This window comes from Vitis vinifera, chromosome 3 (assembly GCF_030704535.1).
Source record: "Vitis vinifera cultivar Pinot Noir 40024 chromosome 3, ASM3070453v1".
Taxonomy (NCBI): domain Eukaryota; kingdom Viridiplantae; phylum Streptophyta; class Magnoliopsida; order Vitales; family Vitaceae; genus Vitis; species Vitis vinifera.
This window is the reverse complement of record NC_081807.1, coordinates 9,435,898-9,580,076: the sequence shown is the minus strand read 5'-3', so window position 1 is coordinate 9,580,076 and position 144,179 is coordinate 9,435,898. Positions and strand designations below refer to the sequence as shown.

Here is a 144,179-nt window from a genome sequence, read left to right as displayed (position 1 = left end):
TTTAAACAAGGCTTTTAGCACTATATCACAATGATCCTCAAGCACCCCACCAATCTGTAGCTGCCCAATGTTGCCCAAAGGACACCTAGAAAAATTTTAGTAAAGCAGTGAAAATACAAGACATGTTTCCTAAATCGGTCTGCAGACTGGGTTTCAATCTAGAAAAATAAGGCTTATAGGAGTTCATGCAAAGGCTTCACGAACTAAAGTCCACAAGAAAGAGGAAAAATAAAATAAGTCCACACTGCTTGTTCTGTACCTATTCTAAAAATCATCATATTGTTTTCTATCAGATGGTGCAACACAAAGTGAGGCTGGCAATACCCATAAAACCTTGCTTCTATGGAGTCTCCCACTACTCCTAAATGAAATAAATAACATGTCCTCCATACTTCTAGGTGGAATGCAAATAATCTCAACCATGATCTCATTACTATTGGGCAATGAAGAAAGAGATGGTTAACTAATTCTCCATTCTCCTTACATGTAGCACACTACTCCAAGCTGATGACATTTTAGGGTCTTTGCGCCTGAAGCGTATAATTGATATTAACCTTCTTATTTATCAAAAGTCATTTGAAGGCCTTAACTTTAGCAAGGGCTTTAGATGGAGCCACTCTAGATAGAAGACTCATTGGGTGAGGTAGGTGTTAATATTAGAACTATGGAAACAAATTTTTTTGATCAGAAAAAACCTAAAATACATCAAAACAAGGAGAGAAGCTTTATGGTAGGTGTTTATATGCTTTTAAAAAGCCTTTTTTTTTTTTTCATGGGCAAATGAGCAATAAATAAATAAGCGCCAAAAATTCCGCCTAAAGTACATAGGAAGTATACAAGTGCTCTTCGAAGCAAAAAACAAGAAAAGAGAAAACAAAAATATATGCTTTGGGAAAACTTGAGCATTAAAGTCTTGCTATTCTTAAGAAATATTGTTAGGGAAGTGGCTTTGGATAATTGCAGGTAAAGTATAGTTTCCAGACAAAAATAATCTTCGAGAAGAATGGGAAGGTGAAGGAGGATTGGAGCACTAGAGTGGGGAGGGATTCCGTTGAGTTTTTAAATAGCCATTAAGAGGGGCTTGCCTGATTCCTCTCCAGATATGCATTTCTACAGACATGATCAGTGGTAAAAAAATTCTAGATTGATAGTTGGTGTGGAAGGCTTCTCTCAGAAATTGCTTCTTGAACCTTTTGGTTTTGCTATTGAATACAAGCTTGGGTGGTGGATTGCTGGGATACTAGGTTAGCGAGGGAAGCTTGTTGAAACCCTAGGTTCAAAAAGAGTTTTTCTTTTCTGGTTGGGAATTGGGATATGTTAGAGGGTCTTTCTTGCAGGTTTTGAATTCTTTGTCTATTGCCAATGATTTGGAGGATAAGTTGGTTTGGAAGGCTTTGAAAAGAGTTTTTCCCCCCTCCTTATTATATCCATTTATAAATCTTTAAACATAAATGGCCACTTTACTTTCCTTGCAAAGAGATTTGCAGCTGTTAGTGCCATCCAAAGTGGGTTTCTTCATGTGGGAAGCTGTGTGGGTAAAATTTTTATAGTTAATCATAAGATCATGTGGAGAGAATCTGAAGAGTTTTCAAAGGAGTAGAATGGGCAGACCGGATCATGAATGGGTGGTTCCTAAATGCTTTATTTGGTGGTTTAAAGGGGTTGTGGATAGCAACAATCTCTTGTTTTTGGATTTTGTTGATTGTTTAGAGATGCAAGCTAGGGGAGTGTTGTTTTCCTTGTTTTCTTTTTTAGCTTTATGTTTTGCTTGTCTTGTATACTTCCCTTGTACTAGGGTCATGCCCCTTTTTTTGTTAGGCACTTTTCTCATATATTTACTGTTATTTGTCTACTTAAAAAAAAAGGATTACCTGACTGGTATGTTCTTTCGGAGTTGGAAAAGATTGGTAGAATCACGTTGTAATTTGTTTATTGCAAAAGGTTAGTAGAGCTGCTGAGGCTCAGGAGGTAAAGATGCGCTTAATACACTCTCTTACTTATCAAAGAAAAAAGGAGTCACTAGCGAGTTTTCCTATGGCTAATTAGGTGGGACTATGAGAAATAACAATGGGCAAATTTCAAGATAATTTTTTATTTATACTTTAATAGAGGATTCCAAATATGCATTGTGACAGAAAAGAAATGTATAAAGGATTGGAGAAATATTGAAAAAATCATGCTATTTCATGATAAGAAAAATACCTTCCCTGTTGCATTATATTCATGTGTCTGTGTTTATCCATATTCATTGTTGATCTTATTGGAATATTGCTGATATATTTAGGTGATATTTTGGGGATATCACTGATAACCCCTCAAAATAAGATGTTTGCTAATTTTTAGCTTCCTTCTTTAAACCCTTTTGTTTCTTTCCTTGCTTTCTTCCTGTACCTGAAAAAGTTGTTTATTCTCCATGTGAAATTTTTAGTTTGATTTGCTTTGTGCAGCACTTTCAAGTTCTAGGTTAATAATACAAGTTGCCAATGTATTCTGTTGAAGTGATTTGGATATTTTTGGCCACTTAAGTTTAAGATGATGGATGTGTTACATGTTGGAACAGGATCTGTTGAATTAATTTTGATTGCTTAAATTACAGTGCCATGTGCATTGGAGGTATTCCATTTGAAAATGTTTGAGTTGTGTAACTAGCTTTCTAAGTATACAATTTAATTTTTACCCAGGGCTGCCTATAAAGGATTTGCAGATACGATTCGATTACTTCTTTTTAGAGATGCATGCCAAGGGAGAACGGATAAAGAAGGTATATTAGACATATAGTATAATCCTATATATGTTGTATCTCCTTTCAATTGTTTATCCTTTATTTCTATTTAAACTCATAAAACTGTCATGTTAATCATCTATATATGTCAGTGCGTGAATACAAATGTCTTCTTGGACAGATACAACTCATTCATTTAATTCTTTCTGTATATTTAATCACTTTAAAATTTTATTTTGTATCATCACACGCATTTGATCTCTCCTTATACCTGTGCTTAATCCTCAGATCTTCAATTGCATTCATTGTAGTTACATTGTCAATAGCTAAATTTTTGGAATTAGCACCTGGACCACTTTAGACACAAAGTCTCCCTTAAAGAACAAGAAGTGGAACTCTGTTGAGACAATGAAGAGAGGGAACACCTACACAAGAGATTGATTTAAAAGCTCATAATCTCTATGCCTGAAAGGAAAGTTAACTGTAATCACACTGTTAAGACTGCGAGCTCCTCATATGGAGCATCACTAAATCTAGGAATTATCTTTCTTATAATAAATGTTTCTTTCTTTCTTTTATTAACATGTTTACTTATTTTTGCTTTGAGAACAAGAGAAAAACCAGAAGCTGAAGAGTGAGATATACCAACCTCTTAATAGAGCACAAATTGGATGGCCCTACAGGAAATTATATATTTATTTTTTCTGGAGAGGTTTTCCAATTAGTCTACTTGTTGCAGGTGCACAATCTTGTTGTCATACATTTTCTGTGAAACCATGTTCCCTGAAACAAAGTTTTGATGATAGCCCCTTGATTCTATCTATAGTTACTCTGATTTTGAAGATGAATCCCATCTTGAAAATCTTGTTAGGATGATGTAATCTCTTTGAAAATGTGTTCCATTGCTTATCTATAAAAAAAATAAAAAATGTGTTACATTGCTATACATGAAGGAAACAGGTAGAAAGGACGGGGCATTCATTATTGTTAAAAACTTACTATAGATTATATGATATATTTTTTTATAAAATCAATGCATATTGCCAAATTGTCCTAAGTGTATCTTACGATACACAATACAATATATTATACAACAATACAAACACCTTCCACTATTTTTCATAGTTTCTAAAAAAATCAAACTCGATTTTTTTTTCTTAAAAGAATTATTATATTAACATATTTTAAAATCAGAAATTAATGAAAAAGGGAGAAAAAGAGGTAAAATAATCCCACATGAAAAATCCATATACTTGTTGCCAAAGTCACTCATGAAATTTAAAAAATGAAGTAAATCTATTGTTAGAATAAATATTGGGGAATTGCCATTTGATTAATTTGAACATTGACATTTAAAAGTGAAAACAATAGTGATAGGTAATAAACTTTTTTATTTGATATGTTAGTTTTTCTTTTCTCATTTTTAGGTCTCTTTTTTTTTTTTTTTTTGGGAGGAGGGGGGGTTTGGGGTGGTGTGGGTGGGGGGTGAGGAGAGAATGATTATGGAATGTTCACATGGTTCAGGGTTCGAATCCTGTCACTGATGATACCTGAAATTTACTCGGTGCTGGTTGTTGCAAGACGGTCAACATCCCGAGATTTGGGTCCCCATGGAGAGTCCTAAGGGCTTGACCATGGAAGGTTCCTCGGTTATCAAAATATATATATATATATATATATATATATGGAATGTTGGAACTTGGAGATGATGCATAAAAACATACACATCAATAACACATAAAAGTTTATTTAACATGCGTGGTTAGAATTTGGAACTAAAAATCATGACTAAAAATTTAAGAAGTTTATTTTTGTGGATTTTTTTTATAGGTAAAATAAAAGTGTATATATATGAAAGGGAAATGTCAATTGAGCATCCTAAAGTACACAAAAAGCATACATTGGTCACCAAAGGCACAACTAAGAGAAAAGAGGGCTACAAAAAACAACACTAAGCCTCAACGAGAACCCAACCAATCAATAAAGCTAATTAAAGACAAAAGATTGTCATCTATAAACAACTTAGTCCACGACCATAGATTATAAATAGAAGAATGTTTTAGCCTTTGGTTGGAAAGCTCCTCATTTCAAAAGCAATTTTGTTTCTTTGCTTCCAAACTATTCAAAAAATGTATAAAGGGGTTGCTCTCCAAGCCTTTTACATTTTTTGCTCATGAAAGAACCATGCCAACCTAAAAGAGTCTCATTAATCATAGAGGAGAGAACCTAAGACATGCCAAAAAGGGTAAAAAGTAACTGCCAGACAACCCTTGTTTTTACTCAGTGAACAAGGATGTGGTCAATGAATTCTTCTTTGTTATGACAATGGAAATATATGTTTTCTAAAGACCAACCCTTCCTCTACACATGATCTCAAGTTAAATTGAACTTGCCAAAGTTTGAGTGCTTAGTCAACTTCCACGGAGCAGGAGGGAATTGTGGAGATAGTGTTTTAGGATCCAAATAAATTTACGAATTCTTTCTTGGAATGTTCGAGGGGCAAACAACAAGGAAAAAAGGAAGATTATTAAAGCCTTGATCAAGTCACAAAGGGTGGACTTAGTGTGTTTACTAGAAACAAAGATCCAAGAGATGGTTGTTGGGGTAGTGCACAATCTCGGTGTGGATAGATGTCTAGAATGGGTAGCAGTGAATGCGAAGGATGCTGTAGGTGGAGTTCTAGTGTTTTGGGATAATATGGTGCTTCAGTCGGTAGGAATGGAGGTAGGTAATTTCTCGATCTCGTGCTGGTTCAAAAATTGAGAGGATGACTTCTATTGGATTTTCACAGGAGTGTATGGTCCTACATTAAGGGGGGAAAGGGAAGGCTTTTGGGAAGAGTTGGGGGTAATTAAGGGTCTATGGAGTGACCCTTGGTGTGTGGCTGATGACTTAAATATGATTAGATTTCCTAGTGAGCACAATAGAGATGAGGAGGTTCTCTAAGGTAATTGGGGATTTAGAGTTGAAAGATTTATCCTTGGGGGGTAGGGGTGCTTTTACTTGGAGCGGTGGACTGAATAATTAAGCCAAGTCGAGGCTAGGTCGTTTCATTGTTTTCGAGGATTGGGAGTGTCATTTTAGTGTGCTTTCCCTAGACTAGTGTTTGATCATGCTCCTATTCCTTTAGATGGGGGAGGGGTGAGGAGAGGTTTGACTCCTTTTAGATTCGGGATTATGTGGTTGAAGGAGGAGGGCTTAAAGGACTTGTTGAAAAGTTGGTGGGAGGGGTATGGTTTTAGCGGGTCCTCTACTTCATTTTGACTGCAAAGTTGAAAGCTTTGAAGTTGAACTTGAAAGACTGGAATAGAGAAGTGTTTGGAAAGATTCAATTCAAAAAGTGAATGGCTCTAGAACAAGTGGCTTTTTGGGATTCTAAGGATAGGTTCAACACCTTGTCTTTGGAGGAGTTGAAAGTCAGAAATGAAGCTAAGGAGCAGTTTAAAAAGTGGGTCTTGATTGAAGAAATTTCCTAGAGGCAGAAATAAAGGGAAGTGTGGTTGAAGAAAGGGGCTAGAAATACCAGGTTTTTTCATAGGATGGATAATGCTCATAGGAAAAGGAATTCTCTTGCCAAAATTGAGATAAATGGGTCTTGGCTCACTAAGGACGCTGATATCAAGGAAGGGGTGGTCTAAGCCTTTCAAACATTGCTATTTGATTTTAGGGATTGGAGAACTAGGATAGATGGGCTGTTGTTTGAGAGGTTAGGGGTGTAGGAGGTTGTAAAGTTGGAGGAGCCTTTCTCAGGGGAGCAGGTGTTAGGGGCTTTAATGGGCCTTAACAGTTTAAGGGATCTTAGACTACTTAGCTTGGTGGGCAGTTTGTATAAGTGGTTGGAAAAGGTGTTAGCCTATAGACTCAAAAAGGTGGTAAGAAAAGTGATCTCAAAGGCCTAGAATGCTTTTATGGAGGGAAGACAAATTTTAGATGCTTCACTTATTGCTAACGAGGCCATCGACTTGATTATGAAAAACAAAGATTGTGGAATTCTATGCAAACTTGATATAGAGAAAACTTATGATCATGTAGATTGGGCTTGTTTGCTTTCAGTCTTGCACAAGATGAGTTTTGGTGAAAAGTGGATTGGGTGGATGAAAAGGTGCATCCCCATAGCAAGCTTCTCTATTTTGGTTAATGGTACCCCAATTGGTTTTTTTTCCAGAGCTCTAGGGGCTTAAGACAAGGTATCCTTGTTTATTTGTTGTGGTTATGGAGGCGCTCAGTTGTTTGATAAAAAAGGGCAGCCGGTGAGGGCTTTCTGACGGGCTGCCAAGGGAATTGGTGCTTTGCCATTAAAAAGGAAGCTCTCTAGAATCATGTTATTAGTGGGAAATATGGGGAAGAAGAATGGGGGTGGTGTTCCTAGGAGATGAGGGAGGGGTTTGGTGTTGGTTTTTGGAAAGCCATAAGGAAGGAGCGGGGTATCTCTTCTTGGTTTCTTGGTTTCTTCTTCTCTTGGTTTTTGTTTTTGTGGGAAGGACCTCTCATCCTTCTCTTTCTTTTGTATCTTTTCTTCTATTAATATATTTTTCTTCGTTTCTGATAAAAAAAAAAAAAAAAGGAAGTAGCGGGGTCTTGTGAGTAGTAGAATCTCTTTCTTGGTGGGCAATGTGCGGAGGGTCAAGTTCTAGAAGGATAAATGGTGTGGAATTGTTTCTTTGGGTAGTTCTTTCTAGTCCTTTGCCTTAGCAGTTTCTAAGGAAGTGTGGATGAGGGATGTTTGGGATTCTTTTGTTCAAGGGGAGGGGAGTTAGAGCCCTTGTTTCTTTAGACCCCTTAATGATTGGGGGGTGGGAAGTGTGGAGAGGTTTCTGTCACGCTTGCATGGGTTGAGGGTGTACAGGGATGAGGAAGATAGGGTGCTTTGGATAGAGACAAAGAACGACAAGTTTATAGTGAAAAAGAAAGACAAGTTTATAGTGAAGTTGCTCTATACTTCTTTGTAGCCAAGGACATCGATTTCTTTTCCATGGAGCATCATATGGAAGGCGTGGGTGCAACTTAAAGTTGTTTCTTTACTTGGGAGGCAACATGGGGAAAAGTATTAACTTTAGATCAAGTTTAGAAAAGAGGAAGGTTTTTGGCGAATAGATGCTTTCTATGTTTTATTGAGGAAGGATCCATATACCATCTCCTTGTCCATTGTGTAAAGACAAGGTCTTGTGGGAGTTGTTTTTCGCCCTTTCGGGGTGTCTTGGGTACTACTCTTGTCAGTTATAGAGACACTCTTAGGTTGACATGGTTTGTTTGTGGGTAAGAAACATAGGAAGGTTTGGACAACAGATCCCTTATGCTTATTTTGGTCAGTTTGAAACACAAGAAATAGAATTGCCAATGGGGATGAGCTTTCAATCTAAAGTCTAAAAAGTTCTTTTGTTTGTCTTCTTTGGTCAGAGGTGAAGTTGTTTATAAATGATGTTCCTTTAACTCTTTTCAGTTTTCTTCGATTGGTTGGGCTCTTGGTGAGGGTGGTATGGCTTAAGTCATTCTTATTTTCTAGTTTTGGCTTTTGGTGGTGCCTGTTGGTGGTTGGCATAAACGTTCTGTATACTGTGGGTCGCTCTTCTGGTGGCCCTTATTAATATATCTATTTTCTTATCTATATATATATATATATATAAAAGGTTGAACCAAACATAAAGAACTAACGCATAATCAGAAGGGTTAAAAATCTCCAAAGAGAACACTAAAAAGATCTAATCCCCCATTTAGCTAGCTCATCAGCCACATGATTGGAAATCTAGGCCTCCAAGAAATAGAGAGGGCAATGTCCCTCGCCAAAGATTGGATCTTCCTGAACTGGTGAGAAAGCCCTAGTGATGACCCCTCCTTAAAAAACCTTTGAAACAATCCTGCAGAATCCCCTTCCATGAGAAGTTTCTTGATGCCCATCCCAGAAGCTAAAATTTGGCCCCCTCAATGTGCTGAAAGCTTGGCAAATAAGCTGCCTTTCAATCCAAAGAAAGAGGACCTTGGAATTCTTTAATCTTTGGAGTCCAGAGGGAGGGCAAGAAGTAAAATCTGCCCAATTCATCAATATTTTTGTGTGGTGTTTCATTTTGAAGATATTTCTGTCTCCTATAAAAGAACTGAGGCAAATGGATATAATATTAGACCAAAAAGGACTGCACTGATGAATATATTCTAATTAACCTATTAGATTTTCAGTAGAAAAGATTTTAATATATTGCCAAAGCCCGTGGCTATCATAATAACCACATGGTGGTTTATTTGGAAAACTTCCTAATTTTTGATACTAGATACTAGATGTGAAGATGATGTATATCTTAATGCTGTCAGGTTGTACTCCTCTACACTGGGCGGCATTAAGAGGAAATGTGGAGGCATGTGCGGTGCTTGTACATGCAGGCACAAAGCAGGAACTAATGGTGAAAGACAATGCTGGATTTACTCCTGTTGAGCTTGCATCTGATAAAGGTCATCGGCATGTTGCCTCTTTCCTTGTATGTAACTTTGTACCGATGTTTCCCTTTATGGTCAATTTTTTTAATCTAAGAATCAGGACTTAAAACCCATGATCTTCATTCCTGTTTATAGAATGACTATATTTCATTAGAGGTTTTCATGCTCCCATGATATGTCATCTTATGGTTTCTGGTTACTCTGCTGTTACCTGTGCTATGACATTCCTTATGTTTTCTGCATTCAAATTTGATAAAATCGCAATGATATATATCCTTTTTGTTTGGCTTTTCTTTTATTCCTACTGTTTTTTGAATATCACTAGTATATCACAAGTACTATTGCTTCCTCTTCTTTAATTCCATTAATGAGATGAATATGCACCTATGGACCCATAAGATGATCATGCAGAATAATATTATTAGGTTTCATCCATTAGGTTTCACTGTTGATTGCTCAGAGCTAAATAGTGCAGGAGGTTATAAACTTGAAGAGTGTAAGGCAGTGCAGATCAATAGTTCACTGGTGGTTTGACTAACAGTGGCTGCTTATGAAAGCTGGATTGTTCATATGCATGGAAATAAGAGGATTGCTTTGGAACCATGGTGTGGTAGGACTACTTTTTTTTTTTTTGATAGGAAATGACAAAGGAATATATTGATAAAAAGGATGTACAAGAGAAGGATGAGGAATCCTCCCACCAAAGAAAAACAAAACTACAAGGAATCAAATACAAGAAAATACAAAGTAAAAACAAGCAAACTCTCTAGGTTAGACCAACCCATTGGGATTATACACTGCTAACCAATCAAGTTGTAACACGTTAAGGGGAATCCCCTTAAAAACCTTAGAACAAAAAGCCCAAAGAGAAGCAAGGAAATGAATAGAATCCCAAAGGTTCTCTAAATTCCTTGCTTTATCCTCAAAAATCCTTGCATTTGTTTCCCGCCACACCACCCAAATTAAAGCGATGCACGCAGCTTGCCATAAAACAATCCCTCTCTTAGAAGATCCAAAACCGTTAAAATTGGTAGATAGCATGTCAAAGAAGCTCCTTGGGGGAACCTAATCCGTCTTTGCTAACTGAAATAATCTGTGCCACAACCCCGTCGTCAGAGAGCAATGGAGAAAAAAATGATCTACTGTTTCTCCATTCTTCATGCACAATTTACAAATGTTGGGACTAAGTGCAAGTCATTAGCATTTACCTTTTTGTGTACCACTAACTAGACAAAGGACTTGACTTTGAAAGGGACTTAAGAATTCCAGACGAACTTAGTAGGGAAAACTGGAGGCAAACCAGAAGATTGTGATAAGGTAAGAAAGAAAGATTTGACTGTAAAAAGTCCTGAAGGAAATAAAGGCCAGGATCTCATATCTGGAACCGAAGGTGATAAATGTAGACGATCAAGAGACCGCATGAGACTTTCTAAATCTTCTATCTTAGAATCAGAAAGGTTACGACAAAAGTTAAAGTTCTAAGGGAAGGGGCGAGTAGAGTTGAGAATTGAAGAAATAGGAGTATTTTTATCCGTGACTACTCTAAGTATTCTTGGATATTGGACCCCCAAAGGTTGGTCCCCCCACCACAAGTCTTCCCAGAATCGAATTTTTTCCCCATCTCCTACCACAAACCGATTAAACTTGGAAAACTCTTGGGAGACTTGTGCAATGGCCTTCCAAGGTCAACGATGTGACCATCTGATTATAGTGTTGGCATCCCAACCATTGGAGTGTGATCCATAAATGCTTAAAATGACCTGATGTCACAGAGCTGAACCCTCCTTAAGATATCTCCACAACCATTTCCCTAAAAGAGCGAAATTCCTTATAGAAATCTTTCCAAATCCCAATCCCCCTTTTGCCTTCGGATTACACACTACATCTTAGCTAACCAGATGATCTCTTTTGCCTTCCCCAACCCTTGACCATAAAAAATCTCTTTGTAATCTCTCAATTTTTGTTGCCACTGAGGCGGGAATCTTAAACAAGGAGAGGAAGTAATAGGGCATATGGGTGAGACAAAATTGAATGAGAGTTATCTTGCTTCCAAAAGATAAATATGCCTTTTGCCACCCATCTAATCTTCTCGAGATCCTCTCAATCACAGGATCCCAAAAGCCACAAGCCTTGGGATTCCCTTGCAGAGGAAGACCCAGGTAGAGTATAGGCCACCCCGAAGCCTTGCAATTGAGCAACTCGGCCAACCTAGAGAGATGATTCTATTCAAGATTAATGCCATAAATATTACTTTTGTCAAGGTTAACCTTCAGCCCAGAAATATGCCCAAACACTAGCAAAATACTCTTGAGGGTCAGCATATCCTCTTTTCGAGTGTTAGAAAAGAAAATGGTATCAGCTGCAAATTGTAAATGGGACACCCTTGTTCTGTTCTTACCCACCTTGAAACCCTCAAAGGCATTTATTTCCTCTGCTCTCAATAACATCTTGCTCAATACATCTACAACTAAAGTGAACAAAAAAGGGGATAAAGGGTCTCCTTGTCTTAAACCTTTGGATGTCCTAACCCACCCTTTAACGTTTCCATTCACTAGGACTGCAAAAGATACCGAGGACAAACAACCTCTTATCCATTTCCTCCATCTAGGACTAAACCCCTTCTTCTCCAACACATGATCCAAAAAATCCCAACTCACATGGTCATAAGCTTTTTCAAAGTCAATTTTGAAGACAACTGCTTCCTCCCCTGATCATCTTTTCTCATCCACTATCTCATTGGCTATGAGAATTGCATCCAAAATTTGTCTCTCTTGAACAAAAGCTCCTTGAGAAGAATGGATAGTTTCATTAAGTACCCCTCTTAGATGCCCCACTAACACTCTGGCTATTATCTTGTAAAGACTAGTGATCAAGCTAATAGGTCAATAGTCTGAGATTTTCTTTGACATGCTTTTTTTGGGTATCAACACCATGAAGGAAGCATTAATGCTTTCGATAATCCCGCTCCTGTGAAACTCTACAAACACTCTCACTAGATCCTCCTTGATCACATCCCAACAATCTTGAAACACTGCAATGGTAAAGCCATCAGGCCTCGGTGCCTTATCCTTATTCAACTGAAAAATTGCCTTAGAAATCTCTTCTTCAGTAAAAAGGGATTCCAACCTAGATGCACTCTCTCCAGATATAGGGGACCAATCTAAGCCTACAACTCTCCAAGACTCTTCAAAAGGGCTCGCGTAAAGCTTTTCAAAATACCTTAAGATCTCCTATTTGATGCTCTCTGAATTATTCAACATTAGACCTCTTTCATTCCCCAACACCTTGATATATTTCCTATTTCGCCTGCCATTAGCCACTTTATGAAAAAAATTTGAGTTACAATCCCCTTCCTTAACCCATTTCACCCTAGCTTTTTGTCTCCAATGTATTTCTTCCCTTAAAATCAACTCCTCTAACTCCCCTTTTCTTAAAGCTCTTTGGACTAAAAATTCAGGGGAGAGACCCCCTTCTTGCTCCATGGTATCAAAGTTAGCTAAATTAAACATGATACTTTTTTTCCTTTCATTTAGCTCTCCAAAAGAAGCCTTATTCCACTCTTTCAATTTGGCCTTAACAAATTGTGATTTCCTCATGAATTTGTGACCTTCCCACCCATTTCCTTGAAACTCTCTCCACTAACTTCCTAAGCGCTCCTTAAAACTAGGATGTTGCAACCACGTATTCTCAAACCTAAACGGTGTTGGGCCCCACTTGAACGGATTGGTTTCTAAGACTATCGGCCAATGATCCGATGTCCATATAGGAAGAACTTCTTGAAGACTTTGAGGAAATAATTGTTCCCACTCATTTGAGTAAAGAAAACGATCTAATCTCTTGCATACGGGATACTCTTGCATGTTTGACCAAGTGAATGGTGCGCTCCTTAAAGGTGAATCTATTAATTCACATTCTCTTATAAAATCATCAAAGTCCTTCATGCTTGGGGTTAAACTAGAACCTCCCAATTTTTCTGAACTTCTCCTTATGACATTGAAATCGCTGCCCACACACCAACACGGGGAAGAAAGTCCAAAAATGTTTGAAAGCTCCACCTAAAATTCCTTCCTAAGTATTGTGCTATTTGGGCCATAAACTGTGGATAACCATAACGGTTCGCATCCATCCAATGTGAACTTGATTGAGACCAAAAAGGAACCTATTACCATCTCTTCACTACGTAGTTTTTTAGAGTCCCAAATAATCAAAATCCCGCCCAAAGCCCCGGATGCCGGAAGGGCTGCCCATTCCTTATTTCTAACTGTCTAAACACTACCCACGAACCTTCGTCACACTCCGCCTTTTTTGTTTCTTGAATCATCACTACATTTGGCTTTTTTGATCTCAGAAAATCTTTAACCACCCTTCACTTTTTCCTTGAACCCAAACCCCTGGTATTCCAACTAATTATCTTCATGGATTAAACTCACAGACCTTAATCCTCCAATCCAATTCCAACAGGTCTCACAAACCTGTGGAGCATCTGCTCTTCCTCCTGGAATATACCTTAATATCCAGAGACTTTAAAACCGCACGCACTTTTGCCATTTTCCTGGGGGACAGTCCTTCAATTTGGAACTCACCTGATGAGGAGCCTACAGTAACACCTTGGCTAACTGTAACCAAGTTGGAGGCCTTATTAGGCGAAATTGGTTTGGGTAAAAATGGGTTAACACTCTCGATCATCTGGTAAGGATAAGTAGGCTGGATCACCTCCATTACAAGATTAGGGATGCCAACAGAAGATTGACCTACAGAACCTTTGTCGTCTTTTTTGGAAAAAAATTCAAAGATTGCTCGATTTTCCATAGGAAATTGAGATTGAAAGGTTGAATTGGGAAGATTGGGAACAGAAGGACTCGGAAAGGAAGAAGTCAAACCACAAGAAGGGGGTATAGAAGACGAGGGTGACTGAATAGGTGTAAACGGGATTACCTCCAAATTTTCCGCTACTAACAATCCACAATTCCCCATAAAGTTAAGCCCTTTACCATTGATTTCAGGCGTAGAGGGCAAAATCATGACTGTTGAGCCACGAAGATTGGACCCCACTCGGCCCAAAAATCCTTCCTTGTCTTCGTTGGAGGAAAATTTGTTCAGAGCCACTTCATTTCTTGACGACGAAGCCCCTTTCCCCAAACAATTCTTCCGAAACCTTGGAAATCGACGAGAAAAGAGAGGACTAGCACTAGATCCTCGATTCGCCTGAAAATCGGCCCCGGAAGCCTCTTCCTTTGGGTCCTCTTCGCTGTTTGCCTGATTCTTCCCGTGAAATACAGGCTCGCTGCACATTGAAGACCTTGTCAGCTCTCAAAGCTTGGAGGAAAAAGGGTAGACCACAACTTCTTTGAACCGAACATCACCTTCTTCTTTGCGGAACTAATCGACTGAACCTCAAGAAATACATAAGCTGTTTTCCCCTTTCCCATTGCAGAAGGATCTTCTTCCTTTCGTAATGACACCACCGTCTTATCTGGGTTTTTTTCTCTTAGGCTTAGGCCCAACCCCGTCGGGCCTCTGGAATTGCAGCCCACTTTTGCATATTTTGGACCAATCTTAGACAATGACTGGGCTTCCTCTTGTAGGCCCGATAGCCCTCAATAGCGGAGGCCTCGTCCCCTCCAGCCCTAACTCCTCCCGCTTCCTCAGTCCCAACAAGCCCATCGTCCGTTTTATTTGAATTCATATTGGGCAGCGATGGAATTTGACCACCCTTACTACGTGTCCCCTCTGAAAGAAACATAGCCATACCCCTTTCTCCCTCCTTCCTCATTCTGCTATCTTCCCTGACACGACATCTTCCCCCAGCTGTTGATCTGACTCTCTCCCCCCGCCTTCCTCCACCTGTCCCCGAGTGAGATGCAAAAGCCTCCTAAGTCGACTCACCCTTTACGCTACCTCTTTGACCGTCTTCATTTCCGACCACTACGACGGAAACTCTAAACACCCAATCCCCGTCTGTCATCTCGATCAAAGCTGAGAGGACTGACCTATCCTTCATTGCGATTCTTACCCTCGCCTTGCTAAGATCAAACAGTTTCAATGTTCCCCAATCAATTTCAGTCACCGTCCCCCACTGCTCCACAATTTTCTTCAGGTGTACCTCAGACCATAGATGAAATGGCAACCCTCGTAATTTGATCCAGCCTCCTTTGAACTTCCTCTCTATTTCCGAATTTTCCTTCGGCGATCATCTTCGCAACTGGACTGTATTCCTTCCTTCAACCCTTAAATTCCTCTGGAGAGAGAGAGCTTCCTTTGTTGTTTCAACGAAAAATACTCCTTTTCCACTTGAGATGGGTACAATCGTTACTACACCTTTCTTCCCTAAGCTTCTCGCCACCGCTCGGCCAACCTTAACCCATTTAACGCTATCATCATTGCGTTCACACACCATGACTTGCGCCCACCTCCCGATAGGAACAAGGCCTCCTCCTCTTGGTCCTTCACCACTGACTACTTTCGCAAAGGACCAATGCAGAGGACCCATGTGATTGTGGGAAAATCTTTCCCCTCTATATTGCCTTCCTTTTTTGACTGCATTCGAAGGGTGGACCACCAACATTGAAGACAATGCACTTTTAATATTCTCCCATCCTCTGCCCTTCTCGCCCTTAGGAATAATCAGAAAAGAAGATTTTCTGTTGGTAGCAAACTCCAAGATCCTTATGAACCTTCTGTGGTTGTTAAAGCCAACTTCCATCAAGTGGACACAACATTTTCCCCTGAACTTTCTGTTGAATCCTAGGTGACTCTTCATTTCGATGGCTTTCGTCAAATGTTCGATCATCCATCCGACTGCATCCTTTTCAAAACCTAAGACAAAAACATAGCCTCTACTGTGCTCTGTAATCGAGCACCGATTTCCTCCGTGCTCGCCTTCCAACCTAACTAAGAAGGTCTTCCTCTCCACAAAGACCTTCAACGTCCTTACCATGTTGTCGATGATATCATCGGAAATCAAGATCCCACCAAGAGTGTCGAACCTCCAACACAATTGTTGTGGCTATCGCTACCCCTCCTAGATGTCATTATTATGAGCATGCTGAAATTTGGAACTCGGATTACTGAATCGTATTTAGATAAGAATCTAGAACATGCTGAATGATCAGTTTGAAGTAGAGATGCCTGCTAGTAACAAATCTCCAGGAAAGATCGTGTAGTAGGATTACTGATTTAGACAAACTGCCATCCTATTTTTGATTGTGATTATAATCATGTTTTGATCAGAAACAAACATTTTCAATCGATAAATTGATTGGAAAGCCATAAGCAAAGAGTGGGATCTTTTGAGTTGCAGAATCTCCTTTTCAGTGGGTAATGGTCAGATAGTGAAATTTTGGAAGGATAAGTGGTGTAGAGACGAGCCACTTTGTATTTCCTTCCCCTCCTTATTTTCCATAGCTGTAATAAGGACATGTGGGTGGCGGATGTGTGGAACTCAATAGTTGATGGGGGTGGTTGGGTTCCTCATTTCTCTAGGTCGTTTAATGATTGGGAGGTGGAAAGTGTGGTGCGCTTTTTACTATTTATTCAAGCAAAAAGGGTGTTGAGGGATGAGGAAGATAAGATGATTTGAATGGTTACAAAGAGTGGAAAGTTTTTAGTCAAATCCCTGTATTCCGCTTTGGAGCCCAGTGATCCTTTTTTTTGTTCCCTTGGAGCATCATTTGGAGTTCTTGTGTGCCACTTAAGATGGCTTTTTTTGCTTGGGAGGCGACTTGTGGGAAAACCTTAACTTTGGACCTTGTCCAGATGAGGGGGTTTTCTTTGGCAAATAGATGCTTTCTCTGCCACTCTGAAGAAGAAACTATTGATCACATCCTTCTCCATTGTGCAAAGACAAGGAGTCTTTGGGAGCTATTATTTACTCTCTTTGGGGTATCTTAGGCCCTCCCCTCCTCGGATAAAGAGACGCTCCTCGGGTGGCAAAGGTTATTTTTGGGTAAAGGTTGTAAAAGGCCTTGGAAGGCTGCCCCCTTATGTATTTTTTGGACTGTTTGGAAAGAAAGGAACATGCGTGCTTTTGATAATGCTGAGTTATCGGTTCAAATGATGAAAAAGTCTTTTTTTTTTTTTTTGTAATTTATGGTCGTGGACTAGGGTGTTTGTAGATGTGGACTCTAGTTCACTTATTAGTTTCATTGATTGACTAGGTTCTAAATGAGGGTAGGTGATGTTTTTTTGTTCTTTCCCCTCCAATCTTGGCTAAGCTTTTTGGTGGCCACTGTATACTCCCTGCATACTTCGGGACGCTATTTGGGTGTTTCCTTTTTATACATACTCATATGTTTTACCTATCAAAAAAAATAAATCAATAAATACATGAAGGATAAGCAATCCTTCAAAGATGTACAAAAGATGGTAGAAAGTAACCAAGAACTAGAACCAAAAAAATGAGCCCCTCCTTATAAAAACCTGCGTATAAATAGGAGAAAAAACATTGGACACTCAAGGGGGAAGGAAATGTCCAACAAAAGAAGCCATATGATTTGCTTTTTGTTTGGGTAATGAATTTGCAACTTGGTTTGTTGAATAAGGAATCCAAGAGAAAGAACAACCCAACTCATTTGTAGTGTTTGTCAAACTTCCATAAACCCCTTTCCTTTTCATTCTCACCCAAGATATTACAATTAACAGAATCTCTCTTTACAATTAGATTGAATAGAGATAAAGCTTTTGCCTGGATCAAACCTTTCAATGATGCCAATGTCTCTGCCTCAATGGCTAAACCCATTTTAGTATGCTTAGAGAAAGCTCTCGATACTGTACCAAAATGATCTCTAACCACACCTCTAAACCTATCTATCTAGGGTTACTCGTCGAATATCCATTGAAGTTTAACTTTATTGAATCTACTGGAGGGGATAACTAGTCAATCATTTCTTTCTTCTTCAAACTTTTTTCCTTTTTTTTGATAGGCATTTCTTTCTTCTTCAAACTTATTGAGTGGTAAGCACTAAAAGATACAATGGAATATCAACAAAAGTCTTGGTGTTTGAAGCCCATATGGAAGAGAAAAAGAAAATCAAGTCCCAAATGACATTCACCAATATCCATCTACCCTTGAAAATCCTTGCATTCCTCTCCAACCAAATAAACCAAATCAATGATAAAGCAGCCACTTGCCAAAGGATCTTCCCTTTCGAAAGGCATCCAAAGCCCTTAAAGGAAATTTCTATATTTGTGATTAAAAATTCTATGCTGCTTTCTTTATTATGGTAATCCCTCATACAATGCACTCTATTTCAACTCAGAAGCTTGAATGGCTATACGCCATGGCATAAAATTATCCATATTTTCACAATTATTGGTGCTTTATAGCTAATAATGCTGTCTGTTTTGATTTGTTTCAGTCTAATATTCAGCGAGCACACAGCAAACGTTGGAGAGACAAAGTTTGCAGTGGGAAAACAGGGAATAGTAGTTGTGCTCCTGTTCTATTTTGCATTGCAATAATTGTTATTATCCTCTTCATCAACACAGTTCTTGTAGGTGGGTATGCTTCTGTCTACCTTCAATAGAAGAGGGAGGTATATTCAATTTATTAATTATGACTGACTCCTCTCTTCTCATGCTAGCTCCTAATCTTACGAAGGTTACTGCTGTTGTTGGACTCTGGGGATGGATTTGTGTTTCTCTCGCTGTATGTTCATTGATAATGCTCTATAGATGTAGTAGGTAATTTCTTGCTTTTCCATTCATGTTAGCTTTAACACCGTTTGCTTTAGCAAAGTAGCTGTTGCTATATGAGTTCTTATTGGCATAATGTTGTTCTTGTTAGGATTGTTTTTTCTGTTGAGCTGGTGAAGAAAATGAATGTGTGCATTTGTCTGAGACATTGTTTTGTGAATGTTGAAACAGAATTGAAACACCTAAGCACAAGATCTGAATTATTTGATACTGTTGCTCAGCTAACATTTCTTTTGCATTTTTGGCGGTTCTTTAAACTCTTTCCCTGAAGGTGATTTGAGATTAAGGCAATGAACATCTGTTTAAGTATTTGTTTGACTATTTGTTTGAAAATTTGTTTTACTAATCTGGTAACTCCTATGGTCTTTTTAGCAATCTGTGAATTGTTTTGGCTACTCATTTATCATTATCCATGTATGATGACACTTATTTTAATATATACTTGATTAATCTGGAAAGAATGATTTGTATAACAATAATCATTCACATTAATTTACTCCTTTGTTTCCTCCTTTAATAAACTTGCTTATGAGACAAAGAACTGCTTGTTCTGAACAAGTGAAAGAAAATTACTTTTCAACTAGGAACTATATCCTTTAGGCCTTGAGTGTAAGCAAACCTACTCATTATAATTTTTTTGATCAGAAACAAAGATAAGTTTTTATTGATAAAAGAGAGAGAGAAGGTTGAGGGGTCCTTCTCGTAGAATACAAAACCTGATCAAAGTGAGAGTGTACTCTTCCACTATGAATTACAAACCGAAAACCAATTTTGTTGAATAATATTAAGTGGAACTCCCCTAAAAGCTACGAAAAAAAGGCCCAAAGGGATGAGTAGAAATGAAGTAGATCCTACAACATCTCTTCCATTTTCCATCTTTCTTAAAATATCCTAGCATTTCACTCTTGCCACACAATCAAAAGAATATTGAGGCACGTGATTGCCAAAGAGTCCTGCCTCTCAATGAATTCCCCAATCCTCTTAAAAAGATTGATACTCCTAGGTGGCACCCAAGCCATATTGGCTAAACTGAAGAGTTTATGTCAAAGCCCCAAAGTTAATGGACAATGTAGAAAAAGATGGTCAATTGATTCTCCACTTCCTTTGCATAAAATGCACCAATGTGGACTAAGGGATTTGTAGGGTTTTCTCACCTGTAGCAAGTCATTGGTATTTACCTTTTCATGCACCACTAACCCAGCAAAGGCCTTGACCTTTGAAGGGGTTTTTGATTTTCAAACAAAATTGGTTGGAAAGAATGGGATTGGATTTAAGGACTTAGTCAAGACCATAAAGAAAGATTTTACTGAGAAAGAGCTAGAGGAGGACAAAGACCATGCCCTTGAATATGTGGTGGTGGGAGACAAGCACATTGAGGTAAGTGATGACATGAGTCTTTCAAGAGAACCAATTTTAGTATCAGTGAGATTGCGGTGGAAGCTAAAATTCCAAGAAAGCGATTAGGAATTAGCAAGGACGATTGAAATGGTGTGATTTTTCATTGAGATAACTTTATAGAGTTTTGAAAATTGGGAACACAATGGTTGACTTCCCCACCATAAAATCTTCCTAGATCCAGATTCTCTTCCCATTCCCCACCACAAAGCGGGTATGTGGGGCAAAAGCTTGAAAGACTTGTGCAATAGCCTTCTAAGGACATTTGTGTGACCATCTAACCATAATGTTGGTGTCCCATCCATAAGGATGTGTCTCATAAATGCTCACAATAACCTGATGCGAAAGACCATAACTTTCTTGAAGGAAACTTCAAAGCTACTTCTCTAAGAGATCACTATTTCTCAAAGAAGTCCTCCCTATCCCCAAACCTCCTAATTCCTTTGGCCTATACACCACTTCCCAACTAATATGATGATTTATCTTGAGTTTCCCAATCCTAGACCAAAGGAAATCCCTTTGCATTTTCTCAATCTTTGATGCTATTGATGTTAGGATTTTGAAAAGAGAAAATAGGTAGGAATGTGAGTAAAAAAATGATTGAATTAAGGTTATCCTCCCCTCAAAGACAAAATGGTCCTTTTCCATCCATTTAACCTCCTTGAGATTTTATGAACCATTGGATTGCAAAGTCCTATGGTTTTTGGATTCCCTCCTAATGCTAAACCTAGATAGAAGAGAGGCCACGTTGAAACCCTACACTTAAGCAAAGTGGCCTAGATATCAACTCCTAGCTAACATTAATACCAGATAGAGTGCTCTTCTCTAAATTCATTTTCAAACCTGATAACTAGTCAAAACCCAAAAAGATTAGCTTCAAGTTTTGCAGAATTTTTGGAGAGGCTTTTGAGAAGAAAATGGTGTCATCTGCAAATTCTAATAAAGACACTGTAGTTCTATCTTTACCGACAATTAAACCCTCAATTAAACCACTTTCCTCCGCTCTAATCAACATCCTTCTTATGACATCCACTACAATGGTAAAAAGAAAAGGGGAAAGAGGGTTTCCTTGTCTCAAGCCTCTAGTGGCCTTAACCCATCCTTGGGCATTTCCGTTAACTAGGACTGCAGAATTTGTTGCAGAACGACAATCCCTTATCCATGATCCCTATCTTGTGCTAAATCTTTTTCTCTCTAGAACATGATCCAAAAAAGCCCCAATCCACATGGTCATATGCCCTTTTGAAATCAATTTTGAAGACCACTCTTTCCTCCCCATACCTCCTTTTCTCATCCACCACTTCATTGACTATCAACGTTGCATCCAAAATTTGTCTTCCTTTAACAAAGACTCCTTCAAATATAAAGATTGTTTCATAGAGCATTTTGTGTAATTGCCTTGATAAGACCTTAGCTATAATCTTTTATATAAATTTGTAACTAAGCTAATAGGTCTGAGATTTGAGATTTTGATTATTTGACTATTTGACTCTTTTCAGGTGCAAGAGCTATGAAAATGGCATTGGTACTTTGATGTATTAGCCCATTACTGTGGAACTTTGTTCCAAACTTTCAATATAGATTTAACAAGCTTTAGTTTCATCATAAATCTATGATCTTCCCAACCATCTGCCTGACACTCCTACCACCAAAGACTAAAATTTTCCTTAAAATTAGGATGGAGTAGCCATATATTCTCAAACCTGAATAGAGTTGGGCCCCACTTGAAAGGGTTAGTATCCAAACTTGTGGGCTGTGATCTAACATCCAACTAGGAAGCGCTTCTTAGATACTTTGAGGGAAATTTTGATCTCCCTCCTTTGAGAACAACAAATCTATCCAACCTCTTGCAAACAAGAGACACTTGCATATTTGAACATGTAAAAGTCGCATTCCTAAGAGGGGGATCTATTAGCTCACTTTCTCTTATAAGCTCATTGAAACACCTCATACTTGGGGTTAACCTAGAAAAACCTATTTTTTTTTTTAAGTTCTTCTTATTACATTGAAGTTCCTACTTACACATCACTTCGGATAAGTTAGACTAAAGAGGTCTTGAAGCTCCACTCATGAATCCATCCTTAGGTTGGGCATAATTGGACCATAAATTGAAGTTAGCCAAAAAGAACCTTCTTTAATGGAAGTCAACTTAATAGTCATCGAAAAAGAGCCTAAAGTAGTCTTTGAACATTTGAACTTGTTTGAGTCCCAAATAATCAAAATGCCTCTTGAGGCCCCACAAGTTGGAAGAACAACTCACTCCTTATTTCTACCTTTCCACACACTACCCACAAACCTCTTGTCACAATTCTCCCCCTTTGTTTCTTAGAGTACAACAATGTCTGGATTTACAGAACTTAAAAAACCTTTCACAATCCTTCTTTTCTTTCTGGAGCCTAACCCTCTAATATTCCAACTGAAGATCTTCACATAGAACAGAAGAGTCCCTCCAATTTACCAAAAAACTAACCTAAGAATCACCAAGAGCTCTAGAAAAAGACTTTTTCTTCTTTCTGCCATAAACCTTAACTGAAAGTCGATCACAGCTAGCTTCCATTAAGAACCCCTTCTCACTGCCTTTGACCAGTTTGACTTTCATACTCTCCAAAAGCAAGTATACTTTGTCCATTTTTTTGGGTGTGAGACCTTCTACAAGGAAACCTTCCATCGACGAAGATTTTGGAGCTAAGACAGGAGCACTCACTGAGAGAAGGTGCTCACGAGGGTTGCTAAAAGGTAACCCGAGAAAAGGGCAGTCTTTTAGCTCCTGTTTATCGGCAACTCTAGGGTCCTCCACACCTTCAAATGAGGGGACGCCAACATTATGGAAAGACATTACACCATTTTCCTTTAATTGGGTTATAGTTTGGAAGACTAGGCTAGACTCCAAAGGATTTGGCTGCAACTGATTAGACTGACCAGAATGGTAATAGAAGCAGAAGAGGGAGGAAGAAGAAGTGAATCAAAAGCCCCTTCTAATGACTGGCCTTTGACAAAAGTTCCGGGGTTAGAAGGCAATACCTGACTCAGCAGAACACAATGCAGGAACCCTTCACCTCCCTCAGCCTGTTTGGATGTTCGTGATTTTCCTTGTATGCTGGAAAATGGAAGGCAGATAAGATGGTATCAGCAGTTGATAGAAAACAAAGAGAAGCCTTTACATCATCAAATTAATCTGATTGTGCTGGAAGGACCTGAGATTAAAATTTGTTTCTAATGACTCCTTTAAAATTGACATTTCCCATTTCCTGTCAACTATGAAATTATCATGTTATAAAGTTGAGTCAGTATTAATTTTTTTTTTTTTTTTTTTTGATGAGGCCTGTATATGATTTGTTCTCATGGTGAGCAAAATGCCAATTTATGCAGATTTTTCCTATCCTGTTATAGTTCCTTTTGTGATTATCTCTATCTGTTACTTGCAGTAAAGATCCGGGTTATATAAAAAAATCTGGTGGTTTGGGTAATCACACAGATGCAGAGGTATGCTATATCTTCTTCTTCTTCTTTTAATTGTTTTTGCAACCTTCTTACTATCAATTAATGAAGTTGGTCGGTATAAAATTATTATTTTTTATTTTTGTGTGTTTTATAGTATGTATGGCCTTCTAGTTAGTGCTTCATGAATGATTAATTTTCAGGAGTAAATGTTTTTTGCACAGAAATGACTGGTGTGTCGAGAGCACTATTGGTAAAGGCCTTTGGGGAGTCATTTGTTTATCAAAATAAACTAGGTTTTAGTAGGCAATAAGCGGAGGGCTAAATTTTGGGTAGAGGTTTGGTATGGGGAAACTGCTCTTAGAGATGGATACTCAGACTTATTCAGAATTTCATTAACAGGAAGCAGGTTATTGAAGAATTAGAGGAGGCTAGAGGCATTGGAAAAAGAGGTTTATTTGAAGTTTTCATGATTGGGACTTGCGAAATGTTGTTTCCTTCATGGAATGTATCCTTACCAGGTAGTTAGAAGAACTTGAAGGGAACAGGAGGATAAGTTGATTTGGATGCTAAGGTGGTGGAGGGTGGTGTTATTTTGCAGGGCACTTTCTAGAGACTGTATTGGCTCTTTCCAGCGGTGGAAGTGTAGGGTGCTGGTGCTGCTTTCATATTTGGTTTATAAGCTTGGATAACTGTGATCTTTGAAAAGAATGATGAATCAAGTAATGACCTGCTGATCCATTATTCAGTGGCATGGAACCTATGGTCTTCCGTGGTTGCTGTGTTTTAGTTGTTTAGGTTTTTGCTTTGTCTCTAAAAGAAATATTGGTTCAGTGGCATGGGAAGTTTGTGAAGAGAGGAGGAAAATGTGGAATACTGGACCTCTTGGCTTATCTTGGTGCCTGTTGCTGGGAAACAAGCAAAAGAACTTTCAAAGGTTTGGCACAAATGCATGGTTAGATTCGTTAGAAAAAATCCTTGTACCACTTGAAACAAGCACCTAGAGCATAGTTTGAAAGATTTGCTCAATCACTCATGAACTTTGGTTTTCATCAAAGTTAGGCATATCATACTCTTTAGAAGCCCATCCATAGGGAAGCTGACTATATTTATTGTCTATGCCGACTATATCATTATAATGGGTGATGACAATGGGAAAATTCAGAAACTAAAAGTCAAGTTGGCTAAAGAATTGGAAATTAAAGATTTGGGTGCTCTATGTTATTTTTTGGGAATCAAAGTGGTCAGGTCAAAAGAAGGAATTTACATAGCCGAAAGGAAATTTGTCCTAGATCTTCTCAAGGAAATGGAATGCTTGGATGCAAGCTTACAAAAAATTTGATTGATCTAAACCACACGCTTGGTGCAGTTACAGATGGTGCTTTGATGGATAATACCAAAGACTAATTAATCTATCTTTCCCACATTGGACACGATATTGCCTACTTTATAAGTGTGGTTAGTTAGTTGGATGATGATGAGAGAGAGCGAGAGAGCGACAGCGGCAAGGGAGACAGTCGAGCGGAGAAAACGGAAGACGAGCAACTTTGGGGTGGAGTCGAAGGTCTTCGAGGTCGAAATGGTGGAAAGAAGAGGAAAACCCTAAGTTATCATAGTGGAAAGCAAGAGAGGGGTGTCGTCATGGGTTCGCCTGGGGTCGGCCAGCGTAGGGTTTTTTCTGGAAGGCCTGTATCAGTGCCTCGAGGACGTGAAAGGAGGAAAATGGGAAAAGGATTGGAAGGAGAAGGGGAGAAGCTTTTCCTTGGTGCGTGACGCTAATAAGGCGGGTAGCTTTCTTCGGCTAGGGGTCGTCGATTTGGAGAAGAAGAGATACAACATATGTATCCCAAAAGACAGAGGGGAAAGAAGGGGTTGGTTGGCTATGGTGGAGGCCCTTTGCAAGTTGGATGTTAGCCTCAATAAAAAGGAGCAAAAACAGGAAGAGAGGGTCTTGGGTAGATCGTTTGTTGAAATGGTGAAGGGATCGTGGAATAAGGGTTCTAAATTGCTCAGAGTGGAGGTTAAAGGGGAGGAAATAAGCAGAAATCTAAGTAGGTTGGATCATTGCTTAATCGGAAGTTTCCCTAGCGTTGTAGGAGGGGAGGATCTGGAGAGGTTGGGGTGGTTAATGGCAAGCTCTTGGGGGTTGAAAGGCAAGCTAGATTTGGCAAGTTTGGGAAAAGGACGGGTCTTATTGGAGTTTGAGTTCGTGGAAGAAGCCAGTATGGTCCTCATCTCTGGAAAAAGGTCAATGGGAGGGGTTCAGTTGGGTTTGGAGCGTTGGAGTCCAAGGTCGGGGTGCTTGGAAGAAAGTGAGTTAAGAAATGAAGTCTGGGTGAGGATCCTGGGTCTCCCAATCTCGCTATGGGTCCCGTCATTATTGAGAAGAGTGGGGGATGTGTGTGGTGGCTTCCTAGCCATCGACCCATAGACGGAGAGCATGGAGGATTTACAGTGGGCTAGGATCTTAGTAAAATCGAACGGCGATGACCTTCCTTGTTCGCTGGAGATAGGGGTCGAGGAGGAGACCTATAATCTATCCCTATGGTGGGAGGTCTTGTTGTCGCTAAGGCAGGATTCGGGGATGAAGCGTGGTTCGATGAGCCGACCAAGTGGGGAGGTTAGGGGAGTGCGGTTGCACGCGTCGGACCGCGTGTGGAAGAGTTGGCGAGCACGGGAGACGAGGTGTAGTTCCAGTCAGTGGATGGGACTGGAGGGCAGGCGCAGGGAGTGGGCTTCAATGAGACTGGACCCCGTGCTTAAGTGGGATCGCTGACCCGGCCCTTCGTCGGCATTTCGGAAGCTGGGCCATTGTTGTCAGGCCTGGTCTCGGGTCTTGTGGGCTCGAAATGGGCTGCTGGGCCCCTTTTGTCAAACCCTTCAACGGGTGAAGCCTCAAAAGTGGCTAAGGCTTTGGTGGGTGGGTCAGAGATTGGACCGTCGTGTCCCATGGGCAAGGGGTGGGCCGCCGTTTCTGGGCCGCCCATCTCTTATAGGGATAGGCCTAGCTCGTCATAGCCCCAACCTTCTGAAAGTGGGCTTCTTTTAAAGGCTCGTCCCCCAGCTCACTCTGGTTCTTGCAAGGGGTGCAACCTGGAGCTGGAGTTCGTTATGTTCCGTGAGAAAGAAGTTTGGAGGATGCAGCATCCGGATTCATACCGCACAATGATAGATAGCGCACTAGAGGAAGAAGCCGCAAGGTATGGGTTAGTTGTAAATTCGGGGAGTCTAAGGGTACTGGGGTCTTCTTCTTCTAATTTCTTTTAGTTTGGTCGGACTCCGGAGGGGGAGTATTGCGACTATTCTGGGGCGCTAAGGGAGGGTATTCAGGAAGGAATTGGGTTACGTAGGCTAGATGCAGATGAGCACGCTGAGAAAGGGAATGGCTGTTGGGACTTGATAGAGGTCAACAATGCCGACCCTTTGGAAAGGAACTCAGGGTGGGCTATAGGCCAGTCTGAATCCCAAGAAGGAAGGAGGGAAAAACAACTTAATTGGGAGGAAAGCAGTCTGGTTAAATTCAGTCATTTTTTGGGCTTCTCAACCGAAGGCCTAGAGAAGGAAATTTTGAGTTTCTTGGTCAAAATCAGGAAAAAGAGGGAGAAGATACACAGTAAAGGCCTTTTGGAGAATTCAAAATTCGAAAGGGAGCTTTAGAGGCTGAAGTGTTCAATTAATTATGAGGGGGATGTTAAGAAGAAAGGCCCTCTTCAGGGCAGAGGGAGCCAACTAGCAGTTTCCAACGAATCTTAAAATATTGAGCTGGAATGTGAGTGGAGTGAATGACAATTCCAAAAGGAAATTAATCAAGTCTGTCGTAAGAAAACAAAAGGTGAATTCGTTGTGTATTCAAGAGACAAAGATGCAAGTAATGTCTGAAGGGGTGGTGAGAAGCTTAGGCTCGGGGAGATTTCTAAACTGGAGGGCCTTGAATGCTATTGGATCGGTAGGGGGTGTTTTAATATGCTGGGATAAAAGGTTGTTGGAGATTTTGGAATGGGAGGAGGGCCAATTCTCCATTTCCTGCAGATTGAGGAATGTGGAAGATGGTGTGGTCTGGGTGTTTATGGGGGTCTATGGCCCTTTCTCCAGAGAAGAAAGGGAGTGCTTGTGGGAGGAGATTGGGGCAATCGGAGGATTGTGGGAGGAACCCTGGTGCTTAGGGGGCGACTTTAATACAATCCTCTACCAATCTGAAAGGAGTAGGAATGGGAGAATTACCTCAGCAATGAGGAGATTCGCCCAGATCATAGATGACTTAGGGCTAGTTGATCTCCCATTGCAAGGAGGATCTTTTACCTGCAGCGGGGGTCTCAATAATCAGTCATGGGCCAGGTTGGATAGATTTCTTGCGACTCCCAGTTGGTTTGATCAGTACAGTAGGGTCTCTCAAAGAAGGTTACCTCGCCCTACCTCGGATCATTTCCCAGTCATTCTTAAGGGGGGTGGGCTAAGAAGAGGACCTTCCCCATTCAGATTTGAAAATACGTGGCTCAAAGTTGAGGGGTTTAAAGACTTGATTCAGTACTAGTGGCAAGGGATGGTGGTTAGAGGCAGTCCTAGCTACAGATTGGCTGTTAAGCTGAAGGAGTTGAAACAAAACCTAAAAAATTTGGAACAAGGAGGTATTCGGGAATTTGGAGAGAAATAAAGCTGAAGCTCTCCAACAAGTGGAGCTCTGGGACTTAGTGTAAGGGGAGAGAAGTCTAACAGAGGAGGAATTAATTCGCAAAAAGGAAGCCAAGGAGGGTTATGCTAAGTGGGTGTCGCTGGAAGAAACCCATTGGAGGCAGTTATCCAGGGAATTATGGTTAAGGGAAGGGGATAGAAACACGGGGTACTTCCATCGCATGGCAAACGGCCATCGAAGAGTTAATTCCTTGGACAGAATAAAGATAAATGGGGTACGGTTATCAGAGGAACAAGAAGTGAGGGAAGGGATTGCGAATGCCTATCAGCAGTTGCTCTCTGATAGTTCGGGCTGGAAGGCGGACATAGGGGGTTTGCAAGTGAAGCAAATCAGTCAGTCAGAAGTGGAAGTCATGGAGCTCCCGTTTTCTGAGTCTGAGATCCATGCAGCCTTAATGGAGATGAATAGGGACAAAGCCCCAGGACCGGACGGGTTCATGGTGGCTTTTTGGCAAAACTGCTGGGAGTTCGTTAAGGAAGAAGTTTTGGACATGTTCAAGGAGTTCTATGAGCAGAACTCCTTCATTAAGAGCCTAAATAATACGTTTTTGGTATTGTTACCGAAGAAAGGGAGGATTGAGGACCTGGGTGACTCTAGACCCATTAGCTTGCTGGGGGGGTTGTATAAATTGTTGGCTAAGGTGCTGACCAACAGGCTTAAAAAAGTGATAGGAAAGGTGGTGTCATCCGATCAGAATGCGTTTATTATGGGGAGAGATTCTTGACGCCTCCTTAATTGCAAATGAGGTAATAGATTCATGGCAAAAAAGGGGAGAGAAAGGCCTAATTTGTAAATTGGACATTGAGAAGGCATACGACAACATTAATTGACAATTTTTGCTGAAGGTTCTGCAAAAAATGGGGTTTAGGCCAAAGTGGCTGGGATGGATGCAGAGCTGTATATCTACTGCTAAATTCTCAGTTTTGGTGAACGGTGTGCCAGCTAGCTTTTTCTCAAGTTCTATGGGGTTGCGTCAAGGGGACCTTCTTTCCCCCTACTTGTTCGTCATGGGAATGGAAGTGCTAAGTGTGCTAATCACGAGGGCTGTTGAAGGGGGTTTTATCTCTAGGTGTAGCATTTGGCGAGGTAGAGGGCAGAATGTCAATATATCTCATTTACTTTTTGCGGATGACACAGTAGTTTTTTGTGAGGCAAAGAAAGAGTACTTAACGCATTTGAGCTGGATACTTTTTTGGTTTGAAGCGGCTTCAGGGTTAAAGATTAATTTGGACAAAAGTGAGGTTATTCCGGTAGGAGAGGTGGAAGAGGTGAACGAGATGGCTGTTGAACTAGGGTGTAGGGTGGGACAGCTGCCTGTCATCTACTTGGGGCTGCCTTTAGGGGCGCCTAATAAGGCCACTTCCGTGTGGGATGGGGTGGAAGAGAAGGTGAGGAGGAGACTTGCCCTTTGGAAATGCCAATATTTTTCCAAAGGTGGGAGAATCACTCTTATAAAGAGCACGATGGCCAGCATGCCCTTGTATCAAATGTCTTTGTTCCGCATGCCAAAATCAGTGGCAAGGAGGTTAGAAAAGTTGCAAAGAGACTTTTTGTGGGGAGGGGCCAATCTGAAAAAAAAAAAGCTCACTTAGTCAATTGGGAGGTGGTGTGTGTGGATAAAGAAAAGGGAGGGTTGGGATTAAGGAAGCTTGCTCGTTTGAATAAAGCCTTGCTAGGCAAATGGATTTGGAGGTTTGCTTGTGCTAAGGAGGAACTTTGGAAGAAGGTGCTTGAGGCAAAGTATGGGCAAGAGGACTTTGGATGGAGGATAAGGAAGGCAAATGGAGTGTTTGGAGTAGGGGTTTGGAAGGAGATTTTGAAGGAATCTGATTGGTGTTGGGAAAATATGGCATTCAAGGTGGGAAAAGGCAACAAAATCAGATTTTGGACAGATCCTTGGTGCGGGAGTTATGTGCTGTCCCAAAGTTTTCCGAATCTCTTTGCCATGATTGCCCATAGGAATGCCACGGTGGAAGAGATGTGGGACCAGAATTTTGGCCAAAGCGGGTGGAATTTAAGGTTTCTAAGGGACTTTAATGATTGAGAGTTAGATATGGTGGGCAACTTGTTGGATGTGTTGAGGAAGCATAGGGTTACGTTAGAGGAAGACTCGGTGTTTTGGAAGGAAAAAAGAGACGGGCTGTTTAGAGTTAAGAAAGCGTACAGCTTGTTGGCAAGCCCCATTGTCTCCGTTTTCCCGAAAAACAATATCTGGGTGGATAGAGTTCTAACCAAAATTGCTTTCTTCGTGTGGGAAGCCGCTTAGGGGAAGGTGCTCACTCTTGATAGGCTTCAGAGAAGAGGGTGGTAGTTTCCTAATTGTTGTTTCTTGTATGGTTGCGAAGAGGAAACGATAAATCATATTTTAATTCATTGTACAATTGTCAGAGTGTTGTGGGATATCATTCTTGGTTTGTTTGGTGCTCAGTGGGCCTTTCTAGAATCTGTAAAAGAGGTTTTATTTAGCTAAAAGAGCTCTTTTGTGGGAAAAAAAAGGAAAAAACTGTGGAAGTCCATCCCGCTGTACATTTTTTGGATGATTTGGAAGGAAAGGAATAGACTAGCTTTTAGGGGAGGGGGGGGGGGTGTTAGCAATTCAGAAGTTAAAAACTTCTTTTGTGTGTAATTTATGGGGCTGGGCTAAATTGTATATTGGAGAGGAGCCGCTCTCCCTTATAGGCTTTTTGGAGTGGTTAGCCTCCATTTAGGGGTTGGTGAGTTTTGTTCTTTTTTGGTTGGGAGGCCTTAGTCGCCTCGTATATTCCCTGTATGCTTTGCGGCTCTTTTGCCTCTTGTTAATATATTCTACGTTTACTTATCAAAAAAAAAAGTGCGGTTAGTTAGTTCATACTCTTTCTTTTAGAACCTCACATGGAAGTAGTCAAAAGAATATTGCAGTAACTAAAAGCTACTCCTAGAAGAGGATTGCTCTTTTCTTAAAATGGTCATATGAATTTGGAAGCATGTACGGATGTTGATTGAGTGGATCTATAATTGATAGAAGATCCACCTTTGGCTATTGTACTTTTGTTAAAGGTAACTTAGTCAATGTTTTAAAAGGTTAAAGGTAGTCTGAAGGTGTTTTGTGCAAATGAGATGAAGCTTAAACCTTGAGGCGGAACAAGGTGTAAGCCTTAACTTTAATAATAATAATAATAATGATAATAAAAATCTTTAAAATAAAAAAAAGAGTTGATAAAATCACATGACAATTAAATAATAAGTAAACCATATGATATATGATAATCAAATTAATTATATGTCATTTTCAATAGCTTCTAATTAAGTTTATTTTGTCTCTTCTAAAATCCAACTCTCTCATGCATTTATCAAATAATTTTCAAAACCACCATCACTATCACTAGTAGGATTCTCTAATTAATCATAATTATATCCAAGCTCTATTATCCTCTTCATCAATGTTAATGTCAATACATTTTTCTTCTTTATCCATTAATTACAATGATCTTTTTTTTCCTTTGTTCATCAATAATAAGATAGTGATTAGATATAAACTTGGTCACTAAAGTGACCAATAATTTTTTTTTATTTCTTCTTCCCAATCTCTTCCTTTCATTTCCATTTAAGGGGTTAATTGGTAGTCAACTAAGCCCTCATTTGTTCAAAGGTTTAAGCCTAATCTTGAATGCAAGAAAAAACTTATAAATCTATATCAAAACCCTGTAAAAGCAAAAGTCACTACAACCAATAAATATCGAGGCTTAAACTTCTTAACAAATGTATAAAAAAAGCCAATAAAGACCTTAAACCCATTCAAACCTTTTGAACATTTGAAGCTTCAGCGTCAATAACCTTAAGGCTATAACCTCATGGATATAAGCCTTAATCAATTGAGGCGTAAGCCTCAATTGCCCTCTATAGATGCTATAGCCTCAAAGCTAATTTGCATAGCCTTTTAAAACATTGAACTTAGTAAGTTGGAGAAGTAAGAAGCAACTTTTGGTGGCTAGGTCAAGTGCAGAAGCTGAATATAGGGCCATGACACTTGGAATATGTGAGTTGATATGGATAAAAAAACTTATTGAGAGAGTTGCTGATAGAATCAAAGGTTCTTATGAAGCTATATTGTGGTAACTAGGTAACCATAAGCATTGCACATAGTCTAGTGCAACATGATAAAACAGAACATATTGAGATAGACAAACACTTCATCAAAGAGAAAATTACTAGTGGAATGCTCTGTACTTCGTTCATTTCTTCTAAGTTGCATTTAGTAGATGTCTTCACAAAAGGATTTCCCAATCCAAGGTTCAACTCAATTATCAACAAGTTGGGGATGAAGGATATTTTCTAACTAGCATGAGGGAAAGTATTGGAAATCAACTACTGATTGCACCCTTGATTTCAGGAGTTAATTAGCTGTCTTTGACCAATCTAAGATTGTTTTAGGAAGTTTTGATTTAGTCAACTTCATAATTAGGCTGATAGATATTTCTAGCACTGATTAGGAAGTTTCTGTTTTTTCCTTTCTTAGATTATTTCTTCCATATAATGATGTATACTATGAATAATGGAACATTTTTTCAATCGGATTCTAAACTGATACTTTCTTCTTTCTACACATGACAAAAAGTAGAGTTTTCTTTTGCCTCTTTTCTATCTACACCACATTCATTCACAAATGTTCAAAGGCACAATCACACACTACACTTCTTTTTCCACTCTCTCTCTCTTCTCTCTAATTCACTCACATTCATTGACCTCACTTTTTCTCTCCCAACAACACCCTTTTTCTCCCTCTCTCCATCCCAAAGACTCCACAATTCTCTCTCATCTCACCACATTTTTTTTTCTCAAAAAAGAAAAAATCCACCCATACTCCTTTCTCATTCTCTGTCTTCAGTCTTCTTGCTCTATTCTCTCGTTTTATTTTCATATTTCACTAAACCTCATCCGAACTCCACTTATCAAAGTCCTCTTTCACACTATTGAAGATCCACAAAGCCTCCATTGAAGGTCATTCTCCAGCTTCATCAAGTTGCCTGCTACCACCTTTGCTGTTGACAACACCACCACAAACCACCATCACAACCATTGATGAGGAAGAAGCTTGGGCATAAATTATTAAAATTTTCATTACTCTATTTTTGATTTAATTATTATTTATAGATTTTTATTTTTCTTGGGCATGGTATTGTTTTGGGCCTCATGGTATTTTGAGAAAACTCAAAATTGGCTAACTGAATTGAACCATGTTTAGATTTTCTTTTAGGCCTAGTTCTTTTGGGCTTTTCTACTTTCAAATGAGCATTGTTTTCTTTTGGGCTTAATTCCATTTTGGGCTTTGCTAATAGTTTTGTTTTGTGCCTAATTCTATTTTGTGGTTTGCTACTTTCAAATGGACAATGAATAAATGACTCAATTCACTTTGGGATCGTTTTGGAATTTATGATCTAAGTTAATATTAAAACATTTACTCTATTTAAACTTTATTTTAATAAAAATATGTATATATTTGAATTGCTTTTCTTGTTTGTCATGAGAACAATTAAATTGCAACCAGAAATAAAAATTAAGTTAATTTATTTTTGTTGCATGAAAAATAAAATATAAAAAATTAAATGAGCAAATGTTTATATATTTAGGTTTATTTTATTTAATTCTAAAATTGATTTCCAAGTTTTGAACAAAAAGCCCACTAGTGCATGACCTGATTTTTTGTAATCCATTTGCTATTTCCAAAATTTAGTTTTTGATTTTTTTAATTAAAATAATTGAATTATTTTTTCACATTATGGATAATTAAAAATTAAAAATTAAATTTGGATAGAACAATGTTACTTGTTTGGTCATGGGCGTGTATTCTAAAGTTAAGTTTTGATTTTGTTTATTTTAGTGCCCACAATGCTACATATTAGACATACTTTCATGAGTAAAATGCAGTGTCTTTTCTATTAATTAATTAATTGATTGATTGTTAAAGTTATCTCAACTTATTTAGTAGAATTTTATGTATAATCAGGTTCAATAGGGTGACATATCTTTTCACTGAATAATTTGATCCTTGAACCCATTTCCAATAGCATAAACTATCACCTTATTCAAGATTTGCTTAGGTTTCTTTCTTATTTTATTTTCACACTAAAAAAAATATATATTTGATGATTTTAAGTCAAAAATAAAAATCAATACCTTCACAAATAAATAAATAAATATTTTTAATAAAATAAAAGTGAGCAGTGCAGTGCCATTTCATCCCAGGGTCTTTTTCTTTTGTTTTTTTCTTTTTCTTTTTACATGTTTGGTGTGAAGAAACACTTTTGAAGTTGCTATCCAAGCTTTGTTCTCGTTCTCCATTGCTTTTGAAAAGACTGTACCTGTGGTGGATTATAGATGAAATGCCTCAGAATGCATGATTTGGAAGCTACTACAAATGTTGAATTGGAGATGGTTTCTACCTGTTTTGACAAATGATACATAGTGTGTTGTAGTTTCTTATCCCATGAGGTGGCTTTTATTTCCCAAGAGAGGTTGACATTCATTTATCTGAAAGTAATAAGATGGTATGGGACAAAATACTTGTAGTGGATCAATTGATTGATAGCTTCATGTGCAAGATATATGCAGAAGTAAGGGACAGTTTTCCAATTCATTTTGCACTTATTAGTATTCTTGTGTTCCCCAATTTGGAGTCTTCAATTCTTTTTTCTGTTTAACCATTTAAATTTTCTTTGGGATTTCTTCAAGGTGAGCAATCTAATTTCTGATGTACGTGTAGAATCCTAGTTTGGATTGTCACTTCCTTTTGTGTTTTTATGGTTATTGTGGAGAGCAATGTTAGGATTTCTTTATAGCTCTAAACTTCAGCTGCAAAGCTGAAACTCCTTACTTTCTATATGTTCAGTTCAGGCTAGTGAGAGTTTTCTGTTGTTGAGTTTATTGCACCTTTGTTTTCCAAATGCCTTATTTAGCTTTAGAAAAGATACTTCAAAATTGTATATTTTATCTTGCATTAATACTTATAAAAAAAAAGAAAAAAAAGAAATGCATATTTGCATTAATTTTTTATTTTTATAATATTTTATTTTATTTTATTTTGACCCATTTCTTCCCATCATATGATTAATGGGATTAATCTGTTTTCTGACACATAGCTATGTTTGGTTTGATATTCCTTGCATCAAATGGATTTGACATTTTGCAGGATCCACTGTTGAATATCAATCTCAACAATTCCTCCATATGGACGGGAAATTGGTCTCAACTTTGCCCCACTTGCAAGGTTTTCTCAGTGAACTTTTTCTTTCAAAAGAACAGATGCATTAATGCTTGAAATACTGTCCTAAACAGATTTGGTGTGCATTCTCAATCTTGTTTCTTTTCAGATAATTAGACCTGTTCGCTCAAAGCACTGCCCTACATGTAAGCGCTGTGTGGAACAATTTGACCACCACTGCCCTTGGATTTCAAATTGTGTAGGGAAGGTTAGAAAGTTAGACTTCTTTTTCTTTGTTTTCTGGGTTGATGAGGATACAGCACTCCTTAGTAGAAATGTGTTATGAACTTTTTATGAGACCATGTGATTTTTTTTTCTTTTATTATTATTATTTTTGAAGAGGTATGGTGAGGTTGCACCCCCTGCTGATTCTGGTTTCAGACCGGAATATGTTGTTGACATGTTATGGATCCTTTTTTATCATCTTAACAATGGATACATGTTCAATACATCATCTGGTCAAGTGAATCAAATGTTCCTTGTTTTGTCTGCATGAAACAACCAAGATGATATGCATCTATTGCTTCATGGAGGTTATCATGCTTTTTGGTCTCTAATTCAAGAGCTTGTTTTGCTGGATTCTAAATTGTAATCTGGTTGTATAGAAATCCATACCACTGCCTTTGAATGTAGCAAGAAAATTGATGTCACCATCCCCATGCAGCATTGCCATACTGAGCTGACACGCAGATATATTCCACTTCCTGGCCTCTAGGCCGTTCCATCATTGTCCATATTTCTGTGCCATTTGTTGGTCTCTTTATTAATTTTCTGAGCACTAATTTTGTGTGCTCCATATTTGACATGTTTATAATTTATGTTGAGTACTTCTATATCTGAGTTTGATCTGAGACCCTGATTAACCAGTTCTTTGTCTTCTTCCTCTTTCCTTCTCATCAGTTTCATTATTGTCATTATTATTCATCTTGCAGAAGAACAAATGGGACTTCTTTGTTTTTATCTGCCTGGGAGCTTTGTCCACATTCATTGGTGCTATTGTTGCAGTTCAAAGTATGTGGGTCCCTGACAAATTGAGCTTTCAGTGACTTATTTTTATGATAGGAAAACACCCTCAAGTGGGCTCCCTCTCTGAAATGTTGATGAGCTCTCCCTCATTCAGAAGGAAATTGCTTGAATCCTAGACACACACCATGTCCTCAAATAGATGAAATTGCATTTTAAAATGTTGTCTGTGCTCTCATATGCAGGTTGTTAAAATTTAATGTTCTCTCTAGTTATCGAAGTCTGACAATTCCTCAACTTTGACCAGAGTGTGATTTCATTTTAATGTTTGTAAACCTAATTTTTTTTTATCTGTGGGACAAATTTAATGTGACAAACTTTTGATGAGGTGTGTCTAAAATGGTTAAAATTTTTAGAGAGCTCATAGCAACACAGATGAGGGGGCCTTCATTATAAACATACCCTTTGTGATGTGGTATCCATTCCATTTTGGAGTGGTTAACAGCCTTATCCAATATGACAGGAATTTGGACAGCATTGCCAACATTGCGGGCAGAAGAAACTTGGATTCAATATGTGGTGGTTCAACATTCTGGTGTTGTTGCCTTTCTGGTTATGGACATAATTCTTTTGATGGCTAGTGTAACTTTGACAACGGCACAATCATCCCAGGTAATTGATCAAACAATTATTATTACCATTTTGTATCTAAGCTTGAAATTTTCTGCACTGAATTTCTTATGTGCTTGGTGTTTGTCTTGATGTTTATTCTGCTTTATTCTTTTCATTTTTGTGAAATCAAAATGTCATAAAAAAATCCTGTGACTAAATTTAGTATTATTAGTTTCTGTTTTGTATGTAAGCTTGAAGTTTTCTGGCACTGAATTTCTTATGTGTTTGGTGTTTGTCTTGGTGTTTATTCTGCTTTGTTCTTTTCATTTTTGTCAAATCAAAATGTCATAAAAAAAATCCTGTGACTAAATTTGTGCTTGAAGTTTTCTGGCACTGAATTTCTTATGTGTTTGGTGTTTGTCTTGGTGTTTATTTTGCTTTGTTCTTTTCATTTTTGTCAAATCAAAATGTCATAAAAAAATCCTGTGACAAAATTTGTGCAAGATCCAAAGCAAATTGTATTCCTTTCCTCTTTTGTAGTTGATTAGCATACTGCTGGATGGGTGGATCTGTTTCAACCCATTTTGATCATATTAGCTTTGGAGTGTGCTTAAATTGGCCCCTAAAATGGTCTTTGGTGCTGGATTTCTATGGCTTGCTTATGGGGGGGTTTGGGGTTATTAGGGTTTTGTCTCACTTATCTATGAAGTCGTTACAGCTCAATTGCATGCTAGTACCCTAGTTGGATCTATTTGAACCCAGTTGGTTTATATGTTTTTATAGTAATTTAAATTGCCCCCTTAATTGGTTTGAGGTGCTGGATTTCCATATCTACATTATGGCCACTTTGTGCACAATGAGATAATAGCTCAAATTTGATGCAAGGAAACTGGTTGGGAGATGCAGATACCTGTTGAAGCCACAAGTAATCTATGGTGATTGTAGGTCAAATTAAAACTTTCTTCTGCATTGACCAGGCTATTGCTTTGGATTCATGATTCTATACATGTATTTTATTTTGCTAGCATAAGTTCATGATGGTCAATGGACTTGGTGAAGAAAGAAATAAGTGTTGGCCCATAGAAGTAATCTAGTCTAGGACTTTTAGGAGGCTGGGCAGTGTTTAGGCAATTGAGCCTATCTAGGCAAGGAGGTGTTGCTTGCATCACCCATCCACATTAGTATATTTTTAGTAGTCATCTTGCTAAAATATTTACATGTTAGTACATATCTTTAGTAATTATTTATGGAGTAGATAGAAAGCATGTTAGTTTATGGAGATTACTTATCAAAAAAAAAAATGTTAGTTTATGGAGAGTGCTTGGATTGCACTATAACTCTTGGATTGTTGTATCCTTGGATGTAAAGCATGGATTTTTTATTTTATTTTTTTGATAAGCAAATGGAGATGTATCAAAAGTGCCTAACAAAAGGGAGTGCAATCTAAGTATACTCAACTTTGTCGAAGACTAGGGTTTTGTGGGAGTTATTATTTGCTCTCTTTGGGGTGACTTGGGTTCTCCCTTGCTCGGTAAGGGAGACTCTCCTTGGATGGTATGGGTCCTTTGTTGCTAGGAAGAGCAAAAAAGCATGGAAGCTAGCTCCTTTATGCCTTTTTTGGGCGGTGTGGAAGGAAAAAAATAGGATAACGTTCGACAATGAAGAGTTTTTAGTTCATAGGTTGAAGTATTATTTTATGTGTAGTTTTTGGTCTTAAACAAAGTTGTATATAGATGCTGGACCTTTACCTGTAATCGACTTTTTTGATTGGTTGGGTTCTAGGGTGAGGGTGGGTGAGGTTTTTTCTATTCCCTCCTTTTTGTTCTTCTTTGCCTTATGGCACCTACTGTATACTTTCTGTATGCCTTGGGGTGTCCTTCGAGCTTCCTTTTTCTAATTTATATATTTTATGTGTTTACCTATTGAATATAATATATTTATAGTGTACAATCCTTCTTTCCTTTCTTAATATATGTCACATATATGGTAGTTAGTTCAACCTAGCCTTGTATATATATTTCTCTATTGTAAGAAGTTAATCATATGAAAGAGAATTAAGGTTTTTTCTCTCTCTCTCTTTCAACATGGTATCAGAGCCAAGGGAGAAAACTTTATTCTTTCTGGTTTACCCGTGTAATTAATTCCGGGAATCCGTCCAGTGACCGTGTTTTATTCCGGTCACCTTTTCCATCTCCCAAAGCTTTCCGGTTAGCCATATCGTGGTCAGAAAACCCTCATCACTGTCAACATTTTTCCGGCTACTTTTTTTTCAAACGATATTTTTCGACACCGACCACATCATCAGGAGTGCAAAGAGGAGATCTGCAACTTTTCTCAAAGCACCGGAGCCAAAAACCGATCCATGCGCCGTTTTTATGCGGCGGCCTGAATCCCACGCACCGGCGCGTGAGGGCGCGTGACCCACTTTTTGGTGCCGAGCTTCCACCAGTAGGCTCGTTCGGCGCCGTCTTGCACTTCTAAGCCTCCGTCAGTCCTCTCCGAACCCTGCTTCTCCATTTTTTTGGCATTTCAGCCTCCGTAGGTCTTTTTTTGGTTCAGTTGCAAACATATGAGAGGGAGAAGGGAGTGGAGGCCATTGGAGGGTTTCTTTTAGAAGACCCTTCCAAGATTGGGAGTTAGAGGAGGTGACCTAATTTTTGGTTCTCATTTACCCTGTGAGAGTGCAAGGAGAGGACGCTTTACTGTGGAGCAAGGATAGGAGAGGAAGTTTGAATGTAAAGTTGTTCTATAAATTCTTATGTGATGAGACTACTAAAGTTTTCATAGCCTAAGAGATTTGGGGTCTTGAGCACCTTTGAGAATGTGGTTTTTCGCCAAGGAAGCTATTTGGAAAAAGATCTTAGCTATAGATATTTAATGAAGAGGAGTTGGACTATGGTCAATTGATGTAGACTTTGTAAAGACAATGAAGAATCAACTGATCATATATTGATTCATTGTGAGAAGACAAGAGTGATTTGGGTGTTTCTCTTAGCAGTCTTTAACTTGAATTGTCCATTTACAGCTTCAGTGAAAAGTCTCCTCTTTGAGTAGATATTTAAGGGATTGGATAAGAAAAGAACAACTGTTTGGTGTTTTGCCCCTCTGCTTGTTTTGGTGTATTTGGTTAGAGTTTAGTTGAAGAATTTTCAATGAAGAAGAGCTTTTAGAGCTCAGATTGGAGGAGGTTTTCATTAAATCCCTTTTGGAGTGATCCCAAGCTTCATTGCAATTGGAGAGTTTCTCTATGGTGGAGTTCTTAGATTCCTTATTTAGTGGTTAGGTTGGCTTGTTAGGTCTCTTGTTGTTTTGGCTATGACACTTGTTTTTTGGATGCTTAGTGTAGAATTCCTGTCTACATAGTGTGTGCCCCCTTTTTTTGGTGCTTTTAATAGATGTTCTTTTATCTATCAAAAAAATAATAATAATAAAAAATGAACATTTTGGGTTCATTCCGAAAGAGGTGGAGAGAAGCTAAAGGAGTCCCTTTTCATATGTAGACTGCCAAGCACTTGATGCATCCAACTAACAGATGGGGAAATGTAATTGAGATCGATTGGCATACAATAAAGCTTGTTGATCTCTTTAGGGTTCGTCTAAAAGTAAAGGTGAAGGAGAATGTTGCAATTCTATTGATTCTTGAAACTTTAGAAGGGACGTGGGTTTTTACAACTATAGCAGTAGTAGTTGGCGAATAAGAAGATGACAAAGGAGTTAGTAAGTTGACTTGGAGCAGAAGAGGTCACAACTCAAGTAGGCTTGTTCATCATCAAGGGCTAGAAAGGAATTAGAGGGTGGAGAAGCCTCCACATATCAAGGTAGATGGTGGTAACTAGGCTTTAGTCGTGAACAACTGTATCCCATCTGACTATGATTTCAATTCAAATTTCAAATCCAATGGGCCATTAGTTTTACAAAGGTCAAGGTCATATACTTCTTTGGGTTGACTTAGAAAGATGATGCCTTACTCCTTAAAAAGATGCCTAATCAGTGATGAAGGTCAAGCCCAATTCTTGGCTTAACCTGAGATCAAGATCTTAAACAAAAAGTCACAAGCCCATCAAAGCCTAGGAAGCTCAAGATGAGATATGGACTAAAAGTAAAAGATGGGAGATTGGTTAAGTGGTTTGGTGGGCAAAATCTAAGAGCTAGATCAAACCCAGTAGGCCTCCCTTTTAAGAAGAAGCCTCAATCACAATAGAAGGCCAATCACAACAAAAATTGATGAAACTCTTTTTCTTCTCTCAATCATCAATGGCAATAAAAAGAGTGTGTTACCCCTTCAACTAATGGTCTGGTACCAATGAAATCTTCTCTTAGAATAATCTTAACTAATTTAGTTGGGGAACTATGCTTTTTGTTGAAAACAACAAAAAAAGGCAACAACTTCTACGGGAAGGAGGGTTGAAGATCAATACCCTTAGAAACATCAGATCTATTGAAGGCTTTCAAAGGGGCTTTAAATGTGTTGGGGTGGTTGGATCCCTTATCAAATAAAATCTTAGCTAGCAACAGGCAGGTTAAACCATACAAGTTTAATGATAAGCTAGGGTCATATGGATAAGAGAAGGGGATTGCTATTTTAAGCTTTTCCATGGGGCTGCTAATGGAAGGAAAAAGAAGAAAATCATTAAATCTTCGAGAATGAGGAAGGGGCCATTGTAGACAATATGGCGAATGTCTCTATAGAGATAGAAGGATTTTTCAAAGAATTATATGTTAGGATCCTTAGAGATTCATGAAGGCTAGAAGAATCGGATTGGTTTCCTTTTTCAGAAGAGATTACAAATGGGTAGAGATAGTGGGATTTTTCAAGGAACTATATTTTAGGCTCCTTAGAGATTCATGGAGGCTAGAAGAACTAGATTGTTTACTATTACCGAAGAGGAAATTCATAAAGTTGTCTTTTAGTTAGACAAGAAAAATGACCTGATGTCGGGCGGTTTCTCCATAGCAATGTTTCTGGAATGTTAAGACATCGTAAATGAGGATTTATTAAAAGTGCTTATGGATTTCCATAATAATGTGGTAATTAACTAGAGCACCAATGCCTCCTTTATTGCTCTAAGGCCAAAAAGGAGTCAAACCATCAAAATATCAGACTTGGGGCCTATCAGCTTGGTCACAAGTTTGTTTAAGATTATTACTAAAGTTCTTTTAGGTTGTATTCAAAGATTCCTTTACAAAACCATCTATGCTTTCCAGGGTGCTTTTGTAAAGGGGAGATAAATCCTAGACACAATATTGATAGCCAACAAAATGTTGGATGAGAAAAGGTGATCAAGGGAGGAAGGGGTGGTCTTCAAAGTCGATTTTGAAAAGGCCTATGGCCATGTGGATTAGAGTTTTTTGGATTGTGCACTTGATAGAAAGGGTTGTAGAACTAGGTGGAGATCATAAGTAAGGGGATGTTTGTCCTTAACAAGTTTTGCAGTTTTACTGAATGGAAATGCCAAGGGATGGTTTAAAGCAACTAGGGGCTTAAGGTAAGGAGATCTTCTTTCTCCTTTCTTTGAACTATTGTAGAAGGTTTCCTAATGGAGAGAAGCAGAATTAGGGTGCCTCATTTATAGTTTGCAGACGACACTATCTTAATATCATCCTGTTGATTTTTGGGCACATTTTAGGTCTTAAGATCAATCTAGACAAGAGCACATTGTTAGGAATCAATACAAGTTGGGATTAAATTACTAGATTGGCTTTGTTGTTTAGAATGTAAAAAGTTTTTGATTTGTCTTTAACCTATTTAAGTCGTCCACTAAGGGGGAATCTTAAGGCTAGAGTCTTTTGTGGCCCAATCACAGATAGAATTTTGAGGAGACTAAATGGGTGGAAAAAAACTTTTTTGTCTTTAAGTGGAAGAGTAACTCTAATTCAGTCTTGTTTGTCTCACATCCCTAGTTATTTCCTTTCGTTGTACAAGATTCCATTCTCAATGACAACAAAGATTGAGAAAAGACAAAGGAATTTTCTTTGGTTAAAAAAGTTCATCTTAATAATTGGATCTCTAAGTGTATAAGCCTAAGGAGGAAGGAGGAAGGAGGATTGAGGTTTGGGAGCATATCTTTCAAGAGTAGAGCCCTTTTAAGGAAGTGGTTTTAGAGGTTTCCCAAGGAGGGTACTACTCTCTACTGCAAGGTTATCTTGAGCATCTTGGGACACATCCAAAAGGTTGGGATGCGACATTTACTTAGATGGTCACATTGTTGCCCTTGGAAAGCTATTACTTAGGTCTCCTAGAATTTCTATGGTCATACTTTGTTTTTGGTGGGAAATGGGACAAAAATCCATCTCTGGGAAGAGTTGTGGGGTAATCAGCCTTTGGTTTTTCAATTTTCAAGTCGTCAAAGTTGCATTAGTTCAAAATTCTCATGTTTCATCTATCTTTGAAAATTTTTCGCCTATAACTTAGAACTTGACAAAACCTTACCAATTCAGAGATAGAGGATCTCAAAAGACTCATGCCCATTCTTAATCATGTTAAACCCCAAATGTGAGAGCTTGGTCATTATCACCCTTATGCTTTATTTTTGGTTAAATCTTCCTTCTTTGCGTTATCTAATCAATAAACATCAATTTTCTTCTTTCCTATAAATTTCATAAGGAAATTAAAAGCCCCATCAAAGATCAAGGTATTTGTTTAGTTAATGGCCAACAAGAAGGTTAATACCAGTGATTTGCTTCAGGTGAGAAGACCTTTCAAAGCTCTTAGTTTGGATTGTTGCACTTTGTGCTTGGGCAGTTGAGAATTGATAGATGACCTTATGTTACATTGTCTGATGAGTTTGGAGTTATAGTATAAGCTATTCAGACTAGCCAGTTTGGATTGGGTTCCTTATAGAAGTGTTAGTGATTGTTGACCATTTTTTTTAAGGGTTTGGGGAGCACTACTTAGGGTAAAGTTCTATGATAAAATCATTTGTGTTACATTGATTTGAATGATATGGCGGGAAAGATAGTCTATTGAATTGTATTTCTTTTCCTTTGTTTTGATCAAGTTTTCTAATTTAGGGAGGATTTCTCATTCTTCTCTTGTATACTCTTTTTAATGAAAATGTTTTTGTTTCCAATAAGAGAAAAAAAAAAAAAAAACATTGCTTAGACATGACTTGGATCATGCCTCGTGCCTAAGCCTTAAGTGACTTTTGCACTGTTAAGTATGTCTTGCTCCATAATTATGCCTTGGGCCTTTCAAAACCATGTTATCAACTTAGTTCCCAAGGCAAGCAATAGGCGAGCCACTGGGTTTGACTGATACCTTGACTACATTTATCATAAGTTCAAAGCCTACTTGCAGATCGACTTTCAACCTCTGTGTGTTATGGTTGTTTTGTGTTTAATTTTTCCCTCTCAAAGAGCATGCTAACACTAATTTGCTTTTCTGGGTTGGGATCTAAAGATAGATAAATCTAGATAATCACATGGGTTTGTTTTACCATCATAGCCTAAACTTCAACTAGATGTTTTCTGGGCTATTTGTTATAATTCTGCCTGCCTAATGCTTAAATGTCTAATTCTCCTCAGTGCTTCTTCTTAGGATTCTTGAGGCAGGTGGTAGGTAGTCTAGCTAGACATGATGATACCATGAGTAGTTAAATACACATTTACAAATCTTAGTTTAAAGCCATTGAATCTGTTTGTTTCTTTTTCCCTTATAATGGTAGAAATGTTTATTGAGTGTGAGACCATCTAGCAGCATGATATGGTTGGCGTTGGTTATGAATTGTACATTGCAGAAACTAGATTATACTCTTTTGTTTGGATTAAAATATGCTTGGTCCATTTACCTTTCTTGTTCCTTTAACTTTCAGACCCACCATGCCGTAAAGGTGTTTGTAAGAAGTATATGTAGTACAAAAATGGATGGTGTCAATTAATTTTCTTGATTCTTGTTTCAAATATCTTCCTTACAACCACTGTTAGCATGGTTGCAATGCAGATAGCTCGGAATATCACCACTAATGAGTTGGCGAATTTCATCCGCTATGGGTATCTTCATGCTCCAGATGGGCGGTTCCGAAATCCATACAACCATGGGTGTCGAAAGAACTGTGCAGATTTTCTCATTTATGGCTACACTGATGATGAGGAAATAGCTTGGCCTCCATTACAGCAGGTTTCCACATAGTCCTATTGTCATGATATGCAGTTTGATAGCTAAGGTTGCTGTTTTGTTTCCGTTAAAACTCACATAAGTTGCATTGTGGTACCAAAGACCCAACCTTCCTGCAGCAGATGTTCATCATGTTACACCAGAGGTCCTTTGGCTGTTGATATATAACCACCAGGTAAAGCCTCGATCATCATATGATCACAGTTTCACAACCTCCATTTTCTGTGTTTGTACAATGGAATACCATAATATAGGGAAGAAAAAACCTTTGTTCCTGTAATTACTAGTTCTAGGAACTATACACCCTCATGTTCTATTTAATATTTTGTTTCTAAATAAGTAGGGAAAAAGGGGGTGATATATTGGTTTACAATTTTATGCTGGCTTCAGACTTTGGAAGTCAATTGTTTAAGATGATCTGAGTGTCACCTTGCTTAAAATTTTAGTTTATATCTATAATTGTCTCAAAAATGGGAATAATTTGTTGCAGTATTATTATCTATCCATCCTCATGTACATTTATCTAGTTCTAGGAACCATCATTGCCACCTTGCTTGCTTCCTCAGAGACGAGGGAGTTTGGTTAAACAGATCTAATTTGTTTAGAAAAACAGGATTCAACCAACTATTCGTGGGCCTTTGTTCCACATTCTTTTCGTTGAGACTATGAAAGATCCATTTCAAGTTTGAATTTGCTCATTTGAAATCTGGATTCTTTAAAGCATGAAAGTCAAAGGACATATTTAGCAACGGTTTTCAATCACAGTTTTCTATTTTCAAGAATAATTTTCTATTTTTTAGGACTAAAAAATTGATAAGCGTATTTGACAATTACAGACTTATTTTTACTTTTTGTTCTCGTGCTGTAACAAAAAAATTTCTATAAATGCATTTTACAAAAGATTTTGTTCTATTCTCAAGAACAGAAAACTGGGTGTTTTTAGATATATTTTTTTTAATTGTCTTTGATTGTTTTTATTTGTTTTTTGAGAGATATTTTAAAAAATAATTATATAAACATATATAATGTTTAAAAATAAAGTTGACATAAATATTTTTTAAACATTTTATGTTTTCAAACCGATTTTGTTTTATAAAATATTAGAAAATAGTTTTAAAAATGAATTTTTAGAACTATTTTTTAAAAAAAATTACTAAATAGGGTCAAAATCTTTTGAAAAATGAATTCCTCGACATGGATAATCTCACTTCAAAAAAATTTAAAATTCAAAACAGTAAATCTTTTTTAATACCTTTCAATGTAAACCTTTAGAGCTCTTGTATGATATGTAAAATTTATTACTATATTTTATTTCAAAAACAGAAAATAGGAAATACGAAGTTATTTTTGAACTGGCACTTATAACAATTTATATCCAACAGACCATCACTTCCTGATTCTCAATAAAAGCGCTTACATTTGTAATGAAGATGCTACCGGCCAAGAGTGTTACTGCTTATGCCAGAATCATTCCGAAACAGGCTCAAATCAACTCCCCAAATATTGGCTTTGGGTGGGCGGTTTGATGTCACATTTGGAATTTTAGATACTAACCCCTTATTTTCATACTTCAAAACCTTGTCATAAACCAAACAATTCTTATTACACAGATAAATAGTGGAATGGACCAGGAAAGTCGAGCAGCAATTCCGCAAGCAGTCTCTTTCAGCTCTGCTGGATTCCACTAGGCCATGTCTGATTCTTCACAGGGTTTAGTATAGCTTCAACCTCTGACAGAGTTTCCTCATCCTTCCCAAAAATTGCAAGTTCTGTAGCAGCTGCAACATTCTCTTCAACCTGAAAAAAGGCTTAAATGTTATTAACATGCATTGACGCATGAAGTAGGAAAGTGTGATATAATATCTATACATCTATAGATTTGAGCACATACACCCTGATGATTTTCTAGCATCTGCCATTAACTGGGAAAGAACATGAAATGTAAAATAGTAATGCTATTATTCAACCAGGTAGGTAGTTGGTCCTTTGATTATGTATCAGATTTTTAATCGATAATAAGGCAAGCAGCAAACTCAGACCCTTTATATGGGCACGTAATGTTCTTTTGTAAAGAGTATGTTTGCCTTAACCATTATAGGCAATCCTTACTTCCTAGGCAGTAACAAGGAGAGATTTCCAAACCCAGTCAAATCATGCCCGAGAATAGACTCTGTAGGGAGGGCATCTTGCTCCCATGCCATTCCCAGGAGCATACACAAGTGTTAAACTGCTAGATAAGAAAATTTTATGCTGCATAAACCAAGATCACATATGAATGTTAAGAAGAGAATAAGATAAAAGTGGAACCACTAGCTTTCCACTAGGGGAAGGGGTCTGGGGTTCTACTCTTGTGAAAATGGGAGGTGAGAGGCACTACCCCTTGTACCCAAAGAAAGACAAAATATCATCATCCACGACTGACATTCTTGTAAGTAAATTAATAGAATGTTGATGAGCAATCATCATCACTCCAAAAAAACATGGCTGACAGATTTGATTATATTGAAAATATCTTGGACTAGGAAAGAACACACCAAAATGTGAATATTAATTGCAAAATCTATTGTAGGAAAGCATGGTGAATTACATAAAACCAGCAAGACAAAGTTAACCAACAGAAATACATAAAACCAGCAACATTTTCCTTGCTTCCCTATTAACATCTATTTTTAACTAGAAACTCTTTTAACAAAACCACTAAATGCATTTCAAAACCTCTTGTTGGGCCTAAAAAGGAGAATTTTGCTTCCCAAAAGCCAATCCAAATGTGGCCCTGAAGGAGCTATTGACTTACATGATATGTTATTCTCAACAACGATTTGCACCAAAACATTGTTTTCAAAGATGCACTTTACACCATCAAGGATGCAGTTTACACCAAATATAAGGTTAACAACCACAGGTTTATTTATGAACCTGTATTCTGTGAAATATATTTTTGGAAATTGCTCGTTTTTCAATTGTTTTTTTCCTTCATTTTATTTTTTAATAAATGAAAAGATCTCTTACATTAATACCTTTGCACTTTGAGGCTTATACTACAGCCAAGGATATCACAGTACCCTACAGAAGGAAATCACACCTTCTATGTGTTGATGCGAATAAGACTTTGGTCCTCATGAAAAACTTGAGGACAGAATCACCACAAGAGAAAATAGCATCCAAAAGGATAATAAGATTTTTCTTTTTTTTTTTGTATTCTAAATGATGTGGAAACCTAGCAGCACTGTTTTGAAAGAGATAGAATGGATATGATGTAAATCCTTCAGATAGATGTAGCATTGTTCCCTCACTATTGTCTCATCTCTCTGAGTATTATCTTCATGAGCTAACAACCCACAGTAAAAAAAATCCAATAGTGATCAGCAGTGAATCATCAGAGAAAACAGTGATGGAAGCAGAATGCATGACACAAGGTGGATTAAACCTAATGGGAAAAATCATGTGATGGCAAGTAATAGCTCAGAAAGAAAATATCAGTCACCATCACCATATATTGTTTATTCAACTATCAAAGAATAAGTTTTCTCCATTGTTTTATGCATTCAAAAGTTTCAAGACGATCTTTGTAACAAATAATTTTTTTTAATAGTTGATTCCAAAATTGCAAAAGAGATTTTAGAAAAGGATGTTAAAAACTTGATTTCAAAACAAATTTTTGCTAGGTGATAGGCTATTTTATCTGTTTTCAATTTTGAAATTGAATTTATAAAAGCATCTTCTAATTTTTTACTAGACTTTCTTATAAGAGAATTTTTATCAGGAAAACGACGAGTTCCTCAAGACTGCTTTCAAAACCACCTTCTCCTGCAAATTTGTCACCAAAAGAAATAGTATTGACTGCCGACTCCTATTCTGAACAAAGTCGAAGACCTCAAAACCCTCCTCTTCAAATAGGTTTGAAAATTTTTCTATGTATTTTCAATACTTAAATTCATCATTAACTCCTTCCCCTCCAATCAATTCTTCTTCTAGACTTTCCACACCAATCAATACTTTTGCTTCCTCTTATGCCTAAACACTCAAAACCCATCCTCTTCAAAACAAAGTGTAACAAAAGAACACATTTTGATGGTTCGGACTTCCCCTTTACAAGACTCTGAGATGAATAATGGACAACAACCCATTCAATAAAATCCTCCCACAAGGATTCAATTTCTTTCCAAAGTCTTTAGATAAGATGAGAATTTTATGAATATGTCCTAGTTGATACAAAACCTATTGAAATCAAGCACACGTTAGATGAAAAGAATGATTCTAGAACTGTTTTTTCAAAATGCAAAATTTTAAAGATTTTATCTTTGAAGGACAAGAATCAAAATCTTGACTCAAAAAAGCTTTTCTTTGTACTTTAAACTAGAATCCTATAGTTATTATGATTATTTGGATGCATTGTATAATACTTTTTATTTTCGAAATAAGGACCATTCATGGTGCATTCATTTTCACAAAGAATTTCAAAAGACTTCTTTCCCAAATTGATTTCAAGAATGGTGGCTTTATTTTGAAGTTACTCATGATATTCTCCCTCCAATGATCAAACAAGCCTTTGAATTTTTTAGAACAAATATCAAGGCTCCTCCTTAGCAACCAAGACCAATGTCATACATGGCTTAGTTCCATTAGCAACCAAGACCAATGTCATACATGGCTTAGTTCCATGAGCAACCAAGAACGATGTTATACATGGCTCAGTTCACAATCCTATGGATAAAATATTGGGATTTTTTGTTTCATAAAAAAATAGCTCTACCTTTTCCTCATTTGGCAAGAAGGTATAGAGTTAAATAGTGGACTGACTTTACTAGAATTGACCATGTGCAGTAACGGAGTTCAAAAATGGTTCACTTTGAAGAAAAGATTGTCCCAACCTCCTTATTTACAAACTCAGAAACCTGGAAATTTTCTTGCTCATTTTATTTCACCTTCTCGAACTCCACTAATTCTCAGTAAGAAGGAATACAAAAAATATCATCAAAAGATTATGTCAGAAATAGGAAGTGATTCAAATGAATCCATAGAAGAACTCATTTCTGGATTCAACTTCAGAAAATGAAAATGATTGTTATGGCATTTTGTCATATTACAAAAGACAAGCAAGAGACACAAATGACTCAACACTTTAGAAAAAGAGATCTCTCAAGATTTCATCAAGACATCATTTTTCATATGAAAAGACTCTCCACCAACTCACATGACATCTACAGTAGAATGATTCTCCTTCATCCAAGACTTTTGATCCAAAAGACTTTCAAAAGTCAGACTTCATGGAGATCACGACTCTTTTCGGACTTGAGAGCATTTTAATTCCATGGTATTCAAACTACTTCAATCCCACGTATTTGTTACTCTTTTAATTCAGTCTCAACTCATCTATAAAACGACTCTCGTTTGAACTTCAAGAAGAGAGTCAAAGTTGGAGTTCAAAGGAGAGAGAGAGAGTTAGAGCCAGAGATAAAAATATTTGTGTTCTTTCTTTGTAATATCCTTTTTCCTTTTAGACTTAATATCTTTTTCAACCCTATATCCCTTTCTTCTTCATAGACTTGTATCCTAAATTGTATTCTCATCAAGCAACTCTATATCAAGACTTTGTAAGTGAATGAAAATTGGGACTTTTCAAAATTTTAATTGTTCATTTATTGTTTAAAGTACTGTTTAACCATTTATGTCACTGTTTATTTTTATTGCTAATTTTCACTATTCATTTTACTATTTATTATTTCTTACTACTATTAAGACCGTTTACTTTTTATTTTACTATTTTGTTTTAAATTCTGTCAATTTTTCTGTCTCTCCCTCGTGTCTTTGCCTTTTTACTCATCTTGAGTTCATTTTGAATTCTAGCATTGATTTTTAACAAAGAACATAAAGATAAAGCTTCTTGATTCATGTAATTTATGATTTCTCCATATGTTAGAGATTCATAAGGTATTACACTATCAAATCTTTCTTTGATTCTTATTTTTACTGCTTGCAAATACTCTAGGGAGTTCGTCTATAAATCTCTCTCTCCGATAAGGTTGATTACCATTTATCCTATTGAATACCTTAGTAAGAAAGATGTCTTTATACCATCTAAAGTCTTCCATGTTTTTGCATCTTAAAGTAGAGAGTATTTCAAAAGTTCTTTCTTGAACATTAAAGGTTCTCCTAGGAAATGTTTTATTATTGCATAAATTAAAGTATTAATCGTGTCTTGTGCCTGGTCTCCTTGTTTTATCACAATTAATATGCAAATTCTTTTGTCTTAGGCTAGTATATTATCCCACTAGCCCTTTAGTTGTCTGGTAAAACCAACTACTAAATGATGCGTCATTGATGATCTTAATTTTTCTTTGCTCTGTAGGCTGCCGCAACCATTATCATTTCTTGAATAATATTAAAACTTTGATGTTCACTTATTTTGTCCATATCCATTCATATATTGCTTCACCGTCATACCTAGGTTGATATTGTTGTCCTCTTTCTTTATATTGTATGTCTAAGAGAGTTGGTTTAAGGTAATAATTTCTTGTTTTAGGTTTTGGTTGGTAGTTATGCATTTTAATATGTTGTAAATTTTCATTTGTTTTAAATATCTTTTCTAATTCTTCTATTGAAATTTTAGAAGAATCATCTATTATGTTTATAATCTTCGTACCTGAGGTAGAGAGATTAGATATGAATAACTGATGTAGTCTTTTTCATCAATTCATTAATTAGAGGATTTAAAGGTGGTTCTTTAAGTTTTATTATTTGTTAATCCAGTATTTTTATGGGTTTAAAGATCGGTCTTTTTCTAGATTTCTATCTAGTATATGTTTTGGGGTTATCTAAGTAGTAGTTTGTATAACTTCATCTTTGTCTAATTTATCTTCTATTCTTTCCATTTGAGTGGAAATAGTTTTCAGAATTTGGTTTTGTATAATTTCCTTGTTGTGGAATCCTTTAATATCAGTTAGTTTTGCAAATCGTTTTTCGTCTTCCTTTTTGTTTATGGTCTTAAAGGGTGAAGTGTTAAGTTGTGTGGAGCCTAATTTTTGTTTAAAGGATATTTTAGGTATTTTACATATATATTAGTTTGCCCTAATTTTCTCATTATATAAGTGATTATTAGGATGACCCTTTTTAGGGTGAGGGTGTGTAAAAACAAAGGAGTGGTATTAGACCTAAGATCACCTTGTTTGTATTTTTCTTTCTGATCCTGAGGAAATTTTGTAGTGGTAAGGTGGATGTAGCTCTCACATTGAGAGTGAACCATTATAAATCTTGTGTGTGTTCTGTTTATTTTCTGTTTGTGAATTATTGATCTTGAAAATAAGGAGATTCCCCTAATATAAAGCTATTATTTTTGTACTATGAACTTGAATTTTTATTTCTTCTAAGGGAGGATGTGTTGATGCTAGGGTTTGTTTATTTGTGGCTGTCCAAATCTGTGTTGTCCTATTTTGAACATTTAATTCTTTTCTGCAAAGGGGTAGTCTATCTCATTATTAAATGCATACATTTCAAACCATGAAAACATGGCAATGTTTACTTGGTTCTTTTCCATGCAACCATAGTATTTTTCTCTAAACAAGTCTTTAGTTTTTTGTGTATATGTTGAGAAAAACCATGGTCATTTGAGTTTATTTTTCTCTAATAAGAATTCAGACCTACTATAATCTTTGTCTATTGAGAATTCTTTATTTGTTGTAAATAGTTGTCTTGATTCTTATGTATCATCTTGAACCTAAGATTGGGTTGGGAAAAGTCTTATAGATTCATTTTCTCGGTATAATGGTATTGGAATATTTGGTTGGAGGTTTACTCCTTGAAGTTCTTGATTCTTGTGTTTAGCAGGGGTATAACTAAAAGAAGCTGTAGATGAGGGGGGAGGGGGGGTGTTGTCTAGATTAGTCTTGACTTCTATTTATTGAAGGGGAGAATTCTGTGGTTACTGATCCTTCTCTATCTTCAATATAATAGACAAGTTACGTGTTTCCAATCTTTTCAGGAATTTTCAAGTTTTTAAAATCCCATTTTGATGAAGTCATCAACTAATCCCAAGGTAACCTCTTAGGGACCATAATTGATGCATGCTCATCATTTGTTTGGAATATCAAAGTCTCTCCTTTAGGAGATGGTATCAAGCATCTAGGATTCAAAGATATTTTCATGGCTAAGTAATATATCATATAAGTAAATATTTTGATCTAGAGTCCATGTCATATCCTTTTGTTTGTATGTTAAGAGTCAAAGCTTTATAGATGGATTCATCATATCTATACAGCTTAATTCTAAATTAGGATAACAGTTGAAGTAAACTGGTCCATGTGCCATGTTCGATTTCAACAATCATAAAATAGAGTCTCTAATATTATTATGTTTGGCATCTCTTAAACAAATACATATGGCTTTGTTTAATCCTAGTCTGGGTAGTGGTTTAACAGCCACTTGAACAAGTCTTATAATAAGTAATTTATATTTAGTCTTTAAAGGTTGAATGTCTTTTGAATTTAAAAGTTGAATAGTCTGTTGTTGTTCTCCTATACTGAGTGTTTTTTGCAATCTTGATTGAATAATCAGTCATAAATTCAAATTAACCTTTTTCATACGTAGTCTTTATGTCTTGAGTAGGAATTACCTAATTTTCTAAATAATTTTCCATTTTTCTATTGAAAAATACACCCGATTGTCCAGTTTGGAGCACGATGCTTCTAATTTATTAAGATTTTTATCTAATCTAGACATACTATTAGTACTATTACTGCACGAAAGCCTTCTTAATAAATTATTTACTTTTTTGAAGTTTTATCAAAACATTAGATCAACTAGATTTAAAGCCTAGTGGGACCACCTTTTTTTCACCAAATATGGGCTAACCAACATTATTCTTTAAATTTAATCTTTCTAACAATTTAACTCAACCTGAACCTATCATTTTGGCTAACGTGACACTAACTTAGATAACATGGCTCTAATACCATTTCCAGCGGAATAGGTCAAAGTCATGGGGAAGAGATAGAAGGACTGGTAGAATTTAAGATCAAACAATAAAATAAAAGGTAAACAATCTTAACAGTAGTAAACAAGAAACAATAATGAATAGTAACATAAACAATTAAACAGTAAATAAATGGTGAAAATTTTGAAAAGTCTAGATTTTCATTCACTTTCAAAGTCTTAATACAAAGTCATTTGATGAGAGAATGTAAGTTTGAGAGGGTACAAGTCCATGAAGAAGAAAGGGGCATAGGGTCTAAAAAAGTTTGGAAGGAAAAGGGATATTACAAAGAAAGAACACAAATATTTTTATCTAATGATCTATCTCTCTCTTTCTCTCTCTAATGATGAGAGAGTATAAGTTTGAGAGGATACAAGTCTATGAAGAAGAAAGAAGAAAGGGGCATAGGGTCTGAAAAAGTTTGAAAGGAAAAGGGATACTATAAAGAAAGAACACAAATATTTTTATCTAATGATCTATTTCTCTTTCTCTCTCTAACTTTAACTTTAACTCTAACTCTAACTCTAACTCTCTTTTTGAAGTTTGAACAAAAGTCCTTTTACAGATGAGCTAAGCCGAAATTAAAAGAGTCTTAAATATGTGGGGTCAAAGTAGTCCAAATTTAAGATGCTCTTAAGTCCGAAAAGAGCTATGATATCCATGAAGTCCGACTTTTGAAAAGTCTTTTGGATCTAAAGTCTTAGATAGAGGAGAATCATTCTATTATAGATGTGATGTGAATTAGTGAAGAGTCGTTTCTTATGAAGAGTGAAGTGTTATCAGTTTTCTTTTTGTCTGCTTCATTTTTCTAAAGCGTTAAGTCATCTATCATGATGTTGAGCCCTTTATGTCTCTTGCTTGTCTTTTGTAATTATGACAAAATGTCATAACAGTCATCTCCATTTTCTGGAGAGTGAATCTAGAAATCAATTCTTCTATGGATTCGTCTGAATCACTTCCCATTTACAAAAGAATCTTTTGAAGATATTTTGTATTCCTTCTTATTAAGAATTGGTGGAAGAAGGTGAAATAAAATGAGTAGGACAATTTTTGGGGATTTTAGTCTATGATTGAGGAGGTTGGGACAATCTTTTCTTCAAAGTGAACCAATCTTGAACTCCATTACTACATGCATGGTTAATTCTGGTAAAGCCAGTCCACCCTTTAACTTTGAACCTTCTTGCTAGAAGAGGAGGAAAGAGTGGAGCTATTTTTTGGTGAAAAGAAAATTCTCAATATCTTATACATGGGATTGTGAAATGTATGACATCAGTCTTAACTACTGATAAGGAGCCTTGATATTTATTTTAAAAACTTAAAGACTTGTTTGATCACTGGAGGGAGAATTTCACAATTAGCTCCAAAATAAAGCCACCATTCTTGAAACCAATTTGGAAAAGAAATCTTTTGAAATTCTTTGTGAAAATGAAAGAACCATGAATGGTCCTTATTTCAAAAACAAAAAGTATTATACCACACATGACGCATCCAAATAATCATAATAATTATAGGATTCTGGTTTAAAGTTTGAAGAAAACCTATTTGGAGTTAAAAGATTTTGATTCCAGTCTTTTAGAGATAAAATCTTTAAAATTTTGCATTTTGAAAAAATAATTCTGGAATTGTTTTTTCATCAAGTGTGTGCTTGATTTCAACAAGTTTTGTATCAACTAGAACATATTCATAACATTCTCTAGTCTTGACTTTGGAAAGAAATTGAATCCTTGTGGAAGGATTTTATTCATAATGGGTTATCATCCATTATTCATCAGAGAGACTTCTAAAGGAGAAGTCTGAATCATCAAAATCTATTCTTTTGTTACATTTTGTTCTAAAGAGGTTGAGGTTTTAAGTGTTTAGGCATAAGAGGAAGCAAGAGTATTGATTGGTGTGGAAAGTTTGGAAGAAGAATTGACTAGAGAGGAAGGAGTTAATGATGAATTTAAGTTTGGAAAATAGGTAGAAAAAATTTGAAACCTATTTGAAGAGGAGGGTTTTGAGGTCTTGGACTTTGTTTAGAATAGGAGTTGAGAGTCATTCCTATTTCTTTTGGTGACAATTTTGTAAGAGAAGGAGGTTTTGAAAGAAGTCTTGGGGAAATCTTTTTCCTAGTAGAAATTCTCTTATAAGAAAGCCTGATAAAAAAATTAGAAGATCTTTTTATAAATTCAATTTGAAATTTGAAAACAAATAAAATGGCTTGTCATGTAATAAAAAATTGTTTGAAACTAAGTTTTAACATCCATTTTCTAAAATCTCTTTTGCACTTTTACAATCACCTCTTAAAAGAAATTCTTTGTTGTAGAGATCATCTTAAAACTTTTGAATGCATAAAACAATAGACAAAACTTCTTTTTTGCCAGTCGAATAATTTATTTATTTATTATTATTATTATTATTATTACTATAAGAGCAGGACAAGTATAGACAACTATTATTATTATCATTAGTATAAGGATTAAAGAAATGCAATCATATGAGCAAGGCATGTATCAAACAATTATTATTATTATTATTATTATTATTATTATTATTATTATTATTATTATTACTACTACTACTAGTATTACTACTACTTCAAATGCATCATACAAATAAATTTTGGAAGGATACTGTTTTGGATGATGTATATCCATCCTTCACTATCTGGACACAAATTTCAGGAAGCTAAACTATATGGTGTTAATATTATAAATGAGGCAATAATTTTTTGTATCCCCTCTTCTTTTTTGTTCTTGCCTTTAGGCACCTCTTGTATACTCCCTGTATGCTTTGAGTTGGACTTTAGGCGCCCTTTTCTCTTTTTATATATAAAATTTTCTGTGCATTTACCTATCACAATAAATGAGGCAATTAGGACAAATGATGAAACCAAACCTGTTTAATAGAGTTCATGCCAACCAGCACAGAGGAAATATCTTTATTTGACAAGCTGAACTGCATGGCTAACTTTGAAATATTCTTCCCCTTCTCTTTACAATGAGCAGCAGCAGCTTGGCATGCAGACTGTGCATAAGATTGGACAAATGAAAGAGATTAAAAACTGTTACATATCCCAATCAAAAGAAAACTAAAAAGTTAGAGCATCTTTATGAAAATCTAAAAGTAGATGTGTTATGCTGATAATGATGAGCTGCATCTTAGTTAAAGAAACTGAACATAGAGACAATTCCCTTCCAATGTTTGCAGTTTGTAAATCATGTAGGACATCGAGTTCCTAAGAATTTGCAAAATGTGTCTCAACCACAGGAAGCATCTTTTGTTCAGATATGCTCTTTACCCAACATCCATATCTTGGTAAGTGATCTGCATTAGGCAAACCTCATAACAGGATCAGGATCATACCATACCTATGTCTGACCTAGCTGAACTTGAACAATATCTATCATCAACAACATCCTCATAGATATGAGAACCTAAATAAGCACCATCCTCAAGTACAAAATTTTACAGAACCTATGAGTTAGTTCAGATCCTCATTAAAGCCATGTGGGGTTGCTCAAGTACCAACATGTATTATTAACATGTTGAAAATCATCCCTCATGTCCATTCTCTATTACAGAGAGGGAACTCAAATAATTGAACCACATGCACATATATATTAACCATTTCTCCTTACAAAACTTTTGTCAATTTATGGAAGCAACTTTCACTTTGTCAAGTTCAAACTAGACTAACAGAAGACAATTTAAACTTATAAAGCAGTAAACCAATCTTGCAAATACTATGCTTTGAATTATGTGCTGATGGTAAGGAAGCATAGGAAAACAAAATGCCAGAGATTATTTAAGAGGTAAAAAGGAACACCTTAAGTTCAGGAGAAGCAGGGTGCCATTCTGGAGGGCCCCTCTCTGTAAGGAGTCCCATCGCAAGTGGAGAAGCACTGATCACACCAACTCCCTTGCTCTTCAAGTAAGGCAATAAATCCTCCAGTGTTGTATCATTGATACTATAGTGACAATATGACAGAATCACATCGACTGAGCCAGGTGGCACTCTATCAAGCACATAAGTAAAAATTTCCAGGGGAAGTCCAGTGATACCAATGAATCGGATCTTCCCTGCTTCCTTGAGTTTCTGAAGGGCAGGAATCGTCTCATTCACAACCTGTTTAAAAAACAGATCAAAGCAAGCCAAGCTTCACCCTTCATTTTGAAACAGCAAATACAAATGGACTAGGCTCACAACTCAATTCAACATGTAACTGCAGGAAAAGTTAGCTTCATATATAATTTGTTTCAGCCACCCAATTTCAAAATTCTTTTCTGAAAACATGCTAAAGTGTTTTCTACCATGCTATGCATATATATATGTACATTAGATGCTAAAATCATCAAATCAATCTGAATTTCAACAGATGTAGCCTACTAAAAGGACCATGGTCCTTTACTGATGCTTTTGTTCATGCTGACATGATGTGTTTTTGTTGGAAACCGAATAATCCGTACAGGAGGAACTGTAAGTTGATTCCCACAATAAAACTAAAGAATCTGTAGTTAAACTCTGATATTCTGATGTTACCAAAAAAAAAAAAAAAAACAACACAAAACAAAACAAAAAAATAGATACAAATTCAAAAGAAAAATGAGGAACATTCCACTAAGCACCTGATCAAGAGACCCAAATTCGATATCATGGCATTGCAGTATATCAACATAATCAAGCTGCAACCTTGCTAGACTCTCATCAATGCTCCTAGTTATTCTCTCAGCACTGAAATCAAAGCCCTCAGCATACCGGCCACACTTTGTTGAGACAATGTACTCATTTCTTGGCATTCCTACTGCTTTAAGGCACTTCCCAAGGACTTTCTCAGACAATGTTCCTCCATAATACCTAATGACAAGTGTAAGAACACGATCAAAACCTTAAGAAGTTGAAATCATCAGAACAAATCAGAGAACCATCTTTTTCCCCCGATTTAACCCATAAGCAATAAAATTAGCAAACAAACACAAAATTAAGAAGAAAAACAGGTGATCGCTCAGAATACTCAAATACGGTATCCTCGTATTGATCCCAAGAAACTAAGGTTAGGAGAATTTATTTTCATACCAAAAATGTTTTGGTTTGGTTTGATTTTGATTTTGATTTTTTCTATTTTTGGAAAGGGACAATATTTCTCGTGGCGCTACCGAACAGGTCCTAAAATTCTGATTTTCTTGGTCTCGAAAGTCAAAAGCTCACCTCCACTGATCCAAGCAATTTGCATTAAGTTCGGGTGAGTGGAGACTTAGGCATTCTCCAGTCCCAAACAACGGAAAAAAACTAAAATAAAAACATTCTAATTCTCTCCCTTCCCTACAATTCATCAGCAACCAAACACATTTTCCCAGTCACCCTACACTAAGAACTCCAACCTTCAGAAAAACATCATATTTCTCCTTCTCCTTTCCCTTCCTCATTCCCATTCCTAAATTTCCCGGAAACCAAACAGAGCTTGAGACTAAAAATTTACTCACGGAGAGGTGTCGAAAAAGTTGATGCCAAGCCGAAAGGCCTCGCGAACAGAGGCGATGGCGTCATCCTCAGAAACAAGACCGAAGACGTTGCCGAGAGGAGAGGCTCCGAAGCCGACGCAACTGAGCATGAGGCCGGTGGTGCCGAGATCACGGAGCTCCAGCTTCGTCATTGGTGATGGTAGCAGGATTTGAGAAGGAAGGTGTGCTTGGCTGATAAGAAAGTGGGCAAGAAAATGTCCGCCTTTTCCAGGGAGAAAAAAAGAATAATCGACAGGACTGTGATGGACGAGGGCACGTGTCATCGTGGGATTGGATTTTATTCAGCGGTCCCGTTTGGGAAGATAGGATGGGAAAGGACACATGCTCCATCAGCCTTGACGTGGCTAGAAAAGGAGGAGACAAGAATTTATTAACAGTAGTAGGTAGTGTCGTGACTGAAACTGGCAAAGAATTCATCTACAGTGAATAATTAATATGTTCATAATTGGTGGGAATCAACGGTCACGTGGAGGGTGGATGTCAGCTCACGATTGTCGTTTGCTTCCATGGAGCCAAAGGAGGAAACTTCACCAAAGATGAAAGTGACAAAAGAAGAGTTTGTGAGAAAATATTACATCTATCTACATACCCAAAATATTTACCAAATTAATTCTTTCCAATCACACAAGTATTCATGTCTTCTTCTTTTTTTTTTTCCTAATTATGGTTTACACTAATGCTTAAAATAACGATAAAATCACAATTAATGAGTATAGTTTTACATTTATCATTTTCATATTTGTTGCTTAAAGAAAAATTTATTTTATTTTTTATATAATGTAAAAAAAAATGATATATTTTTTTCAAGTTTGTATTTAACATTTTCTAACATTTCGTAACTGTATTATTAGGTATTTTTTTTTTTTAGAGTTTGTATTTATGGACTCTGCAAGGGCTAGTATAGAAGCCTATAGTGGGGGCATTGTATGATATAAAATGGCTCAAGTGGATGAAGGGCAAATGGTATGGAAATATTAGGTGGAGGTGAAAGGGTTGGTATGTATGCATCATGGAGGAGGAGGGATGGGTCCAATTGTGCAAATGATTGACGTGAGGGAAGGGTAGAGTATATAGAAGTCTCAAGTGGGGATAAAAAGGCAAGTGTGGATGCAACATAACTTAGGGATGGTAGATGATATGACAATCTTGGGTGGGGTAAAGGGGCCAATATGGATGCATGAGAGAGAAGGAGGGGTGGGTCTAATGATGTAGATGGTTGAAGTAAGGGAAATGTAGACAATGTGGAGGTCTCGTATGGAGGAGAATAGGCCGGTATGGATACCTTAGGTGGAAGTAGGTTTAACAATGTTGACAATTGAGGTTAAGGAAAGATAGTATTGGGAATACCTAGATATTTCAATTTCTATCCTTAGATCGTTAAGGTGCATGCAAATATTTCCTAAGGCTCTCAAAATCTAACTACAATGGAAATAATAACATCAAAAACTTTAGATCTAGAGAGAGAAGAGATCATACGTGGGATTTGAATATTCCTAAATCAAATCCAATTCGAATAAAAAGAATCATAAACATTGTAGATTTTATAAAACAAACAATCTTCCTCCCAATTGTTTTTTTTTTCTAGATCCTGGCATTGGAGGGGATGGAAATCCCTTGAAAGAGGTGGAGACTAAGGTTTTCCTCCGAAATATGATAACAAAAGCACATAGAATGAAGCCTTAAACTCTAAAGAGGGGAGAGAGGGGGGAGGGGGGACAAATAGGCTTCCTTATGAGCTTAAGTGACTTGAGCTCACATTAGACTTGGGTCACTTAATCTAGTCCACTTGGATTCTAATAAATTAATTAGTTGTATTGGACTTTACTTAATTAATTAGCATAGTTTAGAAAGATCATTCATACGATATAATTCAACCTTTTATTTTTACTAAAAAGCCTTTATGTACACATATGAATGAACAACCCAAATATCCCTAAAAAAATGTGTCATTAAGGAATATAAGTTCGAATGGGAATCATTGAGATTCATAGGAAAATATTCATTCCATCATAATCCAATTATAAAGTTGACTTAACATCCCATTTTAGAGAGTCAACTGCACTCTACCATCCTATGATATTAGAATGAGATATAAACTCGGGTATGTGACTTGTTATCCACTACATACAAACTCCCCATGGATTTTAGAGAGTCAACTGCACTCTAGTATCCTATGATATTAGAATGAGATAAAAACTCAAGTCTATGACTTGTTATCCACTAGATGTAGACTCCCCATGAACTGGTGTTCGTAATCTAATGAGGTAGATGTTATCACCATCTTAAGATTGTCTTTCCAATCCTTGAGTTTTAGATTATTCTATTATGTGATCAAACATGCTAAAATTCACAAAGAGCATAAGTTAAATCTAATTTAGGAATTACTACAACCATAATTTTTCGGATCACATGTCTTTAGAATCAACTAAGGAAACACACTATCTTAAACCAATGAAGTATCATGGTGCTTCTATCGAAAATACTTGTTGGCACATGTCTTAATCATTAATGACCTAATCCATATGGAATATATGACCACCTTAAGTTCTTACCCATAAATCAAAATCACTAATGACCTCAACACTAGCTTAATATTCTCTCAAGGTCGAGAGTTCATGCAATATAGTAACTTGGTGGATCATGACTACTTGATAGTTAATGTCATGATTCATCGTAGGTCTTATCTAATGTGTAACTATATACACACACGTGTATTTACCATGGGAAAATTAACCTAATGATCAGGGCAAGTCATCCCTTTAATTAGGAGATAGTGCACTATAGTCTTTGATTGATTGCCTAAATTCATGAATTAACTATGAACTACTTATCATCTTAAAAGAAATTGATGACTTAGATCTTTTATGCAATTCTTAATACACCTAAGTCATGAACAATTCAAGTGATAGGAGTGTGAATGCTTATATAATAATTGGCGCAAACAAAGATAGAAAAGGGAACCAGAATCATAATAAATAAATTTATTAGTGATATTTTATTTTGTTACATCATATCATGCTTTCAAGGGCTCTACCATAATAGATAGATAGTATGGAACTCTTAGACAAGGGTGAAGGGATTGGAATCAGAGTCATAGATGGACATGGAGACGACGAGGTATATGGCTTAAGTGATAGTCTGGTAGTTAATATAGGTGACATAAGTATATGTCATTGATCAACTTGCCCACTACCTCTCCCTTGGTCCTTATTTGGGTTGTATAGTGGTAAATGATGATAGTCTCATTGATGACTTTGAAGGTGTAGACAACTTCTATGTTGAGTGAATGAAACGATCTTCCTTAATAGCATGTAAAACATTGATGACAATTTGTTGAGTTTCTAAACTATATGTAACAATGATCTACATCATGATAGTGATCTATAAAATAAAATGAAACATGAGACATTTATACATATTTTAAGTTTAATCCTCATTTCAAAATGGTTTTGTCTCAAATGGTCTCAATAACAATTTAGTGGCTAACATCATACTATAAGACCTTATCTAATTGCTATGCATAGGGAGTGAGATCAGGCATAGTGTGATACCTTGATAGCACTCCATATATGGATTGTAAAACTCCATGGTAGCAATCACAAGTGGTGCTATTGTGATACTCTTAGAACAACTAGCTTAAAAGGTAATATACTAAGTATGGAATGTCGCCCAATCATATTGATGTCGCCATTGTTTATCCATTGAATGTAGGTCAGTATTCATTGACCAAGGAAAATGTATTCCTTTTGTTAAAATAGAACCCTTAAAAACATGACATGATGTAATAAACTTTTGAATTTTATTACTTATTAATAAAGTTCTAATTCACTTTTATCTATCCTTATTTCATGCATTATACCTTATGAACATCTTGACTTACATCTTTTCTATTATATGAGACTTAGGTGCATTAGAAATTACAAAGAAGATCCAAGTCACGAATTCCTTAAGAGCAGATGACTTGTTCACAACTAGTTTTGTGAACCCAGGTAACCCATTAGAGGATATAGTGCACTATCTCCTATTTGGTGGGATGACTAGTCTTAACTATCAGGATGAGTTTTCTATGGTGAGTGCACTAGTATGCATGGTTACACATTGGACAGGACGATACCTATGGTGAGTCATGACATAAAACTATCAAGTTGTCAAGATTTCACCAAGTTGCTTCATTGTGTTGTCTCTCAACCTTGAGAAAATACTCAGCTTGTGCTAAAGTTAACAATGACTTTGACCTATCTATGGGTAAGATTGTAAGCTAATCATATTTTTCTAATAGATTGGATCATTGGTAATAGAAGTTGGTAGCAATAGATATTTTCAATAGAAACACCATGATATTGTAAACCCTTCATTTTGTCCTTTTGGTATATTTGGTTTGGAGTTTGCCTTAATTCATCAGTTGTTACCTCATTGTATACTTAGGATCATTTTCTAAGCTTTTTATTGGGTCTCAAATGGGTGGTCCACTATCACTTATTTGATCATTATTTTTGAACTTCCTTTAGAGACATTTTAGAGAGGATTTTATGGATCCTTATTATGATTGCTCGATGAATTCTATCTTCTTCTTTTTTCCTTTTTTTTAGTTTAGGATTCTATTTGATTGTTTTTTTTTTTTAGCACATTTAGGTTTGTTTTTAGTTTTTCTATTGCTTGATTTTAGGATCAAAGAAATATTAGTAGATTCATTTTTTATTCTTGATTGTATAGAGCTATTTTGATAGTTGATTGCAAATAATAGATATTTTGTCTTTTTGTGTACATGATATGGAAATTTTAATATTTGATTGCATGAATTTAGTATTTTTTTTAAATTGTATAATTTTGATTTTTAATTTTGGTTACATGAAATTTACTTTTAATTTTGAATTTCACTCGAATGCATTTAGATTTTATTTTGCATAAGAACTAACATAGGTTTTATTTTTGCATGAAATGACTTTTAATTCTTAATAGTGTAGGATTTGTCATGTGGTTATTAATGCATGAATTTTCTTTGTGTTGCTAGGTTATCACATGCATCTATGATCAACACCATACATGAATTCGAGATGATCAACATACACTTGTCTTAGTGGAAATCATCACTACCATACACTTAGAGAAAAGATAAGACTTCAACTAGGAGGTTCACATCACCATGCATTGAGATTGCACTTTTGGATTCATTTGGCAACATTAGACCATCTACATGGTTAGGTCATCATGTGCTTAGGGGAATGAGTTACTACCATACAATCATAAACCTGTGAAGGGTTTTTCAAAAGGCTCTATAAGAGATAATTTTCAATTGGAAAAAAAGGCAGGACAACAGGCATGTCATGCATTGGTGGAGGTTTTCTAGAAGTCTTTAGAGAGATTTTTAGTTGGTAAAGGCAGTGTACCAAGCATGACACGATTAGATCACGTGGCCTAAGGAATTCTGAAAGTTTCAAGATGAGGATTTTTACAAGGCAACACCAGGGAAAACTTTCATCTCCATAGCACATATAAAGAGCTTCGAGGAAGACCTCCATTGAGTTTTGATGATGCTTTGATTCTTTGGAGAAATTTCGTTTACTTTGAATTGAAATGATGCTTTGATTTAATGGAGAGATTTCATCTACTTTGAGCCACCTAAAGCTTGGATCCAAATGGAGAGTAGCAACCATGTCAATGAAGCATGAATTCACAATAGATACGGTTGAATTAGTGGACGGTTTATGGAAATGGTGCATCAGTTAGTGAATTTTTTTTTTCTTTGCTTGTTATGGATATGTCATCTTTAAATTTTGGTGGATGAGTTACTATTGATGTTGTAATGGGAATTAATTCTTAGATGAATTGTATCCGCTTAGTGGAGAGATTTGACGCTGAATTATTATGATGAAAATATGAGATTTTTATGGTTGCATATGCATGTGTTGATAGTTGAATCATTAGTAGAAATGTGGTTGAATTATGGTCACATAATGGAGGTTTGCATGAATGAAATTTAATGGATAAATAAGTTGAATATGTGGTTGCATATGCTTGAACTGCATGGTTGAAATTTGGTATCGTAATGGAGACATTTATGGATGAAAATTCAAGGATGAATGTGGTGACTTAGTGCAGGTAAATGTGGTAGCAATCTCCTTGTCTTTATGATTATGGAAATAAGTTAAATTTTAAGACTAAAGTGGCTGCATAATGGATTTTTTATGGCTAAATCATGCTTATGTATGTGGTGATTTTGGAGATAAATTGTAATAATAGAGTATTTTTAGGACACGACGGAATTTCAAGTTTGAAAATTCTCCTATTTGGTAATGGTTGAAAAGTAAAAAAAAAAAAAAAAGCAATTTGTGAACACATTAATTTTGAATTGACGAAATTTGAAGGATTTTATTGGTCAACCAAGTGAGTTGAATTTTGTGTCATGTCAACTTTATAGTAGGAAATTTATTAGGATTATAGAAATCGAAATTTATCGAAAAATGAAAAAAAAAAAAGATTAAATAAAAATTAAATAATATAAAATCAATAATAATAAATTATAGAAAATTAAAATATTTTTGTTAGTGTTTGATAATTTTAGTCAAGTGAAGTTAAAAAATAAATAAATGAAAATGAATTAAGAAAATGAATTGAATTGAAAAACAAAAACAAAAAATAAAATATAAAAATAAAAATGGGTTTAAGTGGCTGCATGTGCAACCACATTTTGGTTGTTGCTTTTAAAGAAAAAGAAAAGAAAGAGAAAACAAAAGAAAGGAAAGGAAAGAAAAGTTACAAAGAGGAGAATAGGAGGTTCTATTGATTGTGTGTAAGGTGTTGCGGTAGTCCACTTTCGACCAACCATTTTAATGGCTAAACGACCTTTGTTTCATGTGAAATTTTAGGGGAACATTCTACTCAATAAGGGGAACGTTCGTACAATGTCAAATTTCGTTTTCAATGGTTGGATTTTTAGATTTGTGGTAGGGTGGTTTAACCTTAAAACTTTTATTTAATTTATTTTTCTTGATAAAAATTATAGATCTAGTTCCATTTGGTAACATTATGTTTGCTCTTTTGAAGCCTTCCATATGGTACTTACATTAGTTTTTATTAATGTCAATTCAAGAAAGTATCTTTTATTTTGAAGAATTATGTGTGTGGTTGCATAGTCTGTGAGACATAAATCATCCTCATTCATATTTAGACCTAATAACACATGGATTTTAGATATAACTAATATTTAGAAAGAAAAAAAAAACATAATGTAAACAATGATATAATAAATGTAATAACAAGATGTTAATATAAGACATAATGATATATTAATTGATATGACAAGATATAAAGTAACATTAGTCAATGTTATTATTTTCATCATTTATTAAATGGTTAGTTTTTTCAATTAGACCTCCAAAGAAATTAATGTCATATTATGTTTGCTCTAACCCATCACCATCGGTAAAGTTCATATCTATCTTTTTTCCTTTTACTTTCATTGATTCTTAATAAAGGTCAACCAAATGTTTGGGTGTACAACAAGTACGCATCCAATGCCTTTTCATACCATATCTATAACAATTGTTCTCATAGTTCTTAGGAGGTTTATCTTGTATACACTTCCTATTTTCTTGTTTTGCCTTAATATTACTCCACTTTTGGTGGTGCAATGAGGCTTTCTTTTTATGAGAATTTGAGGAATTACTACCATGAGAACCGTGATATTGGGAATTCCTTCCACAACCACAACTATGTCCATGTCTTGGTTCTCATCCAAGTCCATGAGTTTGGGACGATATTACATTCACTTTAGGGAATGGTTCAAATCTAGAAGGAAGAGATTGATGATTTCTCATCAAAAAGCTCATTATTTTGTTCAACAACAAAGACACATGATATTAATTCAAAGTATTTTGTAAATCTACATTCTCGATACTACTATTGTAGTAGCACATTCGAGGCACGAAATGTAGTAAAAGTTTTTTCTAACATGTTTTCTTCTATGATTTATTCTCCACACAGCTTAAATTGAGAGTTGATTTTGAACAATGTGAAGTTGTATTCACTAATAGTTTTAAAATATTGTAATTTCAAGTGCATCTAGTCATATCGAGCTTTTGGGAGAATCACGATTTTCTTTTACCATAAGATACTCATTTTTTAAACCTTCATGGAGATAATGGCAAAAGAAAATTAACGTTTTTGCATGATCCTGTAGCTTCAAGATTCATTGCATCAAGATGTATTTTAGCATCAAGAATTCAAGATAGATAATTCTTTCCTAAAATGTCAAGCACAACAAATTCGAGTTTTGTGTGATTCGACATTGTCAAAGAACTTTAGAGATATGACAAAATAATATTATTAGAATAAGTTATAATCAAGAAGGAAAATATCGGTAATCACGGATATATCGATACTTCGATTTTATGGATATATTGGAGATATATCGGCGGATATTTTGGAAAAAAATATCTGTAAACTCAAAATTGTTAAAAACTCATGGAAATGCAAGGAAAACTTCATAATAATATAATTAGAAGTAAAATAGACATTTTAAAGTTGTTTTATTGAAAAAATTGATATACATATGATATAATTTACGATATTAGATGTAATTATATTATGCCGATTTATAAAAAATGTTAATTTTGTAATTGTTCTCATTATAAAGTTACATAAAATACTTCATTTTATTAAATATCAATAATTTGTACACATTACATTGCAATGTCCCTTTAATACCAAAATGAGGATCAATGTGGTTCAATGGGATTGATAGATGAAGGAACCCCATCTTGCTGTTGGAGACAATATTGGTCCCAAATCAATAAGCCTCGATTATATTGGTTAAAAATTCTAACATGTCATGCATATATATATATATATATATATATACACATTGATTATTAAATTACATCAAATGTTATTCAATAATAATATTGTGATATTTGATTATAATATGTTTAATTTTAAAATATATTTAATATTAAAATTATGATATATTTAATTTAATTATATTAAATGATAATAAACGTATAATTTTTTAATATTTAATTAATAATATATTAATGATATTAAAAACTTATTGCTACTTAATTAAATGAAAATTTTTTATTTACTTATAAAATAATTATAATTAATTCGTAATTTAAAGGATTGTTTTAATATTTTGTGTATATGAACACTTTTAATATATATATGTATGGTGCCGGATTATAAACAAATTGCAATGTTGCCTGGATGGCCGTTGAGTGTCTTCCCCAACCTTTTGGTCGGGGGTTCAAGTCTTGTGAGAAGCGAAATGGAGGGATTTTGGGCATTAGAACATTTTTAGCTGGTTTGACTCAATCAACGCGGAGCGTTGACCCGCGTTGACCTCCGATATTTCTGTGGCAAATGTCGACATGTACCGATACATCGAAATATCAGGATATTTCGCCATAAATTGATAACATTAATATAACTTTTTATTATAATCAAAACCAAATAATTTGCTCCTAACTTCTGACAATATATAACATAATTTAAAAGAACAAAATCAATAGATAAATATGTAAGATTTATTCTATATAAACAACCTTAAGTTTAAGATACAAGAATTACCTTTAGAGCAACTTGTGTTGATAATGTGTTATAAAACGTAAAACAAACTAACAAAATATAAGTTATAAAAGACAATAGACAATTAAGAGGATAGAATGAGAAAACAAGATAAAGAGCTTAAGGAAAGCTTTCTTGCTCATGATGGATTCTTTTTCATTCCAAACGGTCTTTTATAGGCTTACAAAATTGCTTTCATTTAATACGCATTTTAAAGATGAGTAAATGAAAGCTTTTATTCCCTTAATAATACATTGGATGGTCATTCACCTCACCATTATTTATTAAGCATTTACAACATGGTATTCATTTTGAGAGTTTTACATCTTTAATTGTATGAATATTTTTTAGGACCACAAAGTGCATATATATATATATATATATATATAAAGTGTTTACATACACCTATTATATAAGTAAAAATTAAAAAATAAATAAGATTTTAATAAAACCTATTTTCAAAAAATAAAAAATAAAAACAACTTTCAGAAAATAAAAAACATTTTCCAAACCAAATGCAAGTGGATGCTTTTGAACATGATATCAAATTATCGCTCTCTAACCACTCAAATATCCTTCTTTTAAGACACCCTTCTTTTCAAGCAAACCTAAGATTGCAATTTAGGTGGATTAGTGCAGCCCAACCATAGATTTGAGGGAAATTCCCTAAATTGTCCAAGTACTAACCTTTTATTTTAATCCCCAAGGTAGTTCAAGTATACTCAAAGAGTTGGTGAAGGAAGTCATTTAATTGAGATTAAATTAAAATAATAGGCCAATTGTTACCATACTTAGATATGGAATATATTTCTCCTTATCTTGCTAAAAACAAATATATGTTTTTCAACTCTATGATCTTCATTTGATTTTGTTCTTGGCTTTTTGTCTTTGAGAAAGAATCTAAATGACTTATAATTAAGTATACGATTGATTCGCTATTGTCTTATCTCTACTATGTGAGAGATTTTTAAATAGTCATACAAAGATCACAATCTTTGGTGGGGACTAAGGTTATGTCAAATTTAACATGTTATCTTAAATTAATCACATGTGGGACTTATAGGATAATCTCTACAAACGCAACAACTACTTTATTTATTTATTTATTTGAATGGCCCTGTAGTTTGTTGAAACGTTAATAGGAAGTTAGGAAAAGAAATTTGTTGATGTTGATTGACGAGTTTTCTTTTAAATTGTGATGCCCTCGTAATTTGAACCTTTTTTGTTGTAATATCAATTTTTAAATCAAGTTTTGACTATCTCATTCATTTGAATACAAACTAATATTAATATTCGATGAGGATGGGTCCAATCTTATATGATATTTGACTATCATTATTTGGGTAATTCATCTTTGAGTTATGAATGATAACGAAGTGGGTTTAGGACAGGTCAGTCTCATCCCAACCTCATCCTGTTTATTCAAAATATTTCTCTTTTCCATTTCATTAAAAAATTAAATGGGACGGGGAGAAATTCCCATACCAACCTTGCCTTGCTCGATTTAACTTTCTTTTTGGAAAATTTTTAATTTTTTAAAAATTATCTTAATTACATTCAAATAAATATATTTTATAAATAATTAAAATATTATATTTTTTATAACTTATTTTAAAAGTATTTTCTTATTATTATTATATTAAAAATAGGAAAATAAAAATTAAATTAAATTATTTTTTGAAATTAAATTTTACATATATTCAAGGTAGGGCGGGGAGGGATAAGACAATATCCAAACCTATTTATTTAAATTTCAATAGGGTTGGGTGAGGTAGGTATCCGAAAAAACTCATCTCATTATCATCCCTATTTAAGCTTAAGACCGACATTCTTACACCTCCAATAGATTACTAATTTGGGATATGTTTTCGTTACAATTTTTTAATTGTTGTTTTAATTAAAATTATGAATAAAAAATAAAAAATTATGTTTTATAACATGTTTCTACCTGGCCAAATTTTATTAAATAATTCAAAATAAGGATGTTAAGGATATGTTTTGACACACTTCCTATTTTTATTTTTAAAATAAAATAATAGTAATAATTTTTATATAAGAAACAAGAATTCACATTCTTAGATTGAAAAAGTAATGATAACAAAATAAATTTATTTTTCTAAATGTGATTTTTAAAGAGATACTATCATTTTATACTTTTGTACATGATATTCTAATTTTATGTAAAAAATTTAATTTTAAAAATAAAAATGAAGAATTATATCTGAATGAATACTAATATCCTTCTTTTAAATAAAAAGAGTCTAATATCTTGCTCACATAATTTAAAATTTTTAACTCAACTTCACATCAGAAGAAAAATTACATGACATGCCATGAAATTGAATTAGAGGGGCAAGAAATAAGAAGAAGCACATACAGGATAAAAAAATAAAATAAAAACAAAAACATGTTTATTATTTCCTTAAAATTATTCTTAATATTCCATTATTGTGATTCAAACATAAGTGACATTACACTGGAAAAAGAGGCCACAGCTCAAGAGAAAACCCTCAAAAGATGCCTCTAAAACACACTAAAAACAAAGGCCCTTATTGTCTATCCACCTCAGAAAAAAAAAAACCACTCCAGGAAAGACTTGGAAATTAGGGGACACAACAAAGGTTGGTTGAACAACTACATATAAATCAACCTCCCACAAAAAGACAGAACTAAGCCTATACAAGCCATGAGATCATTAATAATCCTTTTCAACAGTTGGGTGATTGATTCAACATGGCCATAATTAATCCAGCCATGCAAAAAACAGATTCTCCTCAAAAACCCTCCTGAAAAAAAAAAATTTAATGAACCTCACAGCAAACAAACTTTTTAAGGTATATGCATGGTGGTCTTAAATGGTGGAGCACCGCAGGCCTTGTTTCAATGAAAAGATTGAAATACTTGAGATTTCAGACTGACTCTAAAAAGGGATTATTCCTAGACTGACTCTAAAATGTATGAGATATGAGCTTCTTTTTTCATATGAACTATTTGAGCCCTGCATGTAGTTTCTTCACAAGGTCCTTCACTGTCATGCTGAATTCCACTTCCATCTGCAAAATTTTGACATGGGTTATTGGGTTTGCATCAAAAAAATTTATGGGTCTTCCAAGAAAATCTTTCTGGTTTATAAGTTCACGAGCATATAGTGAATTTTTCTGGACTCCCTTATATATTTGAAGTTTCAGAGTTCAGATCATAGAAGGAAGTAGAGATTCAGTACCTCAGCGATAATGGTGACATCCAGAGCTGAGTTCCCAAATGTCATGACACTGCTATTGATGACTGTGAGATGGAGGCCCTCAACTTCAGCTACTAGTTTCTCCACAACTCCTTTCCTTTTCTCACAGTGGATTCGGATAAGGACACTTTTGTCTGAGAACCTCGCTTCAATTTCTGGTAGTGGCTCGTCTAAGGGGCTGCCGGAGAAATCCTCGTCAGAGGAAGAGTTATCTCCATCAAGAAAGACTTGGGATTTCTTCACGAAGACCACGGATTCCGTTGTTTTCTTCCTTGTTTGCTCCTCCAGTGTCTTAACTCGCTCCTGCAGTTGTTTCAAGTACTTGATAGCATCCCCAAGAACAGAAGCCTTATCCATCTAGTTGTTCATATTTCAAGATTATTTAGACACCATTGAAGATTAAGCCAATACTTTGACATAAAGAATATGGTTCTTGACTCAAAAGCAAAACACCAGAGAAGGGTATTCAATTGGACAGAATTTGCTACCTTCTTTAGGCCAGGAACAATGGCTGATAAAGCTATGAAGCGCTGACTGAGCTTCTCTCGACGCTTCCTTTCTGCTATTATATGATCTTGAGTCTGAGAATGCCTAGCAGTGGTGGTGCTGATTCTTTTAGCTCCTTGGCTGGCTTTAAACACATAGTTTTGGTTCTCAAACAAGCCTTGAGAGACCAAACCATCAGAAGGGAAAGTGGCACTGCTTTTGGAAGACACTGCCTCCTCCTTAGGCTTCACAACAGGTACTTGATTCGTGTAGTTGGAATTGACAAAGGAGAAAACATTGGGAGAAGAAGGAACAAGTGGGTGTGGCATATCCATATCATTAGTATTGGAGGGGTTCCAGCTATTGGGTTTGAGTAGTTTCAGAGGCCTATCCAAACCAACATGGGAATTGATCTCCATTGAAGGCTTGAGGTTGAAGGACTGGTGATGACTGAAAGCCTGATACAGATGCTCTCCAAATGCAGCTTCCATTGGCAGTACAGTGAGCTCCTCAAGAAAGTTCGTCTGCCATGGATGAATAAAAGTCGGATCCTCCATTCCCTACAAGGTTCATCATCCCATATGATTAATTATCAGAAAACTTAAAACAAGAATCATTCCAAAACTGCAGAATATGGCTTCTTACCACTTCAGATAATCCTCTCAGAGGTGAGATCTCCATCAAACAAATCTATCCAAAAACCCTGGAAATCAAGCAGTTGAAAACAATTAAACATAAGAAAAATTCCCAAGAACACATATATGAACATAAGATGTGTTTCTTACTTAACTTTCAACAATGGCTTCAGCTCAGACCTTCTGCAGCTTCTTCAACATTTAGGGTTGTTGTCCATCTAGAATTAAGTATGTAAATAATGATTCTGCGTGATATCTCATTCACGGGTTGCTTATGTGAAATGGGTTACAGATACATCGAAGCTTGTTTGACTATGAAGCATAAAATATTAAGATAAAATTATATATAGAATTAATATCTGAGTGGGTCGTTGTTATGATGACAAAATGAACAACTCATTTTCGTTGTTTATGGATGTTAGCTAGACTTTTGGAACCAACCATCTGTGGAAATTCAAGGTTTCGGGCGCATCCCCAAAAAATGTCACAGCTGGACGGTGATTTATTGAGGTTATGTCCTGTCTGGTTTCGGAGAAAAATGAATAGAAGAAAGTTAGGAAAGATTATTTTCTTATATTTCATTTTAATATAAAATATACTTAAAAATTGAAAAAATTAAAATATATTAAATATGTTTGGAATTGTATATAAAAATAATCTATTAATTTTAATTTTTTTTTTTTTTGCTTTTTCTTTCTTTTTATTTTTTTCTTTATTTTCTTGTCTTGATATTTTTCCTTAATATATTTAAAAATCCAACATAATCTAAAAAAAATTAAAGAAAATGATTTTTTTCATATTTGATTGTCTTATAAAAAAAATACAATTAAAATTAATTAAAAATTTATATTTTTTTAAATTATTTAATCTTTATATGAAAAAGTGAAAATAAATAAAATGAATTTAAAATACTATATAAAAATAATTTATTAACTTTAAATCTATTTTTATCTTCCTTCATTTTTTTACTTTTTTTTTCCATCCACTTTTTCTTTCTATAATTTTCTTTCCCACACATTTTCCTTCAATTTTTTCAAGAACCAAACATAGCCTAAAGTCTTACAAGATGTAAATTGCCTATAATGTCTTAATATGTAATAAGTCGGGTTAATTTTATAACAAATATTATGATATTTTTTAAGGTATAACGTAGAATTCTAATGCATAAATATTTGAAAATTAATTTTAATTAGGAGGATAATTTGTTATCAAGAGACAAGTTAGGCAGCCTTAAGCACTTTTTGAAAACATATGGTTAAAAACTCATAAAGAAAATGTCATTTTCTGCAAAATGGCCAAACATTCCCAAATCAAAACAGAGTTAAGAGAGCCAATATTAGTGGTTTTTAAGTTATGCTCTCAAGTCAACAAGTCTCTTTCTTTTCTTCCTTTCTTTCTTTTTTTTTTTTTGGTTCATTTTTCTTAGGGTACATGATTGCTTGTTAAACAGAGTGAAGAAAGCTAACATAATTGAGTGAAATAGATTAGTTTAGTAAAATATCATTTTACGTAGAAGTGGAAGAAAAAAGGATTTTTAATGGTTTAAAATGAAGTCAAAAAGCCTAGCTTGCCAATTGGGTAGAGGCCAGTGCTGCAAATGCTGTGGATGATTGCAGTATGGTTGTAGGTTTGTAGTTGGAACCAACTCAATTATAGACTTTAATAGAAATCCCCTTAATGGGTCCAACCTACCCACAATTGTCCTTCACTTACATTTTTGAAAAGAAAAAAAAAGGAAAGAAAAGTTGAAGTAATTTTTATAAATCATAGTTGGGCCCAACTTCTAAAGGACCCTTGTTTTAGCACATTTTAGTTTGGGGATTGGCACATTTTTTATTTTATTTTATTATTCTTAACTGTCTTATCACAAGGAGAATAGTTGGGGGCATGTACATATCCCACTCTTACTTTCCTAACCAAGACATAGAATTCAATCAAGTAGTGATACGTTGTTACTTAAGAAAATATAAATTTGTCCTTTTGACTATGACATATACTATCATTTACTTCTTCCCATAATTACTTAACATGATGTCAAGGGTTTACTTAGCATTAGTTAAATGACTTTAAGGGTATTTACTTTGTTAAAGGATATGATATAGATTGTAAACCTAAATTTTGTAAGTTTAAACTTCTAAAAAAATTAATATTTCAACACACCTGATCATAGCCAAGCACTCTTGAACTCAAGCATCACATTATTGAGGTGATATCATTTACATTCTTAATTGTCTATACCTCCCCCTTTAACCATATTTTTATGTCATGTCCTAATTATTTTGGTAATTTGATATGTTATTGTAGATCCCATTATAAACCAACTTTTTTTTTACCACCCCTCATTGAGATCGGGTAAACTAGGCACTTCATTTGGAGGAGTAGTTGGGGAAGGGGATGGTTGGAACAGAATAGATGAAATGATGATCTGAGCAGGGAGTCGATGGAGGTTTGCATGAAAAGAAAGTGTGAAACCAAGGTTTGGTTAATCTTGATTTTGATGATAACAAAATAAGGTTTAGAACTAATGATTATTTTCAAGTGTGATTAGACAAGACGATTTCCAAAGTGGCAATTACAAAGACAAATCAAGTCAAGGATAAATCATAAATAAGAAGATCACTTCAAAGAGAAAAGTTTTTCAAGACCCAAGCTTCATAAGATCTCTGTTGAGAGAGAGAGAGAGAGAGAGGGGAGAAAAACCTTATTCTCATTCATAGTAATCTCTACTTACAATTGAGAGATATATATATACAAGGCTAGGAGTCCTAACTACCATACATGTGACCTATATTAACAAGGAAAGATAGTATACTATACAATACATACATTATATTCAACACTCCCCCTCAAGCTGGAGCATATACGTCATATGCACCAAGCTTGTTACAAATATATTTAATCCTAGGACCTCTGAGAGATTTAGTGAAGATGTCTGCTAGTTGATCATTTGAATTGACAAAACTTGTAGCAACACATCCTGATGCGATCTTCTCTCTAATGAAATGACAGTCAACTTCAATATGCTTGGTCCTTTCATGAAAGACTGGATTGGATGCAATATGTAATGGGCCTGGTTATCACAGATGAGTTTCATATGTTCATCATTTCCAAATCTCAACTCCTGAAGAAGATGTCTCAACCATATGAGTTCACATGTTGCCAAAGCCATAGCTCGATACTCGGCTTCAGCGCTAGATCTGGCCACTACATCTTGTTTCTTACTCTTCCAAGATATTAGATTACCTCCAATAAAAACACAGTACCCTGAAGTGGAACGTCTATCTGTGGGTGAGCCAGCCCAATCTGCATCTGTGTAACCAACAACTTGAGTATGACCTCTGTTCTCGTACAATACACCTTGGCCTGGTGTACTTTTGATATATCGAAGGATACGGATTACGGCATCCCAATGGCTATCACATGGTGATTGTAGGAATTGACTAACAACACTCACAGGAAAAGAAATGTCTGGACGAGTAATGGTGAGATAGTTCAATTTACCTACGAGCCGTCGATATCTCCCGGGGTCTCCTAAAGGCTCCCCCTGTCCTGGTACAAGTTTGACATTCGGATCCATAGGTGTGTTTACCGGTTTACAGTCTAACATACCGGTTTCTTCCAGGATGTCTAAAGCATACTTCCTTTGGGAAAGGACCACACCAGAACTAGATTGAGCTATCTCAATTCCCAAGAAATACTTGAGTTTCCCCAAGTCTTTGGTCTGAAAGTGGGTAAAAAGATGTTGCTTTAGTTTCTGAATACCATCCTGATCACTGCCTGTAATGACGATGTCGTCCACATAAATAACCAGATAAATACACTGCCCCAAGGAGTTATGATGATAAAAAACTGAATGGTCTGCTGTACTGCGAAGCATGCCAAACTCTTGAACAACAGAACTAAAATGGCTAAACCATGCTCGAGGAGATTGTTTCAAGCCATATAGAGAACGGCGTAACCTGCACACTAAACCAGACTCCCCCTGAGCAACAAAACTAGGAGGTTGCTCCATATAAACTTCCTCGGCAAGATCACCATGAAGGAAGGCATTTTTAATATCCAACTGATAAAGAGGCCAAGAACACATAGCAGCCATGGAGAGAAGCAAGCGGACAGAAGCAATCTTGGCAACAGGGGAGAATGTGTCACCATAATCAGAACCATAAACTTGAGTATAGCCTTTAGCAACTAAACGGGCCTTAAGGCGATCAACCTGACCATCAGGACCAACCTTAACTGCATAGACCCAACGACAACCAACTGTAGATTTACCAGAGGGTAAAACAACAAGATCCCAAGTGCCATTAGAGTGCAGAGCAGCCATTTCATCCACCATGGCCTGTCGCCAGCCTGGATGGGAAAGAGCTTCATGGGTGCTCTTTGGAAGAGGAACAGAGGATATAGCAGAAACAAAAGCAGAATAGGGTGAAGATAATCGATGATAACTCAAAAAATTGTAAATAGGATGAGGATTACGAGTAGAGCGAGTACCTTTCCGAACAGCAATAGGTAAGTCATTAAGAGAAGGCAGAGTCGGGGCAGGTGAAGCCGAAGGGATAGGAAGTGAGTCAGCAGGTGCCTCAGGAAAAGGGAGAGGAGCAACGACACGAGAGCGACGATGATAAACCTGAAGTGGTCGAGGGGGCATAGCATCAGGTGGGGAGACAATGGGAATGGGCAAGACTTCAGAAACAGGAAGAGACTCAGAAGTGGTGGAAAAGAATGGTGAGTCCTCAAAGAAGGTGACATCAGCGGAGATAAAGTACCGATGAGTCTCAAGGGAATAACAACGATAACCCTTCTGAAGTCTGGAATATCCCAAGAAGAGGCACTTCATGGCTTTGGCGGAAAACTTGTCCTGTCCAGGAGTGAGAATATGAACAAAGCAAGTACAACCAAAGACACGAGGAGGAAGGAAATAAAGTGGTTGGTCAGGGAAAAGAAGGGAGTGAGGAATCTGATCGTGTAAGACAGAGGAGGGCATACGATTAATCAAATAACAAGCGGTAAGAACAGCGTCCCCCCAAAAGCGAAAAGGAACATGACTATGGAGGAGGAGAGTACGAGCTGTCTCAACAAGATGTCGATTCTTGCGTTCAGCTACCCCATTTTGTTGAGGAGTATGAGCATAAGAAGACTGATGAAGAATCCCATGATGAGACATAAACGAAGTAAATTGGGCTGAAAAATATTCCCTGGCATTGTCACTGCGTAACACACGAATAGAAATATTGAACTGGGTTTGGATTTCAGTATAAAATTTCTGGAAAATAGAGAATAACTCAGCTCGATTTTTCATTAAAAATAACCAAGTACATCGAGAATAGTCATCAATGAAAGTGACAAAATACTGAAATCCTAAAGTAGACGCAGTCCGACAAGGACCCCAAACATCAGTGTGGACAAGCTCAAAAGGAGACTTTGCCCGATTATTCAAACGCTTTGGGAACGAGACACGAGTATGTTTCCCAAGCTGACATGACTCACACGGAAGCGACGACAAAGTTGAAAAACGAGGAACCATCTTCTGGAACTTGGAGAGACTAGGGTGGCCCAGACGATTGTGAATGAGGAGAGGAGCATCAGTGGAAATGTAAACTGCAGGAGATGAATCTGAGGTGAGGTGATAGAGGCCTTGAGACTCACGTCCTATGCCAATCGTCTTCCCAGTACTCCGGTCCTGCAAGGTCACAAATTTATCAGAAAAGGTAATAGAGCAATTAAGAGTACGAGTGATTTTGCTGATGGAAATAAGATTAAAAAGACATTCAGGAGTATAAAGGACAGAAGTGAGAGGTAGAGAAGGCAGAGGAAGGGCCAAGCCAATACCTTTAGCCACAGTTTGAGAACCATTAGCTAAGGTAACAGTAGGTAAATCAGAGGTAGTAGTAATAGAGGAGAAAAGATCCTTATTACCAAATAGGTGATCAGATGCTCCAGAATCTAGAATCCAGGGTCCAAGAGAAGATGTGTGGGTAAGGCAGGCAGAGGCATTATCAGGCTGGGCAACAGAGGCAATAGAAGCCTGAGATGTCTGAGATGCGAAGGAGCTCGAAGTCTGAGGCAGCGGAGAATCAGAGGACTGGGCCATATGGGCAGTGCGAGGAGGTCTTCCATGTAACTGATAGCAACGATCGCGAGTGTGGCCAAGTTTATTGCAATAGGTGCAATGAGGACGTTGGCCTCTACCTCGGGTACCACTGCGTCCTCCTCGAGAGGTAGTTTGAGAAACTAACACAGAAGAATCTGAAGCGCTAAAAAATGGCTCAACCGGTTCAACCGGTTGAGGGACCGGTCGACCGGTTGTGCTCGTCCGGTCGAGTACCGGTCAAGGGAGGCCAAAAAGTTTCTCTCTCTCCTAGTGGCCTTCTCTTCCTGGTCGAGGTGATTCTCTTCCTGATCGAGGTCCGGTTGAGGCCAACGGTCACCTGCCAAGCATTAAATGCTAACGGCTAGTCAACCGGTCGAACCCCTAAACAACTAGTTTGGTTTTTCTCTTCTATAAAATGGCTCCAAACTTCATTGTTTAAAAAGTTTAACCTTCCCAAATCTTTGTTGATTATATTTGGGCCTTAGAGGAGTATTTTTTAGAGCACCATTATTTCAAAACTTGCATATCTTTAGTGCACCTTTCAATCCTTGTTTTACTTGTATCATTTGAGCTTAAAGTTCTTGTGCTAGGATTTTTATGAGATCATTCATTTGTAAATCTTTGAGAGGAAGTTTCTCAAGTGTGGGGTATCACTTGAGGGGTTGTTGAAGAGTGGGATATCTCTTGAGAAGTGTAAAGGGTGTTTGGAGCCAAAAGTCCAAGAGGGTGAATTGAAACCATAATCCAATTGTATTACTTGAAGGCTTAGTTTGGAAGCCTTGAATTAGTGGAACCTCAAGCTCGGGATTGAAGCTAAAGGAGAGTGGATGTAGGTCGGGTTGCGTCGAACCACTATAAACTCTTGTATTTACATTCTATCTTCCCTACTCTTTAATTTATATGCAATTGTCTATAAATTGCTTATTATATACTTGCATATAATTGTCTCTTGCATTCACTTGTTTAAATTTGCGAAAAGAGACCATCACCCTATTCACTCCCCCTCTAGGGTGATTACCATAGGTTGGATTAGCCTCATATTCCTAACAAAAATTTTATGGGTTGGCTAATTTAGGAGGACTGAGACGTGATGGATTGGAGAGGAGGGCAAGTGAGGTTTTACTCAAAAGAAAATATAGAGGGAGGGGAGAATCGAGAAGAGTGTGGCTGTTTTTTGAAAATGAGAGACAGCTCACTTGAAGCGAAGACAACACGGATTGGGAGGAGGCTCTCCAGGTGAGGTTTCTGTAATCTCCATGTCCTTCATTTCTTTTACACTACTTTACTCTCATTTTTACCCAATTCTCTCAGCATTATTTGTTGTTTGGGTACGATTATAAGAGATTCTATGACTTCTTACTAATCTGGGATTGATTGTAAATTTCAAATTGTTTTGTTCTCCTATGTCTTTCGGTTTAAATCTGATGATGGGGTTGAATTTAAACTCACATTTAACACTTGATGCTTGGAAGTTATATCTAGTTTTTTTTTTTTTAAAGATTTATTTCAGTTCCTTTTCCACTTTAGGCTCATTGATTTCAGCATGAAATGAGGCCTTATTTAATAGATTATTTGTTACTTTAGGCATGCTCTATTTTGGGTTACTTCTTCCTCTGATCCTAGTATTTGTTTGTGTCTACGTACCTAGCATGCACCCTTGGTCCAAACTTTGTCCCCATGTCCTTGCAAGCTCACCACTTTCTCAATCATACACCACCCATGCCTTTCTTTCATACCCACTGATCCCCATCTTTCACACCCATCTCACTATCACCTCCCTTTTTTCCAAACCCACTGAACCCATTTTATTTCACTACCATATCTCCATCTCTCCATGCCCATTAAACCCGCTTCTTTCACCGCCCGAAGTCATCAGTCGCAGCAACAAAGGACCTTCGTCATCGCCCAAAAGCCTCCCGCCAAACTGCCTAAGCGAAGGGTTCAAGTTCTCATCATAACTAATAGTGAGCACATTTTGGAGCATGGAAAAAGGTAGTCTCATGTCCTGCTCAGCCAGAAATTCAGACCCCAGTCCCTACCATTCATCAAACGTCACCATCGTCGGTGCTGGAACCTTAGATCATGACTTTCCCATCTTCGTTAGCTTTAGCAACCACTAGAACTACTCCAATGTGTCCCTCTTCAAAGGCAACCCACCACCGGGAACACTACTTCCATTTGTTTATGCTGGTAATACGAGAAACGCGCCAAATGGAGCTCAACATGCATGGTGGTGAGAATGGTGGTTAGGTGATTAGGTGGCAGTTTGTGGTGTTTGTTTTTCATGTAAAAAATAGGTTTGTGGTGCTCTCTGGTAGTGGGTTGTGAGTGTTAGCAGTACATGGAATGAGTTTGGTTGGGATAATCTTCTCGCATGGCATACATGGCCACCTTTGGTGAGCCGCTCATAAAATTCACATCTCTTTCCTCATCCATCTTCATGCATGCTTTTAAAAAATTGGTTTTTCAAAAAAATCCTGTTTTGACCCCACAATTTTTCATCTTTTAGAATTTTTTTAGGTCCCAAATTTCATTTTTCAATAATTTTCCAAAGTTCCAGTTTTTAAATTTTCCGAAATTTCCTTCTCGAAATAATTTTTCGAAGTTCCATTTTTTTTAAAAAAAATTCCATTTTTCGAAATTCCATTTTTCGAATAATTTTCCCAGACTACCATTCTCAAAATTTCCCAAAGTTTTCCAAAAATTCCAAAATTCCAAATTTAATGTTTAAAATGCCATCTTTAAATAAATTTTCCAAAAATTTTAATTTCCAAATTTAATTTTTTTTAAAATTCCATCTTTAAATAATTTTTCAAAATTCCGATTTCCAATTTTCACATTTATTTATTTAATCATTATATTTTCGTTATTATTATTTTTCTATTTATTTATTTATTTTTAAAAATTCCATCTTTAAATAAATTCTTCAAAATTCCTATTTTCCAAATTTAATTTGCAATTTCCAATTCACATTTATTTATTTAAACATTATATTTTCGTTATTATTATTATTTTATTTATTTATTTATTTCTTTTTAAAAATTTCATCTTCAAATAATTCTTTAAATTTCCGATTTCCGATTTCCAAATTTAATTTCCAATTTTCACATTTATTTATTTAATCATTATATTTTCATTATTATTGTTATTCTATTTATTTATTTATTTTTAAATTTTCCATCTTTAAATAATAATTCTTCAAAAAATTTATTTCCAAATTTAATTTCCAATTTCCAATTTTCACATTTATTTATTTAATCATTATATTTTCATTATTATTATTATTCTATTTATTTATTTATTTTTAAAATTCCATTTTCAAATAATTTCCAATATTCCAATTTTCATAATTTAATTTTCAAAACTTCAATTCTCAATTAATTTTCAAAACTCCAATTCATAATTAAATTTTCAAAACTCCACTTCTCAAATGATTTTCAAAACTCCAATTTCCGAATTTAATTCCCAATTTCCAAAATTCCAATTTTCACATTTTTTTATTATTATTATTTTATTTATTTTTAAAATTTCATCTTCAAATAATTTCCAAGATTCCAATTTTCATAATTTAGTTTTCAAAACTCCAATTTCTTTCAAATTTAATTCCCAAAATTTCAATTCTTAAATTTAATTTCCAAAACGCCAATTTTCCAATAATTTTCAAGCTTTCAATTTTGATTTTTAAAATATCTAGTAGCACACTTAAATTGTAATTGCACACCTTTAAAATCTAGAAGTGCATGCACTTAAATTGTAATTGTGAGTGCAATGAAATTGAAATAGAGCATTGACACTCTAAATAGCACCCCCTAACCGCAAATAGTGCATCTTGTCTTCAAAGGTGCTAACCCCAAATAGTGCATCTTGTCTTCAAATAGCAGACTAAGGTGGTGTTTGTTTTTTTACTTAATTCTAAATAGAACATTAATGTTTAATAGTATTAAATATTAGGTTGTTTGTTTTTGTAGTATTTTATTTCTATTAAGTATTAAACAGTAAAAAAAACCAATATGTTATTTTTTCTATTTAGAAAAAGCTACATATTTTGGCTTTTTCTATTTAGTAAAAAGTTTATAATAAGTCATGAAAAAGTAGAAAAACAAACAACCTAAATTCTAAAACTAAATTGTTTTCAGCAAAAAGCCAAAAAAACAAACACCACCTAAGACTTCCAATAGCATACTAAAACTCCATATAGTGCACCCTATCTCCAAGTAGTGCACCTCGTATCCAAATAGCACACTAACACTTCCAATAAGCCTCAAATTGTGCACTTTAACCATAACACCTCCAAGTAACATTCCGCATCTCCATATTGTGCACCCATGCCCGAGCCTACCTATGTTATTTTCTCCCATATTTTTAACTTAATGTTTTTCATTTCTAAAACTTAGTTTTTCCTCCATTAAAGAACCTTTAACTGATTTTTGTCGTACCATGAGTGAATTAAGTCATAAATTTAATTGATGAACATTTTCAAAATTGATCAAAACACCTCAAGACTAAAAAAATATTGAAACTTTCATTTTTATTTTTTCTATTAAACATTGTACATCCATTCAAGTGTTTGGGTACATCTCTACATATTACAGACATTGATATTTCCTACTTCTATCATTATTACAAAATTTTTCCAGTATCAAACTTCTATATGTCAAATATACAAGCTCTCTCATCTTTAACTAGAGCTCAACCTCAACCCCTTCCTACAACATGGTCCTTTCCAATTTGGCTTGTGAAAAACCATTTTATTAAAGGGATGAGTCATAGCTCAGTAGGGAAGGGTTTAACGATCACAAAAGAGTTTATAAAATACTTAAGTAAAACATTTTTCACATTTCAAAAAAATAATTCACATAAATCATAAATTTTCACTTCATAGGTATAGTTATGTTCTTGAACAAACTCCTTCCACAACTTGTAATAGTTTTATATATTGACTAAAAAGTATTTTGGGGCTCTCACCTAAGGACATGTGTCTATGCCCCCCATTAGTCCATGCATGGATCTTCCTAAGGTGTGTTTTGGGTCTTTCATCCCAAGGTACTTCACCATTCTTCCTTTAGGGACTCTCACATAGGGATCGTTACCCCTATTGATTTTTACCTTTCTTTTAGGTAACCTTTCATAGTGTCTCTTTCACAAGTTGTACCAATGCTTTCAACATTTTTCATGTTGCTCATTCTGCATTAACCAATAGGGTATATTTCAATCATGAGCAAATTTTCTCAATTAAAATTTCCTATATTCAAGTGTCATACATAACCAGAATTTTCATAACTTCACATCTCAAATTATTTTAGGCTTTATGCGTAACAACACACTTTGAAAAAAAATTAAACAAAGTTTTAAACAAAACTTCTCTACATCTTTTAGCAACTTGATTAACTTCAATAGTTCAACTTTTTTCTCAAAGAAAGCCTTAGGTTATGTTTGGTTCCCGGAAAGTACAAAGAAAAGAAAAAAAATGCTAAGGAAAATGATTTTCTCATGTTTGGTTGTCCTATGAAAAATATCAAAGAAAATAAAATATAATTAAAACTAATTAAAAACTTATGTATTTTTAAATTATTTAATCTTTATATTGATGAGTTAAAATAAATAAAATGAGTTTGAAGTAACAAAAAAAAAAATTTATCAACTTTTAATCTATTTTTTTATTTTCCTTCACTTTTTCTTTCCTTCTACTTTTCCTTTGTATTTTCTTTCCCTCGCATTTTCCCTCAAATTTTCCGGCAACCAAACATAGCCTTATTGTTTACACTTTTTTTTTTCCCAAAAAAATAAAGGTTAAGAACAACACCTAGTATTCACAAAAAGTTGTTGTTTGATATTAAATTTTAAAACAATCTTAATTCCCTCGCTTAACTGATTTCTCACACTTATTCTAGTCTCTTTTTAATTGAATTTTAAGGTGGAAAATGACTTTATTTTATCCATAAAAATTAATCAATTTTGTTGAAAACCCAACCATTTATCCAAACAAGCAACTAATTAAGATGCTAGCGATCTAATTGCCAAGAAAATTTGTAGAGAAATATCATTTACTCTTAATCATCTTTCAATTAGTTTAACAAACTTAGTATCAAATTAACAAAATTCTTTAATTTATTAACCAAATCAATTCACTAACCAAGTCATTAATCTTCATTAAAGGATTAAACAAACTTAAATTAATCTTTAATTAAATTTAGGTCATTATAGATCATTTTCTAATGCACCTAAAAAATACCGGGCTCACTTTTTTTGGCTTACCTAAGGAAGAACTTGGAACACTTTTTTCCTAATGCATCATTTTGACACACCTTTGAAATGGCTAGTGTACCTTACCACAAAACATCATCTTTTTTTTTCTTAGTTTTTAATCTTTTTACCCATTTTCCACACTTGAAACTCTTTAAATCCGTTCTTAAACTTCTAAGACTTTTAAACTTTAGAAACCTTTTTACAACTAAAACTTGAATTCATATATCAAAATCAAATTTATAATCTTCAAATAAACACATGAACCTTCAACCAAATTCTTATATACAACAATCATCAGTTTAATTCAATCTTGAGCAACAACATCAACATTACAATCAAGAGTAGTTCTATCATTTATAATTAGAATATTCTCAAAAGCAAATAATTAAATATCTCATGATTTTTCCCCGTTCAAATATAATTCAAGATTTTATTTAAACATTAGTTTTAGTTCCAAGAAAAATGAATTCAAAAAATAGAATTTTTTTGAAAGCATCAACTTCTCTACCAATTATGTACATTGATTTCTCCTTAACACTCAGTTTTCTTCCACTTTGATTTTCCTTTCAAATAAAACTCTAAATTTTGAGATTTTTTTTTTGTATTCTTCCACTTACATGTTTAAAATTACTCATTAACTCTATATCTTTAGGCTAATAGTTGACTCATCTCTTTCTAATCCAACTCTTTATTTACACATGTTCCAACATTTTTTAACTCAATGTTGAGATGGAAAATGACTTCTACAATAGCAAAGTAAAATAAATAATCTCTTTTATAATTTTATATAGGGTTTGTGATTGGAGGCAAGGTATGCTATTTAACAAGTTTGAAGGCAGAAAACGTTCGATTTTAAATGTGAGGGAGCAAAGTATAAAACACGGCAAAAGTGGAAGGATAATAGTAGTAGTAATGATAATAATAATAATATTAAAGGGAAAAAGATAAATTAAAAAAAATAATGATAAAGCAAAATATAAATGATAAAAATAAAGAAAAAATATATATTTTTGTCTTTGTATTAATCATAAACTTTCTACTAATATATAAACTTTTGAATCTTTTACTCCAATTATAGCATTAAAGCATTATTCTCCCTAAATTATGTCACATTTTAAAAAAAAAATTATAAAAAAAAAATAGAATAAGTGTATTTTACCCATTATATTAAAAGAATGGTAATTAATTTCCTTCTATAAATGAGGTATATTTTAATAACTTTAAATTTTAAAAAATGTAGAATTAGTTACAATCTTTCAAATATCCTTATTTTATAATTCCCAAATTTCCCTCCTTGTTATATGAATGAAATATGCATAGTTCATTATGGTGGCAATTTTTGCAAGAGAAAAATATTTCGTTTTGAGAAATTTTATATAACCCTTCATTTATCACCATGTCATATCATGAACAAATCAAGAGGAAAAAATGAAAGATATGTATATAAGTATTTTTATAAATTTTATATAACAAAATATTCAAGCCAAAGTGATCAATTGTTTGATAATAATAAAGAATAAATCATCCTGACAATAATATATTATAACATATTATTCTAAAATTAATTAAAATTACACTACTCTTTTTTATAAATTATTAATTTATAACTAATGACAATTTTGATATACTTATTATTTTAAAATAAAAATAAAAATTGCCATATAAAAATAGCACTTTTTATATAAAAAGTATAAATTTAATTTAGCTTTAAAAATTACTTTTAGAAATTTTAAAATTTGAGATGGTGAGAATTTTTTATGCCTCAATTTTCTTAAATAATTCTTAAAATCATTACTTTTTTAATTTAAGGTGGCCTTTTTTTAACTTAATTTTAAATAGAAATTAAAACTAAATAATAATTAATAGTATTAAGTATTAAGTTGATTGTTTTTTAATATTTTATTTTTATTAAATACTAAGAAATAAAATAAAATAAACCAATTGGATATTTTTAGTATTTAGAAAAAAACAAATATTTTGGATTTTCTTGTTCAGTAAAAAAAATAAGAAATAAGCAATAAATTAACAAATAAATAACCAATTATCTGAAATGAGAAATCAAAAAACATGTTAAATAGATAATAATAAAAATTATTGAATGTAACATCTTTTATATATCTTTCAACCCAGAAAAATTGAATAGATTTGAAGTGAATCAAGATATTTTTTTTCAAAAATTTTAAATTAATTTAATTTAATAAAAAGATAAAAAAAAAATTTGATTTTATTTAGGAATTAATATATATTTAATTTTAAATTTTATGATTTAATAATTATATTATAATATTAAATATTTTAAGCTTGAAATTATATAATACTAAGCTTTAAGCTTCAAATGGTGTCGTGGTGTAGTTGGTTATCACGTCAGTCTAACACACTGAAGGTCTCCGGTTCAAGTCCGGGCGACGCCATGAAATTTTTTGTTTTGTCTTTGGGACCTTTCCTCTTTAAACGACGTCGTTACCAGTTCTCAACCCACCGCTAAAAAACGGCGTGATAATTCCACGTCACCTGCATTCCTCTCACCAACGAAGCCCAGCCAATCGTCTTCATCTCTGATATCATTTTGTCCACTCCCATTGGGCCAAATCTTTCCACGTCAGCCACAACCGCCCGCTACAACAAACAAAGAAACCCAACGTCCAAGAGCCAACGAAGTCCAGGCTGTCCAGCCAATCGTCTTCATCTCTGATATCATTTTGTCCACTCCCATTGGTCCAAATTCTTCCACGTCAGAAACAACCGCCCCCCTCAACAAACAAAGAAACCCAACGTCCAAGATTCCAGGACTTTCCTCCGTGTGTTTTCCTAATTCTCTCTCTCTTTTTTTTTTTCTTGTTTCTCTCTACAATCCATCCTCCTTTCTCCCGACTACAATCTGCGATATGGCTCCCCAAACCCTAATTTTCTTTCTGCTCTCTCTCATGGTTTTTTCATCCTCAACCAAGGCCTTGATTTCGTCTCAAGATTTCAATCCCCCCTCCCCCAAAGCCTTTTCTGTAAGCGGCAATTCCGATTTTATGTTTTTCTTCAATTTTCTCAGCACCCAAACAGCTAAATTTGTAATTTTGTGTTGGATTTGATTTGGATTTTGGCTTTCTTCTTTATGTTTTTAGGATTTGAAGGACGCGATTGTGAAGGGGCTAGGGTTTCAGTCGGAGGATTTGAAGGTATCGGGGTTCGATCTAAGAGACGCGTTGGTGGGGCATTCGGTGGCGTACGAGTTCAATGTTGAGATTGATAACAAGGTTCTTCCGATTAAGCTTCTTGAGGATGTGAACCGCTGGGAGTACGTGGATTTGCCGATATTTCGTGTGGATCAGGACAACGAAAATGGCTTGGTCCCGAGGAAATCGGAGAAAAGATTGCCGGTTTTGGCCCCGTTTCAGTTGGCCGGACCCATGGAGCTCTGGATTCAAGATGCCAAGGATATGCGGATTTCGCTGCCGGTAAAGTTTTTTTTAATATGGACTAAGATATGTTAAATTTTATCTCTAAAAATCATTAAGAGACGATTAATACTCTGTTTGGAATAAAGAAAGAATTGAAACGAAAAGAAACTTGTGCATAATTTGAGCATGAATTCACCTGAATGGTAAGGAAGTTGAAATTTCTAGTGTTAATTTGAAATATATCAACTCTTGCCAGAGTTTGAACATGTATTCAAATATCTTCATGTCAAGTTTTGAACACTGGGATTTGCAAATTTCAATTTGGCTGTTTTCCTTTTCCTCCAAATTATTCATTTGTTGGGATATTGTGAGGTTTAGGATAATTATTTGGAAATAAATTATTCATTTATTGGGATATTGTGAAGTTTAGGATAATCTCATCACACTGCAGACAATGATTTTTGTATGAAATTATAAAAACCATTAGCAAAAAATTGACACCCTTTTTAAAACCCAAAGCCTGAAAGGGAGAAATGTTTGACACTGCAAAGAGTTTCAACTTGAATGAATCCAGACAAATTTGGAAAAATTTTAAGTCTTTGTTTGAATTTCAACTTAATTTTATCATACCTGTGTGGGATTTAGATCTGTATGCAAATCCCTTCAAATCTTCCCGATTTCCTTCCATTATGGATTTTAAAGGTTCAAACATTAGAATTGGCAAATTTCAATTGAATTATTTCTGAACATTGTAATATTTTAGTCAAACATTTCAGGAAATGAGAATACTACATGATTGACCTAATATTGCTGCATTGATTATTCATTTTGTTTGTTCCTCTGTTTTTGTAGCATGATGTGGATGCCGGTGAGCTAAAGAAAGTAATATTAGCAGACGGTGCTGTGGTAACTGTCAAGGGTGCTAGATCTGTTAGCCTCCGCCACCCAATTGATCTCCCACTTCCTTTCAACAGAAGCAATAATGGTTTTGCCTCGGGAATCCTAGCTCTGGCTGAACGTCTTCGCCATGCTGCTCGTACTCAAGGGGAGCCACTCCTTTCTCTCCGCATTGTTGGCCCAACCTCCCTCACATCTCCCTCCCCATCAGCATCATCATCTTCCAGTAACAGGCTCAAACTTAAACGCCTGGCACCTGGCCTCGTGGAACTATCACTACCCTCAAAAGCCAGTACCATTGAAACCCTCCCAGCAGTTGATCTCCAAGAAGAAGCCACTGCCCTTCTGACTCCAGTTCAGTTCACTACAATGTGGCCTCTGGCTTTCATAAACGGCTCCAACTCTAATTTGCTTGGTTTTGAGGCTCTGCTCGCATCTTTGCTGGGTCCAAAGGCATCCAAGGAAGGCTCCTTCAGGCTGCTGAAGGCAGACGTCTCAGCTCAGACATTTGTGAAGATTGGCTTTGGGGTGGAGAAGAAGTTGAAAGAAGGAGATGGGTTCAATCTGGAGGGCTTGCCTGAGTGGAGGACAAAGCCCAAGGCAGTTACGATGCACTTTGAGGTGCTTGCTAAGGTTGAGGGCAATAAAGTTGTACCAGAGAGGATTGTTCCAGTTAACCCTGTTGTTGGGGAGGATACCGTGGCGCCCAATGTGCTCTCTGGCAATGCGACCATGTCCAAGATCCCTATCGTTCATGTTCCCTCTGACCCTTTCACCTTGTGATTTGTTGAATGGGTTGCTTTTGTTCAGATTAGCCAAGGAAATTGTAAAGATAAATTCTTTTCTTTTTTTTTCTTGAATGTATACCACACCCTCTCAGAAGGGTGTTTTTCTCTATATATAATATAATGACAATGAGTCATAATATAACTGAGGATGTGTCCTAAAACCATGAACCCATTTCTCAAATTCTGAGATATGAACCTTTTTCTCAAATTCTGAAAGTTGTTCTCAGTGGATGCAACTCAATGATATAAAAGGCCATGTTCCAAGCTAATGCGACTCTAGAATCAATCAAATCTAAAGGAGAATGCCCTATCGGGCTTTCACGCAGCAGGTTCGGAAGATCAGGCAGGCTTAACTGCCTAATTTTGCTTGGAGACTATTAACTTTCTTTTGGAATGGGATCCTCGTTTCTCATCTCATCATGAGTATGATGTTTTAGTGCATGGATGAACAGGTAGTTTCCTTTCTTTACTTGTTCATGAGATAACTCGGTTTGGATGTTTTTCCCCTCAAATATGGATCTTGGAACATCTTAAACATGGCTTTCTGGAGTTTGATCTTGATGGATGGTAATTTGCTGAGGTACTTTAAGATTCAGAATGTTTCAGAATTCATAATGCTACTCCTCTTAGAGCCTTATTTAGCTATTCAGATTGTTCCTTATCCTAACAATGAGTCTTGTGAACAATTTCATGCAAAATATGATATCAGCTGGCATTGCATGCTGGGAAGTTTCGATTCCACCCATTTTCATATACAAGAGACTAATAATTTTGAAAAAAAGGAGGTTGATACAAAAGCCAACTATGGGAGAGGTTAATGCGATCTACATACAGTATTCATTTCCTGATAAAGGAAATTCCCTTCGCAATGCTCCCGGCCAGCTCCTTCTTTGCTTTCTCCAACCCAACCCTGTTAAAACAGTCATCAAGTGAACAAACTGCATCTACTACTTCATACTTTTGCATTCCACAATGAAAGAATGAGACAATTTCAATATGGTTATTATATCATTGTTACCTCTCATACTCATTCAGAGGTCCAAGTTGGTAGATCTCCTCTGCTCCACTGCGGCCTAGTCGTACCTTGGTTGCAAAGAATGGAAGTTCTGTCACCTGTTATAAAAACTGCAACTTCATTACAAATTCAGGAAAGTTTTCCCAGAAAATAAAGTGGAGGATGGCACAAAAAAATAAAACAACCTGAGAAGCTACAAAAGTGCATTCCACGACCCCAGCATCTCCTCTCAGGCCCCTAAGGCATGCATCTGCAAATTTAACTGCTGCATATGCCTATGCATTTTGGTATTTTATTTTTTTTTAATTGCAAAGTACATGTACCGATCAGAATTAGAAGCTTTAGGATTTGTAATGAAGATCACAAATTGAAATAAACATCTGAGTAAATGAATAAGGCTAACCATGGACAGTGTTGCAGAGCCGGCCCCAGCTTTTGCCTGCAAACACCAATAATGATATTGATAATCTTAGCCCAAATATTTTGAAGCCACCAATACTGAGTCATCAGTATGGTGCCCAGATGTGGTAAACAACCAAGTCCATATGATGTGATGAACAAATAAGTTGAAACAGATAGACATTGTTCACTTAATAGACGGAAAATAGATAACAAGCATCCCAGCAAATAGTAGTACACTGGAAATTCAAGATATTATAAAAGGAATATCCAATAATTAGTAAGACTATAAGCCTAAATTGTATCAGATATTTGGATAGAACAAGGGTCACCAATCCAAGAAAATGAAATAAGCAAATTACCTCAACAACTTCTGTTCCACCATTCTGAATGCGATTTGTCAGGTACTGAGTTTCTTCTGGGGTGAAGGAACAAGGAGGCTTAACCTGCAGAGAATGATACCTAGTTGGCCACTTGTTTGAAAGCCATTTTTCTATATATAATATACTAGATTGCTCAAAGGCAGGGTTAGAAAGGTTGAAATGGAAGTATGCTCTGTTAGACCTGTGATAGAAGAGGCAAAATTGTCACCCCAGAATGACCTCCAACAACTGGGACATCAACTTCCCTAGGATCAAGTCCCAAAACCTCAGCCTGCAAGGAAAACAAATAAAAACCCAGTTTAAAATACTACTGTTAGAGCTGCCCTTACTTGATACTACACAAACTAGCATATATTTCGCTGTCAACAGTATCTTCAAGTATAATGAAACTGATAGAAACAAAAACCATGGAATCCTTGATATTGTTACATACCACAAAGGTGTTGGCCCTCACAACATCAAGCATTGTGACTCCCAGGAGTCGCTTTGGATCGTAAGTGCCGGCTTTCTTGAAAACCTCAGCTGCAATAGGAACTGTGGAGTTCACTGGGTTACTGATCAAGTTGACAATCGCATTGGGGCAGCACTTTGCAATCCCTTCACAAAGAGTCCTGACAATCCCAGCATTGATGTTGAAAAGATCATCCCTTGTCATTCCTGGCTTTCTTGGAACACCAGCAGGAATAATGACCAGGTCCATGCCTGTAAGAGCACTCTCAAGCTGTGGTTGCCCTAAAAAGCCCCTCACCTAGGAACCCCAAGATGGAATTTTAGTTGCAACATGGCTAATCATGAAGAGAAGATAAATTCCCCCATTTGGTTGCCAAGAAAATATAGGAAAAGATGAATCTTAAAAAACTAGAACAATGAACTCCATTCAACTGGGATTAGAACTATTAGGTTATGCTGAGCTTCTTATTTCTAAGAAACCAAACAGAAAACAGAAAACACAAGTTTTTTTATTTTTCCCAGAATTTGTCAGCAAACATATGGCAAGATACCATCAAATCCCAATTTTGACTAAAAAAATTCAGTTCACTTTCCAACACAGACAACAAATTTGTTAGTGAAGATGAAAAGAAGAATACCACAGCACCAGTGTCCATATGACTGATATCAGCAGTGACACCAGGGGCATTGACAACATCATAGAGATGGAGAACTGACACAAGTGGATTCATCTTCATCAGCATTGCAAGTGGCTGCCCAATGCCTCCTGCAGCACCCAGTATAGCTACTTTGAATCCTGGCGCTCCACCTTTCGCTCTGCAATTCGCCCGCCTCAATACCGAACTCTCCTCCATCTTTCATAGCATAATCAGCACAAAAATCAAACGTCAAAATCCACATACCCAGATTCATTCATCAAATGGAAGATAAGAATACAGGAAATTTCCATACAAAATCATCATTAACTGAAAAGAAAAGAGAAACCCAGATGGAAAACCTGGCGAACTGAAGGGTAGAGGTGAGCTGAGAGCCTTGCAATGCGCTGATTAGCCTCTGCAGTGGGCTGCATCTCTGAGTTGTTCCAAAGAGTTGAAGTGGGATGGTGTGTATAACAAAGAAGAATATATGTGATGAGTGAGTGGATTTAAAGAGAAAAGAGAAAGTGGAAATGGATAAATGAGAAGAATAATGGATGATATATTAATAGATTTGTGTGGCATATTTGTTTTATCCTATCTTCCCAAATGAATGTGGCTCTCAGAATTTTAATTGGCGACTCTCTATATGTCTCCCTCTGGGTTTGATGGTAGTTGCAGTTACATGCTTTGGGACCAATGGGGCTACACTCCCATCTTGGTGGATCATGGGCTTTTTCCTATGAGACTAGGCTTTGGTTAGGCCACTTGTAATATATCTTATTATAGGTCTTGCTTCTTAGCTATTTTTGGTTTGTAGAAATTTGGAGGAAAAGAAAATAAAAAAAAAATGTAAAAGAAAAAAATAAACAAATAAAAACTAAAATACATAATTTTCTAATTAAATTATATTTAATTTTCTTTCTCATTTTTTATTGTAAATCAAAATATGATAATTTTTTTTCCTTTATTTTTTCTTTTCTTAATACTGTCCAAATATAAAATTTGTATCTTTATATCATCAAAAAGTGCCTTCTAATAGAAACCAACATTCCTAAAATAAAGTCTTTTATATTTTGTATTTTGAGACCGATATCATTCTTTATACCTTTGTTCAATTGTTAGATGTAGGTGATGTTTATTTTCTTCATTTAAAATTTAAATAGACTTGAATTTGATTTAAATTTGGATAGAATTGGATTTCATTAAATCTTTAAGTTATTTGTTTGTTTTTAATTGATGTCCAAATTTTAGTTAAATGGTAAGGATTTGTTTGGATTCACTTCTTAATTTTGGTTTTTAAAGATAAAAATTTTTATATAAAAAGTAAAAAAAAAATCTTATATAAAAATTTCCATCCTTAAAAATTACCTATTTTTTTTTTAATACTTCTATTTTTTAAATTAAATTATTATTTTTTCAATGTCTCCTCTAAAAATTCATATATTTTATATACAAGTTAGTACTATTGTTTTTAAACAAGAAATATCCAAATAAACACAAAGTTATTATTTTTATTAAGTAAGAAATATAGTTAAGTATTAAATCTATTTATTTTATACAAAAAAAATATCTCTAAAATTAATTATTTTATTTCTTTTTCTTTTATATAATTTTGAAAACTAATAACTTGAAGAAAAAAAGGCAATTTAACATATTTCTAAATGTTTCAAAAAACCATAATTTGTTAAAATAATAAAAATTATTTAAAAACCAATTATGTAATTATTAGAAAAATTGGTAATTGGATAAAAATTTAAGATTTCCAATTATGTTTGCTCATTAAGAAAATATTTAAAAAAAAAAAAAAGTTAAAGTTCATTAACTTGTTTTTAAGTGGTGTATTTGAAGCAAAAAAAAAATATTTATTTATTTTTTTAGAAAACCTCCTACAATACTATAGAATTTTTCATTTTTATCTTATTTTAAATATGAATAAATTTAATTTTGCTTAACATCTGAACAGAAAATTAATGAAAAAAATGTCATTTACACTCTATATTTCATATAAAGATGAAACTTTTTGAATTTCCATTTTGGGCAAAATATCTAAAAATAAGACTCGAACTTAAAACAATCGATGGTTTTTTTTTTCTTATTTTAATAATAATACAACATTAATTTACACTTGACTATCTCAATTTTAATTCTATATTTGGTTGTGGGAAAGTGATGTTTTTATGAGCAATAGTAAAAAAGTCGAAATGTAAAAAGAGAATGGTAGAAAAATTACACGGTGATTTATATTCTTCTGACGCAAAGTCAATATTATACTAAGTCTATACTTTCAACTCTAGTCTTTGAATTTTACATTTGAATTATTAGTTACAAGGAACTTTCAAAAATTCTCAAGAGATACTTCATTTTTGAACAATTTTTCATGTGACATTCGACATCTAAGAATTTCTAGTGTTTTATGAGACTTAGGTAGTGTTTGTTTTTTGAATATTTAACTTTTTTTATTCAACTAAAAATAACTTATTGATATCAATTAACATAATTAAACTGAACCTATTAATAACAAGTTTACTTTAATTATATTAGTTTGTATCAACAAGTTATTTTTAGGTTAATATAAAAAATCAAAATATTTAATTTTTGTTATTCAACCAAAAAAGTAAACGTCACGTTAAATTCTCCTTTTATAAGGATACAATGAGTAAATTTATTGAATGGAATTTCTTGTTTACAATTTTGGCTTAAAGAATACAAGAATATTAGCAACAAAATTGCACTAAATGATATGCAAGAATTTGGCTCAAAGTGCCCTCAAGACTCAAATGAATATTTCAATAAAGCTTTGGAATTCTCCTCTCATCAATACTTGAAGCATGGAACCTTTAAATAGGAGTTAGAGGGCCAACATAGCCATTAGGTTCAACTAGGATAGGGAACGGGTTACATACTCTTAACAGTCAAAGCTAACCCTTTCATTCTAAATTAAAGAATTCAGAATTAATCAAATCTCCCCAAATATGATTCTAACATATGATTAGTCAGTTAACCACTGAGCCACTGAGGAACAACGGGAGATTAGATCTCATAAAGTTTCATTCCCATTCTCAACCCATGATCAATATGAGCTCGAAGCTTCCTTCGTAACTCCTGAAACTTCTTTGTAGAGGCTCCGTTCCATGCCTCATTTCATTGGGAACCTCAAAGTGGCTCTATTTCATTATATTTCATCCTGTGAAACCAAGGTTTAGTTAATCTCGATTTTGATGATAACAAAATAAGGTTTAGAACTAATGATTATATTTCAAGTGTGATTAGGCAAGATGATTTCCAAAGTGGCAATCACAAAGACAAATCAAGCCAAGGAAAAATCATAAAGAAGAAGACCACATCAAAGAGAAGTGTTTTTCAAGACCCAAGCTTCATAAGATCTCTTTGTAAAGTTGTTGGTGCATTTGGATTTTTATGCATTACATTATTTACTTATGCACAAAAATCATCCAAGAGTTATTTTGTTTTAAATATTTTAAAAATTTGATGATTTTATGTTTTCAACTAAAACCTTGTGTCAAATGTTTTTCAAACTTGTTTAAAAAGTTTTAAATTGAAAAAGTTGATTGTTGAGCCAAAAAACGGCTCAACTAGTTGAATCAGATGAAGAACCGGTCGACCCCTAGCTCAACCGGTCTAGGTCTAGGGCGACCCCCAACTCAACTGATTGAGGTCTGGGTCGACCCCCAGCTCAACTGGTCTAGGTCTAGGTCGACCCCCAACTCAACTGATTGAGGTCTGGGTCGACCCCCAGCTCAACTGGTCAAGGTCCGGGTCGACCCCCAGTTCAACCAATCGAGGGTGCAAAAAACTTTTTCTTTCTTCTAAAACGGTTGTTCAACTGGTCAAGGTTGAGCCTCAACCAGTTGAAGTCCGGTCGAGGTCCAGTTGAGGTCCAATGGTCACCTGTCAAGTATTAAATGCTAACGGCTAGTCAACCAATCGACCCCCAACTCGACCGATCGAACCCCCAACGGCTAGTTTGACTTTTTTCTTCTATAAAAAGGTTCTAATCTTCATTGTTTCATGAGCTTAACCTTCCCAAACCTTTCTTGAATATATTTGAGCCTTGAAAGAGTGTTTTGAGTGTACCATTATTCTAAAACTTGCATATCTTTAATGCATCATTCAATCCTAGTTTTCTTGTATCATTTGAGCTTAAAGTTTTTGTACTACGATTTTGTGAGATCAATTATTTGTATATATTTGAGAGGAAGAAGTGTAGGGTATCACTTGAAGAGTTATTCAAGAGTGAGACATCTCTTGAGGTTTATAAAGAGTGCTTGGAGCCAAAAGTCCAAGAGGGTGGATTAGAACCATAATCCAATTGTATTGCTTGAAGGTTTGGTTTGGAAGCCTTAAATTAGTAGAACCTCAAGCTTCGGATTGAAGTTAGAGGAGAGTGGATGTAGGTCGGGTTGCGTCGAACCACTATAAAATCTTGTGTTTGCATTCTCTCTTCCCTACTCTTTTACTTTATATGCAATTGTCTTTATATTGTTTTGTTTATATACTTACATATAATTGTCTCTTGCATTCACATAGTTTAATTTTGAAAAAAAAGACCATCACCTTATTCACCTCCCCTTTAGGGTGATTATCATAGGTTGGATTAACCTAATTTTTCTAACACATCCATATCCCAATTCCATTCATTTAATATCCCTTAGGTGGTAGGAACGACAACAATAGATTGTTGAACCATTCGATTGAGGTCTTGTTTCAATTGGTGGCTTTTGGACCTTAGAGCACACAAGGCCCTTAAAACCACCATTGATCAATTCTCCAATGACTTGAGTTTTTATGAAAGTTTTTCAAGTTTGTGACACAAAAACCTTAGGAAAACTCAACTAAACAATTTTTTTTAACATTTTGGAAGCATATTTGAAGAAATATGATCATATTAGAATAGGTTTTTCCATAAAAATATTTTTATCCAAATTATGAAAATGTAAAACCAATTTAGTCACTTAGATGAATTCAAATTCTTAAATAAAAATGTGAAATGCAATCTTAACTTAATGTACCCATAACCTTATAATAAAAATCCTGAAGATTGATTTTGGTTAACCTTCTCTCCATTCTTTTTTATTTCCTTTTTTAATTTCATATAGTTTCATTTTTATGATTTAAAGGAAATTTTTTTAACTACTATACTTAAAAATAAATATTAAATCTAAACTTAGCTTTGTTATAATCTACCTTTTCTTAATTTTGTATTTTCTTTACACTAATATATTCATAAAATGCCCCACAAGTTACAATTTTGAAAAGATTCCAAAAAAAGGTGAATATTCAAGTGCTTGAACACAAAAATTTGAGTTTTGCTTGGAAATCATCATAAAATATTAATATTAGTCCAAATATATTCCAACTTTTGCATTTTTTTTATGTAGTTCAATAACTTCAAATGTCAAAAGAAATTTAGAAGCCATCATAGGGCTTTGAAATTATCATTTCATGGATGCTCATATTCTAAGTTATTTTTTTCCACCCATAAGCCTAAAAGGTGATATATTATTGTACTAATATATTTTATTAGGAGTTGTAGACTAATATTTAAGTTACCCATTTCAATGCCATAAGAAAAAAGTGGGAATAGAAAGTTGACTATTTTTGTTAAAGATTAAGGTGCAATACAATGAACCTCTTAAAAGTCCAAGTTGTCATGGCCCTTGTGACAAGTTTCTTCCTCTATTATTAGTGACCCATGAATCATTACAAAATTTTAAGTATGCCCTAGCTTCTTTTAATTTTCTATGGATTAAAATTTTAGAAAGATAATTAAGAGATTAAAATAACTTCAGAGAATGATAAAAGTTATGCTAACTTTGAATTAGATTCAATGGATGTTTGGCAAAATTTATTACTTATTACTTAATGACTTAAGTTGATTTTAAATTAAATTATTAACTTAAAATTTATTACGTATTTTTTACTTTAAGTATATTTAAGTTATCAAATTGATATATTTACTCTCATTAATTATAATTAATGTTTATTATCATTAGTTTTAACTAGTATTTTTTTTAATTAATAGGTTTTTTTATTAAATAAGTTAACTTTAAAATATTTATTATAAAAAAATAAGTTAACTATTTTAACTTAATATTTGAAATCATTTTTAATTTCAAGTTATGATATTAAATTATTTTATCAAACATATTTAATTTACTTATTGTTAAGTCATTAAATTGATTTATTAAACACACTTTTACATTTTTAATAAGTAATTTAAATACGACAATGAATGAGAAATGAGTTTGCCATACTACATCATGAAACTTTTAACTCCTAATTTCATTTTCGAAGTAAGTTGTACTAAGAAAAATTGAACATGTCAATTTATTAGGTAATAGAGATGTCACAATTTTCTAATTGGAAAGGTAGATTAGATATTAGTCACTGTCAAAAGAATCCACATCTAACAGAAAGAAAATTTTGTGTTCATACTTCAAAGTATGCATTACTTATTGTATGTGATTATTATTTCAAATAAATAGTTTGTTATATAATGTGGTGGTGAAGATTTGAAGAGATTCTTATTCCTTTAATATCAATATGATATAAAAATAAAGTTCACAGGCATCAATTATGCTTTTCTTAAGAGGAATTTAAAGATTGCATCATTAGTCTTTGGGATTCTTTTCCTCCAACCTTACTTATTTTGAAAGGAATATTGGTTGTTGAAAAGTCATGTGTCCCTTTCTATTAGTCTTCTTTGCACCATCTTATTAAACTTAATTGCCTTCATCTTAAGAGAAAAAAACAATTAGAAAAGAAAAAGTTGAATGGCATAAAATTTGATGAAGTCACTTTTGGGCCTTGGGTTGTTGTGGTGTTTGCTTGGATGGCTATATTGTCTTGTTTTAGGCATTGGGTTGTGTTCCAATCTTCTCTCAATTTAGTGGGTCGTTCTAATCTGCTCTATTTACTGGTGTTAAATATGTTATACAATAAGGACAACAATTTTTTAAAATAGAAAACTATTTTTATCCTAAGGAAAACAGTTTCCAATTTTGAACGATTTTATTTTATTTTATTTTAATGCTATTGACTTTTTGTGCCATTTGGGTTGTCCTGTTTATAAACCACATACCTAATCAAGTTGCCAATTATTACCACTTTTGTTTATTGATGCACTTGAAGTGTGCATCATCCAAGAAGCTACCAATTTCACTAGAGATACAAAATGCATTCAATCTGACAGGAGCTCTGATACTACTTTTCTCCTCCTTGACCATGCACATCTCCTAATTTCTTCTTTGCTATTTGTCCTCTTCCTTTTTGGCCATACTGTTGCAGTTATATGGTCGCGAAGACCATGTAGAGCTAGGATGGTAACAGGGCAAATTCGGGACGGATCGTGCCATCTCAACCTCGCCCCATTTATTCGAAACAATTCTCATCTCGTCCCATTTAAAAAATTAAACCGGGCAAGGTGGGGCGGGATGGGTATGATAAATTCTCGTACCCACCCTGTTTAACTTTTTTTGAATTTTAATTTTTTTTTAAAAAAATTATTTTTAAAATTTTTAATTATATTAAAATAAATATATTTTATAAATAATTAAATTATTATATTTTTTTATAACTTATTTTATTAAAAATATTTTATTATTATCTATATATTAAAAATAGTAAAATAAAAATTAAATTAAATTAAATTTTAATTTTAATTTTATATATAATTGGAGCGGGGTGGGGCAATACCCGAACCCATCCCGGGTTTTAAAAAAAAATTCTCAAACCCATCCCAAACCCGTTTATTAAAATTAAACCTCGTCCTATTAGGGATAGGATAGGACGGGTACCCGAAAAGATCTACCCCATTGTCATCCCTATGTAGAGCTAACTAGGATATTATTATTATTATTACACACACAAGCATATATTTTTAGTTTTATTTGTCCGAAATGTCCATAATTAATACATATGTATTTTGTAGTTTTAATTATTTGTACCTAAATTTCATTGGTTTGATATCATACAAACATTTTCGAGTTTTAAGGCATCATAAAGATATTATCAATCAGATGATATTCCATGTATATTTTTAAATCTTATTAATTTGTATTTAAATGTATCGATTTCATTTATGTATGTCATCATTCAATAACCTAAATCATCTAGATTTCGAGTGCCTATTCGATAGATTAATATTTTCTTAAGAAAAATTGATGAACAAAATTTTCTATTAAGTGAATTTTCGACAGAGTAATAGGTCACAATAATATAAGATTAATGATTTTTTATAAAGTGGTGGAGAGAAGGCGTGTGAGAAACACCTAGTGTGAACCAATTTTTTTTGGCTTTTCAACTGCCCAAGGCATTGTGGGCTTCGAGTGAACATACTGATGTGGCGACTCATGAGTAATGACTAATGAGAGCAACTTGAAAGGGAGGGGATGGGTACCTTTCCAGGAACCAGGACCTTTCTGACTGGTTTTGCTGAGCTGGGCATCAGTCAACCGCGGCGGCCACCACCCTCTCTCTGCTGTGGTTTCTTCGCAAGACGACATTCTTTTCCCACCGCACACCTTACTCGCTTTGACGAGCGCTCCCAATAGGCATCTTTATACCAATTTTCAACCCTCTCACATGCTACCCCTGCCGCCAACCACCTTTCACGCTTGAGTTTTTAGACATGTGTGACCATCGCAAAGGTTTTTCTAACATGCACGAAATTGTCTACTCATGAACCTATTTCTTCACATACGACAAATCATCTATTTCTATGTCTTCTCAATTGAAACCTTGATTTAAAAAAGCTTTTAAATAATTAAGAATTACTAAAATGATTACCCATTACACATGTCAATGACACACAGTACGAATACTAGACTTTTGTTTTAAAAAACATTAAAATCGCTTTTAAAAATTATTTTTTATAACTGTTTTGCCAAATAGTTATTAAACAGATCTTTAAGTTTTTTTTTAAAAAAAGGTTTATATACTAAAAAGTGTACGTTATATTTTTTTTCTATTTTGAAAATAATTAAAAATTATTTTATGTGTGAAGCGTGCTTTCTTATTTTCTTTTTACCAAAACAGTTGAACAATTACTCTTTTTAATTATTTTAATTTTATAAATATGACTGTCTGGGAAGAGAGTAAGAATAACTCACCGGACAGAAGCGTTTATCTCATGTCAAAGGGTTACGAGGGTGACATGGGAGGACAGATGTCGGAGAGGCAACAGTGACATGCCAGAGAAAGTCCTACTTTGCATGCAAATCTTCCTTCTTGCTACATTTAGTCAAATTTCAAAGCACAGTGACTCAGCCACCTCGTGTTAAATGGTTGAAGCCCCCCTTCCGTCTCCTTTCCATACTGTGTATTATAGTAAAACGTTTAAACACACGTCCTTCCCCTTCCTCCTCCTTTGAACGCCGCCATGTCGGCACGCCACCTTTACCGGCCACCGCCTCTGCTCGTTCTTCTCCTTTTCATCTTCTCCGTGATTCTTCCTTCTCAATCCGACGAGCTCCAAATACTGCTCAAGTTCAAATCAGCACTCGAAAAATCCAACACGAGTGTTTTCGATACATGGACACAGGGCAATTCCGTTCGCAATTTCACTGGAATCGTCTGCAATTCCAATGGGTTTGTTACAGAGATATTGCTTCCTGAGCAACAACTGGAGGGGGTTCTTCCTTTTGATTCCATATGTGAGTTGAAATCGCTTGAAAAGATCGATCTGGGAGCAAATGTTTTGCATGGAGGCATCGGCGAAGGCTTGAAGAATTGCAGTCAGTTGCAGTACTTGGACTTGGGGGTCAATTTTTTTACGGGAACGGTGCCGGAGTTGTCATCTTTGAGTGGCCTGAAATTCTTAAATTTAAACTGTAGCGGATTTTCGGGGAGTTTTCCATGGAAATCACTGGAGAATCTCACCAATCTTGAGTTTTTGAGCCTCGGAGACAATCAATTTGAGAGAAGTTCATTTCCTCTGGAGATTCTGAAGCTCGATAAATTGTATTGGCTTTATCTTACAAACAGCAGCTTAGAAGGACAAGTTCCAGAAGGAATTGGAAATTTGACACAGCTTCAAAATCTCGAACTCTCGGATAATTACCTGCATGGGGAAATTCCGGTGGGAATCGGAAAACTTTCCAAGCTTTGGCAGCTCGAGCTATATGACAACAGGTTTTCTGGAAAGTTCCCGGAAGGATTCGGAAACCTTACGAACCTTGTGAATTTCGATGCTTCGAATAATAGTCTGGAAGGTGATCTCTCGGAGCTGAGATTCTTGACTAAGCTCGCTTCCCTTCAACTATTCGAAAATCAATTCTCAGGAGAGGTTCCTCAGGAGTTTGGGGAGTTCAAATACCTTGAAGAATTCTCGCTGTACACCAACAATCTCACCGGTCCGCTTCCGCAAAAGCTTGGTTCATGGGGGGACCTCACCTTCATTGATGTTTCAGAGAATTTTCTCACCGGCGCTATACCGCCAGAGATGTGCAAGCAGGGGAAGTTGGGTGCACTCACCGTGCTCAAAAATAAATTCACCGGTGAAATACCAGCAAACTATGCAAACTGTTTGCCGTTGAAGCGGTTACGAGTTAACAACAATTTTCTTTCGGGCATAGTGCCTGCCGGAATATGGAGTTTGCCCAATCTCAGTCTAATTGATTTTAGGGTGAATCATTTCCATGGCCCGGTGACCTCCGACATTGGGAATGCCAAGTCTCTAGCACAATTGTTCTTGGCTGACAATGAATTTTCTGGTGAATTGCCCGAGGAAATCTCGAAAGCTTCATTGTTAGTGGTTATTGATCTGAGTTCGAACAAGTTTTCGGGTAAAATTCCAGCGACAATCGGAGAATTGAAAGCATTAAACAGTCTTAATCTGCAAGAAAACAAGTTCTCCGGCCCCATTCCAGAGTCCCTAGGCTCGTGTGTTTCCTTAGACGATGTCAACCTCTCCGGTAATTCTCTTTCCGGTGAAATCCCTGAGAGTCTTGGAACTTTATCCACTCTAAACTCCTTAAACCTATCCAACAACCAACTTTCCGGCGAAATTCCCTCGAGTCTGTCATCGCTTAGATTGAGTCTTCTTGATCTAACAAACAATAAGTTGAGCGGCCGCGTACCGGAATCTTTGTCAGCGTATAACGGGAGCTTCTCCGGAAATCCTGATCTGTGCAGTGAGACCATCACGCATTTCCGATCATGCTCGTCGAATCCGGGCTTGTCCGGTGATCTCAGGAGAGTCATCTCCTGCTTCGTCGCCGTAGCAGCCGTCATGCTCATCTGCACCGCATGCTTCATCATCGTCAAAATAAGATCCAAAGATCACGACCGTCTGATCAAATCAGATTCTTGGGATCTGAAATCATACCGTTCGCTGTCCTTCTCCGAATCAGAAATCATCAACTCAATCAAACAAGACAACCTCATCGGCAAAGGCGCATCGGGAAACGTGTACAAGGTTGTCCTCGGGAACGGCACCGAGCTCGCCGTGAAACACATGTGGAAATCAGCCTCCGGCGACAGGAGAGCATGCCGGAGCACGACGGCGATGTTGGGGAAACGTAATAGACGGCCTTCGGAGTACGAGGCGGAGGTGGCGACGCTGAGCTCGGTGAGGCACATGAACGTGGTGAAACTGTACTGTAGCATCACGAGCGAGGACTCGGATCTGCTGGTTTACGAGTACCTGAGGAACGGGAGCTTGTGGGACCGGTTGCACACGTGTCAGAAAATGGAGATGGATTGGGATGTGAGATACGACATCGCGGTGGGGGCCGGTAGAGGATTAGAGTATCTGCACCATGGATGTGATCGGACGGTCATACATCGCGATGTCAAGTCCAGTAATATCCTATTGGACGTTGATCTGAAGCCTAGGATTGCTGACTTTGGGCTGGCGAAGATGCTGCACGGAGCTGCAGGTGGGGACACGACGCATGTGATTGCTGGCACCCATGGGTACATAGCTCCCGGTAAATCTCTCTTTTTAACCGTTCATAGCCATCGCTAAATAAGGTTTTATATACTTAGTTTTTATTGACTAATATGACAATTTTTTATACAGAGTACGCATACACATGCAAGGTAACGGAGAAGAGCGATGTGTACAGCTTTGGGGTGGTGTTGATGGAGTTGGTGACAGGTAAAAGACCAATCGAACCAGAATTCGGGGAGAATAAGGACATAGTGTATTGGGTATACAACAACATGAAGAGTAGAGAGGATGCAGTTGGTTTGGTGGACTCCGCCATCTCAGAGGCCTTCAAGGAAGATGCCGTCAAGGTGTTGCAAATTTCAATTCATTGCACCGCAAAGATTCCGGTATTGAGGCCTTCCATGAGAATGGTGGTTCAAATGTTGGAAGACTTCAAGCCTTGTAAGCTTACAAACATTGTAGTTAGCAAGGGTGGTGAAGGTAGTGCTCCATCCCTTGAATTCTAAACTATGTCTTTTCTTGTATATGTTTGGCAATGTCCAAACATTTGACAAGATTTTGTACTAAAACCATGTCACGGATGAAGGTCATATGTCATGTAGTTTAATTGTATTACTCGTCATCCCTAATTGGAATGTAAAAAGATTATAAATTGTAGAGTTTTTGGTACCCAATGAGCAAAATAATTAGAACAACTATACAAAAAGATCATGTCAACTATCATGTCTTGATTCATACCGGGTGTGGATGTGTGTACATAGCTTATTTATTGTATTAAGATTATTTATTTAATGATAAATAAAATGGTAATTTTTAGTATATTTTCAAATTTTATCCTTATTGAAGTAATATTAGACTAAAATTTCAAATATATAGATTTTTATTGTTTTGAATAATATATTTTTAATTCCATGTAAATAAGAGTTATAATAATTTTTATATACTTACTTTTAATGTTAAATTAAAATGATGTTTATAGGTACATACATGTGTGAACTTGTAGCTATATTTGTGAGATATCTTCTCATCTTGTCACTTATTTATTTATTTATTATTATTATTATTTTTATAATCAATTTGAAAATGTTGAAATAATTAATTGAAAAATGAAATCCTAAGGAATAATTACATTGATACTATAGGGTATATCTTCATGTATTAGTTGGGAAGGAAGAAAAATGCAACATATTAACTTAAAACGTTATCATCAATATTAAAGTAATTAGATAAATCAACATCTAGCGTTTAATACATATATCATACAATAGATTATATTGCATGAGTAGGATCATTGTATTGTCTTATTGCATGAGTATATTATATTGTATGAGTAGGGTCTTCATTGCAGATCGATGTTTTATACATTTTACCATTTTATTGTTTTTCCATTGAATTTGATTTATGAGAGCTTCAACAAGTAATGGATTTGTTTAATATATCTCAATTGAACGTGCCTTACGAACCTTCAAGTGCAGTTATTAACATTATCTTATATCTACATATAAGCATGAAAGACCACTTCATATCTATAGCCTCATTTAAATTTTTTGGAATGTAATTACAATGAGATGCTTATGTACCATTGAAGTACATAATTCAACCACTAAAGTCAATTAGTATTTAAGATAATAAAATGGCAACTCCAAAAGGATATGTGATACCACCAAGTAGTCTATTGGTGAATATCTTGATGAACCTTCAACTTCAATTTATGAACTAGTAGCAATAGAGTGTTTGGGTATACTTCTTTTAGATCTCCTTCGAGACATAATGTATAGCAATGAATTGATGCCTAAACAAATTTATCAAAAGTAGATGCTTGAGTTTGATGCATGATGAAAGCATTATATAATAGATAACATTGAAAAGTAAGAATGCTCATGGTATGTTCTCACCTAAAGTGTCATATATGGTCTAACCATTATAAAAACTAAACTCGACACAACATGCTTATGTTATTGAAGTAGTTTTGAAACATTAATTAAAATCTTTCAAATAAATGATAATTAGTTAATAATAATAATAATTTTCAAAGAAAATGATACAATATACATGCATGTATTGTCACACCCCAAGACCCACCCTAAAGGCATGATGATCATTTACCCGGATGTCTTGATAAACCTTTAGCTTTAATTGATGAACTAGTAGCAATAAAGTGTTGGGGTGTGCTTTTTTTTTTATCTCCTTCAAGACATAATATATAACAATGAATTGACGCCTATATAAATTTATTAGAAGTAGATGCTTGAGTTTGATGAACGATGAAAACATTATATAATAGATGATATCAAAAAGTAAGAATGCTCTCATAGGTTGAACTACCAAAGAAAAAAAAAATTGGTTGCTATCATATAAATTTATATCAACTAAGTTCATGAGTTGAAGATAAGCAGACTTGAATGCCTAACATCTACCATAGGGCAATCATTGCTTCTTGGGCCTTTGACTAATTCTATCATAGAAGCTAATGATAAACAATAACTCTTTCCCTAGACTACAACTTACAACTTTTACTATACTGTGCTCTCAAAAGAGTTATTGTTCTCAAAATCTCAAAAGGTTCTGAGTTGGAATCTCATTCTAACTAAAGATTCTTGTGGTTTTGGAGGACCTAGGTACAAGAGAACTAGGAATGAAAAGCTTCCCCTCTTTTTTTACTAGACTCTTTGGTTTTTAGAATGAGTGGTTGCTCTTCTTTGACCCTTATTGCCTAACTTAAGAGTAGATAGCTAATGCATTTCACTTATTGAATAGGGTCTTATGGTCAACTTGTGACCCTAGATGTCGAAGGTGCCCTTGAGGTGATCTTATAGTTCCTACAAGGTGGAGACAATGGGTCACTCCAGCGATTTTACTTTCTTTTATTGCATTTCGCTTAAAGTTTTGAAAGGGGATAGTGTATCAAGTTGTTTGCCAATGCAAACTTAATCATCTTCCCCAGGGATCCTAGATGAGAGAACCTTAGAATAATTGTCGACTTTAACTACCATCCATGTACAATCCATATTAGATCTGACCAATTGCCTATCCTACCTTTCCTACATTCTTGACAATCCATCTTTGTCTTTATAGAGCTTTTCAATGTCATATTTTGGTCATCTTTCCCATTACTTAGAAAAAGTGAATTGCTTGTTTAGGTATAAGATACCATCATTATTGCTTGGACAATTGGACATTTGACCCATAATCACAACAACCCAATTGTAAGAGTGGAACTTTACCAATGGAGTTATATCCCCCTACGTCAACTAGAATATGCATGAAGGAGTTAAATGTTTCTTCTATTCTTTTCCTTAGCATAACTGGGTCATCTTGGACTTGAACTAGAGACATCACCCATGAAGTAAATTGTTTCACCTTTGGTCCAACCAATTGGGAAAGAATCAATAAATTCCTTTTCAAGAATGATTCATCATTCCCAAACTCAACATAAAACTCTCATTGTATTGCGCTAGGCATACCTAGATTTTTTAACAAAACTCATAGGAAAAAGTTTGGTAGAACTCTAATGCTTGATCGAGATTGTTGGGTTGGACAAGTTCAACCAAGATCTAGATTAGACTTTAACGGAGAAGTGTCTTGGATGGGCCATAGACAAGTTTGTTATGATCAAAATGGTGTAGGTTAGATAGGTTTCTCTTGGGCCCATCCCTTTGAAATCGGACAAAACCTTGATAATGGGTCTATGTTTAAGGAATTAGGGTGTGCACCTTTTGATTGGGTATCAAATTATTATGTAGTACTTAGGATGAGACAATTTTCTACCTCAAAACCTTGTTAATAATTAAAATAATTTAACCTTATATAATTTTTATTAAAATAAAATAAATTAAAATCATATTTGATTTTTATGTGAGCGATTTGCCCTATTTAGATAAGCTTTTAAGAAGTCAAAAACTCTATTTTGAATTCAATATAAATTATATATCTATTTAATAATTTTACGAAAAAACCCTATGATTTTAAAAAAAGTTTAATATGGAAATTTTAAAAAATATTACTTTTTTAATAATTCTATTTTGCATTAAACTTATGTGTCACGAAACATTTACTACCATATCATATTTCAACTATTTTGCCTTATGCACAAAGTTATTTAATGATAAATAAAATATTTATATCCCAATATTACATTTCAAAAATTATATTTTTTACTTTCTCATAGCCAAAAAAAAAAAACCCTATTCCATAAGAATTTTAAATTTAAGAAGATAACATGAAAGATGCCACTGAGTTAAGTCAAAATTAATATTAGAAATTCAAAATTAATTTAAACTCAAAAATTAATATTAGAAATTCAAAAATAATTTTAATTATACATATCAAACTTCCAATCTCCATCATTGAAATCATGAGGAAAAAAAAGTATCACTACAAAACTATAAATAAAAAGCAATAAAATCAAAATGTACATGTAATGCAATATGTTTGCTCATAATTTGAAAAATACCTAAAGACTTTAATGTTTGTATTTATCGTCATATTTATAGAGTAGCAAATATAACAACGTATTGTTTGGCTAGAAAATGTATTTGTAATTTAGAGTCTATCACTTGAAGGTTATATTTTTCTAAAGATGTTTTAAATTTTGGTTTAAAAAATTATCACCGCTCTTCTTCTAAGCGGTTGTATAAATACTCTATAGTTTTTTCTATTAAAAAAAGGTTTATTACATTTACCCATAACCTATATCGTATTTTGCACATTATCTCATCGAGTTCAAAATTGAGTAATGTGCCCTCTATCTTTTATAATCACATGCAATGTGCATTTTTTGAGAGACGACGTTATTTTCTTAGATAGAAAGATATGTGTTCTTCGTGTGCCTGAGGGTAAAACAATCATTTCATTTCAAAACACCCAAATCCCCAACCCAACCCTCTTCTTCCTCTTTCGATTGCCAATTGGAATTTTCTTAGAATTTCGGTCTGAGAAACTATAATTCAGACGAATAGGATTACAAATCATATGGTGATTGGAACCAAACTCAAAAAATTTTACCAAAAAAATAACAATATTATTAAAAAATCACTTTAACTAATTCAAATGGTCTCAAATTCAAAATTTATAAAGAAAAAAAAATTGATTGATTTTCTTACCAACCAAACAAAGTGCAAAAACAACAACAATCAAACAAACCTAACACAACACAGAGTTAGGGTTAAGGTTGAGTTTCGTTTTTATGTTATACTTATGTTTTAAGGTTAGGATTTCGTTTTGATGTTTTAGAAAATTTTAAAAAAAATTTAGGGGAAATTTGGGGGAAAAAAATCAAACCTTTTGAAAAAAAAACCCAAAGTGCTCACCCATGTGAATTTTCAATAGAAAGGGGAAGGAGAGAGAAAGAGTGAAGAGAGAAGAAGAAGAAAAAAGTTTAGAAAAATGCTGCATCATCATCATTTTCTTACAATTTTTACTATCTAATAATGCTTTGGTTGTAATATGGGGATGAAGAAAGAAGGAAGAGGAGGAGAAATGACACTTTTACTCTCATTTAAGTAGGTCATGTAGAGAGCACATGTGTCTTCTGTCTAATTAAGGTAACATCCTCACTCAAAAAATCCGCAATTATAAAGTATGAAAGATAAATTGTTTGATTTTAAACGGGAAATGGTAATATGCAAATCACGTTATAGAGGGTAAAGTGTAATAAACAAAAAACATAAATTAAATCTATAACACAACCCACTTGAATTTAAATTTGGACCTCCTAACATCATGTTGGGTCCAACAATTTTTATTTATTTTATATACAAATACCAAACAAACAATCATCCATGGATGGAGAATGGGTTCTCCATTTTGAAATGGGGAATAAAGAAATAATACACATAAGGACGAATGATGTTCGATTTGGGCATAGAATAAGAGAATGTGCCATATTATCCCATAATTATCGCTTTCAAATTAACCAATGACGAGAGGAAACTGATGATGTTGCGGGGTTTAGCCTTCAATCCAAAAATTCTTCACTTCTCTCCTTCTCTTCCTCTCTTTTCCTTAAATTCCCCTTCTTTCTCTTCCCGTCTTCCATCTTTCTCAGGTCTCTCTCACTCTCCTTCTGTGTATTTCTTCTGTATGTACTGACCCTTCGGTTGGTTTTGTGGAAAATTCAGGAAAAGAAGAGAAAATCGGAAGTTCTGTGTTTGTTGTTACCCATTTTTGAAAAGAAAAACATCTTATTTTCTATGTCAATTTGTTGGGTTGTGATCAGTCGAGTGGAGGGTTTTGTTTCAGCTGATTACGAAAGAAAATTCTAGCATTCAAAGTTTTAAGTTTGGTTTTTTTTTTTTTTTTCCTGCCCTTTTCATAGCAACAAACCACTCGCTGATTTATTGGATCGTTGGAAGAAAACTGAATTTGGAATGCCAAGATTGTTGTTGCTTTCGTTTTTGGAAAATGGAAAACCATCCACTACTACTTCAATCAGTTGGAAGTAGAGGGTTTTCCTTTTTGATCACAAAAGAAAAATCTAGCATTCAAAGTTTCAATTTTGTTTCCTCGTTCTGCTCTCTTTGTCAGAAATCCAGCAGTTTCTTTGGTTGTTGGTGTTTTTTTTTTTTTTTTTGTGAATTTCAAGTTGGTTTTAAGTCTTCTATAACAGTAGAAGAGCTGAAACCGGTTTGTTCATAATTTGTTCCTTTTTCATTCTCTAGTTTTGTTAGGTCATATGGGTTTGTTTATGTGATTGGACAGGAAGAAAGAATTCCATTTTACAGGCGCAAGGACTTGGTTTTAAGAGTGAGAACCAACTAGGCACAACAATGGATCTAGGCAAGGAAGTGCCGGAATTAAATAGGAATCTTTATCCACCTATAGAGCCGTATAGTTCAGGTTTTTTGAAGGTTTCAGATCTTCATTCAATCTATTGGGAGCAGTCAGGAAATCCAAATGGGCATGTGAGTGGGTATTTCTCAATTTTAATTATATACCCAAGCCTAAATTTTTGTTTTTAATTTTATTTAATTTGTTCATTAATTTATATATGGTAGTTGATTATTGTTAGTTTAAGTGGGTTAAGATTAGAGCATTGTTTGATGTAAAATTGGAATTTCCCTCACATTTCTGTAATGCTATGTTTGAATCTTGTATGCAAATTGGATTGGTCTGTTGTATTTTGCGTAGTATTTGCTGTGAGTTCGTTGTAAGTGTCTTTTAGCAATTGATTCGATTCTTTTATGGCTTGCCACGGTAGAGCATTTCAGAATTTAAAAGTAACCTCATTTATATTGCCTTTTTGTTGGCTCTGTTTTTGCCCCCAGATTACCCTACCTACATGTTTAATGAATTGCTAAGTGAACATACAATGAACCGGATAATTCCACTGGACATTCGAACTTACCAAAAGTTTGTGTTATAACATCTGTTTTTTTTTTCAACTTTTTCTGTTTTTTATTTATTTATTTTCTTTTTTTTTTCTTTTCCTTTTTCTTTGTTTGGGTGGTTGGGTTTGGCATTGTCATATATCTGAACTTGGGAGCCTGCCGGAGATGTGTGCTTACATAGATTTCAGATACAACATAAAATAACATGTAGCTAAAGTAAATCGCATAAACCAAAGCAGCAGTTATGGCATCGACTCAACTAGTTTGGTAAAAAGTTTCTAATATTGGCAACTGAATTTGTTACTGATTGAACTAAGTAGACCTTGTTGTAGTTTAGGATGTTTCTAGGACAAGGAATATGTATAATTCTTCCACCCAATTTCCTTTTACTTTTCTGTCTTACTCTGCATCAAACCTGTAGAGAGTAATATTACAGATCAAAATGAATTTTCTGGACGCTTTAATCCATAGAATGAATATAACAGTTGGCTCCTGCATGGTCATTTTACAAAGAGATGTGGGTTGTTGTTCTTTTGCTTGTAATTTCTTTGATTTACTTTGGTTTATCTCTTTGTGAACTATATGTTTCAGCCAGTTGTTTTCATTCATGGGGGCCCAGGAGGAGGGACCTCACCAAGTAACAGGACCTTCTTTGATCCTGATTTCTACCGAATCATTCTATTTGATCAGGTTTTTTCTTTGAACTGTTATGTTCAATTAATTACTAAATGTTGCTTATAAAGTTGTTTCATAAAGCATTAATTTTTTTTTTCAGCGAGGTGCTGGTAAGAGCACACCCCATGCATGCTTGGTGGATAACACCACCTGGGATCTTGTCAATGACATTGAAAAGCTAAGAGAGCACTTGGAAATTCCAGAATGGCAGGTGAAGATTTCATGCCTGGTGAAGTTCTTGTTGAATGCACATTGTAACTATCAACATTTCTCTTCTGTTGGATTCTTCAGGTATTTGGTGGGTCATGGGGAAGTACACTGGCCCTTGCATATAGTCAGTCACACCCTGACAAGGTACACTCTGTGTTTGGTTTCTCATTTTTTTCTTTTTCTGATACTGCTCTGTATGGAAAAAAAGTTCTGTAGTTTGAGAAAACTTTTGCATAAATAACTGATTCAAGAGTTGACAAACATTTCTATGTTAAATGTATTAAGGTCACTGGTATGGTCCTTAGAGGGATCTTTCTGTTGCGGAAGAAGGAACTTGATTGGTTTTATGAGGGTGGTGCTGCTGCTATATATCCTGATGGTATGTTCTCTAGAATTCTTATTCTGTTTTAGTGATTAATATATTGAGAATTGGATTACCGAAGCTGTAAATTTCATGTCCTCAGGATATTATTGACAGATTTGGGGAGACATTATCCTGTTTTGTGTTTATTTCAAGACTTGCAATAGCAATAGTAATCTCACTTCTAAGATATCATCTTTTTAGAATGTGTCTCCAACATTTCTTAAGGCACAGACTATTTCATGTATTTTAGGTGTTCCCTTAAGCCAGAAAAACTCCCTATTTCAGAATCTATTTACAAGGGACCTGGCCTGACAGGGAATGTAAGTGAGCAATTCAGGAAACATGACCATGGGGTGTGTTGAGTTTTAGGTGTGGGGAAGGTGTGTTTGGCGAGTATTCATTTTATAGATGTATTACTTTGATATTCTGCACTTGTGTTGGTCATTTTTGCAGATGAAACTTTGTAAGGTGACTGAATGCTTGGTGTGTCTCTTTTCATTATACAGCTTGGGAGCCTTTTAGAGATCTTATTCCAGAAAATGAAAGGGATTGTTTAATTGATGCCTACCACAAGAGATTAAACTCTGATGATATGGAAACACAAGTAAGAATTGCTGTCTAGTTCTTGACAAGAGCCACCTTCTTTTACAGTTACTGAACTGTTTTCTTCTTAGTTTCTTATGGCCTCAGTATCTGCATCTTAACTGTAAATAAACATGCATCTCCGAACATCAGTGAAATTTTCTAGGAATATAGTTTCAAAATTGTGTCCTAGAAAAATCTTTTCAGGAGAGAAGAAAAAATACATTGTCAAAGATTGTGACAAAAGGAGGTCCAGTCTGCCTACTTGATATAAGATTTGTTGGCTGTTGGCACATAGCCTTGTGGAACTTGCTCGGTATTGTGTGTGGTGTTTATTGAGGTTCAAGCTTCTTTTATAAAATTCTTAAATAATGTGATAGTTTTTTATTTAAAATATGGACTTGCAGAAATTCCAAATTCTTTTCAATTAGAACTCAAAAACCCAGTTATCTGGTGAATACCATTACATCTTGAATCAATTATGGTAATTCTTGTGATTCTATATTCACGTCTTTCAAATTTCTATGTGCTTAAAAATCTCGAGACTTTGTTGTTGATGAGTTTTTTCATCTTACATCTGTTCATGCCTCATGCTAAATCTTTTACGATATAGATCTATTTGTTTGATGGGAAAAAAGTTAAGTCATAGATGTGTGCATTAATGATGTCAGATGGGCATTTGGAATTCTGATTCTAATGTTGTAATTATACATTATTGGAGTATATGTTGATACATAATGAATGGGAGGATGTGTGGACATTTTCTGGAAAGGATTAGTTACAGAATTAATATAAAATAAAGTAGCAAGTCACTTCACTCCACATTGGATTTATGAGTTGCTATGAACAAAGTATCGGTCTTCTTGTGGTCCATGCAGTTTTTGTGGTGGTCTAGACTGTTCCTATATATTTTCTCTATATCCCAGAAAACTGCCAAAATATGGTATCTCTAGCACTTTTTGTGGTAGTCTAGACTGTTCCTAGGTCCTTCTCAATATCACAGAAAACTGCCTAAGTATGGTATCTCTAGCACTGAAAAAATGAAATAAAATTGCTGCATGCAATCTTTAGCTTGATTATTATGATTTCAAGCTGAATATTATATTGTGACTTGTGAGTGCAATTTACGTTTTCCTTAAATCTCTTGTTTGCTTTTAGTATGCAGCTGCTAGAGCATGGACAAAATGGGAAATGATGACTGCTCATCTTCTTCCAAATGAAGAGAACATCAAGAAAGGTGATGATGATAAATTTTCATTGGTAAGTTAATTCAGCAGAGAGTATTATTGTTATCTTAGAGCTTTGCAGTAGTAAAAATTGATTAATGCATTTTGAAATGTGGTATTTTTGGGGATTTCATGAGTGGCTTAGTTAATTTGGATCTCATAAAGGTTATATATCTCTTCACTATCTTTTGCAATCTTGTAGTAACTCATTTGTTTTCTTTACATGCTTATATGCAATATTCTATATTGTTTTCTTATCCTCCAATGCAAACTTGTGGTGCAAGCATGCTTACATGCAAATGTGTGTGCACATACATATTATTTTTTAATTAATTATTTTTACACGCATACATGGTGTTGAAGGCCAAAAATAACTCATTTGTGGCAGAAAAAATTATGAGAATTGGCATGCATTTGAAACTTCTGTTCAAACCAATGCTGATTCTGCCACCCCCACTTGGTGCCTCTTACACGTTTATTTATTTTCAAAAGTGCAAAGTCGTGTGAGCAACACCCATGGCTGCTATAATAGGCCTGAAGGAAAATGCAATGAAAAAGAGAACAAGAACCTTCTTATTTTCTTCTTTGTGAAAATTGTAAGATTAAGATGGAAAATACCTCGCCCTTGATGCTTGGCTCAAGTGGTAAAGGGATGGGGAGGGTTTGTGGGAGGTTCTAGGTTCAAGTCCCAATGGGGACAAAAATTTACCTGTCAAAAAAAAAAAAAGAAAATGCTAGAAAATACCTCATGGAGATTAAAAACCCCTCCAAGATGGAAATCCCAAGATGAAGAATTATCATTGCATATTGGGATGAGGATGGAAAATCCACCATAATTGTGTGAGGATGAAACACCACCAACATGGAAAATAAGGATGAAAAACATGAAAAAATGACATGGTGGTTGTCATTGCAGATGATCAAAACACCCAAATATGTCGATGAAGATGAAACCCTAAAGGATGATGATGAAGATAAGGTGGGGAAGACGAGGATAGGAAGATAAAAACCTAAATCTCTAAAGTTGTGAAGACAATGATGAAGACCTAAACCCAAAAATCCTATAGCTACATATGCATATTTTGTTTGCTTATCAAAAAAAAAAAAAAAATCCTATAGCTACATTTGGTTCGTTGGATAGAATATCATTTCTAATGAAATATAATATCATTAAATATTATATCCAATAGATTATGATATCCTAAGATAGTATATCCAATAAATAATGGTATCTTGGGTTGTATCCACGGATGAAAATCTTGCTAAATATCAACAACATTTTGCCGATATATCGTTTATCGGGACATATGGAAACGATATTAAGTGTCGAAATATCGCTTAGGCAAAATTTTGGGAAAAATCGCCCAAAATCGTTGATTTTTTCCGATATTTCAGATAGTCAACGCGGATCAACACTGCTACAATGCCGCATAGTGAAAGTGCTACAGTCACTACAATGAAGCTTAAAATTGCCTTTTTTAATTTTGCTGTTGAGGGGACTGGAACCCCAAACAAAACACTTACCCACTACTTAGCCTACCATTAGAGCAAGTAAGCTCCTTGTTTATTATATTGCACCCAAGATATTTATATTTAAAGTCATTATATAAACAAAATATTAAAAGAACGTTTTAGAGAACAAATTAATTATGATTATTTTATAATTAAATAAAAAAAATTCATTTAATTGATTACCAAAAATATAAAAATTATCATGATAATTTTCTTCATAGTGTTTTTAATATCATTAATAGATTAATTAAATATTAAAAAATTATACATATATCACAAATTATTTTATATCATTTAATACAATTGAATTAAATGGATCATAATTTTAATATTAAATATATTTTTAAGTTAGACATGTTATAATCAAATATCACAATATTATTATGAAATAATATTTGATGTAATTTAATAATAAATATACACTTATTTATAAAAAAATAATAAATATATATTTATAAAATTCATATTTTTTTATCAACGCATACGATATTATTATTAAATATGATAAATCATATTATACATATGTCAAATTTTTCAACAAAACAACTTTAAAATTTCTATTATACTTCTAATTATATTTTTATAAGGTTTTTCTTATATTTTCATGAATTTTGATCAATTTTTGGTCTACCAATTTTTTTTTCCAAAATATCTATCAATATATCTTTGATATATTTGATATATTTGTAAAATTGAAGTACCGATATATCCGTGATTATCGATATTTTCATTCTTGACTGTATCCAATGAGATGTATTATACCATTAAGTATTTGGTGGTCAAAGGAATAAAAATTAGAATGGAAAGCACATTCATTCTAATATTAAGTTATTTTTCAAATAACAAATATATTGCTTCATGATGTATACATATATAAGGCGAAAGGCAAAAACCAAGGCAATAGCCTAACTATAGTAAGGCGATAAAGTGTGTACATATATTTACCTATTTGATACTTAACCGATAAAAACATCATTTTTAACAATCAGTACTATTAAATTTTCATTCCTCGTGTTGTCTTATAAAATTAACACCCTTAAGGCCTGGTTCAAATGGTCAAGGGTTGGGAGGGTTTGTGAGAGGTTCCAAGTTCAAGTCTCAGTAGGGAGAAAAATTTACCTATAAAAGAAATGGCATCTTATGAAATTAACAACATAGCATCATTTGAAGTGTTAAAAATTATACCCCACATCATAAGAAACATCATATTGTTTAGAGAAATGCATGTTGTCTAAATGCATGTTTTAATTTTCCAAACATTCAAAAATTAAAATAAAGAAATAAAATAAGAGAGTAAGCATCCTAGAGAAGATTTAGGCATCATCATTGGAATTAAAATTGTTATCACTTCCATCAAGACTAGATTGATAGTCCTTCATCTTGTTATTACTATGATCGATAATATGATGTGTCATTTTATACTCTATTTTAATATAATATTAGATTGAAATAAATTACAATCAAGTATGTTTAATCTTAATCCATGATCAAAGACAATCGCCTCTACACCTTGAGCCTAATCCTAAGGCAATAGCCTAGGTGTTGCCTCTTTTAAGCCACCTTGCCTAGGTCTTCAAGTGGGGACTTTCATTTGCCCCGCCTCACCTGTTGGCCTAGGTCGCCTAGACAATCACCTTATATATATATGAAATCTCTTTCATGTTTAGCAATATTTGAATATCTCTTTGCAATTTACTTTTCAATTGGTAATTTTTATTTCTTTATTAATAGTATTAGTAATTAAAATATTAAAAAATTTATAAATAAATAGTATTACATTTTTTAATCAAGGCTTTTATTTTTTAATTAAAATTTTTGTTTTGCAAAGGGACTAACAAGAAAAAAATTTAAATAATAGAAGGAAATAAATGAGAGAAAAGAATTTATGATCCATGAGTTATGTATATACATATCTCATCTCTCCATAGGATTATTAAATCCTATATAGGAAGGATATGAGAAAGAGGGTGAATATATTATCTTGTGGAGTTGGGCTAGGGTGTATATTGGAGAGGAGTCCTCTTCACTCTTAGGTTTTTTGGAGTGGCTAGCGGCCACTTAAGGGAGGGTAAGGGTGCTTGTTTTTGTGCTCTCGTTTTGAGGCAGATTTGTATACGTCCTGTATGCTTGGTGGCCTTTGCCCTTAATATATTTGTGATATTTATCAAAAAAAAAAAAAATATTATCTTGCCTCTTATTTTATGTATTCTTAATTAAATATGGAATAGGATAAGAGATGAAATAATATATTCTACCTCATTGTTAACAAAAACATGAGATACGATATGTTATCTCACATCTTATCCTATTCCATGTTATATCCAACATACCAAATATGACCTATAGGTTTTGAAGTATTAAAAGAAAATAGATAAGAGGATGAAAACATAAACATCCCAAATTGTTATACTGAAAAGATCATGATGAAATCTTAAAGATAAAACCCCATAGTTAAAAAAATTTGAGAACCTTGAGGGCACCAACTTAACCCCTCCCTTTAGATTCCTGTTGACTAACGCTTGTTTCTCAAGCATTGCCACTCCATATGAAGGTGAAAAAATTCCCTCAGCTGGCCACTAAAAGCAGCCCATAGCCTATTTTGATAAATACCTCAACCTAGCACGCTGTACCCATATTGCTACACCCCCTTCCATTGAAGGTTTTAATTGCCTTAGCATATGATATGCTCTTTGGACTAGGCTCCTTACCCAACCTTGCAACATCCTAAGGAGGCAGCTGAACTGCTGCCACTAAATGACGGAGACGAGACATAACCTTGAGGCTTTGGAACTTGTTTGCCATAGTGACCTAATCAATAAAGCCAACCCCCTCTATTAAGATAATTTTTTTTTGATGGATAAAAGGTATGTATTGAAAAGCGAAGGGATGGAAAAACAAAAAATACCCCCTCCTTTAAACCTCACCCATTCAATCAATGAAATCAATATAGACAACAATCTTTCTCCTATAAATAGCTTGGACCAAGAAAACAAGCTACACAAAAACAGAACTTTCAGTCTATGATCAAAGAGCTCCACATTTTCTAAAGATTTACTATATTGCTCTTTCCAAATTATCCAAAAAAAAAGGCACAAAAGCACAGGTTCCCAAACCTTTTTTTGCTTCCTCTTGACAAAAGAGTCATGCCAACCTAATAGAGTCTCTTTGACAGAGGAATGCATCACCCAAGAAATACCAAAAAGAGAGAACAAAAGCTGCCATAACATCCTTGCCTTGCTACAATGCAGAAGAATTTGGTCAATTAACTCCTCACGAGTGTGACATGAAACATCTATTGGCCAAAGATCAACCTCTCTATTGTAATTGATCAAGAGTCAAATCTTTTCCCCTAGTCCTCTCCCAAGCAAAGAAGCTCACCTTAAGTGGAATCTAAGCATTCCACACAATTGGGAATGACTCTAATCTCCCTTCCTCCAAGCTCGAGTAAACAAACCAAACAGAGAAAGTTCCACTTTTTGTCTTTAACCAACACATCTTGTCCTCTCCTCTCTCAACAACCACCTTAATAAGAAGCATTGCCAAGAAGTGCTCCACAATCTTAATCTTCCAATTGTTTAGATTCCTAGAGAATCTAGGAGTCCAAACACCGTTTCCATTAGAGTGAGACCATAAGTCTGCCACCCTATCCTTTGAAGTAGCTAAGGCAAAAAGGGAAGGAAAAGAAACAGTCAAGGGGTCATCGCCACACCATTTATCCCTTGAAAACGTTACCCTACTCCCATTGCCCACAGAGAATGAAATTCTACAATTAACTATCCCCCATAACTTTCTATGGCCTTTCATAACCCATCACCATAACCATCACTTATTTCCTTAGAACACCAACCCCCCTCAACTTCCTCATATTTACTGCTTATAATTTGTCTCCAATACACCTCCCTTTTTGTTGCAAATCCTCAATTCCACTTGCACAATAGGGCCTTGTTGATTAAAGGACGTCTAGCTCCTAGGCGCCTCTCTCCTCTTATATGAACAAACAATGGCCCACTTCACTAGATGAGGTTTCTCTCTAAGGTCCCTTCTCCTTGAAAAAATTCTCATTGAATTTGCTCGAATCTTAACCTTACTATCCTCAGCAACCAGAATAGAGACATGAAGTAGATCAGCAAGCTAGAAAGAGTTGTCCTAAATCCTAATTAGTGCTAGTCTCCTGCCTTTGGAAATATATTGTTGTTTTCACATTGCCAATCTTTTACGGAACCTCTCTTCTACCCCATCCCAAGTAGTCAAAGAATTATGAGGGGCACCTAGAGGAAGGCCCAAATAGGAGGTCGAGAGCACACCCACTCTGCAACCTAACACAAAAGCCAACTCCTCCAAGTTCTCCACCATCCCAATTGGAATGAGCTCACTCTTGATTAGGTTAATTTTTAAACCCTCTGTTAAGAGGATTGGTAGCCTTCCATTCTCCTTTGAAATCGATATGCAGAGTAGATATCAACTAGCTTGATTACCTCAAATATCTAACCTATACCTTTCTTCCTTCTTCTTTTAACTCCCTACAAAATGGTTTCTCTTCTCCTCTACAAAAGGACTGCACTCCATCTAGGAGCCATGGGAGATCCTTTGCTCTACATATGATCCATCTTGATACTCCTTATCCTTCTCTAGAATTCTTCCCCCAAACTCCCTGAAGCATCTTCCACAAGTATTTCAAATGACTTCAATTCCAACAAGAACCAACTTTTTCTATGCCCTATCAACCTCCAATTCTCCATCTCCTAATTGGTTATCAGCCTATATATGCTTGAAGGTTAGCAATACTAAGAATTTGTTTCACCTTCTTCCATTTCTAATTCTAGCATGAGAGAACAAAATGTTCATGTGAAATACAACTTTGTTAAGTAGTTCTTGAAATGCCTTATATCCCTTAGATGACTTTCCAATTTCATTGGGATATTTTCTTTTCCTTTTAAAGTTAATTGGGGCTGAATAGGATGTGATGCTTCCTATTTTTCTTTCTTGGTCAAAGAATAATGTCCAAGGACCTATTGCTTCCAGGAAAGAAATCTTAAAGTTGATGTTGTTGTCATTTTCCTTGGGTGCTAAAAATACAAACTACATGAGAGAAATTTGAAGGATATGCAATTGGAGTTTTACATGCTGCATAATCCTTGTTAGTATATTGAATATGTGAAGAGGAATAATATGGTTCAGATATTCTTTTTTGGTATGAATACTTTCATTATATACTTGTTAAAGAAGATGAAAAAATGTCTTACCGTTGGTTTTAAATCTCATCTCAAAGTTCAATTTATCTAGTTGGTATGTGGTAATATGTTGAATAACATAGGAAAATATAAAGTGCTCTCAAAAGAAATATAGTGGCCCCCAAAAAACAATAGAAGTAGATGAATGACATGTCTTATCACTTAAATATCATCACCTTGTTTGTTGCATTTGTATGTTGCTTGGTAATATGTTAATCATCGAAGTAGTATAACATGCACTACATTGAAAAACTCTAATAGGGTCTTCTTTTGAATGGGACATAAAAAAATTAAATAAGCTATTGTTCAATTATTATTATTATTATTTTATCAATATAAGCTATTGTTCAATTATACTTGATTGTATTCTAGATGCAAGTCATCAAGAGCAAATGACTAGTCTCGGGCGATGTACGGATATCTGAACAAGTCTAATAAAAATAGAGGAATGTTTTCTAGAGTTTTTAAGTGTAAATCATAAACTCTAGAAAGGACCTCCTTAACAAACTTATGAATGAAATTAAAAGTTTTGGACTTAATTTTATTTTATTTTAATTTATTTTGATAGGCAAATGGATGAGTGAAAATATATTAGAAGGCGACTAACTTAAAAAGTGGACACAACTAAAAATATTGAATTCAATACTATTGTTTTAAGAGGATATGGATATGATAATGGATCTAATATGAATAAATAACTAAAACAACCAATTTTATAAAAAGGACTTGGACACAAATCCTAAGATGTTGTAGAGGTTGTGCAATTTTTATGATCTTTGCGTAAGAAATTGCAATGTGGTCAGTTCTTGTCCTAAAGGTTTATCGTTTTGCTTTTTTTGGGTGTGACCATAGTTGTTAATAATAAATCGTATCGTGTATCATTTTTCTATTTTTATGTATTGTGTATCATAAGTTTTTTTATAGATTAAAAAATAAATAGAAAAAATATGTATATGTGTGAATATCTATTGAAAGTATGGATTATAGAATAATATATAACCAATTTTATGGAAAATGGTGGAATCTACAGAGTTAAACTATTTCATATCATATGAAAACATTGAATGTTGAAGTTTTGACAAGTTCAAATTAACAAAATATAACTTTAATATCTAGATTCATCAGATAATTCACAAAAATAAACTTCTTCAATTTTTAGTTTCAAATTCTAATTAGGCATATGCACTTATTGTGTTGTTATACATGTGTGTGTGTGTGTCATCTTCAAATTTCTAGCTTTTTAGGTTCGTCATCATTTTTTTTTTCACTAAAAAAGAAATTAAAAAAAACCTAATATATTAAGTAAAAACATTTATTCACTAATAACCATTATTTTCATTGCCAACATTCAAATCATTCAAATGAAAAATTTTCAATTCATTGTAAAGATAAACTTACTTGACTTTTAATATAACATCTGACAATAAGAATGAAACTTTTTATATAAGATTATTTTACCTATTTCTCCTTTTTGTAATCAATTTTTAATCTTTTAGTATATTTTAAACAATTAACATAATAAATTCTCTTTTAAAAAAAAAATTAATTTGATTTTTTTTTTAAATATAGAAAATAGTTGAAGATGTATGTATTGTTGTATTATAATATAATTTTATCGTATTGTGTATCGTATATGTATCATAAGATAGGCTTTAAAGTAAGATATGGATTGTGATACGTATCAATTTCCATAAAAAAAAAGTGTCATATCGTTGTATCGTATTGTATATCGTAAGTTTTTAACAACTATGGGTGTGGCATATTTACATTTTTTTTTCCTTCTACAAAGTGGTGCAAAAGCTTTACAAGGCAACTTTTGTGCTTAACCATTAAGTTGTCACAAACATAAGGTTTTTTTTTTTTCTTTTTTTTCTGCTTTTTCTTTGTAGACTTCTAGCACTATTTATAGACTTCCTGTATGCTTGGTTAGTGCCCCCTCTGGTTAGGTGCTTTTAACACCTATTTCCTTTGCCTATCACAAGTAAACAAAAAAATAAATAAAATAAAATAAACTAAATGGAATTGTGTTTGGAAAGTTGCATTGAAAGTGTTAAATTAATAATATTTTGTGTTCTACAAGTAAGAGATTTTTATGTAAATTGGGAAAAACTGGTGAAGATCCAAAATCAGGGAAGACAACTAAATATTTAACAACATTTGAACCTTAGTTTGAGTTCTTATTGAGAATGACTATTTGTTATAATATATTATTTGTTATGTCGATGACAAGGCAACACATGTAACTAAAGAATATTTTAAAATTAATTGGTAATATTTCTCAATGCAAAGGAGGTTGGCCAATTTCAAATGTAAGAATATATATATTTTTTGTTTTTTATTTTACTTAAAAAAAATCACTTCTTACCTAACACTAAAATCATCATATGATGATATTTGAAAAAACAGTCCTCAATCTTGAATGTAAAATGCATGTGTAGCTAATAGAAGGATGATTTGATGATACACATTATTGTTGCTTTTGTAGGAGGAAGCTTTTAAAAACTATAATTGTTTTTTTTTTTTTAAAAAAAACAAATGTTATTTTACCTTAGCATCTAGATTGACTGTATTACCATTAAGTGGATTAGCCATATTATCCATTAAAAAGAGACATTGGGAAAACTTGGATTCATATGCTCAATTTGTAATTTTCCATCTCTAAAGTTGAGGAAAACAGATTTTAACTAAGCATTTTCTACCATATAGAAAAAGGTTCACTCACAATTTTTGCCCTTGTACTCAACTTTTATTGGGCTGCTTCTGGGAAGATTAAAAAAGAACTTGGCTTGGGGTAGTTGGAAAATGTTATGATGGTCTTTAATTTAATAGAGGATAGGGCCACTGTTAGATGAATGACATATAAGGATTCATGCAGCTGGACCTAAGTAATTAAGGTTAAAGGTTTGTTGTGTTTCTGCAGTTCTTGTTTCTGTGTATATATTTGAATATATATATATATTGTTTGTAGCTGTGATTTTACTGTGTCTGTATATATCTCTATATATGTGTGTGTGTGTCGGTCTATGCATATATAATTTATGGTTGTGAAAGATGATTGAACTTTTGCTTGTAATCCTAAACTATGTTGATTTTTCTATCCCTCAGGCATTTGCAAGGATTGAAAATCATTACTTTGTGAACAAGGGTTTCTTTCCTTCAGATTCATTCCTGTTGGATAATATTGAAAAGATAAGGCATATTAATGCTACAATTGTACAGGTATTTGTTTTAACTCTATCACTTGTCAACTGGCCTTTTTAGTTATTTTTGCAGCGTGTAATCTATATAGAAAGAATGTTTCATGCATAATGGTGGTACACATGATATCTGGTGACGTTATCATATTCTGAAAATGTCTTAATGCTTGTTTTTCATATCCTTTGTCTGTTATGCAGTTGACTTTATTGCGTGAGTGTATAGTTAAATAGAAAAAATGTTGTTTAATGCTGCTATTGTTATGTAGACTCCAAAATGCAAGAAATTAATGTCTTAGGATGAAGAAGTAAAAAGGACACATTGGGCACCTTGTTTAGGGCCACATCTAGGTTGGATTACACATGAGTGTTATCAAAATATATGTTTTTCTTCTAGTTAAATGTGATTTTAAGCATAAATTATTAAGAAAACATAGTATAATACTAATAAACTTATTCTATTAAAAATCCATTTTGATTGATCAAGAAGATCGAATCTGGCATGGTCTGAGTTGAATATTAAAGAATATTCACTTATTTTATTCAGATATTAACAATGGAATAGGTGATGTGGACTGGATTCAGGTCAAACTCACTCTTTTTCTTGTCCTAATAGAGAGATATTATCCATTTTCTAATTAGGTGTGCTTTCTATGACAACATGTAGAAATTAAAGGTATCTATATACTGGAAATTGAAGGTTGTGTCACTACTGTTGTTTAAAGCTTAAGATACACAATACATAAAACCAGTATGTATTGTGTCTTGTGTGTGTATCTTAAGATACACATACAATATTATGATACAATTGCATTTGATCTTTTTAAGTAGCTCTTTTTGGAAAAAGCAAATGTATAAATTTTTCATCACGATTTTTGTATTATTGTCTAGATTTGATGAGGAAAGGACAAGAAGAGAGTGAATGATTTGATGTGGAAACATTGTCCACATGTTGTCAAAGGGAGTGCTGAAGATTGAAGCTTGAGTTTAATTATTACTTAAACAAATACTTATAAAGTTAATATATTATTGTCTAAAAGGTGTACAATAGGTGATGCACTCTTCAGTTAGGGTGTTTCTCTTGAGCTTGTATGGATCTTTTGTTGGAAAAAAGAAAAAAAAAAGCTTGGAAAGTTGCTCCATTATGTGTGTTTTGGACCATCTAAAGGGAGAGAAATATGAGAGCCTTCAATAACTATGAAAGCTTGGACCAAACAATTAAAAATTATTTCTTGAACTTTTTTTGGGATTGGATTAGATTGCTCATTGGGGACCCTTTTTGGCGTTGTTAGAATTTTTGGACTAGTTAGACTCTTTTTAGGGTGTGGTTGCTGGTTTTTGTGTCTTCATGCCTTACTTTTTGGTCTTTGGGTTGCTTTGTATACATCGTGTATGCTTCTTTTCTCTTTACATTTTTCACTTACCCATAAAAAAAAAATGATCTTAAAGGTGGTTTAAGGTTAAAAGTTGGTGAGAAATGAGACAAGATGAGAGACAGTGATTCCATGTGGAAACCTTATACATGTGTTGTCAAAAGGTTTGGAAAATTAAGAGTCTATTTGGTAACTATTTTTTAAAATAATTCTAAAAAATAGTTTTTAAGAACAATTTTTGAAAACTATTTTATGATGTTTTATAGAATAAAAGTCTGTTTAGGAACTCGAAATGTTTTTAACCTATTTTTAATATTTTTAAATATGTTTTAAAAATAATTTTTATGTCTAGAGCTTTATTTTTAATTATTATACATGTTTGTATAATTATTTTTTAAAACCGCTCTCAAAAAACAAGTGAAAACAATTGAAAATAACTAAAAGATGCTATCTGAAAATACCTTATTTTCTGTTTTTGAGAACAGAAAACAGAAAATAGTATTTTGATTGCCAAACATGTTCTATAATTTTTTTGTTCAAGAAAACATGAAACTATTTTCAAAAACAGTTGTGAAACAAACTCTAAAGCTTTAGTCTAGTTATTGTTCCAAGAAATATTGTAGAGGTTTTGTGGAGTTAAAGCTTTAATCTCACCCAGTTGAGGTTGGCTAAATATTAAATTAAATGATGAAGTCCATAAACCTAAATCACTTCCCTTAATTTGGTGATGCACATTGTGTTTGAAGGTGTTCAACCGCGTCCTAATGGCTGCCTATTATCTCCTTGATTTGGCATGCTTGAATTTCAAGGGATGCTGACTTATAACGGTCCTTGTGCTTACTGCCTAAATCACACCAGAATCTTCACCCAGGAACAAAATGAGTTTACAGACAATATGCTATTGCCTGTTTGGGTTCCAATCTTTCTACAAGTTCACAATGATCTTTTCTTATTGACTCGTAAAAAATAGAAGCAGGAAAACATGGAAATGCTACCTAAAATAACATTAAAAATTTGTAATCTTGGTTTTCTTTACCAGGCTGCAATTGGCATGTACATAGCATCAGTTCTACTACTGATCCACTAATTTTACTTATGGACACAAAACATTGACATTTTCTGCTATTATTTCAATATTATTGCACTAAAATGCTGCCTAGCTTCCAAATGATAAATTTTTCTTTAAACAAATCTTTGTCTTACTACCACTTGCAGTGTTCTCACATCATAAGAAATTAATTGTTTATGTATTAATTTACATCTTTCAAGGTGTGACCAGTGATGCATGGAATGCTTTCTTTTCCTTTTTTTTTTTGGTCTTTTACTGCATCATTGTTGGATTCATATTTTGCTTAATTTTTGTCTTTCGAGGTGTAAATAATATTAGTAAGTGTTTTTTATTGTATCATATTAAAATGCATATTGTATATGCTATCGTATGTGGTACATGACGTATGCCCCTAGAAGATTCTGTTGGATTTAGGTTCCCAGCCTGATTTCTGTTGAAATTTCTTTTGTAGGGAAGATATGATATGTGCTGTCCTATTATGACAGCTTGGGATCTTCATAAAGCTTGGCCAGAGGCAGATTTCAAGGTAACCAAAATGCTTTCAGTCATTGTTTTCATTAATACCAGTTTCTATTTCACAAAATGCATTTTTTTTAACAGGCTGTTATACACAAAAGGCCTATTGATGCTCGAATCTGTTGACATCACTGAGCATGGATGTAGACATCCACAAAACTCCTGTTGAATAATCAGAAATCTACATTGGACATTGCTATATAACACATGCTTATAGTTGAACCATAAAGTTAAAATGATGCTAATAATCAATAACTATATGATATGGTTTACATGGTAAGTTAGCTGAATGAAGGCATAATACATTTGACTTGTAGGAATGACATAGAATTGTTGATAGGGAGAAGTGTAGGACAGTAGGAGCGATGTAGGTATCCTTCATGAATCAAATGACACAATTGGCTCTTTCTGGATGTGACCTTAAGGAGAGGGTGCACAGAATTCTTTAGGTACTTTTGCTGGAATATTGGGAATGGTAGGTAGTTGGTGCTGTTCTCACACATGTGGCATGGGGAGAATGCAGGTTTGTTTAGACTTGAAATGGGATTACCAGGTTTTTTTAGAGTTATGGTGAATGCAGAAACTATAATCAGAGATGAGAGCACTGGAACCCTAACATTCTGCATTTTGGATGGGGTCTGGAATTCTTTTTTTTTTTTTTCCTGGGTAGAGGTGGGTTTGGTTTCAGTCGAGTGGTTCTGCTTTATTTCCTTCTTTTTGTATACTTTTTTATGTGCATTTTTATGCTTCTCCTTTATGTGTGTTGTTTCATCCTTGGCATTTTTGTTTATGCAAATTATTTTTCTTAAGAAAAAATGAAGGGTGATTCATAATCTGCGCACTGAGATCTGTGTGTTTTTCATGTGCTGTTATTCAAAATTATGTGTAGGAAGACAGCATAGCTTAAATGATTCAGTAGGTCATGTTCCAAAAATGAGTTTTGACAGATCATTCTTTTTCGTTCATGGTTTTAAATCTCTTGTGCAGATTTTTTTTTATAGCCATCCACTGCCTGTGTTACAATTCATGTTAATGTTGCATTGGTCCCAATCAAGAAATAAAATTTGAATTTGCTTTGCATGTTCTTGTATCTATGGATGAGAGTAACAAATTACTAAATTATTCAATTATGTAACAGATTGTGCCAGATGCTGGTCATTCGGCCAACGAACTAGGAATAGCTGCTGAACTTGTTGCTGCAAATGAGAAGCTGAAGAATATTATCAAGAATGGTGGACCCTGAGATGATTAGGTGCAGTACTCAATTTAGAAAATTACCAATGCCCTATACTATAATAATAAGAAACTGAGAGGCATTATTCCCAGTACTATCATCTGAGATTCACAAGAAAATGGGTGTCACTGATTTTGAAACTAATTTTAATAGGATTTAATTTATGAATGCTTTCTGGTCATGTATTTTTGCTCTGCTTTGGCATTGCCCTGTATTTTGATGGAGTGGAGTCCCTTCAAGACAGAGTATGAAGGAACTATGTAGAGTCTTTATTTCAAGTTCGTAATGTCAGAATGAGAATGGTTTGAAAGGAATAGTTCTTTGCATCACAATTTTCTCGACATAGGGAACAGAAGAGACCATTCCTCCTATGTAGGTGAAAGAGTTCCTCTAGCCATAGAACCCCTCTTTGCTAAGTTAGAGATAAAAATAAAACTTTTAAGATTAATTGAGCATATTGACATGCTGGACTTGGGTCATTGGAAGGAAACTTCCCTTCTTGTGTGGTTGTTGTGTAGCTGAATATGGCAAACCAGCAACCTTTTTCTAAGTGAATTTGCCTTATACTCAGGAGGCAATGACAGGCACCAGGTGACAAAGTATTCTGTACATCTGTGATACTGTGTCAGCATTATTAGTGGAGAAGTTCCAATTTAGATGATTTTTTCTTAATAAAATTGATTTAAGTCATGATAATCAGTATATACTCATACATCTAGGAGTACTCTCTTACTACATGTGGTTCATTTGTGTGAAGAAGAAAGAAAATTGATTAGGTTTTATAAAGGGTTGCGATAGTTTGTATCATAAAAATAACTCCTTGATAGTTTCAGGGGTTCTGCATGCTTGAAGGAAATGCATTGAGAATTGCTTATCATTTTCCTCAAAAGTGTATTGTGTAATGCCTTGAAATTTGAAAATTAAGACTCTATTTGGTAATTATTTTTTAAAATAATTTTCTCCTCATAGAATAAAAAAAACATGAAAATATGATTGATAACCAAAAAACAAAAAACAAAGAACTGTTTTATGATTTTTTTTTTTAATAAAAAAAGTGTTTTTAGAAAATATTTTTCAATTGTTTTTAGTTCTTTCCATTTGTTTTATGATAACTGTTTTAAAAAATAATTATATAAATATGAAAAATGATAAAAAAAAAATAAAGTAATATATATAAAAGTTATTTTAAAAAAACATAAAAAAAGGGGTTAAAAATATTCAATGCCCCAAATAGATTTTTATTTTGCAAAACATTAGAAAATAGTTTTAAAAAAATGTTCTGATTTCAGAACTGATTTCGAAAACACTTGTTTCCAGAAATTGTTTTGCAGATAGATTTGGAGATTGATTTGCAGATGTACTTACTAAAGAGTTGCTATCCAAGTGTTTTAAGCTTCTTCATGAGAATTGTTTCAAGGGTCTGCAAGGTTAACAGAAGTACATGGTTGATGAAGTTAAAGATTCTTAAGGATTTAGAAATAGTGATAGGATGACTCCAGTGTTAGGCTATCATGATGTAGTTGGGATAGGCAACTCTCCTATAATCTCTCTTATATGTTTTGTTTCTACCTTTACATTGCAGGGGAGTTTACCTAAAGGGAGCTACATGGGATCAAAGTCACTTTTTAGACTAGTTTCCTATTCATCTCCATCTTACTCATCTCCAATGGCAAACAACATCAGCTCTGTCAATTTGCTCCCCAACACACCCCTATCACAGGAGCATTGGCCTGTATGTTTAACAAAACTATAATTCTACTCCTAATTCCTTTATCATCACAGGCCTATTCGATCAAGCTTATCTAAGGTTTATAGCTATGTCAATTTCTTCGCAAAGCATCAACAAAAACTCCCTTTAAATGCCAAGAAGTGAAAAGAGACCTCAAAGACATTTGTAGTATATTCCATAAAGGGGAAAAAAATCATTAATTGATAGATAAAGGGAAAAACTGATCAAATGTATTATTGCCTCTCTTGTGAAAAAATATGAAAAGATTCTAGTACAGAAAAGGTTACACAACTTACATAGACTTGGTAAAGCAAGTACAAAACTTGAAATTTTGGCCAAAGCTCAACAACAAATTAGTTTTTTTAAAAATAAGACAGGCAGGGAGATGCAAGCTGAATTGGAGCAAGCAAATATAATTCAATGAAACAATTGAACAAAAAGCAGATATCATACATCCAACAGAATCGTTTCCATGATGGCAAAATCACCTAAGCCAATTTCCTTGTGCAGCTCTTTGGTGTATGAATGCTATGAAAGTTTGGCTCCTTTGGAATGGTTGTAGGTCTTCTTCCACGTGAAGAAGACCTGGTAGCAGAGGGAGCTTTGGTTGCTGAGATGACACTTCTCTCCCATGGCTTTCTGGCTTCCTTGGGGGCTGAGATCGTTGATGATGTCTCCTTAATCACACCAAGTTGAACAGTTTTCATGAGACTACTTGAAGCAATCCTAAACAAGTGGGCAAACTGAATTACTCCTTGGATCACGTCACAAATATAGGATTTATCATATTTGGGAAACATATGATAAAACTCACCCCTGAGGCCTGACGAGCTTTTTCTGCAGCAATGATGATTTGGTCTTCCTTGAGCTGCTTTGAGGTGCATCTTCTTTGTCACTTTTCAGTGGTGGAGTCATGAGGTAGGGTTCTGGGCATTTGAAAACAGTCTGTCTTTGTGGGGTTACTGTATCTATTCTTGGTTCCACTTTTCCTTTTGAATTCTTGCATGCAGTTTTGGTCTGTTGCTCCAGACAGAAAATAATACAATTATATGAAGTTTTCAACCAAATCTCTACGTAAACAATGTGCTTAGACACTTACAGGCTGGTTTTGAGTTATTTTCTCTGGTTCTTTTTCACTGCCTTTGTCATGTGTGTTACTTCTGCATCTAGCTTCTTGTCCAGGGCACTTTTCGTTTCTCTGAAAATCAGAGACAAAAACAAACTAATCATTCTAGTCATTCTTGGTAAGAAAATATTATATGTTAAATAAAAAAAATCCTTAGAAAAAATCTCACTTGGATATCAACTCCGTTCCTTCTCTGTGAATTTACACTAGGAAACCTTGAAACTGCTGTGATTTCCTTCAGAGGTGCAAGACCATGAAGTCTCCTCTCCAATTTTGCTTCCTTTAGGATTCCTCTTTCCTAAAACAACCCAAATGTTATGAGACAGACCCACCAAATAACAAAAATAAACAAGCAAACCTCATAGAAAATTAACTCAAGAGAATGATCTTAATTTTTTACATCTGTTCTTAGCCTGAAAGGTTTGGGGTTCGTTGGCTTTGGTTTGCACTTCACACTTTGAGTACCAGCAGCTGCTGGATTAAAGCTTTCTTTACAAGTCCTATCCAGCAGTTGAGTTACCTGCACAATTTTCAAATTATCATGGAAATCAGACATTTTGATGAAGACAAATCCAGACATGGTGATAACAAATAAGATCTTCCATTAAAGAAGTCACCTTCTTCATGGTTCCACCAACCCCATGCCTGCCAAGAAGTTTCCTTTCGCAATGATCCTTATTACTCTTCAATTTTCTGTGATGACTTCAGCATAAATCGTCATTGAAGGTAATGAAGTCTTGAGTTAATAAGAGCATCCTAAATGAAAACAATGTATGAAGGTAAACTAGTTAGTTAACTACCTGTTATCATCAGACGCTGAAACATTTTCTTTGTCATCATTCTCCATTGCTTCACTGTTGTTTTCTTTATCATTAGAGGCTGAAACATTTTCCTTTTCATCACTCTCCTCCTTAACTTCATTGTTGTGTCCTGCCTCTTCTGAATCAGAAGTTAAAGCATTTTCGTTGTCATTGCTCTCCTTGTCTTCATTGTGGTGCCCTGCTTCTTCTGAAATTTGATTTTTAGGGGGATGATCTTCCAAAAATCTCCTCTTCCTTGAACTTGATTTTTTTTTCTCTTCATGTTCACTTCCCCCACTACTCTCATTTCCCTCTCCAGTTTGAGTTTGGAATTGGCGCATGTTCTTTTGTTCTGAAACCCTGTCTTCAGAATCTGATAGGGAGCTTGATTCTGTTTTCACATCAACATCACTTCCTCCACTGCTCTTGGTGCCCTCTTCACTTAGAGTTTGGAATTCTGAGAAATTGTTTTCTTCTGAATTTGAGTTCATGTCACCCTTGGAGGTGTCTGATAATGCTACATCCGAATGCGCAATCTGTGATGGCTCCTTTTCATGTCCATTTTCATAACTCTTAGAAGTGCATGATAATGAGCTCCCATCAATAGAGTTGTCCCTTGGTTTCTCATCAATCTCCATGTCACTAGAATCATTTTCAACCCCTTCATGAGGCAAAGAACCTTTACATTTCTGCAAGTCTTCTACCTTGCTTTTGCTCTTTGGGCATCTTGAAGATTTGTCTTCTCTGCCCTTGCAGTTTTGCAAACGCAATGAATCATAAACCCGACTCTTGACCTTTCGAGTGCCAAATTTTCTTCTTGAAGTATCTGAAGGCAATTGTTTGTTTGGATCACGTTCAATGTCCCTTGATGATTTGACAGAATACCCTAACACACGCTTCCTTTGGCTGGTTATCTCAAGCTGCTTCATCCCTTGACAAATCTTGCTTACAGGAGTATGCAACTCTAATGAAGTTTTCTTCTGTCTAGGCTTCTTTGGAGAGTGAAAGACCAGAGCCTTCGCTACCACTCTATTCTTTGGAACAGCAATGGTTGTTGCTTTTGGGTTCCTAACACTTCGAAATGAGTTTCGATTTTGGGGGTACTTCTTGTTCCTTGGTGTAGTCAAGGCCTTGACCACAACAGAAGATTGCTTTACCTCTGGTTTTGGGGTTGAGCCTTTCACCTTGGCCTCAGTTATCTTTTGAGAAAATGAAGAAATCACGGCTAACCTCGACAATCTAGACTTCGAAGGCTTTGCTGGAGCTGAAAGAGGGCACTTCATAGTTGTACTAGAAGATCAGACAAATAAACTGAGTTATTGAAAACCCATTTGCATCAATACTAAAATTAACACTGGGAGAAGATTATTTTAAAGATTTTTATATACCTTGGAGCTTTTCTGTTCAGCATTTTCCGTAATCTCACATTGGGACTCCTGGCTGCCATGACCTGTATGATTCAACAGTTTCATTGCCTGAAATTGATCTTCTTGCAAGGTCAAATGAAATAAGAAAGTGAACTTATAACTAACCCGGAGAACAAAATCTTTGTAAATTGCTTCATGGTCCATTTCTTCTTCATGCTTCTGGTCACACCCTGTAACAATCAGCCGAGATGTAATTGAATTAAGCTCATTTAAACAAAATTAGGTAATGCAAGCCACTGAAACAAAAATCAGACAGATAATCTAACTACAAGAAGACATTGTGGACTTTGGACAAACACAGAGAGCCGATTAACACATACTGTATATACAGAGGATAATATCCTATGGGAAAAGCCATGTTCTTCAGTTGAAGCATTCATATGAAACCAAGAACAACAAAACGAAGAAATTCAAATTGAGATCTCAAATTTCCATTACTTGAGTAACTAATAAAGCAAAGGCAAAAAATTTCAGAAATATTTCCATGAATTATACACTGGAAACGATTTTAGAAAACACCGAGCCGTCACATTTTCTACCTTATTTCCCTTTTTCCTTTTGCCTTAGTCTATCTTCCTAAAGTTACCAGACCAACTAAAATCTGAAAGTTTTTCTTTTCCCACCTAACAAACAGTTCTTCTAAATCAGAGCTATCAAACAACGCAAACATCAGAGCGGACAACACATCTAACAAAACGTCCGGATTTGCGGATTTGTGTAAACAAATCAGTAAAAACCAAAAAAAATAATGAAGAAATCCAAATTGAAAAGAAACGAAACTGAATCCGAATGTAGAATAGAAACCAGCAACCTCGAAAATCAAAATTAAACACAGTACCACAGCACCAAATTCTGAACAAAAATCAACAATCAACCAAGAAAAGCAAACATCACATCACAACCCGAATCGAAAAGAAACGAAGCAAAACCAAAAAATGGAGAAGGAAAAACTGACCGACGCGCAAGCAGAACCAGTAACGGTCGTCGGGGCGGGGTAGATCGGGCTTTGTGAAGTCCACGAACTTGGGGGCCTCGATCTTCTCGTAGAATTCTTCTTCCGATGCTGCCTGCGATTGGCGTTCCTCCATTGTAGAGAGAGAAAGAAGAGAGGGAGCTAGGGTTTGGAAGAAGGAGAGAACCAGAGGCAATGGCGATTTTGGGGGTGAGTTTCGAGGAGAGTAGTTTATGTTTTTTTTTAAACGTCTCACTTCTCTGCAAGTAGCCGTTGGGAAAAAGGCTCTCTCTCCCCTTCTTTCTCTCTCTTCAGACATTCTGGTCAGATCAACGGTAGTCGAGGGGTAGTTTCGGAATTTCACGGATTCTTTTTGGGCCGGAAACCGAAATTTTTGGGTCTTGTAGTGGTTTGTACATTGGGCCTAGGATCTCTCTTGTCTGATTTCGGCTAGCCCCCGGCCCCCCACTGGCAACTTTTATGCCGTTAGACATAAGAGATTCTTAGGCTTTGTTTGAACAGTTTTGTATTCTTCGTAATAAAAAACATAACATGTTTAGCAACTAAAAATTATTTTCTATTTTTTCTTCTTAAGAACAGAAAATAGGGTATTTTTAGAAAATATTTTTAAATCTTTTCATTTGTTTTCTTATAGTTGTTTTAAAAAATAATTATACAAATATATCAAATAATTAAAAATAAAACACTAAATTTAAAAATTATTTTTAAAATATATTTTTAAATATAAAAATTAAGTTAAAAACATTTTGGATGATCATAAGTATATGTCTCGTTAAAACCTTATTAGGAAAAACCTTAATGAATAAAAAAAGTACAATATTATTTTAAACTATTATAACCGTATCGTTAAAAATCTTATCAATAAAACCCAATGAAACAAAACATGAATGAAGGGAAAAAGAGTACAATTTGCTCCTCTTCATGTTCATATAATTATATTATCTCTAATAGCTCAACATGAAGATCTTTAAGTCGACGTATTCCAACGTTATATGAGTTACTTTAAGTGTTATAGTTGGTAATGCCTTTGTGAATAGATTTGCTAAATTGTCACTTGATATGACTCTTTGAACAACAATTTCACCACTCTTGTAGAGCTTATAAGTGTAAATAAACTTACGGATATATGCTTAATTTCATCACTCTTAATACATCATTTTTTAATCTATGAAAGCATGCAATATTATCTTCATGTAGCATTGTCGAATTGTCTTTAATGGAAGAAAGTGCACATGATTTTTGAATATATTAGATTACTAATGTCAACCACACATTTCCGACTTGTTTCTTACTTCATGAATTGAAGAAGCGTCTACCATGGTATGCTTCAATAAAATCGATTTAGGAAGGTGACAACTTAGAAGATGAGCCAATAATAAAGGGTTACTCCTTTCCTTAGAATTTAATGTCTTTAAGTTGGTGCATAACTATATATTTCAAATAAATTCATAGAAAATTATATATTTGATCTTATATAATTTTTTAAATACATCAATGCACTAATTACACTAAAATATGCTACTTCTAGACTAATCGATTTTTCATTATCTTTTTTTGGAGGAACAGGTCCTTGTTCCCTTCAAGTCAATGAGTACCTTGCTATAGTTCAACCTATTTTCACAAAAAAAAAAAGATAAAATAAAATAAAAACCCAATTAATAATTGCATAAAATAGAAAATTCTAATAAAAAATAGCAAATATTTAATTATCAAATTTGACTATCAATTAGAGGATGATTTAAGCTCTTCAATTTTTTTATGTCCACATATATTTCTTTTGTACAAATTTTTTACTTAGTTGTCGCATTTTTTTTAATTTTTTTTGCATCATGATAAACAAAATATTGATTTATTGCATTGATTGATTTAGATTGCAATTATATTATTTGCATAGATTGATTTATTAATGTTTAAAATAAGTAAATTTGATCCAAAAACTTAAATGATAAGATTGTTGATGTTATTATTCATTTTTACTTATTTAGCAAACATGACATGAACTTGATCCTTCGACATGAACTGTCATTTATAAGAAAAAAAAAAAAAAGGATTTGTCAAAGCGTTTTTTTTATTAGTTCCAAAGTGGCATGCCTTAGCATAATTTTCTTAATTTCCTCTACATTTGTACCAAAATTAAAAAAAGAAAAAAAGAAAAAAAAGAAAACAATATAACATTTTCTTTTAAAAATATTTTAAAATAAATATGTAAAATACTTATATATATAATAATATAAATCATACAATTAGAATTGGACAAATCCACCGTGATTATTAAAATTGATTGCCCATGCCCGTATACTTAACCCAATCTCAACCCGAGTTTTGAGTTGGAAAAAACTCCACTCTAGTCCAACCCAATTGTTAAAATTGATGGCCCATTCTCACCACAAGCTGTAGTTGGGTTGGGCCAATGCAATCAAATTGTAATATTTTGTGTAAAGGTTGCAGTTTAACCTCAAATGTTTTTATATAGGATGGGCCTGGCCCAACCATATATTATTTTATTTTGAAACTAGATAAGGTCCTGTACTTATTGTTTCATAGACCAACAAAAGTATATGAAGTTGGGCTGGCCCATAATTTTGTAATACTTTGATTAAGCCCAAATTATCTTGGAGGCTGATCCAAATTTGTTGAGCTTGGGGTCTTAAATGGCTTCTTGAGATTCAAATTTTCTTGTGATAATAATTTTTAAAGTAGAGAGAGTAAGAGTGCGTTTGAGAGTGATTTTAGAAAGTGTTTATAACATTTCTAACACTCGAATGATGAAAATTTTCAAGTATTAAAAATATTAAAATTACTTCCTAAAATCACTATCAAACGGGCTCTAAGAGCATGTTTGGTAATGATTATAGGAAACGTTTCTACCTTTTATAACACTTGAAAGATAAAAAATTTTAAGTGTTAAAAAGGATAAAAATTACAATTATTGAAGTCCGTTTGGCAGTGATTTTAGAAGGTGTTTTTAGCTTAAAAAGATTTTTAAAAAAGAAAAAAAGATGTATTTAGCAAAATTTCAAAACACTTTTAAAATTTTGAAAAATTACTTGTACGGTTGAAAAATCACTTATAATGTTGAAAAATCATCACTTGTAGTGTTTTTTAGAGAAATATTTGATAGATAATTCTCATAAAACCACTTCTAGAGAAAATACTTCTACTAAAAACATTTCAAGTACAAATTCTATAAAACACACTCTATTTACATTTTTTAGAATTACTATCAAACACATTCTAAATATAGGTGCTAGTCAAACCAATATAATTTGATGGCTAATTTTATTTAAGTTTTTGGATTAAAAAGTATATAATTTGTTCCAAGAATAACCTTCATATAACATTTATATTTACAAAAATATCCTCCATCAATCTATTTATCTCATGTCACATTCAAATATTAAAAAAAAAAAGGGATAAAGGTAAAAATATCAAATTATATTTTTTAATAAATAAAGATTATTTTTTAAAATATGGGATTATCTTGTCATGTTGATATAAGTATTTTCTTTTATTGCTACTCTTACATTACCAAATAGAAGTTAAAAAAAAAAATCTAAAAAACCTAAACTATATGATGGATGATTAAGATATCATGGATGAGGGTAAGTAGAAAAATGATCTTTATTTAAATTAATAAATATTTTAAAAGAAAATAAACCAAAAAGGGAAAATTTTCCATATCATCCATTAATTTAATTTCTAACATAAATCCAATTTTGGAAAAATTGGACAATATTTTAACATGTGAATGAGATAGACCAAAATAGAGATGGAAATCAATTGCATATTTGATTCCCAATATAAGGTGATGTTAAATTATTTATATATGTACCATAAGGTCCATAACAATAATATCATCATCATCCACCCACTTTCCTCTTAATATAATTATCAAAACTAACATTCATACCAAAATTAATTAATCTTTGACTTTTAATAAAGTTTAGTTTTAGATACTTGGAGGGAATTTTTTTTCATAAATTTTAAATTTTAAATTTTTTTGGCTATCCAAAATGAAAATAAAATTCTTTTGGGAAAGAATTTTATAGAAAGTACTCAAAGCGGTTTGAGACTTAGAACACAATCAGTATTAATATATAACCAAACACTTTATTAAACTAATTTCACACGCTCATATTCCCCAAGAACATAGAAACAAAGAAATTTTGCGATCAAATTACCAACATAGAATAGGCTAGAAATCCGAGTCGATTCACTTTGTATTGAAAAGTTAGGGCTTTGTGGTTTTTGTGGAGCTACTTCAATGAAATTATGTCCAATAAAGCAGAAGAATTATAAATCCCTAAAAGAATAGATAGGAATACTGCAAATAGAGTTATTGCGACATCCATTAAAGGAGTAGTTCCCCATCCAGAAACTACTTTACCATATTCCAAATTCAATGATTTTAATAACTCCCTTACATGAGTTCGTTTTGGACTAGATTTAGACCTACCCTTAATAGTTTTTTTTAACTATAATCTTATTGTATTTATTAAGATTTGTTAACTTTGTATATTATGATGTAAATAAATGATTTTATAATAAATTCATCATGGTCTTGAAAATATTAATATGTAATTAAACATTTTATTAAAATAATTTTCTAAAATAAACATCTTCGACAAAAATCAAATTTCATTTGTTTCCTCAAACTTCTACTAACTTTTTTGTTTCCCCACTTGGAAGTGATGTTAGGAAAGTAAGAAGAGCCCTATGATATCTAAAAGTGATCTTTTTATTTATTTATTTTTAATTTAATTTAATTTTATAATAATAATAATAATAAAAATTAGGTATTAGTATTACCAAATTTTTTTTATAAAAAAAATCACTTTAAAATTTTAAAATATCCCTTTGATTAGGATATTTGTTTATTCAAAAAACAATATTTTTTTTCATTATGTAAACTTGTAAAAATATTATTAAAAATTAATTTTGTTTTTTTTTGTTTCTTATATTTAAACATGAAGAACCCAAAGGATTTTATAATATTTCAAGCCTTTTTTTTTTTTTTTTTTTAACAAAAGTGAAATATTTGCTAATTTTTTTTTTAAAAAAATTAGATAACCAATTAAAGTGATTTTTGGATTATCATGGTTATCCCACAAATAATTTTTTATAACATATTCCCAAAAATTAAGTATTAATTAATTTTAAATATTTTTTTTATGAAAAATACTTTTTAAAATTTATATTTAATTATTAATTAATTCTTTATAAAAAAAAAATATTTATGATAAAACCACTATCAATAAGAGTAAAAGCCATTTAACTTGAATCATTCCCAATTAACCTTAGTTAAAAGTACCTTTAGCATAATCACTTTCAATCAAGCCCTAAATTAACTAGTTGACAAAATGAAATAATACTAATTAAACCTAATTTTCTTGAAAAATAAACCAAAAAAAAAAAATTGGAAAAAGAAAATTATGATTCTCATGGGAAGGAATATGATGGGGATATGACTTTTTGGGCCAAGCCACTTGGTAATTGGAACCAATCATTGTCACTCTTAAAATGGATTATGGTGATATATATCATTAATTATATGACTTAAACCTCATTAAAGTCGACCGTTAGGGTTGCTATATATCTTTCTCGAATTAAATGCTTGACAAGGACTAAACGTCTTGTACACGTATGGGTTGCTATATGGGATTCTTCACCTCCAAGATTTTGTAATGGGGGTGTTTGGCGTGAAGGAATTTCTTCTTATTTTCTTTCCATAATTTATTTGTCATTCACATGTCTGGTGTGAAGGCCTTTTGTCCTCCAAAAACTTTTAAATATTAATTTGCTTCATTTTTAACCCTACTCCTGTGAGATGGAAATATATTTAAAATTGAAAGTTGGGACATATTTGTTAATGTTTTAGAAAATTTTTAAGAAAAAAATATATAGTTTTTTTTTTTTAAATATTCTTTAAAAGTAGTTACAAACTATTTTTAGGAATATTTTTTTTATAAAAAAAACTCAAATATAAAAAGTTGTTTTCTTAACTTATCTTCCATAAAATTTATGTATACTTAGAATACAACCGTTTTATAAATATTCTCCATCTTTTAAAGTGTTTTTTCAAAAATAATTCACAAAAAGAAAAAAAAACAACTTACTTTAGAACACTTTTCTTTAAAAGGATTTTTTTAGAACAATTACTAAACAAGTCTTAATTTGTTTCTGTTAAAAAAAACTTCAGCTTACCTTTTTAACAAAAATGTTCAAATCTTCAGCTTAGGTCTTGAATAGAACCACAGTCAAATTGGGAACCATCTAGTTTCATAACACAAAAACCTTTTACCTACTCTTTAGAGAACTTTTTTGAAGTTCTCTTTGTCGTTTTTTTTTTTTTAAGAAAAGAAATGTGAGAGTTAGAGAGAAAATATATTTTATATATATATGGGGAGGTTTCAGAGTAGTTTTTGATAGTTCCAACTCCCAGAAACCGCTTCCCCATATCTCTAACATATTGGATCGGGTTAGGTTAGCCCAACTTGGGCACCCACCCAATTCCAATAGTTTCTAAAAACAATTCTTAAAAAAATAATTTTTGAGAATAGTTTTTGTTAATGGTTCTTTAATATTTTTAAAGTAAAGTTTTGTATGAGAACTTGAAATATAATGAATGTCTTTTATATATTTTCAAATATTTTTTTAAGAATAATTTATATGCAATACTTTATTTTCAATCATTCTTTATATTTATATAATTATTTTTTAAAAAATTCATAAAAATAAAGTGAAAATAAACTAAAATAATTAAAATGTGTTCTTGAAAAAGACTAAGGGTCTCTTTAGCAATTCTGTTATTCAAAATAAAAAATTAGAAAAATATGTTTGATAACAAAAAACTATTTTATATTTTATGTTTTTAATAACAGAAAATAAAGTATTTTTAGATAACATCTTTTAGTTGTTTTATATTGTTTTCACTTGTTTTATAGTGATTGCATTAAAAAATAATTATACAAACATGCAAAACGATTAAAAATAAAAAATTAGACATAAAAATTATTTTTAAAATATATTTAAAAATATTAAAACTATATTATTTTATATTTCTAAATAAACTTTTATTTTACAAAATATCCATGAACACTTTTAAAAAATTGTTTTCAAAAACTGCTTTTAAAAAATTGTTTTCAAAAACTGCTTTTAAAAAAAAAAGTTACCAAATAGGCCTAAGAGCAAGTTTTCAAAAAAAATTGTTTTTTGTTACAAAAACTTCTCAACCATATTTCAAGTCTAAAAATCAGTTCATTTATTTTTTTAGGAAAAAAAAATTATTTTTAAAAATAGTTCCAAACATACCCTAGGTATCTAGAGGATTATTTTATGTAGAAATGTTAAGATACTACAAGCCTGCCATTGGTATTATTAACATCTTTCTCTAATGGATGAACCACAAAATAATTAACATGTTTTCCTTAATATAATAATGAGGGAAAATGTGATTCCACACACTCATATAAAAAAAAAAAATTATAAAATAGAAATTCGAGTTTATAAAATATAAATTTCAAATGGTTATAAAAAAAATTAGCATTTTAAGCATATTTTGATTTATACATATTTTACTCAAATATACTACTTTTCACTATCTTAGATATTACTTTTAGTCGATAAGTGTTTGACTATTTTACTATTATATTTGACTGATGAGTATATGAAATTTAAATTATTTTTAAAATATTTATATTTTATAATTATTT

General features: G+C 34.4%; 8 protein-coding genes and 1 non-coding gene across 13 annotated transcripts in view; 5 read left to right on the top strand and 4 right to left on the bottom strand.

Annotated features, from left to right (window-relative positions):
- LOC100241204 (probable protein S-acyltransferase 23) overlaps positions 1-45,778 on the top strand; it is a 60,790-nt gene extending 15,012 nt beyond the window's left edge. The window contains exons 4-13 of the mRNA XM_002270469.5: positions 2,682-2,761; positions 9,026-9,189; positions 18,505-18,643; positions 18,730-18,829; positions 23,662-23,719; positions 35,530-35,607; positions 35,711-35,809; positions 36,534-36,612; positions 37,088-37,236; positions 45,116-45,778. Coding sequence (XP_002270505.1) covers positions 2,682-2,761; positions 9,026-9,189; positions 18,505-18,643; positions 18,730-18,829; positions 23,662-23,719; positions 35,530-35,607; positions 35,711-35,809; positions 36,534-36,612; positions 37,088-37,236; positions 45,116-45,304 — 1,135 coding nt within the window. The 3' untranslated portion in view covers positions 45,305-45,778. The remainder of the gene's footprint in view (positions 1-2,681; positions 2,762-9,025; positions 9,190-18,504; positions 18,644-18,729; positions 18,830-23,661; positions 23,720-35,529; positions 35,608-35,710; positions 35,810-36,533; positions 36,613-37,087; positions 37,237-45,115) is intronic.
- A 1,135-nt stretch (positions 45,779-46,913) lies between these two features.
- GDH (L-galactose dehydrogenase) lies at positions 46,914-59,927 on the bottom strand. Its single transcript, NM_001281013.1, is given in 5 exon segments — positions 46,914-47,086; positions 57,135-57,263; positions 58,066-58,365; positions 58,866-59,094; positions 59,721-59,927. Coding segments are annotated over 5 exon segments (960 nt in total). The 5' UTR covers positions 59,891-59,927; the 3' UTR covers positions 46,914-46,954.
- An 11,813-nt stretch (positions 59,928-71,740) lies between these two features.
- LOC100248064 (transcription factor bHLH18) lies at positions 71,741-73,941 on the bottom strand. Of its 2 annotated transcripts, XM_010649678.3 has the most exons (5): positions 73,836-73,939; positions 73,696-73,753; positions 73,053-73,610; positions 72,547-72,921; positions 71,741-72,376 (listed from the first exon to the last, which is right to left on the bottom strand). In XM_010649678.3, exons 2-5 carry the CDS (start codon positions 73,729-73,731, stop codon positions 72,311-72,313), a joined length of 1,035 nt encoding a protein of 344 aa, XP_010647980.1. In that variant the 5' UTR covers positions 73,732-73,753; positions 73,836-73,939; the 3' UTR covers positions 71,741-72,310. The 2 variants fall into 2 exon arrangements, with proteins under 2 accessions (XP_010647980.1, XP_002268443.3); XM_002268407.5 differs by having other exon boundaries at positions 73,696-73,941.
- Positions 73,942-88,359: 14,418 nt separating this feature from the next.
- TRNAV-AAC (transfer RNA valine (anticodon AAC)) lies at positions 88,360-88,433 on the top strand. Its single transcript has one exon. It is a non-coding gene; the product is annotated as a tRNA-Val (tRNA).
- A 256-nt stretch (positions 88,434-88,689) lies between these two features.
- Positions 88,690-91,241, top strand: LOC100260026 (protein TUNICAMYCIN INDUCED 1). The gene is made up of 3 exons (XM_019219051.2): positions 88,690-89,021; positions 89,139-89,471; positions 90,267-91,241. The coding sequence occupies exons 1-3, from the start codon at positions 88,908-88,910 to the stop codon at positions 91,092-91,094; spliced, it is 1,275 nt and encodes a 424-aa protein (XP_019074596.2). The 5' UTR covers positions 88,690-88,907; the 3' UTR covers positions 91,095-91,241.
- A 544-nt stretch (positions 91,242-91,785) lies between these two features.
- LOC100232924 (malate dehydrogenase, glyoxysomal) lies at positions 91,786-94,625 on the bottom strand. The gene is made up of 9 exons (XM_003631644.4): positions 94,344-94,625; positions 93,985-94,200; positions 93,330-93,644; positions 93,078-93,167; positions 92,876-92,959; positions 92,518-92,553; positions 92,300-92,389; positions 92,118-92,212; positions 91,786-92,009 (listed from the first exon to the last, which is right to left on the bottom strand). Exons 1-9 carry the CDS (start codon positions 94,413-94,415, stop codon positions 91,937-91,939), a joined length of 1,071 nt encoding a protein of 356 aa, XP_003631692.1. The 5' UTR covers positions 94,416-94,625; the 3' UTR covers positions 91,786-91,936.
- An 8,574-nt stretch (positions 94,626-103,199) lies between these two features.
- On the top strand, positions 103,200-106,604 carry LOC100248069 (receptor-like protein kinase 7). Its single transcript, XM_002271107.5, has 2 exons — positions 103,200-105,935; positions 106,028-106,604. The coding sequence occupies exons 1-2, from the start codon at positions 103,385-103,387 to the stop codon at positions 106,402-106,404; spliced, it is 2,928 nt and encodes a 975-aa protein (XP_002271143.2). The 5' UTR covers positions 103,200-103,384; the 3' UTR covers positions 106,405-106,604.
- A 4,959-nt stretch (positions 106,605-111,563) lies between these two features.
- LOC100242944 (proline iminopeptidase) lies at positions 111,564-130,726 on the top strand. Of its 3 annotated transcripts, none has more exons than XM_002271253.5 (11): positions 111,564-111,944; positions 112,598-112,800; positions 113,818-113,916; positions 114,002-114,112; positions 114,193-114,255; positions 114,397-114,490; positions 114,982-115,079; positions 116,216-116,317; positions 126,132-126,245; positions 129,114-129,188; positions 130,317-130,726. In XM_002271253.5, the coding sequence occupies exons 1-11, from the start codon at positions 111,833-111,835 to the stop codon at positions 130,419-130,421; spliced, it is 1,176 nt and encodes a 391-aa protein (XP_002271289.2). In that variant the 5' UTR covers positions 111,564-111,832; the 3' UTR covers positions 130,422-130,726. The 3 variants fall into 3 exon arrangements, with proteins under 3 accessions (XP_002271289.2, XP_010647982.1, XP_019074594.1); XM_010649680.2 differs by having other exon boundaries at positions 111,831-111,977; XM_019219049.2 differs by having other exon boundaries at positions 111,831-112,038.
- A 1,623-nt stretch (positions 130,727-132,349) lies between these two features.
- Positions 132,350-136,714, bottom strand: LOC104878836 (uncharacterized). Of its 2 annotated transcripts, none has more exons than XM_010649681.3 (10): positions 136,450-136,714; positions 135,600-135,664; positions 135,456-135,517; positions 134,068-135,357; positions 133,885-133,969; positions 133,668-133,787; positions 133,437-133,565; positions 133,241-133,339; positions 132,956-133,158; positions 132,350-132,867 (listed from the first exon to the last, which is right to left on the bottom strand). In XM_010649681.3, exons 1-10 carry the CDS (start codon positions 136,580-136,582, stop codon positions 132,630-132,632), a joined length of 2,424 nt encoding a protein of 807 aa, XP_010647983.1. In that variant the 5' UTR covers positions 136,583-136,714; the 3' UTR covers positions 132,350-132,629. The 2 variants fall into 2 exon arrangements, with proteins under 2 accessions (XP_010647983.1, XP_059591954.1); XM_059735971.1 differs by having other exon boundaries at positions 133,885-133,960.
- Between the last annotated feature and the right edge of the window lie 7,465 nt (positions 136,715-144,179).

What these genes read in the sequence shown, in the direction of transcription:
- LOC104878836 (XM_010649681.3), bottom strand. Translation starts at nt 136,582, where the DNA reads ATGGAGGAACGCCAATCGCAGGCAGCATCGGAAGAAGAATTCTACGAG. An exon ending in ACAAAGATTTTGTTCTCCGG is followed by an intron (nt 135,518 to 135,599) that starts GTTAGTTATAAG and finishes TGAATCATACAG; the next exon opens with GTCATGGCAGCCAGGAGTCC. An exon ending in AAGCTCGTCAGGCCTCAGGG is followed by an intron (nt 132,868 to 132,955) that starts GTGAGTTTTATC and finishes CCACTTGTTTAG; the next exon opens with GATTGCTTCAAGTAGTCTCA.
- LOC100232924 (XM_003631644.4), bottom strand. Translation starts at nt 94,415, where the DNA reads ATGCAGCCCACTGCAGAGGCTAATCAGCGCATTGCAAGGCTCTCAGCT. An exon ending in TTTTGCCTCTTCTATCACAG is followed by an intron (nt 92,960 to 93,077) that starts GTCTAACAGAGC and finishes CATTCTCTGCAG; the next exon opens with GTTAAGCCTCCTTGTTCCTT. An exon ending in GCTCTGCAACACTGTCCATG is followed by an intron (nt 92,390 to 92,517) that starts GTTAGCCTTATT and finishes CAAAATGCATAG; the next exon opens with GCATATGCAGCAGTTAAATT.
- LOC100260026 (XM_019219051.2), top strand. Translation starts at nt 88,908, where the DNA reads ATGGCTCCCCAAACCCTAATTTTCTTTCTGCTCTCTCTCATGGTTTTT. An exon ending in CCTCCCCCAAAGCCTTTTCT is followed by an intron (nt 89,022 to 89,138) that starts GTAAGCGGCAAT and finishes TTATGTTTTTAG; the next exon opens with GATTTGAAGGACGCGATTGT. An exon ending in ATATGCGGATTTCGCTGCCG is followed by an intron (nt 89,472 to 90,266) that starts GTAAAGTTTTTT and finishes CTGTTTTTGTAG; the next exon opens with CATGATGTGGATGCCGGTGA.
- LOC100248069 (XM_002271107.5), top strand. Translation starts at nt 103,385, where the DNA reads ATGTCGGCACGCCACCTTTACCGGCCACCGCCTCTGCTCGTTCTTCTC. An exon ending in CCATGGGTACATAGCTCCCG is followed by an intron (nt 105,936 to 106,027) that starts GTAAATCTCTCT and finishes TTTTTTATACAG; the next exon opens with AGTACGCATACACATGCAAG.
- LOC100242944 (XM_002271253.5), top strand. Translation starts at nt 111,833, where the DNA reads ATGATGTTGCGGGGTTTAGCCTTCAATCCAAAAATTCTTCACTTCTCT. An exon ending in CAGGAAATCCAAATGGGCAT is followed by an intron (nt 112,801 to 113,817) that starts GTGAGTGGGTAT and finishes TATATGTTTCAG; the next exon opens with CCAGTTGTTTTCATTCATGG. An exon ending in GGCCAGAGGCAGATTTCAAG is followed by an intron (nt 129,189 to 130,316) that starts GTAACCAAAATG and finishes ATTATGTAACAG; the next exon opens with ATTGTGCCAGATGCTGGTCA.
- LOC100248064 (XM_002268407.5), bottom strand. Translation starts at nt 73,731, where the DNA reads ATGGAGATCTCACCTCTGAGAGGATTATCTGAAGTG. An exon ending in TGAGAGGATTATCTGAAGTG is followed by an intron (nt 73,611 to 73,695) that starts GTAAGAAGCCAT and finishes TGAACCTTGTAG; the next exon opens with GGAATGGAGGATCCGACTTT. An exon ending in TTGTTCCTGGCCTAAAGAAG is followed by an intron (nt 72,922 to 73,052) that starts GTAGCAAATTCT and finishes ATGAACAACTAG; the next exon opens with ATGGATAAGGCTTCTGTTCT.